Source organism: Atractosteus spatula, chromosome 8 (assembly GCF_055471065.1).
Source record: "Atractosteus spatula isolate fAtrSpa1 chromosome 8, fAtrSpa1.hap1, whole genome shotgun sequence".
NCBI classification, from domain to species: domain Eukaryota; kingdom Metazoa; phylum Chordata; class Actinopteri; order Semionotiformes; family Lepisosteidae; genus Atractosteus; species Atractosteus spatula.
Genome location: NC_142713.1, coordinates 57,059,281 through 57,181,176, shown reverse-complemented (window position 1 = coordinate 57,181,176; position 121,896 = coordinate 57,059,281). Strand labels below are relative to the sequence as shown.

Below are 121,896 nucleotides of genomic sequence, written 5' to 3'. Positions count from 1 at the left end.
GCTCGTGTTTCTTTGAAGATATGTGGAATAAGATACAGCATTGAATGTATCTATAGTTGTGAATGCATTATTTGCCATCTTATGAAGATCTAGTGGGCTTATTTTTACCCACCCATCCGTTTTTGATTTGCTTGCCTAGTGAGGTTTTTGGTGGTCTATTTAAAAAAAAACGATCAGCATATTAAAGTCCCTTACCTCATTAGATAAAGTACAATTCTTCTGTCTGAATGAAGTCAAAGAGTAAAGGTATTTGCATTAGCAGTATGTTAATAACTTACATTAAAGTCAAGATTAGGGCACAGGGAATCTCCTCTATGGTGTTTTGGAGGTGGTGTACCATAGAAGCTGCCAGGTTTTGGAAGAGATGTTTGACTATATCAACAGGCGTCTATAGACTCCTCTGCACACTGCAGTGTACTGTGGTAAACAGGTTAGTCTAGTACTATGATGACTAGGTGTCCTGTCAAACTCTCAGAGACACCAGTGTGAACTGAAGTGAAGTGATGGTTCTGGTTAGGAAGCTTGCAAAGACAGATTCAACATCATCACCTTAGTGTCCATGAGGTCAGGCCTGTGGGAGCACTGTCGCTCTGCCTTTAGTGTTAAACCTGTCCCCCTTCATGTAAATTGTTAATACACCTTTATTAACATGATAAATTCATATTCACACACTTATTCCTGTTTGCCTTTCCCTCTCCAGTATGGATTTTGCCTTGTGGAAGATATGAGTTAACTTCATGGACCCCACCTGTTCAAATAGAAGATGTGGAGTCCGTAGAAGCCAGAATCTAGCTAGGTGTCTCATGCTCATCCACCTTATTTTGTGTGGAAATAATCTTTTGAAAAAAATATAATTGGTTACAAAGAATGAATTAACGCATTTAAAATGGAAAAAGTACATACTGTAATTCTTTATGGATTACATAATCACTACATCAAGATGGGAAAAAAGGACATTCGATAAATCTCTGTTTACTCGATGGAAACATACAGTTTGAGTATACTGGGTGTTTTTTTCACACGGGCTTCCCAAAAGTGAAATGTCAGGGGAAAAAGGGATACAAAACGCATTTTACACACACATTTATTTGTAAATTGTTTCGGTGACCCAAATCGCATTTTAGAAATCGCTCCTAGACCTAGCTCTTCTTTTATATTGCTAATGTGAACGGCCAAATACATATTTAATTGATATATCTGTTGAAATGCGACTTCAGTTTATTTCCTCCGATAGCAATGTGCAATGTTGTTGATAATGTTTAATCTTTAAGCGCCTTAATCCTCTGTGACAGGGAGCGCAGCCCGTATTCCATATTCATCATGGCGAGTTCAGAAGCCGCTCCAGCACCGGCAGCCTCCGCGGCGACGCACAAGGTAAAGCAATTAATCTAAGAGAAGATCTGTACATTTACCGGCAATTATATTCCGTCACGCCTTGTTCCGCTATGGAATTTATTGAATTCTTGGCATAGGTCAAGTAAAATCGTGGCCGATACATAAATCTACAAGGTCATGTGTGCAGAGGGGGGATTAAGTGCATTTTAATCTGTTTTATGAGCTTGGTATCTGCAAGGATAGAATTTCTGTTTAGAGCAGTAGGTAACACTTTTGCGCTGAAGGATTTTGTCGTTTTATATTTTGTAAGAAAAAAAAAAGAACGGTTCTCCAAAATACCTCAGTTTGTAGACCAAGCATCGAATTAAAGGTGTTATTTGTCTTTCCATTTAGTGACAGTGTTCTGCACCACTGCCAATGTTGATTTTATTTATTTTTTTGCGATTTACCGATTAAGTATAGGGGTTTCATATTTTATAGGTTCATATGTGATTATGTAATGTGACTGTGCCGCACTGAGCATGCATGGATACCAAAATAGATCGCAGCTGCTGGATCAGATGTCCTGTCTGTATGTTCATTTTTGCATTGAATTCTCAGCTCATGCAATGCTTCTGCACACTGAAATAACAATCTTCCACTGCAATATTCGTACTGCGGTACATCTGTAACCCAGCAATTATTATACATATATTTTATAATAAGTGCACCCACTGTGTATGAGCCTGCTGTTCTGTATTTTTTGCAATAGTACTTTTAAAAGTTCCTTGCTGCAATGTTAATATTCAACTAATCTTTTATCCGAAAATGCAAAATACGTCTTACAATTATAATTAATCTCGCTTTTAATATAATTTTTGAAATATGATAGATATATATATTTTAAAACTTTGTAAAATAGTATTGGTTTTCCTCTGCCTTGCATTGTTCTTGGACAATGGTAAATCTTTCTTCTATAAAATCTAACATACAGCAATATCACTGAGGTGCACAAATTGCTTGGGATTAAAGGTTTTAAAGAGAGAAAAACCATATCAGTCACTTATTTAAAAAAGCCTGCTTCTTTTCTGTTATAAAGTGCTCAACCCCAGAATGGGACCACAGTGGGAACATCCTTCCAGACACTCTGAATTAGACCGATCAGACTCCATGCTGCTAGGACACTTGATTTCATTAGTATTTATCCAGCAGCAGCTCCTTGTCCCTTCCTTCTTAAACTGAAGTTATGATTTTCCAATTGCCAATATGAATTAAGGTTGCCAGTGCCCTTTTGCATGAAGCACAATATGAGTTAAATCACTCTTTGATTTGGTTTTGAATAAGTTGTGAATATTTAATCTTGATTTTCCCTTTTTCCAGGGGTGCACCAAAAACTGCTGTGCTAATGATGCCCCAGGGTGCAGTATGAGTGAGACCAACAGCTTCAAGGTACACTTAGTGATTAACCAAGCCGTATGGAGTTCACTAACATGCTGTACATGCTTTCACAGGAATTCTATGTCTGGTTTCACTTCCATCTAGTGTATGTCTGCCATAGGAGCTTTGTAAAAACTATTTAAAATGTAAGCACCTGCAGATCAACAATTCGAATATAGAGGGTTTGAAGTACAGGTAATATATAGGTCACTTTCAGCGTACAGTGCTTTGTAGACATTCATTGAGGTAGTTTTTCATCTAGAAGTTTATATTCTGTACACACTTTGTGAGCTAGTTTAATTTCTAGATGTGTATACCAGTTGAAGGCCACAGTGCCACAGAGTTCAGCTCTATTATCATTCTCTGTAAATGCGGAAACATGTTTCAGGTCAAATGTGGGATGGAGAGTAGACTATTTAATTAAGTCTTCTTGAATAGATAGTGTAATTGAAAGTTATAGCCTATTATTACTTGGAGTTTTATTACTAATAGCAGAATGCGGTCTGATTTGATGTTCCATTTCCAAACACTTAATATTAGGAACTCACAACAATGGAAATTTCTCCCATTCATTTTCATGGAACTCAGCTCTCATTAAAGTGCAGTGGGTGCAGATTATGTTATGAGGTGTAATGGTAGAAAGATCACTCTTCCCCACTTTGGCTTACATAACTAATTCTCTCAATGGCAGATGTTTTCTATCTTTTGTATGACAGATGATTATGAATTTTTGCATGATTAGAATCTATTTCCACACTATAAGGAAAAAACTAATAATTTCTGACGTTTTGTGTTAATGACGTTAATCTATCTATATATTTATTTTTAAAATCTGTGTATTGGTACTGTATTATTATATATCAGTAATGGTCATTACAACCTGCAGAGCAGAGATGTACTTGCCTTTGGTCTTAGATTCAGGTGTTGCATTTTGCGAGTGCTCAGGTGAGGCTTGCCTGGTATGAAATCAGCAGCTTCCCTGTAAATGGATCCAAATTCATCCAGATGGCTCATAGGACGTAGCTTACCGAGGTGTTCCCAACTGCACTGCCAGAAAATGAAACTTGGGAAAAGTCAAATAAGAGCGTCTAAGTGAAAAACTGCAAAGCTGGACAATTTGCTTCTTCAGGAAGGCCGATGCACTGCTCGCGGATTGTAATCCATAATCACCCCCTGAAAATCTGCACAAATCGGGATATGTGAAAGTAAAATTGACATGGGAGCAGTGCTTATCAGTTGTCCTGGCGTCTCCTGTAGTTGACAGCGGATTTGAACAGGCTTCCTTGAGGGGGAATCCACCTTCTCTGATCTCCATAAGCCTGTGCCAATCAGGATTGGAGTGTTCCTGTTGCTTTTTTTCTCATGGACTATACTGTGGGCTAAGATTAAGATAATGCTGCTGGCATGCAACAAGTTGTTGATTAATGAATATGAATTTAATATTTTTGCAAGGCATGTTGTGTATGTACTGTGTTCAGTCACATGCAGTGTAGACTGTAAGCTTGAACAACATTCTTTCACATCTTAGTATAATTCTAATATTTACCAGAATAGGAGCTTACTAGGAGCTGTAGAGTGCTTATTCTGCTGAACTGTCTTGCCTAGAGAGCAGTGTTACACACTCACTGTTGGCTTTGGGGAAATTCTGTACCGTAATAGACACTTCAAAGGACAAAGCTTCCCCTGAGGGTGAATAGTTTAAATCCAGTCAGAGGTGCCTGTGGTGTCTAGCTCTGCTTTCTCGTAATTGTAAGACACGTGTAACCACAAAAAATGTGTGGAGCAACACACTAAGCAAAACAAAGAACATCTGTTAGCACATTTTGAGTTTTTATTTTCTTGAACACCTTTGTCCTACTTTAACAAGCTATCACATGTCTATCTGACAAGTACAGTGCAGGTCACTTAGCTACTGCTATAACTCATTGCCAGTTCACTGAAAACATAACCTGTGCGCATAGATGTGAAATGACCATCTGTCTGATAATAATGGTGCTAAATCGATGTAAATTACTAAGGTTGCCTGTGTCACAAAAGACTTACTCCCACAGCACAATTGGATGTAATGTATTTATATCTTAAGCAGCAGGTGTTACCCACTGTGCGGGAGTGCTAGAGAGGATGATGAAATCTTGATCTTTAATGATGTTGAAACATTGTGTCACCATAACTTTGTTAGTGGCTGTCGCTTCAATGTAGATGACAACGAATCTGTCACAAAGGTGGCTGGAAATCATTAAACATCTCTTGTTTCCTGTAGCCTTTATATGCTCTTCTTAGAGATGCAATGAAGCCATCTGTTGGCTAACTGAAATTGTCTTGGCCAGAATGTGCTGACAAAGGATTCATGTCATCTAATGTACTGTTAGTCTGAGTGGACAAAGTTCACTCTGACAAAAGACAACTGGTCTGTGGAGTCTTGGGGATCAACTGGTCACCACATTCAATCAAGTCATTCAAGACAGCGTTATTACTAGAGTAACGGCAATCTCCACAGGAACAGATATTTGACTAGAGCTACTTTTTGTGCAGATGGCTAAATTCCATCGAATCAAATTGATCATAAAACAGGACAAAATGATTTAGTGTGGAATTCCTCATTGGAAACCCACATACTATATCTATAAAAAATATTTTTGCACACTGCTTGTGCTGAATTGTATTTAAGTTGTATGTTATTTAACTTTGTTTTTGTTGCTGCTGCACTGAGTTTAGGTTTTGGTGTTTCCTTAAGGCCTTTGTATTGGAGCATACATGCAAATAAGAATTTCACATTTCATTGCATTTGTGCATTTGACCAATAAACTGAACTGAAATATTGTTCATTTACTGGATCCCCACCTGGTACTTATTATGTAGCTGTTATTTAATTATTTTTCTAATACAGTAAAGTGGATGTTAAACTACAAAGAAAACCAGAAGTGGCAGATTTATTCATTTTTTTATAACATTATTGGAAGGAATGTGTGATATTAAAGTAAAACATTCTTGCTGCATACAAAATGCAACCGTGTTTTCCTTTAGCTTGTGAACGCATAGTAGCCATGTCTGTATAGGAAGTAGAGTGGAATAGTGATTAGAGCTCTGGACCACAAAGCTGGGGGTTCAAAGTCTCTCTGCTGTTGTACCCTCAAACAAGATACTTCAGTCAGATTGTTATTGCAGAGCTGTCCTGATGTACAAATGGATCTCCAGTGTGTCATAGTAAATGAGAATTAACTTACTTAACTTACTTACTTAAGGTAAGAACACTAGTCATTCCTCTATGGTAAATTTGGTTGAAAAAGCGAAGAAACTCTAGAGCCTCCAACTACTATATATCATTAGCGCAGGCTAATACCAATGCTTTAATGAATATAAAGAAAATAGTCTCCTAAACTTTGTTTTAAAATTAAGGATAAACAAGGTAGAACATTATGGAAGCACTTGATGATACAGGTAAATTAATTATCCTGTCACTATAATACATTTGCACTGTAACACGTGTGTTATAGGCAAATTAAAGTCAAACATAAAATATGAACTTATACATAAATTACTGTTACCAAACATGTAATAACAAGAATCTTATTTACACATGAGAAGAAAACCTACATGTTCCTGTCTTGTGTTGTAAATACGTTTATTAATTGCATCTTAAATTAATTGTAAAATACATTATTTTTGCTGTGTACTTGCTGTATCTGTATAATGAAGAATTTACCACATTATTAATTCACTAAGAGAAGCACAGGAAAAATAACTAGTGGGTGACTGGCTGAATTAGCAGTGACATTTTAGAAATATGTGGGCCGAATCTGAAATGGTAGTTGGAGAATTGGAGAGTTGGAGAATTGGAGAATTGGAGAATTGGAGAATTGGAGAATTGGAGAGTTGGAGAATTCCATTGTTTAAGTCATGACAACTGGTTGGATTTGGTGCCCTTGCACTTGAATGTCTTCACAGAAAATGTTTCTGTCTTGCATCCTCCTATGTGTGACTTTGAAAACGTCCCAGGAGTTGCCTCAGTATTTGTTGCGCTCTGAGCACTGCTTAGACAGGGATGGTGAGCCACCTGCAGCAAAGTGCTTGACTCAGCGAGACAGCATCACGCTTTAATGTTATGCAAAATGTTCTTGCTAAAGGTAAAACCCTTTTATTTGAACAGACGTGCTTTATAATTTCGCCTGGGTGTAAAAACAGAGCAAATCCCATGCCAGAGTTGTTGTTTGATGTAGCTGCTACAGCCAAGTCGCCCTGCATTAGTGTCATTTAGTTCTGGCTGAAGGAACAGAGTTGAAGAAAAGATGCATTAATACTGTACAAACAGCTGAAGTGTATAGAAACTGGCATGGCTCTGTACAGAGGAAAGCATATCAGTCTAGACAGACCAAGAGTTTGTATTTTCATAGACATTAAAGACAATTAACAGACCAGAGTCAATGATCTGAGCTGCAGAAGTCTGAATGAGGAAATATATCAGAGATTTACTGCACAGGAGCATCCCGATCTGACTTACAGTATCTCCATTTCAAAATGATAAAGAACTTGAAGAGAAGTCATTTTGGTAGTCATGGAATTTCCATCCACTGTGCCAATTTTCTCTACACATCTTTTTTTGTGTGATGAAAAACAAGGTTTCTCTTTTACACACAGACAAGCACTCAGACACCCACAAGTGTATGTATAACAGGTAGTTTTTAAGGATTGGGTCTTTCAATGTGCTTCATAATGTACATGTCTAAAATGCATTTTATATCAGAGGAAAATAATTGTATATAACTTTCAAATATGGATATTAAACACAAAAATATAACATTGTTGGACAAATACTATATTTTGCTCTATATTTTTATGTATCGTACATTTTGCTGGAGGCTGTCTCAGAACCATTGTGCACTAGTCAGGAAACAAGAGCAGCTGAAAATCCAATGATTTTGGGATTGTCTCTAGGGTCTAATGCATAACGGATACATAAATTCTAAAGTGTTAAAAAGCAAAGGTTTAGGTACTGTATGTACTGTATTTGTTTTAAAATGTAAGGTGACTGTAGTATATATTTTTATTTAGTTTTGGACTTGAGCATGATAGTTCCCAAAATGAATCAACAGTCACACAATTTTATAGTTCAGGCGGGTAGCTGTGTCAGCATGCGTAGGCTGCAAAGGAACAAGTAATAGGTTTATTCCCTGCTGAAAAAAAGAAGAAAGAAAACACAGCTCACACCTGAAGAAGGCTCCACGGCCGATACGTTGTGTTTTCTTTCTTCTTTTTTTTCAGCATGGAATAAACCTATTACTTGTTCCCACACAATTGTATTTCTCCTCTGTTAGAAAGCATCTACAGGGATCACTACCTACAAAAAAGCAGTTATTTTTCTCTCCCCACAAGGCAGCGGACACTGTCATTGACTTGGCACCAACAATGAAGGAAAAGCCCAACCCATCAAATCTAGTGTTCGGAACAGTCTTTACTGACCACATGCTCACAATCGAATGGACATGCTCTGGAGGGTGGCAGAGACCTCACATCCGGCCATTCCAGAACCTGTCTCTGCACCCAGCGTCCTCCAGTTTACATTACGCTGTGGAAGTGAGTATGAACTCCAAAGTGAATTTATTTCTGTCCAGCTGTGGCAGTCAGAGTCACAGGATAGAAAAAACAGTCCTATGTTATAGTGAGTAATGAATATAATTGTGTTATTGTTCAAAGGTCCCTGATACATGATATTGTAACAAGAGCTAGAACACATTTTTTGTTTAACTGGTTAGATGGTTAAACTATACGACCAACTAAACTTGGAAGCATAAGAAAAATACAATGCTGTTTAACCCCATAATTTAGACAGTACAATGACAAATGCAGCATTTTACAAATGTAATTATTAGATATTTATGGTGCTTCACAATGTATTTAAATCAATTATTTCAGTAGCAGCTGTAAATAGCATGAAGAATTAATCGACTCAGCCTAGTGAAGATGAACTTGCACCACATTTTACTTGTTTGATCTGTGTCCCATATAATTTTGGAAATTAGAATATTAATCTCAACAAATCAATCAATAAACAGTTTTCTGTGATAATTAAGTCCTTGATAATTCCATCACCCATCCCAATGCGATACGAGTGAATCAGCCATTCATGCTTTTCTTACATAATCATAAAGAAAGAATGATTGACTTCTAGTGCTACTTTAGTAAAAATATTTTTTCTAAACGTATTTTTCCAACAAATAATTCTGTAATATTTTCAGGAGTGTCCTGGAGTTTGTTTTTAGGTCTGTTTTAGGGAACTCATACTGTTTCATGTTGAATACTATACAGTAGATGTATTTTATAAGTGCTTTATCATCTTTCTTTTTCAGTTTTTCAATGCTGAAAGGCACATAGAAGAAACATAAGAAAGCATTTGCATACAACTCTATTATTTGTCATTCATTTTAAAACATCTTTAACTTTAAAGGAGTTTAATGGAGGAACAGAAATTAGCTGTAAATCAAATTAGCTGTAAGTCATCTTAAGTCAAAAGCATGAGGTTGCTTTTGAGTTATTGTAATATTTATATTGGACTAAAAAATCTTTTTAAGGGTTAGTTTTTAACTTTTTCTGTTGAGTTGTTATTTGTTTCTGTTTCCTGAACTGGCCATCTCCTCCCTCCACATATACTGTAGGTGGCAGTTCAGTGTGATTGATTATTACTCAGTCTAGACAATGGCAAAATGGGTGATACAGGCCAGAGCAGAAGTGACAGTACTAAAACAGGAATATTTGCACATTTAGGTATCACTTAAAAGATAAGCAGCTTTCTTAGCAACAAATTACAGAACAAAAAGGACACATAATGTTAACAGTGGCAATTCGTTATTTGGTAACTATAACACCTATGAGTTTCAGCTGAAGTACATATTTCAAGGGGAGTCTTGCAATCCCCTGGTCAGCCACAGGAGGGCCATGTGTCCTGTCGTGCCTAGTGCCACAGGACTTCAGATGTGTTCTGTAACATCACAGCAGTGAAGTTATAAATTAAACAGAAAGGTTTATACATCTGCATTAATGCTGCTCTAACTGCAAGCCATTTTTTCCTACTGTTCAGTTATTTGAAGGTTTGAAAGCCTACAGGGGACCTGATGATAATATTCGACTCTTCAGGCCACTGCTGAACATGGAGAGAATGCTGAAATCTGCTCAAAGAGCATGCTTACCTGTAAGCAAAAGAAACTATTTAATAAGTATTTTATGCTTGTGTTTTTTAATCAGTTCTCTAAAAGCTTTAAAGTTTGCAATTGCATACCTGTAGCAATATCTTAAAATTGATAAAATAATTAGAATTCTTATCTTGAACAGCCCAGCACATCTCTGTGTTTACACATAAAGCCATAATACTTTAGGAGACACTGACATCGTCCAGCAAGTCAAAAATGCAAGGCACATCCTTTCATTCAACGTCAAATTCCCTTCTTATTTCTCCATGAAATGAATGGAAATGACGAAGGCAGAGCTTCAAAAACCTAATTACTGCAGTTATTTACTGTGCTTCACAATAGATCTAAAACAATTTCATGTTTCCGGGTTATTGTTTTAGCTAATGTATAAATGAGTGCCTATATAATATATGTACCATTCATAAGGACAGAACATCCTAATGAAAAATAACCACAATTAGTGCTGGAAACCTGGAGCAGGAATTTTGCCTAACTCAGTTTCTTGCTCCACCTCAGAGCTTTGAGAAGGAGGAGCTGCTGGAGTGCATCAGGAAGCTTGTTGAAATCGATAAGGAGTGGGTGCCTTATTCTGATTCTGATAGCCTCTACATCCGCCCGACCTTCATTGGAACTGAGGTAAGGAAACGGATACTGCATCTTATGCCTGCCCTCATACAGGGTTATCCCGTCGTTAACTTGATAGAGCTCATTAATAAAACAAAATGGAAACCTTGTAAGTTACAATAAACCTCTATACCCATGAAACATTGAAATCAGAAAGCTCTACTACATTAATCCAATGATTTTTTTTAGCCCTGTACATGTAAAAACACATTTGTATAATAGCAGGTAGAGTTTTAAGATAAATGTCTAACTTAGCAGTTCAGAATTCAGAAGTAACTATTTAGGAGCTACTGTTCACTTTTGGAATAGCCTGTGCTCCAGACAAATGTTAAGATAAGATTAGCCATATACAGTTTCTTGTAATAGGAATTTGTCTTTTTTCACATACCCCAGCTTGCTCTCCATGAGACACGCAGACAGGGAGAGAAGCCTGGGGTCAGAGCACAGGGTCAGCCATTTATACAGCACCCCTGAAGCAGCTGGGGTTAAGGGCCTTGCTCAGGGGCCCAACGGAGTAGAATTCCTCTGCTAGCTGCAGGATACAAACCGGCAACTTTCCAGCCACAGGCACGGATCCTTAACCACAGAGCCACCGCACTGCCCAATAACTCTATCCAATTCAGATCATGATTATTACACTAATATTTATGTCATTGTTTTCTTAACCCTGTGCCATTCAGCCTTCATTGGGTGTAAAGAAACCTTCTAAAGCCCTGCTGTATGTGATCCTCTGTCCGGTTGGACCTTACTTTTCAACTGGGAGTTTTAACCCTGTGTCCTTGTGGGCGGATCCAAAATACATCCGAGCCTGGAAAGGAGGGACTGGAGACTGCAAAATGGGAGGGTAAGAAAGAAAAAAAACGAGTAACAGCCTGGAAGACCAACTGATTAGACTGATAATACATAAATAGCTCACTTTTATGTTAATGGGCAATTCATGCAAGCGGATAGGAAAGATTGCTGATGATCTCTCCCACCCAAGTTACCACCTTTTCTTAAACGTCCCTCAGGAAGATGCGACCGGCCTATTAAAATCCAGAAACACCTGGTATTTGAACAGTTTCTTTTCTAGAGCTGTGTTTGTGCTTTACCTGTATTCCTAGTTGTATGAGCACTGTCTTAATGATGTCTATTGTCTCTATTATGCATGGTATACAGTACAGTATACAGAACAGTTTTGCAACACCAAGCACACCAGAGTAAATTTCTTGTACATTGAATGTACTTGGCGAACAAAGGTGATTCCGATTCTGATTCACAGTCAAGTTCTGGAAGTGTCAGGTAGGCTTTCTCACTTGGAGATCTTTGTGGTTTCCCACATCTTCCTGGGGGAGAGCCAAGGAGCTATGTAATGAATTGGTGTGAAGTTAGTTCCTCTAACCACAACAACTGCGCAATATGATTTATTACGCAACAACATGTATCTTTTAGAGAGTCTGGCATTTCTTCAGAACGTTCAGCCTTTTTAAAATCCAAAACTGGGTAGACAAACAGCCTTTGAATTTTAACTTAAATGGAAAAAGCAGTGGTAAATAGCTCCAACAATCATCATTGCAAGTTTTTTTGGACCTTAATTCTACTATGATATTCCTTCAAAAATTCCCTGGAAAATGTAAGCATGTTCTAAGCCTGTAGGGATATCGTATTTCCATGGCAAAAAACAAATAGTTGTTTTTTGATTAAGCACACAAATACTGCACATAAATGTGCAGTTAATAAACTGTAGACGTACAATCGTAGTCTTTTGACCTGTGGCGTTTTTCTGGGACAGGTGTAGTGAAAGCTTCAAGGTTTATTCATGCAGAATCTTGTATGTATGGAGCACAGCCATTGATACTACATGACCTGATTATTGAACCATGGCCTTGAAAAGAGTCAGCACTTGATAAATGTAGTAGAAGTGCTGCGCCCAAGTATTACGTTATGGAGCAGAGTGTGAACTTTAAAGTAAATGCAATTATACAATTCTAATCCTGTGATATATTACATAATTTTAATTCTCTTTGTTAAAAAAATGTAAATTAGTGAAATTAAAACAATTCATATCACTGTCAGTCCTCAGCAGGGGTCTCATTTCCCGGAAATATAATACTTGCTTGTTGAAAACTCAAGTACTGTAATTCAGTGGTCTGAGTGGTTTTATTTCACCGGGCAGTTTTGTAAACCAGGTGTGAAATTGAAGTGTACAGTATGTATTTCTAAATCCAACATAAACATGTTATGACACTGTTCTGCCCTGGGGAATGTTGTGGCTGCGAGACAGACTGAGGAATCCGATTGATTGGTGTGGGTGAAGATGAGCAGAGGTGAGGAGGAGGTGTTGGACAGACCGACAGAGCAGAGAATGTGCTGCAGAGCAAGGCAGAGCAGTGGATGTGCTGGACTGACAGGCAGAGCACAGGAAAGGCTGCACAGTCAGGCAGATCATGGAGATTGCTCCCTGACCTGATTGTACATCAAGTCTTGATTCAGATGTGGGATCAGAAGGCTATGACATTTTCAGACAGGTTGCAGGATAACTTTCAGGAGCACCTCAATTCCCTAAGGGTGAAGGGTGAGTGTCCGCTGGAGGAAAGAACAGGGCTGATAAATATCCAGCCCTGATAAAATAATCACCCATTACCCGAGGGCAGGTGGCACGGACAGCTTTCCTGACCGTATTCTCATGACACCAGGTGCTGTTTGACTCCACAGGTGAACAAGGCCAGTTGCTGTGGAGACCAGAAACTGTGAGCTTGGCATTGCCCGGGTGTAACAATATCCCGGAAAAACTTCTTAAGCAGGTTGTTTCTAAGACTGGAGTTTTTCTTTAACTTTTTAAAATATATTCCTCTGTTCCCTCCCTGAATCACGTTGTATACTGTAATATACGGAGAGACATTAAAAACAAATGTTATTTGTACATAAACCCATCTCCATTTGTGAGGCCTCTCAGTATGTAAAGAACAACTTTTATAAGATAATTAGATATAATTAGTATTTGCGCAGGGGCAAATGGGATGAAGATAGCTGAAGTGGTTTGGTGAGAGACTCTTGGTGCCCTTTCTGGCTAAATCTTGATGAGGGACTGTGGATATCCAATCCTGATCCAGAGAGCTGGTGTGTCTGCAGGTCTGCTGTGTCTCTTTAAATCTGAAGAACTTGACAAATAAACCTAATAACGAGCTGATTTAGGTGATTAAGAGGCAAAATTAAATGGAAACCTGTAGACTCACAGTCTCTGCAGGGCCAGGAGTCAAGCCTTGCTTGGGGTGGTCTTCATACAGATGTGAATTGATGAAGTCTGAAGATGACAATAATATTATGAATATGGGCACATCCCATATAGCTGCATCAGCATTGGTAACGTGTATTTGGTCAATGGATAGGAAACAGACGACAGACAAGGGATGTATGCTAAACTTGGAGATATGTAATTAGTGGAGTACCACAGGGATCTGTACTAGGACAAATGTTCTACCTAATATATACAGTTTATCAATGATCAAGATACTGATGTAGTTAGTCAACTATTCCAGTTTGCATACGATACAAAAATAATGATTACCAAACAATTTAAGAGCAGCAAATTAAATTAAAAAAGACTTATATAATTCTTGTGTGCAAAAAGTGGGCAAACATCTGGCCAATGACACGTAATACAGACTAGTGCAGAGTATTAGGTACATGTAGCAAGTAATAAACTATAGATGCACTGAGCTTGACAAGGCTACTTATGAGAAAGACATTGTAGGTGTTTATATTTGACATTTACATCTTCTATCTAGACAATGTGGGGAAGGAATACAAAAGACAGGATTTTATATAGTAATATATAAAGTTTCTATATAGTGTAGGTAAAACTTTAAATGGGATGTTGTATTAAAAATATACACTGCATTCAATTAGAATATGGTGTGCATTTTTGGTCATCATGTTACAGAAAAGATAATGTAGCTCTGGACTCAGTCCAGGCAAAAACAACCATGTCCAGGTTAAATGAAGGTCCAGCTTCAACGGGCTAAAAGATGGCACCTCTTCCTTGTAACTGTTCTTATGTTCTTACTATCACTTTTCAATTAGAATGTATTTGAAGAAACTGTGAGAACAGTTTAAAGACATCTAATAAAGCCAGTGAATTTGTGGACAATAGCACAAGAATAAATTGTTCTGTCATTGTATGTGCGTTATGTTTATTATCCAGTAACTTGCTCATCACGTGTTCCAATACACATGCGACACAGCTCTATTTTAAGGATTCCGATTTTACTTTTAAAGGAATTATGGCGCTTCCCTGTACGCGCAGTATGAAGCAATGGAACATGGATGCCAGCAAGTCCTTTGGCTTTATGGAGAGGACCATCAGATAACTGAAGTGGGAACCATGAACCTCTTTCTTTACTGGATAAATGAGAATGGAGGTAATAATATTTGTTTTCCTAAAATCAAGAGAGAACTGAAAGCTTATAAATTCAAAAACATTTACGGTCATGTACAGTAGTCATGAAAGTACCTTGTCACATTCTGATTAAATAGTTCACATTTTTTTACAGTTTCCTGCCACAAGCAGAGCCCCCGCATTCCCATTTTACAAAGAGTATTTGTTAGAATGAAAATGAAATGAAAGAAATCAAAAGCTATATAATTTATATAACATGAGCTACATTATCTAGTTTTACGGTTACTCACAATGTAAGAACCAATGCTACAATGTGAACCATGATATCTACTGAATCATTAACAGTTTCTAATTAACATCAACCATTAAAATTATTTGCTGCAATGCCTGTAAATCTGTTAGCTCTCTATGGTATGATTATAAGCAACAACATTGGCCTAAATATATTTAGCTGATTTCTTGCCTCCATATTGTGGATAAATTCCACTAAGCCTCCTACAGATTCAAAGTGTAGTTGAGAAGAGTTTGCAAGTAGTTGTAAGCTGATACAACAGAGTTTACTGCCAAAATTGAAACGTGATGAGGAGGCTTGGGTACAGAATTCCAAGGCACAGCTTCATCTCCACCTGTTGAGTGGGACAAGCCAGTCAAAAAGACAGGGCCCATCAGACTATGCTATCGGCATACAAGAAGATTAGTCTGAACGCCTTTTCATATAATCTTCCAAGAGTGATTCCAATTAAAAGGAAAGATCTTTAAAATAACAAAATGGTCTTCATTCACTTTTTATGTAAAGATCTTTAAATCAAATGTGAATTGTAGCTTCTTTTTTTGCTTCTATTCGAGTTTGGCTTTGTAAAAGGTAATGTGCATTGTATATTCCTTCCAGTATGGAATTGGCAGCCAGTAATTGAATTCACAACTAACCACTGCGTGCTTTCTCATACAAGAAAGCTTGCATCATGGAGCCATCTGCTTCTTATTCACACTCACAGTGGCTTCAGGGGAGTGGGCATCCACAGCTGAGGGCTTCAGCTCTGTCTTAGAGAAGCCAGGGGCATCCTGTCAGACTGACAACAGTCAGATGCTCAGAACAGCTCTACTTAATGGAGTTTTAAACGAATGATGGAGAGGAGATCCTCCACTAAACTTTCTCACTTCCATTCACCAAAGTATCACTACTCTAGTGCACCTGCTGGTGCCTCGTTATTCATCCCTCTCTCCGTCTTCTGCTGGCCCTCCATGACTCATCCCCTGTAAATCGATGGGGGACTCCAAAAGCCTTGTCCTTACAGTCAGGTTACTGTTCCCTCAGCCAGGTTAAGCCAATAAATCAGTTTAATTCAAATTACGTCTTTACTACAGCTTAATTAAGGTTTAGCTGAATGATCAAATAAAGATTTGAAGGCTCACAAACGTGTCCTTACAAGTGACTCGGACATGTCATTCCAGGCCAGAGAAATCCAGTGATAAACATCCATCTATCCGTTCACAGCGGTAAAAAACTGCCCCAATGTGCCACCCTAAAATAAACATTTGAAATAAAATGTATTCCTGGTTAAAAATGAAAAACGCTCATATTTAAATGTGAAATTATTTTTGTCATTATTCTGACTCTCAGCTAAATTATGAGTCTATTGTATTTGCTGGTTGCCTAAACTCTGCCCTATTTAGAGAAGGCATCCGCAGGGAAAGATGTTTCAGTCACACCACTTCAGAATTTCACAGTTCGCAAGGTACTGTGTAGTTTCCGGCATTCAGGACAATTTTTTATTTTATTTTCGTTAGAGGAAGAGCTGGCGACTCCACCGTTGGACGGGGTCATTTTACCTGGTGTTACTCGACAGAGTATTATCGAGCTCTGTCAAAAGTGGGTAAGGAATGGTTTTCTTCACTGAGCAAGTCTGAACTTCGTGACCTGGGGGAGAAAATGTCTCCTACTGGAGAACTAGCGTTACACACTGTGACGTAATCAACTTCTGCATTCACATTGCCTTCAGGAATAAAAAAAAACACATTTTAGACTGAAATATCATAAACATAGCTTTGCCTTTCACGTATAGTCTTGTGGAATGTTTTTATAAAAACGTGAGTCTCGGTTACAGTTGTATTCATTGGCAGAATGAAATTTCCCCTTTTGCTTTGACTCATTAAAACAAAATGTAGAAATCTGAGCATTGCATCTGTAGTTAAGGCGACTGCTAAGGACATGGAAACTCAGCGATAACATGTATTTGATGGAGTCGCGGGCTGGTGTGGTGTGTTGATACCCCATTTGTCCATATGAGTGGTGAGTGGAAGATGGACTTGCTTCCTTGACATGGCACCAGGCGGGTATCCCGACTCTGCTGGAACCCTGCCAGATACACATATAACACAGAAGATACTAGATGCCTGTCTTTTGTTGAAGCAAAGCTTTATTTATTTAGAAGAATGCAAATTATGTACACCTCACTGTTCAAGAACAAAGACACATGACTTTTTTGTGAGAAGTGTGTGACAGTGGGGATGCAGACGCTTTCTGCTGCTAAGCCATGAATTACCTGGATATGATCAGCATAGAATTAGAGGAGTTCTTTATTGATGGAGATTATACAGTATATTCAGGGCTAGGTCATTGGTTGAGTATTTCATTGATGAGCTCTTTTTTTAAAACTTCTATGGCGGACACGAGGTCTTGTTAGATTTTTAAATGTGGTCTTTTCAGGGTATAGTGAATATGTAATATATCTAACATCTACTGTAGAGAGATATCCCATGTATTAGAATAAGAATAATGCCATGGTTCTGGTTAAATATGACTGAATCCGTTGGTGGACCTTTTTTTCTTTAAATTATTGCAGAGCTGCTAAAAGTGTTTGTCTAGGACAATGGTGTATCATATAAGCTGTAGGTGGAAAGATATGTGCTTTTAACACTACAATCTGATGCTTCATAGCAGAGGTTGAGATACAGTGGGGGTGTATAGAAAAATTGGATCAACTACTTGCAAGATATGTTTGGTTAAATGCTTAATGTTGCTCTTTCTGTTGCTCTAAAATCTAAAATCTGAAGGAAACTGTTTTTTTCTTTTTTTTTCTTATAGTATACTCCAATCATGATGTGATGCAGAAGTGAGCCTTATCATGAGAGTATTTAAAAAACGTACAAGGAGTTTATGGAAAGATTGGGGATGGCAGATATGCCAAAAGTATTTATGTGAGGAAGGAGCAGCCATCACTGACAGGATTAAACTACTGCTGATGTGGCCGATTCATAAAGTCTAGTGAGATGAACAGTAACATCATATTTCTGGAGATATTTCAGTCTTATACACTATTTGTGTAGTGTGCAGAACAGATCAGCACCATGGATAGTAGCATAAATATATTTTACCATTCAGTACAAAAGTACATTACTAAATAGTAATCATTCTATTTTGCTACAGGATATCCTACAGTGGATGCAATTCTTAATTTTCTTATATTTCAAAATGCACATATGCACCCATTAGAAACAGAGACTATGCTAATTGGGAAATGGGCATCACCATGCTGTTGTGATCAATGCTGCACAGCATATTGAGAACACGGTGTTGTACCTCTTTTCTCACTCTCCTCTCCAGGGCGAATTTAAAGTGTCAGAGCGTTACGTAACCATGGCAGACCTGCTGACTGCTTTGAAAGAGGAGCGAGTGAAGGAGATGTTCGGCTCTGGAACGGCCTGTGTAGTGTGCCCAGTGGGACGCATACTGTACCAGGAAGAAGTAAGATGTGGATTAATCGCTGCACTGAAGATCAGAGCAAAGAACAAAAGTCAGATTATTTGTCATAGATATATCAAAGAAGTTCCGAATTCCGGAAGATAGCCTGTTACAAATCTCATAGAGCACATCAGAAGAGGTTACAGACTCAATCAGCACGTAATATACTGCAGTGGTCCAGACAGATCTAAGTAAGATGTTATCATAGAAGCAATTGATTAGATTTAGATTTTTCTCACCTACCTCACTGAGGGATCAATACCCTGGCCGTGGGGAGCAGGTCACCAGAATCCCTCTGGTAGGTACTTCTACCAGGGTATGGAGGGGTGTGAGGCAGTGAACATCGGGACCTGATGGATGAGAAGGGGCAAGGTTAGGGGAGTTCGAGTGGGGATCTGCTTCAGAAACCTTTGGCTGCAAAGAAACAAGTCAAGCTTATTTCTGTGCTGTAAAATAGAAAGGAGAAATGCAACGTTTCAGCTATTGAAATGTTGTGTTTCTCCTTTTTTATTTTTTAAGGTTAGGGCTGCCCTCCATTTTGAACTGTCAAGAAAAACTCCTTGAAGTATGTCACTAGAATTTCGTTCAAGTTGAAATACCAGCAAAAGCAAAAAAACACCATACAAGTACATTGGACTTCCTCATGCCACATTAGGGTAAAATACTCACCATAAAGATGAAAGTAAATCTCCCCATTCTTATTTCTAGAATTTGCATATCCCTACTATGGATAATGGACCAAAGTTGGCAACAAGAATACTGAAGCAGCTCACAGACATCCAAGTAAGAGTCTTGTTCAACATTTTTTAAATTCTTTTCCAAGGTTTGAATAATTATTTCATCTAGAATTTTTTTTTTTTCGTTTAAAGGAACTCCTTGTGTGATTTTTAACTATTCATGACAGTATCCTCATTACCTTGATGGCATTGCAAAGGTGCCGTTTACTACCTGACAATTGCAAATGTATTGACAGCTGGCCTGTTGCTGCCAGTTTGCTGTCCACGTCTGAAGGAGAAACAGTGCATAGAGCTGTCAACAGTGATGCAAAGTGTTAATGCAGAAACTAGTGCTTGAAACTAAATTAATAAAACTGTTGAGGCATATGTGCTTCAGGATCTAAACAAAAAACTGTCAGGTCTATAAGTGCACATCTTCTTGAAGACAAGTTAAGAGTCTGATATCTGTGCTTGTTCTTTCATGCTTTCATGATAAATGAAAGTGAGGGCAGATATGCCAAACAACATACGACAAACAAAGAGCCCTAGTAATTATCATATCTTTTCTTCTAAATCACTCTGTTGTTGGGCTCTGGATTTATTGATGCAATCTCTAAGCCTCATGCTCCAGCTTTTTACCTCCTCATCAGGCTGACTTTGAAAGGTTAATGTTGTATTAATAGTTGCCATGGGATATCAGAGACGAGATAACGGCAAACATTGCTCTTGAAAGCCGATATTAAGCACTCGATGTAATTACAAAAAGTAATTATTGTTTCAGCTTTTGTGAACTTCAAAGCAAAGATGTTTCAAATGAAGGCATCGAGAACAAAAGCGCATGAAAGGCTAATGAACAATAAAATTAGTAAATCACAGAAAAGAGTGGGATAATGTTAAATCTGTTGACATTTAATTTTTGATGGAAACAGAATTCATCCCTTCCGAAGACAAAGCATTGTGCAAATAAATTCTGTGTCTCAGCAAAGACGGTTGATGAAGGATTGTTTTCCAAATGCTGCATTTTGTTTTGCTCATGGTGCTTTCATGTTAATTGGAAAATTGGATTTTTGCAGACAATTATTTAGTTTTTCTTTCATTATGTAGAACTAATTTACCATATCCAGCAGAAATAATTTCCACAGAGTCTTTAATATTTGCAATGTTTATATTTCTCTATCCCTACCTTGTATCAGCAAAAATTCTGTAAGAAAAATTGTTTTTTTTCAGACTTAATGATCTCATTTATTTATATTTTTTGTGAAAAGCTGTTTTCACACTTGTACAGTCGCTCTATATAGAAAACCTCAAGATTAAATTTGCAGTGACTAAATTGTAGATTTAAAATTGAGGCAAGATGACTCAAAACAATAGAATTTGGAGTCTGAGTTTTGTGTTTAACAGTATTCAGCTATGTAACCAGTAAGTACTCATAGTATTTTGTGGTCCTTGGCTGTATTATGCTTCTATTTCCAGGTACACCCTTCTGTTGCTGTCTTAATTTGTGACTCTGAGAATGTTTTTGTTCATACTTTGTTTATAAAAATATATGTTTTCTTTTATTTTAGTATGGTAGAGTTCCGAGTGACTGGACAAACATGGTGTAGTGAAGATGGAGGAGGCTGGGCTGAGTTCTCTCACACGTGTACTGTATGCACTTCTGCTGAGCACAGTGCTGAAACATTCAGCCAAAAGAACAATGCTACATACTACACACAGTAGCGTAGTTCTGTTAACTTTAACCTGAAAATACAGTGGATTTCCTCAAAGGGATGTTACAGTAGATGTAGTTTGGTATATAATAGTTGTAACATGAAGGCCATATGCAGTTCCTCCAATTTTACCTGTTTAAGACACAAGTAGAATGAGATTACTTGGTGAAACTGATTAAAAGTAGATTTAACATGAAACAAAATCAAAAACGAAAACTGAAAAGTAAGATGCGTAAAAGGAATAAGTGCTGAGGATCAGTTTACATTTTTTATAGAGACATCTTGTGTGTCATAATAGTTTATTACAATAAGTAATACATTTATTCTGCCACAATTCTGTGTACTTGTTTCATCCCTGGTCTTAGGCAGAGGGGTGAAGAATGGAACCAGTTAAGTAAAGGCTCTTCTAAAGAAGAAGGTTTTGAGTCTAGATTTGAAGGAGTTTAGAGAAGGTGACTCTCTGATATCCTTGGGCAGAGAGTTCCAGAGTTCCAGAGCTTGGGGGCATAACAGGAGAAGGCCCTGTCACCCATAAAATGTAGACGGGCTTGGGGGACAGTTAGGAGACCAGAATTAGAAGAGCGAAGGTTGCGAGGTGGAGAGTAGGGCGATAATAGCTCAGACAGGTACTGAGGTGCCAAGCCATGCAGAGCCTTATAGGTGAGCAGGAGGATTTTGAAGTCAACACGAAACTTGACTGGTAGCTAGTGCAAGGACTCCAGGACAGGAGTAATGTGATCACTTGCACTAGAACTGGTTAGGATTCTGGCGGCCGAATTTTGGACATACTGGAGTTTGTTCAATTTGGATTTAGACAGATTGAAGGGGTTCGAAAGGGTTATTTACAGTGAGGTGGTTGTGTAATTGAAATGTGACAGCACGTTCTAGAATTTTTGCAAGAAAGGGTAAGTTGGAGATGGGGTAAAAATTGTTAAGGTTGTCGAGAGCCATGTTAGGCTTTTTTGGCATGGGGGTAATGGCAGCAGTTTTGAGGACCGTTGGTACAATGCCAGTGCTGAAGGATTCATTTATAATATTGAGGACAATGGGACAGAGAGAAGAGAAACCGGACTGAAATAAAGTGGTGGGAATGGGATCTAAACTAGATGTGGTGGTTTTCATGTGTGAAACTAGTTTACTAAGGGATGCAGTCAAGAAGAGAGAAGCTGGAGAGAAGGGAACCAGAAAAGTTCCATAAGCAGGGAGGAGGTGTAAGAATTATATACGTTGTGAAGAGAATGTGATGCCAGATATTTGATCTTGGGCTAAACAAAATCTAAAAATGTGTTGCAAAGGTGCGATGAGGGAGGTGGTGGGGCAGTTAGGTTTTAGCAATCTGTTGATGATGGAGAAAAGATGTCTGGGGTTGTTATGGTTATTTTCAATCATGAGAGAGTAGGTGGATCTAGCAGACTCTGTCGTATCCTTATCTTCAGACAAGCGATCTTTCCAAGCCTGATAATGTACGTTTAATAATAATAATAATAATTGCTTACACTTATATAGCGCTTTTCTGGACACTCCACTCAAAGCACTTTACAGGTAATGGGGACTCCCCTCCACCACCACCAGTGTGCAGCCCCACCTGGATGATGCGATGGCAGCCAGAGTGCGCCATAACGCTCCCCACACACCAGCTATCAGTGGGGAGGAGAGCAGAGTGATGAAGCCAATTCATAGATGGGGATTATTAGGAGGCCATGATTGGCAAGGACCAATGGGAAATTTGGCCAGGACGCTGGGGTTACACCCCTACTCTTTTCGAGAAATGCCCTGGGAAGGGCGTTTAGGCCTGGTTTAGGCCAGAAAGACACCCCCTACGCTCAAGTTTCTGGGAGGCTGCCTTCATAGATCGCAGATGGTCGTTGTACTAGCGGGCAGAGCGAGAAAAAGAGATGGTTCGAGTTTTTAGAGGAGCAAAGGTGTCAAGGGTAGATAAAAGAGCACTATTAAGGAAATGTATTTTGTCCAGAGGGTCAGAGGAACAGAAACAAGAAAAGGAGGATAGAACAGAATTTGCTAACCTAGGCTGATTAATTGTTGCCAGTTGCGGAAATTTACAGAGTGTGAGGGGATAGTATTAGAAACAGGTAATTTCAGATTGAAAAGAATAGCTAAGTGGCCAAATAGGCCTAGTTCAAGAGAAAAGCAGTGGGAAACAAAAGAGTCATTTGCAATGATTAAGTCTAGGGTGTGTCCTTTGTTATTTGTAGGGCTATGAACAAACTTAGATCAAAGCATCTCAACAGAGCTAGAAAATCCTTAGCCAAACTGGAAGACCTTGAGTCAATGTGTATATTAAAGTCCCCAAGAAAAAGGATTCTCTTAAATCTGAGGCATAAAAATGAGAGTAAATCAGCAAACTGACGTAAAATAGCTTTGTTAGGTTTGGGTGGTCTATGCACTGTGGCAATGATAGTAGACTGGGGGATAGAGACATTTAAAACAAGACACTCAAAAGAAGAGGAAGAGGTACAGTAATGGGACTTAGATTGTAAAGGAGATTGTAAATAAAAATGATGTCCCCACCTCTGCCTGAGAGATGCAGGAGGTCAAACAACCTGTACCCAGGGGGGACTAGTTGGTTAAACAGAAGACCATCATTTTGTCTGTGCCAGGTTTCGGTTCAGCACAGAAAGTCCAGTTTTTTATCTGTAATAAAGTCACATATAAAAAGAGCCTTATTGTTCATGGAGCGGGTGTTTAGTAGAGCTGGACTGGCGAGTCTCGATGATCCAGGGGGAAGCGGAGTGGGTTCCAAGCGCGGTAGTGAGAGTAGATTTTTGAGGTCGGCGCCGGTGCAGGATGGACTTGCAGTCTTGCGCCAAGAGGCAGGGACACAGACTCTGTGGGGAGACGAAAGAAAGAAACGGTGTCCTGCGCCGCGATCGATGTAACGCAACGGTCGTAAGATCCCAACATTTCGGCAAAAATCAAATGTGTCTTTTACCAGGAAATAATCCAGTTTCAGTTGCAGCAGTTGCAGTGAGGTGTACCTTAGAAGCATGATCGATGAATCCGCAATGATGCAACAAGACGGGAAGGAAATCCTGAATCAATGCAGTGGTTAAAAGTCCTCAGCTGAACCATTCCATCAGGGAGTAGTCGGCAGTAGAAGCAGGAGTCACAATGCAAGTGGAAACCGCATTTGTAAATTGCAACGTGAAGCGGATAAAAATAAATAATTAGCAACCAAGGCGACAGAAAAAGAAAAAAGGATAAAAAGTAGATACAACATTTTAAAAAAAAATGAAAAACTGGTGAGAGGATTTCACCAAGAAATACTTCCTAATAGGATTAATTTAAACTTTAATTGTTTTCAATTCTGGAACGCATTGGAGATTTTTTTATTTTCACTGTTGCATAGTTTTATCTTTAGTTTTGAAAGAGGGTCACTTATTTATATTCTTAGTGATAAAAAGCCCTTTTTTAATGTTTTTGTGCATTCTCGTCTGTGTACAAACAATATAGAGCTTAGAGAGTTCAGATGCAAACCACATTGCTCAATTTTTCCATTTTGAAAAGAAATGTTCTGCTCTGCATAATTTTCATAACAATGTTTTTTTTTTTTTGCGAGTCGTCTAAGAAAGCCATTTAATATTGCTGCATTAAGGTATTTTGCTTGCAAGATTTGGAGGCCAAAAAACTTCTTGCTGCTTCTTGTTCATCCCCATCCGGTCAGTTTAAAATTGAAATTCATATACTGTAGCTGATTTTCATAAATAACAGGTCTGAATACACGTTGTGGAACTTATTAAATTATTTTTGCAGTGCCACATAATGATTTACTGGACTCCCACTGCTTATTACACTGATGTATCTGGAAAGTACAGTATATTGAAGAGTTTTCTCCTTGATGTTTTGTCCTCTCTGACTTCTCTCCCTCATGGAGAACACTCTGGGCTGTAATCTTTCTTCTCTTCAATTGAATTGTTTTGTCTGCTCTGATTAGTTGATTAGTTGATTAGACGCAAAAACGGTTTGCAAAACAGTGCAGCAAATTAAATAAAATTGCAACTCATACACAGGCCTATCAACATCAGTGAGGCCCAGGTCTCTGGTTTGGAGTGTCACAACTTGGAAGAAACACTAGAAACTCGGTTTGTGTCTGTAATGACAAATATATACAGTATATTTATATATTTGTATACAGTAGGAGATGGATGTGTTCAGGGCAAGGCAGTTGGACTACATACTATTACTTGCTATTTTATTTTGACACAAACAGCAGAGCTTTTACCCACTTCCCAGATACTTACACAGACTCTTCTTTGTTGTTTATAAAAACTTAATTAAAGCTTGTTAGTCCAACTCTCAGTTTCCAGTCCCTCACAGCTGTTAGTTGTTCTATCTGTTTTTGATTCCTAACACAGAGGGTACTGATACAGAATGCAATCCTGCACTCCTTGTCCAGTGTTTCCAAAGAAGCACGTATTCATTGGTTTGGCTTTAGCATCAGTGAGTAGTGTTATTGCACACCAGGTCGATGAAACATGCCATGAAAAAATATACTTATGTTTACAGCACAAATGCTGGAATTCATATTCTGATATTAATATCAGTTAATATATTAGTATCGGGCAGAGTGGTGGTTCTGTGGCTAAGGATCTGTGCCTGTGGCTGGAAAGTTGCTGGTTCAAATCCTGCAGCTGGCAGAGGAATCCTACTCCGTTGGGCCCCTGAGCAAGGCCCATAACCCCACCTGCTCCAGGGGTGCTGTACAATGGCTGACCCTGTGCTCTGACCCCAAGCTTCTTTCTCCCTGTCTGTGTGTCTCATGGAGAGCAACCTGGGGTAGGCAAAAAGATGAATTCCTAATGCAAGAAATTGTATAGGGCTAATAAGGTGATGTTATGTTAGGGAATATGGATAGTGCCAGGCTTTACACAGAAATTGCCAAACCTCTGTAATTTACATTTATCCCAAGAAGTATTGTGGTCAAACATTTAAATCTGATATTATGAAATATGAATGTCAAAAAAAGAATCTGAAACATAACATTTAAAAAAGCAAAAATTTGAATTAGTGACCTATATGTATGCTTTAGAAATGAAAAAAATATAAAGCTTTTTTAAAAGATTTCTTAGCATATTTCTGCTTAATTTCAGAGGTTTTACATGTTGGCTCTTAATAGTTTTGAGAAGCCATTTCTATTATGAAAATGTATATAGAAGTACTTTACCTACCATTATTTCCAAAGTGTTATTAAGCACAAATTAAATTATTTTTAAGTTTTAATTAATATTATTTGTTTTTTTTATACTTTGTTAAAGGCAATTGCATAACTACACATTAAGATTATAGTACATAAGGAGTGAAAGGTAAAAATGAGAAAATTGCATATGGCCTTTTAGTATTGTTTGTTTAATGTTGTGAAAAGCAATAAACGTAAATACAGTTCTGGAAGTTTCTTAATAATGCCTCTCCATCCTGTTGTGCCTGTACTTTCAGATATCTACATTGGCTAGCTGTGTATCATTTTTTGTGGTATACCGAGCACTTCGTAAGACTAAACCACTAACAGTAGTTAAAGGGATGGTTTACTGTTTAATCTGTTTAATTATTTATGCAGATTTTATAAGATCAAAATGCAAGATAGTTAAGAGTTTGTTCTATACCTAATATAATATCTAAAATGTCATTTCTGCAACTACTGTAATTAACATGAATGAACAATTATTTTTTTTAATCAGATTTCCATTAAACAGCAACAGCAAATAGATTGAAGCACAATATACAGTATACACACTGCATATTTTGTAGTGATTTTCATTTTCAATAATATAATATTTTATAGTATGCTTTTGGAATGTTTAGTTTTATAGAAACATTAAATCAAGGTACTAGCAATGATTAGTGGTTTGGGCTTTTTATACATACAAATACAAATCTGTAGATTTGAATTGTCAGTGGGGCTCTAGTATTGTACCCTTGAGTAAGGTACTTCACCCAGGATGATTAAGTAAATGTCCTGGTATAAGTGATTATATTTTTCAGTGGTAATTTGTTCTGTTTGATTAAACAAAGGCCTATTATTATTTTTAGATTTGGATCTTTGAACAAGTTTCCTGGAAATGTACCCAATAATAATATCAATAATATTTGTGTAACTTTCAGTCATACAGTAGCTACACTCACAGGGAAATCCCTGATGTCTATCAAATTATGGGCATAATTCTACAGCAACCCTTTATCTGATAATCATTAAAATTCCACAGATAATTATAGAAGTCATCTGAAGACTTAATTATCTTTAAATAAAATGAAAAAAAAATGATAGAAAACAGAAATCCATGTTTTTTTTTAAATAGTGAGGATTTACAGACAACAGTATACAGCTTTAATCTAAGAGATACCCCAGCTTTCAGGTGGGGAGCTGCGTCAGCATGCGTAGGCTGAAAAGGAACAAGTAATAGGTTTATTCCATGCTGAAATAAAGAAGAAAGAAAACACAATGTTTCGGCCGTGGAGCCTTCTTCAAGTACTGCTTTGTGTGTGGATTTTACTCTGATTCAATAGGACCATTTGACATAAGGACCATAATAAAACATAAACGTTCTGTTGCAAACTGAGAGAATAAAGTAATGTAATTGTAGCATACTTTCCATGTAAGGTGGGAACAAGGGATGGCTGTATTTCTCCTTAATAGGCAACAGTTTAAAGGTATGTTGGAAATTCAGACTGTCCTACTGAACGATTATAACATTTGTTTCTGTGATGGGTTCTATATACATTTAGACATGTGATTCACTATGTGCTTCATGAAGGTACTGAGCACGTGAAAGCTCAGTGCATTTGAAACCTATCACACCTTTTTTCATCACACAGTTTCACCTCCTGTCATTGTCTTTATATATGATTTTAGTAGGGATCCAGTACAAAACAAGGCAAGAAAAAGAAGCACCTTCCTGTGTTTGTTGTAGTTGTGTCTGACTGACAGACTATAGGTTTACCACTCTATCAATGGTATAGAGTGTATTCCCACAGTTCACACAGCAACTGTCAATCCGGGCCATGCTACTTGATATTCTCTTGGTTTTGGAGATATTGGAAGCTTGCATTTGAATTTCTCTTTCTGCATAGTGCACAAGGGACATTAAATAAACACATTTAAAAGCAGGGATAACATAACGTTTGTCTTTGTCTTATGTGCTATATGCATAACTTCAGATCTGGACTGATGTGAAAAGCAGTTTATTTTACCTTTATTGGCCACAAACAGATTATTTAAATCAAATTATTTCCCTTTTTGCAGTTTAGTAATATTAGATACAGACTTTTGCTGGCCTGAATTCCAACACAAGGGCAGATGGAAATAGCTTGCCAAGGGGCTATGGTAAGAGTGCAAAAAATTAAATTCCAATCTTTAACGCAGTAAGAAGCACTTATGAGCATAATTAAATCACAAGCAGTGTCTCATCTTCATGCAAGCTGTTTAGCCAGCACATTTCTTTGTTATATAGGAAATTGTTGTCTTTGGAGGCCAAGAATATGCAGGTTTCCAATATGATTTGTGTGCTGTTGCATTAGCAGTAATGCTTTAGGGAGTTTTCAGGCAGCACACACAAATGTCTATTAATAAATGGATATAAAGCACCCTACAATGTTGATTTAAATAACAAAATTCATTTTAATATGAAATATGATTGGTATGTGAATTACAATAAAACCCTATAAAAATGAAAATGGAAATCCTCCAAATCTATACAGGAATTCTAGGATAGATATTCTAGATATTTTCTAGGAACAATATGGAAATCTGTATATTGTTTGCCTACAAAATCCCGGATGCCCTGATATGCATTTGTAGAGTGGTTCCCAAACACAAGGCTAACGTAGAGCTTTTGGAGAGCCTTGAATTTATGTACCTTTGTGTGAGTACAATAGAAGCCAACAATACTGTTTTGCTTGGGATGTTAATCTAATAAATAAAACATTCAAGACCCTGTGTGTTTTACATTGTTTTAAACATTGTTCTGCATTGCAGTCTGAGACTTTGTAGAGTTGTTTGTTATTAAATACTAATGGATACAATAAAAAGGTTTGAATTAGAATCTGCTTTGCATTTGTATGAATGGTGTTCTTCTCATACATTTCCCACTACGCTGCAGTTGACGTTGGTGCTGTACAGTACTATAAAATGGAGAGTTTTTTTCTATTTTTTTTTCCACCTTCCAGGCTTGATATAATTCTCTAAAACGAAGAAAGCCTTCTCTTACAGTAGTCTCATGTCTCTGCTGTTTTAAACTGAAAGCTATCAACAAGAGCTTGCCCCATCATAGGACTAAAATCTCCCTTACTTCATGGGATGTCTTCACAACCTTGGTTCCCTGAAATAGGATGCAGGGTGGGTGTCTGCTTGTTCTCCTGACCATGGGATGGCGATGTCTGCTCTGTGCCATATTAACCAAAGAGCAGGCTGGCTGCTGAGAGAGACCAGGTTGACACTTTCTGTGTGTCTCATGGAGAGCATGCTGGTGTATGCAAAAAGAAATTGTGCTGTGTGGAGTCAAAATTTGGCTTAACCCACTCGGCTGAAGTTAACCTCCTGGTCAGAGGACGAGAAGGCTGGGACCCCCCCCGCAGAGTGAGGAGTGACCAAGGGGCAGCTGTAAAGGTGGAGATGGGGTGGAAGTGGGATGAAAAAAGACATTTGCGAGAGAGAGAAGGTGATCACATATGAACATTGTATTTGCAGTGTTTTAGGAGAGAACATTATGTCAAGAGTGATTGTGAATTACTGACAGCCAAGTCTGATTGAACCTGGTTGTTGTCATCCCTCCCGATCTTTCATTATAAACTCTGTTGATCTCTGGGTCTGAGGTCATCTAAGCTATTGTCAGTGTCGGGAATGGCTAGCCTCAAGAGGCCTTGCAAATTCGTTGGGACCACAGTGAAGTTCGAGGATGGAAGGGCAGTAAGACCAAGGTAGATATCTTTGAGGTTCAAGGTGGAGACCAAGCAAGTGTTCTTGAAGTTGAAACTACTGTACACAATAATAAAGTGAAAGGTGTGTATCTTCAGGGTTGACGTTCTTATCATCTGGAACCCTTACAGGGGCCTCGAAACCAAAGATCGCTAAAAGAACTAAAACACAAGTATTATATTAGAGGTTGTAAAACCTAAGAGAAACCCAGCAACTATTTTGACCAATTTTAGAGAAGGTTTTGCCTACAGGGAGCACCTCTCAGAAGGCTTAAAGTGAGATTATGGCAATTTCCACTTAAGGAGCATGGATTTGAAGGGCATAGTTGTCTTGACAACACTGAGGCAGAAAGAGCATAAAGTAGCCCCTGCTGTCCAGCCTTACAGGAGAGGGCAGACACATGGGATGATGTGGCTGGGTTGTTTTTCATTCATTTGATGCAAGGTCTCAGTATTACTGTAGTGACGAGGTACATCGTCATCCTGCACTTTGCACCTTAATGTCTTATTAATCAATAAGGTGCATCTCTACCAATCTAAATGACAATAGCGAGTATTGTTACTCAGCTGAAAAGTAATATTTGACAAAAATAGCTAAAAAAGAGGTTTCCTCTAATGTGTTACACTTCAAACACAGAAGTCTTTGCCTACTCAATGTGGTTCATATAATAATGCTTCTCACAGCATTGATATGACAGCTAAAAGTATACTGCCATTGCCACCTCCAATGTCCAAGAAACTGCAACTGCAAGTGGCCGCCTGTTTTCACAAGCACTAATGTTTGGGTCTTTTTGTCTTTGTGAAGAGACAGCCTATTTGTATACACTGTATACAGGATCAGGCAATCCAGAGAATGTTTACAGTCCAGTTAATGCTTTAATATGATATTAAAACGACATCCAAGTAGACTTATTGCAAGCATAGAATTTAAGCAAAGGATTACAGGTTTTGAAGACTACTTTCAGTACGGAAGTATTCTATACATATAAATTTCAGAATTCATTTTTTATTGCCTGCAACTTATAAATGCAAGTCATTTTTGGACATTTCAGTGTTTGTCCTGGAAGCCGTTTTAAATAGACATTGCTGACCACCGCTTAAAAGCGGGTCTGCCTGCATGCTAATTTACTGAGCTGATTGAGGATTTCTAGAGGCATGAAAACCAGTGGAGAATTAAAATCAAGGTTAAGAAGTTGGAGACAAAAGATCTGGAATGTAGTGTAGGGCCCACCAGACAGATGCTAATGGGAATCCTAATGCTCTGCTGGAAAAAAAAGCAGCCCATTGAAAATTAAACAATTCCCACAAACAGAAATCCATTCAATCCAGAGGGAAAAATACCCAGTCTAAAAATACAGGAATCTGCTGCCACAGGGTAAATATAGACTTTCCACAACCATGATTAAAACATGGCCTATTTTAATTAGACATAATTAATTAATTTGCCTTGATTCTAAAACAAAGTTTAAGGTACCTTGAGAGTTTTAGAAAAGTACATAAATATTCCAGTGCTTGTGTTATAAATGCAAATATAAAACTTGAGCACTGTATAACCTATATTCTAATTATGCAGAAGAAGAACAATCACTGAAAACTGGATATTGGATATTTTAGATCGATCCCTATACCAATAATATGTTTAATTTCCACTCATATTTTGAACAGGTTAATTCTTTAAAGATGAATCAAAGGTTTGGCCACAAATTGGAGAGTCTTTAATTTCTTTTGGACAATACTTTTCAATGTGGGATTATGTTTAGAAAGTGCTTTGTAAATGTAGTGTTTTCATTCTAATGACTACATATACAAAATATGTTTCAGGACTTTGTTAGTTTAGCAGTTTTTCAAAACTATTTTTTTGATTTTCAGAGATTTAACACAATAAGGTATTGGTGATCATTTAATAGGGTTTATTTCTGAACTGAAGACTAATGATCAAATTGAAAAAATACATACAATGTCCATTTAGGTGTTTCCCAACAAATAGTACAACTTTTTGTGATTTCACTTGATTTTGGAATGTATGCATTCATGTGCACATCTTGCTCTGAATCATGACATTTGGTTTGAAATGATTTTTGTCACATGTTCTTAATCAAACTACAGTAAACACTCAACAGACTAATAGGGGGAAAGGGTGTCTGTTATTGTTGAATGTCCGTTAAATCACGAATGATGTATTTTCGACTCCAAAACACACTATTACATCAGAAGAAATCTATCAACTATATATACTTTATGAATCTTCCGACTTATTTTGTCAACAATTACAATCAACACAGTCAATGAAAAATGATCCATTTTTGTCATAAACATGCAAGCTCTTTGTATGTCATGAATATACAGTATAAAATATATCATATATTGTATAAAATTTGCCAAAACATAAACACAAGCAACACTCATTGTAAGCAATTGACTTACACCATTGATATTGACATGCTGTACTTATTTTTGCTTTGTTTTATTATTTGTACATTTCATAGTTAGTGCAGGGAAAGTTTGGTATTCCCCTTTACCGGATTTTGTCTATTAAATTAAAGTGAAGTACGGTGAACCGATAATCCGTTGTGTTCAAACATCATTACAGCCTGTCTTTTTTGTTTTTAACTTTAGAAATAGTTGAGCAGTGGTTCATTTAATCTATCACTTGAAATTCAGTTGATGCAATTAAGGGATGGCAGTAGAAACAGTCACGCCAGACTGTATCTTTCTGGAGGGCTTAGACTATCAATCAACAAAAAAATTACCTTTTTTCTGGATAGAATTTGAAAACTTGTTTTGTTCGTTATGGGCTTTAGTTGACTTGCTTATTGCAGGAACTTTCAGCTGATCCAGCCCAGAATATGTTGGCTTAAATTCAATATATCAGCCCAAGGGCACTGCTGTCCACACATAAATGAGTTGCCTGGAAACATATCTGCACACAAAGTAACCCCTAAAGATAATAATTGTATTGTCACTTTTCATTAGGAAGTGAGTAATGCTCTTAAAGACTGTAAAGATAGAGATAACACTGAAAAAGAGAACATCAAGTCATCAAGAAGATATTACAATTCTAGCATTTCACTGGAAGCCCTTTGTATTTTGGTATTTCCTGTTGAAAAGAGCTTGATCTAATTTGACAAGCGCTATGCTGTCATCTTAAGTTTGTCCAATTTTAAATTAAAATTAATTAACTCGTGGCACTTCACATTTTCTTTCTTTCTTTCCACGCATCATTATGGTATCATTACGAATTCAAGATCTATGTTTTTTTCCATCGTGTTTGCTAAATTGGGCTCATCTGTTGCAAAATTCAATCAATAGAGCCTTAATTTAATCCTCGAAAACAAGTGTATTAAGTTCGTTCTCATAACTGCCAGGGAAAAAATAAGAACTTCATTAATTTTTTTTTTCACTCAAGCCATTGAGTTTAATTTACCACAGAAAGGTCACTTCTAAGTAAACAACAGTACGTGTCTAATTTTGAACCTAAAAAGCATCATTCTATTCTCCACCACACTTTTACATTCCTCTGTTAGCTCTTAGATGTAAATATAGCATTGGAGCATTTCCAAACAGCATTAGGTTTTACTTTTAAAAGACACCTCTTAATCTTTTATGTACCTCGATTTCTACAGTATGTATTTCTAATACATTTCTATGTATTATGTATTTATGAGTTTTGTCTTCCCCAGCTTTGAAAGAAACAATTGGTTACATACAGTACAAAATGTGTGATTCATTCTGATTTCTGACGTGTAGCATTGATAATTGTAGTTGCTGAACACAGGGGTCTAATAAAGCACCTGAAAGAGCATCTGTGAGCACATTAGGATTAAAATACCACCATGTTCCTAAATATCTTAACCAAAAACCTGCACTTTAGGGGATAATGTGCTGCAGTCAAGTATAGTATGTCACAGGTTTTCAAAGTTTCTTTTATTATAATTCATACCCTTCAGCTCAGTTGATTTCAGTGCAGTAATCCCTAGTACAACTAGACAATGAGCAATCAAGATGATGTAGGTCAATAATCAAAATTCTATGTGGATGCTTGTAGGATTGGTATGTAATGACTGTATGGGTTGATGTCTTTTATGTAATGTTATATTTATTTTGAATGTGTTGTTTATTGCATGATTTTTGTAAGTGTCTGTGCGTTAAACATAGCTGCTTGGATGCAAAACAAATTTCTGATAAATCAGACATTACAGTATTGTTACAAATGGAGAGTTACGAAAATGGAGAAGCTCAGGAACTGACCGAATGGACTAGTCAATTATAAAATAAATATAGCCCCTACTTGTAGATATTTTTTTCCAAGAATATACCTGAGCAGGTGGTATAGTTAGAGGCACGGGAATTCTTTTTTCTCTGGCACAGCTTTGGTGAAAAGAGTAATAATCCAGATAAACTTGGTTAAACAAACATTTTTTAACAACAACAGTGACACACACTACAAACAACATAAACTATACAACACACTATACAACACATAAGTTTCTGTACTTACAAGTTTACAGACAAGGCGTTTCAGAGACCTAAGTCAAGTCTACCCAGAAAACCACAGGCTGTTACCAAGTACTTGACTCTTAAATAATGCCTACCGAGGCCAAAGAAGAGATAAGCTGCCTTCTAAAACTATAGAGAAAACAAACTACGATTAAATCTCTGTCTCTAACACGGATGCCAAAAAATAAATGGGAGCCTATCTCCTTATTCTAAAATGCAACCACTTGTAACGAGGCATTGGTCAGGACCCTATGCAGACGATAGAATCCGGAAGTAAGTGAAACGGACAAGGGGAGGAGACGACGAGGAACTGGGCAGGTTGACAAACAGGGGGGTGTGACGACTGTGCACTGGTGCTCGGGGGGGCGTGGCCAGGGCGAAGAAGTCCAGAGGAGTCCAGGGGGTAATCCAGGAAGAAGTCCAAAAGTCCAGAGCCAGGCGATCCATCCAAGACAAAAACCGGAGCGGGATCCGGTGCAGGGACGGGGAATAAAAACGGGTTAAGGAGGCTAGGCGCTCTGAACCCAAGACCCAGATGGTCAGGACGCCGTGGTGAAGCCTACGCCGTTGGGTCACTCCAGGACCCGCTGGTAGGCTGGATTCCAGGCGTCCATCTTCCAATGCTGAGCCCAGAATAGTGAGAGCGTCTGGTTTAAATAAGGAGGGGCTGGATAGGAGGCAGGTGCACATAATCAACTACAAAGTGAAAGATCCGGAGTCTGGACGAGGGATTATGATCGTGACGCACTAAACGTCTTCACTTGAGAACTTCAATTTCCCTAAAAGCTACAGAATAGCAGGCTCTCTTAGCTCCAATCTGTTTTGGTGTCGGATGATCATGAAGAGGAACTCATAAGCTGCAAGTTCCACCTGTTTCTGTCTCTTCTCTTTTGTGTGATCTGACCTTCTTTTTCCTTTTTGTTTCTCCTCCTGTTCTGATCTCATATGGTTTGTCAGGACTGTTGATTGCCCCTTTATCATTTACCCAGAGCTTAAGTAAACTAAGGTAAACTTCATGCTTGCTATGAGCAAAGACTTTGGACCTCCTACTGTACATCTCAGCAAACATTCCCTCTGTTTGACTCTTAAAATGTTTGCACTGCCAGGTGTTACACACTTTATCTAGATTCTTAGACACCTCCTTCGTCACCTACCACCTACTTAGCTTGTAACGGTGGCCAACACTGCAGCCTTGCAGGACTAGTGATGTGGGTTCCACTCTGCCTCTGTGGGATCTGTCTTCCCTCCATGTGTTCAGGCGAGGTCTCAAGAGGCACTCTGAATCTCTTACCACCTCTTGATGGCGTGATGCTTAGCTTTGATTTGCAGTTCTAAATTTGCCACCAGAGTTTTACTCTACAGTCCCTACTGACATGATGCAATATGCCATTTCCCAGTCACACACCATTAAAGAGGAAGCTGGAGGGAACTATGTACAGTAGCATGAATGCCAGAGAGGTATACCTGGTTTGTTCTGGGCTGTCTAGGAAGCCCTTGGAGGTGCAGTGAGTATTGGATTGAGATTGACTTTGAGGCAATGAGCTCTGGTGCAGAGCTGAACTATGAACTCTTGTCACGATTGTCATCCCTCCTCTAGAGGGCGCTCCGACCCTTTTGTGTTAGGTTCATTATCACGTTCACCTGCCCCCTTGTTCTGTTCTTTAGTTAGACCCGGTGCTCTGGAAGCTCGGGGCTCTGCATTGAAAGACGGACGCCCGGAGGCCCACCGAGCACCAAGTCGCCCTACGTCCGCGGCTTGAGGGCTAAGGCTTCCTGTCCCAGCTGAGTCCGGGGCTCGGAGTGCTTGGCCCCGTCACTCCGTTTTTAATCTTCTTGTTCCATGTCCCTGCTCCTGTTTTTAATTGTTCTGTCTTGGATGGATCACCTGGCTTTGGATTGTGGACTGTGCCCCAGATTTCCTACATTGGACTGTTCCCTGGACTTGTTTACCTGTGCTCCCCACTTGCACCTGATCACTGTCAGCACCGCCCCGTTCGCCGTCCCTTCCTTTCCTAACTATTTTCCACATAGCCCTTTACCAGTCACTCCCGGATAATACCGTCTGCACAGGGTCCTAAACTACGCATTGTTACAGCTCTAATATTGCTCAAACTCTTAACCACACCTCAGTAATTTAATCAACTCCATCAGGGTTAATACTCTCCTGGATGCTGCTGCTTACTGCATGTATGTCTATCATGTAAATTATACATGTAAATCAGTCTGCTTTTCCACAGCTTTAAAAAAATGTCTACACATTCACCATTTGTTTCTTGTAAATCCTTTCCAGTGTGACACAAGATGCTCCTTTCAAGCCATTTTATTCAACTGAACAGATTGCACCCAAAAGCCAAACTTTACGGTTACCTGCTTCCTGAGTCATTATTTATCAATGAGAGATCAAATTTTGCCTTTCAAAGGAAATCGTGCAAGGCAGTATCACTAGATTTAAACTGATTGGTGGACAGCAGTCATTTTGAACATGGGTTGTAGAAGCTCAATATCTTATGACTTCGATTAGTGGTTTCAGTTAAGGAAGGCAAGCCCATTGTTTTATTTTCACTTGATATGGAAATACTAGGTTACATTATCTGCTTTCATTATATTTAATTTCAAAAACAGATATCTGATTGATGGATAGGGCAAACATGACACAGGATGAAAATACCGCTGAGCTGAGCATCAGCTGCACTGGACAAGATGATTAATAAGAATGCTGGATGGCCTTGTTTCAAAACAATTCATACTGGTCAAACCAAACCAAGGCAGGTCCTTCCTTCATTGGAAACATACCCTAAAAGATACAATAAAACGCTGATCCTCCTAGCCCCGGCCAGCAGGAAGTCATACCACAGAAGGCAGGCTGAAAGAGAAGAGGTGTACATACTGTAGGTATGACTAAACCACCAGGCAGTCTAGCTGTGGTCACAGAAGTCAGGAAAAATAGGATGGGTGCAAAAATACAGTGACTATTTGCTGAGGTGCTCTTGTGCACGGAAAAAAAATATTTACAAAAGAGCAAAGACAAATCAATCAATTTAAACAAAGATAATCTGCAGTTTCTCAGCAAACTTTTAACAGTTTAACAGTATTCGCTTCCTATAGACCAAGCTGTGTCACAGCAGAGAAATGAGTATACAACCACCATTAAGAGTAGACCTGATTCATTTCTACATCAAAAGTTCCACATTAAATACCCTAAGCTCCACCTCTGGCTCTTCTTGATGGACAGGTAAGCATCTATTCCAGCCTGTAACCCAACACAATGTGATAGAACAGACAGGAGACAAGGAAAACACTGTGGATCCACAACAGGTAAGACAAACACAAACAATAACCAATTTACATATGAAATTAACAACAATTATTTATAAGAAAAAGCAAAATATAAATACAAAGACATGATGTACTTTGTTTCTTATATCCCAGGATGACAAAGATAACACAGGTAAATAAATATGAATGAGTGCTTACGACAGACATCATCATCATCGGGATATACCTGAATACTCCTGAATCACAAAGACAACAGTTTTTAGACATAAGAGTAAAATGTCACTAAACAGTCAAACATTATCTCAATGATAGTATTTCATTTAAAAAAGTGGTCACCACAATGCGGCTGCAGTAGGATATTACCTATAGATGACAGATGTTTTAATTATTTTCCCAATATTCTTTTTCTGTGCAATTCTTTGTTCAATCAAAGATTTAAATTAATGCGATTGCACATTCCGTTTTAAGGGAAACCAGATTCAAGCATTTGTATTGCATGGCAATACAAATGAGAATTATGAGGGAAATGGCTCAGATTATTCTCCTAGGAGTTATTTTGTTCGTGTTCACCTCATCCTGGCAAGACAATGACTGAGTGATGGTGATATAAAAAAAGTACAGATGTGGTCAATGGTCAAGGTGTCCTCTCAGACAGAGGAAGGTAGATTTTCACTGTGCATTAGAAAACACTTTTGTGTTTAAATTCAGAACAGTCCTGTGTTGGGTCATGAAGCACACCTGTCAAATTAATGTGCCTGGAGCATTAGTGGTTTCCAAAACATAGTAATCACAGCCAGTAACTCTTCCAGTGGTTTCCTTATTAACCACAACAGTATAACTGCCCGGTATTGAATTCGTCGAAGGAATTAAAGTGTTTCAGTTCACCAGATGATTTGCTTGCAGCCTTTTAAAACATAATTTGTGGGGGCTAACACAAAAAAGAAGATCACTGGCGAAGTATTTATGCAGAGAAAGGATTAGTTTAGGAAATAATTTTGAATGGGTAACAACTTTCATTGCATTTTCAATTTGCTCTTGGAAACATATAGTATGTATGCAAAGTTTTTAAATAATAATAACAATAATAATAATAATAATAATAATAATAATAATAATTCCTTATACTTATAATGGGGTAATGGGGATCCCCTCCACCACCACCAGTGTGCAGCCCCCACCTGGATAATGAAATGGCAGCCATGGTGCACCAGTACGCTCCCCACACACCAGCTATCAGTGGGGAGGAGAACAGAGTGATGAAGCCAGTTCAGAGATGGGGATTATTAGGAGGCCATGATTGGTAAAGGCCAATGGGAAATTTGGCCAGGACGCCAGCATAACATCCTTGCTCTTTTCGAGAAAAGCCCTGGGATTTTTAATGACTACAGAGTCATAACCTCAGTTTTAGGTCTCATCTGAAGGACAGCGCCTTTTTACAATATAGTGTCCCTGTCAATATACTGGGGCATTAAGACCCACACAGACCACAGGGTGAGTGCCCCCTACTGACCCCACTAACACCTCTTCCAGCAGCAACTTTAGTTTTTCCCAAGAGGTCTCCTATCCAAGTACTGACTAGGCCTTCACACTGCTGAGCTTCTGTGGGCTGCCAGGTGTGAGTTACAGGGTGATATAGCTGCTGGCATTTTGTTGGTATAACAAAACGTCACTAGATTTCAATGGCAGTGCGGTGAATTGGAATTGTTGAATTTTTGGTGAAAAAACAACTGTTGGTTTATGAACTGGTCCTGTGGAGATATTGTATATCTTGTGGTGTTAACCAGTCTTTGAGCAGGGAGCAGCATCATTGTGTACATTGTATGGCAGCAAGCAGAGGTTGTTAATCATTTTCCAAAAGGTTTCATACAGTTTTAAATTGCTAACAATTCACTGCATGCACTGCAACTAATTGCAAGCCTGAGCTTTTTTTACAGTTTTGACTCAACCTTACTTTTTCCTCAAATGTTGTATTGGAAACTTATATTAAATGCTGTTGAAAGCATTTATACAGAAATTTGTGCCCATCTTTAAACAAGACCACGGTGCTGGGAATTAAATGTTATTTTTGGCATATTTGTTAAACCACAACCTTCTGGTGCCGTTCTGTCACAATATTTTGGAATCCTAAGTAGTTGTTAATGGCTTCTGTCTTGTAGCATTGCATTATAATTGTAATCTGGTTTTTAGCTTGTAAATGCAGATTAAGCTGAAAACACTGCAGATGGACGGCTTTACTGGCGCTATCAGGCATTCTCTACTCCTGTGTTAAGAAACAGAATCAAAGCGAATGTGCTGAAAGGAGGTCAGAGAATGTATTCTTTTTTCTAAACCAGAAGGTGGCACCAGTGTTAAAGAACTATACAGTATTGCCAGAAAGTGGTCAAACTGCTGTATGAGGAGGAACGTTTCTAACCTCTCCTTGTGGTTCATTGTGTCTGGATCAGCAATTTACTGTACATGTTTGAATCATTTAATTCTTATATCATATTATAATATATCATTCAGTTAAACAAAAGCAGATAGTGAAGTGCCAATATAATATATTAGAGCCTGTCATCAGTGTAATTGCATTATTTAACATATTGGTACTGTACGCTTAGTTTATATAGTCATTTCGTGTAACAATTAAAGATTTACATATTATTGTCTGTAGTCATATGATACCTTGTTTAACGAAGTTTAAATGTAAAAGTATATTCCTCTGGTGACCTGTAATTGCTGGACACAGCAATTTAATTGATCTCAGAACACAGTTTTGTACAAACCAATTGCACTTTATCAATCACTTATCTATATTTGATTTTTTAAATAACAAAATTACATAAAATATGACAAACCTTTGCTGATAAGCAATGTTACTGTACATTAAAAATATATAACACGATCAGGGAGAGAACACCTTAAAAACTGATTTAATAATGTTCTCCAATAGAAGCGCAGGAAATAAAAACAGAAACATGGCAAATTGTTCAAGGTTTTCTACAACGATTCAAAAGATGTCTGAAGGGGATTGTGATTACATGAAAGAGGAGTCTGTAGCTCATTGATTAGGTGTTAAAGAACAGAAATCAAAATGGCTAACACATTCTCTGCCCCACCTCTTCATGTTACAAATTTATTTGCACAGAAAAACAAAAGTTACTCATAGTTTCAAGAGTCACATCCTAAAAGAGAGCAATTAGCTCCAAGGTCTTTTCTACTCTTGCCTTAAGTGGAGAATGAGTCATGAAAAAAGCTTGCCTGTGTAACCATGCAACACTGCTTCAGATGTGAATAATTACAGGGGAAAAGAATTTAACTGTAACGGCCTAAACAATATGTGAAAATTTCCCCTCTTTTAAGTAAAATATTATTGAGCCATTATTAACTTAACAGGTGTCTAGACATGAATATACAGTATAAGGTTTTGATAAATCTAATTTTGACTCACTCTCCGCAACTTCCTTGACACAAATTCAGATTTATACCTCATGCCACTGGATTTCTACTGAGGTTGGTTTTCCACTGTCTAGATCAGGACCTACAGGGCTGGTGTGTCTGTGGGGATTCATTCCAACTCAGCTCTGAATGACCTAAACCAGCTGGTTACTGTCTTAACACCATCGTACAGCTTTTCCGAGCTCTTCAAGAGCTGCTGTTTTGAAGACACCTTGGAAACACACCTACCCTCCTGACCAGAACTGGACACCCCTGGTCTACATGACATTTTTACATTCTTGGCACTGGGCCCCAACCGAGTGTGCCTCAATAAAATGGTATTTGGCAGATTAGTGTGTGGATTTTACAGGCTCTCTAGTGCCCACTTAACTGAGTGAAGTCTCAATTGATATTGGAATAACAGTGTTTCATTATTTATAATTTTCACTGTGAAATCATGTAATCTTAATATGATTGCCTCCTGGCTCCAAAGGAAATTTGTGAAAATGGTATTCTTTGGACATTTCTACAAAAATTAACAAGTAAGTTAACAACTCAGTGGAGATCACTGGAAAATATAAGACAGGCATACAGTCAGGATGGCTGCATTTTTTTCAAAGGCTTTATAATGAATGAATTCAAAAACTTTTTGAAAAAAAGAAATGCAAGATCATACTGCTGCTTGGAGCATTTAAGTATTTCAATGACCTCTAACTGGTAACAGATTTCTCACTGCTTTTCTATCTGCTTTGAAACTGCAAAGGCAATATTGCTATGGAGAAATGCAAGTTTCATCCACAGAGATACAACATCTAAAACATATGTTCAATGTGTGACTAATTGCTATTTACAGTAAAATAACTTAATTTGATACATTTAGTAAACAACCCAGACTTAATAGCATAGAGAAAATTAATGAATTATATGAATAGAAAAAATGAGTAGAAAAAAAATAGAATTTAAACCATTATAATTGACACTTCCTTAAAGAAATGTTAGTGAAGGAGGATGATTCAATGGCTTTACAGAAATACTGTATATGCAGTACAATACACTGTATACACTGTTTTTCAAAAAGCTAGGAAATCTTAGGCACAGTTGGGCATTACAGTATATGTACATTATAAGTATCAACAAGTTACACAATGCCTCAGCTGATGTTTTCTACTATTTTAACAACTTTGTCATTAATACAGCTTAGCTTGTGATGAGAAAAAAAACAGGCTTGGCAGTGTTTAATTCATATAAACCATATCACAGTCTTCAATAACTTGATCATGACACCTCCACAAAAAGTATACATGAGCAACCAGCGTCAGATGTTGTAGTAATTCATCCATAACAGTCACTCTTCTAATTGACTCACAGTCAGGTTTTGCTAGACATAAAATATATTTTCCGCTATTCACATCAACGAAGCTAAAGGGCTATCTTTTTGCAACAAAATACAGATATAAGAGAATTAACTTCAAAGTTTAAAACAAAATTGCAATTTTAACAGAAAAGGATTGATATGGAATTGTGGTTCTGCAAAAACTGAAGAAGTGCAGAACAATGCAAAATATCGTACAGTAAGACTTTTGAGCAGCCTTGTGTATATTATATAGCATTTAAGAACATACTTTACTATTTGTACCAATTTTCTGTTGAACTCTGCGTGTTATGGAGTTTACACGAAAAGTTCTGGGGGAGGTCAAGCCCTAATCTTGCCCACGTCCACCTATCAGTGTTCTAAAAATAAACGCTTCTCGTTTACTTACTAACACATTTTCACATTCACCGCTTGATCTCACAAGAGACAAAATGCAACATGGAGCTCCCGATGGTTTCCCCTTTATCTTCCACCTGCTCAAAGGAAACCCATCTCCCAGCGGCCCTTCCGCCTCAGCAAGATCCTGAACTCCAGCCTGATGTCGGAGCAAATTTCTCCACTGGCCTTCCTGCAGATCTCCCGGCAGTCGATTTCTTCACTCTGCACTCCGTCTCCCTATCCAGTCACACCAGCTGCTTGCAACTCTCCCAGGAGCTTAACCCACCTCCAGTCCAGTGCATTCTTTTCCCAGTCCTCTAACATTTAGCATTAAATACGCATCCTTGCTGCTCCTCAATTACCCACCTGCTCTGCTTCCCTTTTCCTTTCTCTTTTCACCTTCTCTTTCAATGCTGGGTATCGTACCCACCCACACACAAGGCACTGTCTTGTCTGCTTCCCTTCCCCCATCCACCTCTTTCCTCCACCTGGCCCCTGCTACGTGCTCTGTCTCCGAGTGGACGTGTCAGGTCTGTGCTCTACTTTGTCCACCCTTGGTGCCTCTGGGGGCGATGACCCCCCCGTTCACTCCATTTCATTCATGGAGAACAAGCTGGGGTGTGCAAAAAGACAAATTCCTAATGCAAGAAATTGTATATGGCCAATAAAGTGGTCTTACCTTATCTTTTTCCATCCTGGCATCTAAGATCATTTGGTGTCAGCCCCCTGGATCTCTCTCTGCATCTTGAAGTCCAAGCCTGCATCACGTCTGGCCTTCTCTTCTAGCCTGTTCTTGGGAATACTGGGAGAGACAGGCTTAGTTTAACCCGCTTGGATAAGGTGTAGCCTCCTGGCCATAGGACAAGGAGTCTCTAACCTCATTCAGAAGGAGTGAACTAAGGAGTAACTGCAAGCTGGAGGTGGGATGGAGGAGGGATGCTTAAGACACATGCAAAGGGAAGCATTTATATTTGATAGTAGTTCAGGTTGGTAGCTGCGTCAGCATGCGTAGGCTGCAAAGGAACAAGTAATAGGTTTATTCCATGCTCAGCTTGAGTTCCACGTTCCACGATCAGCTTGAGTTCTTCCTGCACCATTTCACCAACTTCCACCCGTCCCTCAAATATACGGTTAACATATCTTCCACTACTCTTCCGTTTCTAGACATCAACTTCTCCATCAACTACCCCCGACTGTCCACTTCAGTTTATTACAAACCCACAGATTCACACAGCTACCTCCTGTACAGCTCATTTCACCCCAACCACACTAAAAACTCTCTTCCTTTTTCACAGTTCCTTAGGCTACGACGATTATGCAGCGACGACATCGACTTCGAGAACCAAGCCCTCGAAATGTACTCCTTTTTCATCAACAGAGGATACCCCAGCAGTGTGATTGACGGGGCCCTTGCCAGAGCCAAAAACACCCCCCAGACCATCAACCCGATCAGGAACTCCCGCCGTAACAACTGCATTCCTTTGGTGCTTCCTTACCACCCTAACACACTTCCTATCCCCAGGACCATTAACCACAACTTTTCCATCCTACAGGATGATCCCTCCATTGGGGCCCTCTTTTCTGATCGCCCTATCATCTCATATCGCCGACCACCTAATCTGCGTAACCTCCTTGTTCACAGCTCCCTTGACCTCAACAACCATCCACACCAGGCACTTTCCCTTGCAACAGTGCTCGCTGTATCACCTGCAAGTACACATCCACCACCACACTCATTCAAGGCCCCTCAGGACAATTCCGGATCACCCAGACAGCATCTTGTACCTCCAGCAACCTTATTTACTGTATCTCTTGCAGTAAATGCCCAGCCATCTACATTGGAGAAACAGGAAGGAGACTCGGAGACCGCTTCAGAGAACACGTCAGGGCTGTGAAGATTAAAGATCTCTCCAAGCCCATTGTTTCTCATTTCACCTCTGACGGCCATGACCACTCTAATCTCTCTGTCTGTGTTCTCAAAGACAGTTTTCCGAACTCATACATCAGAAAGACCACCGAAACCAAAATTATTCTGCAGCTAGGATCACACATTCTCCCTTCTCTTAACGACAGACTACTGTTCTTTTTAAATTTTCTCCATTCATTGGAAGTTTCATTTCACACCTCTCTGCACCCATTCTGACTTCACACCTCTTGATTGGTCTCTCTTTCTGTCCCCTGCTCCCGCCTCTCACTCCTCCTCCCTCCCAGCCTTTGTTCTCACCTTTGCCTACTGCCCTGTCTCTCTCACACCTGAAGAAGGCTCCATGGCCGAAACGTTGTGTTCTCTTTCTTCTTTTTTTTCAGCATGGAATAAACCTATTACTTGTTCCTTTATATTTGATATACTGTATATAGATGCTTTCATAATGATGGGATTAATAACTTCCATTTAAGGTTTTGGTGTTTCTAAAGGATTTTGTTCATCCTAATTCAGAGCCTAATCTCTTCCACTCTGTCTTTTTTTGTTTAATGAGTATACTTTCCTAAATGCGTTTTGTTTGCTTTGTGGAATATGTGGCTTTTTTGCATTTTATGAATTGTTTGTGAATACTAACTTTTTTGTAGGCAGTTGGTAATGTGGTTTTCAATTGGATTTTGCGACCCCATAATTCTACGCTTTCTTTGTACTTTGTTATGTTTCATGACAGTTTAAAGTTTTTTTTAATCAGTCTATTTAGTTTATATGGCTGGATAGGTTGGGATTATTCTAACATTTTCAGATTTTTATGCTACATTTAATGTATTTATTGACAGTGATTGCAACTGTTTGTTCAGATTTGTAAAAATGTTCTTTTTAAATTTATCCTTCCTTTGGTGTTGCCTGTCTGTGTGTATTGGAAATGTGTGAGCTTGAATGTGTGAAAGTAAACATTTTTCTCTTCATTTTTGCCCTCATCTTTTTTTCTCTCTCTCTAAGATTTTATCTGTGTTGACACATTAGTGTTTTCTTTAGGTTAGGCTGTGTCAGGTTCCATTTTTAGGCTGGCATGGTCAGAGATGGGAGACCCACTCTGTGATTACACATAATTTTAGAAGGCCTAACACACAGGTGTAGTGTGTCGCAAAATTGTAGTTGATGCCCTGGTTTCTGCAAAAAACTCATAATGGCATTAGGGGCTGAATAACCATCAAATTTGCCCCTATTATACATGAGGTAATGGTGTGTTTTCTAAATAGAGAGGGAAATATTAAATTAAAGATTAAAAGATTAAAATTTTGCTGAAAGGGATGGTACTTAATTGCAAATTAGTGTGAGTTTTGTCTGTGTTATTCCCAGCAAAAAAGGTAGCATTCCACAATTTCCTCCTTTTCTGAAAAAACTATCTTCTTGTGCAGAAACTCAGCCATCTACAATGTTGGATATCTCTCTGATTCCTCTGGCTGCAAATCTTCACTGTTGAAACATGTTGTCTTCTTTCGGAGACTAGTGTACATGTTGCTCAATGATCCTAACCTGATCATTAACTGAACTCTGAGCATCACTTCTGGGTTTCAGATTGAGGGCTGCGACTGTTGTTTTTGCTTCTTCTGAAAAACTATAATGTTTTAACTGTGGCTGGGAGGGACATATTGCCAGGAATTGTAAAATGATTTCCAACAGCAGTGAGAATGAGAATGAGAAAGAGGAGATTTCTGCAGCAGATTCGAACTGGTGGTGAAAGAGTCTGGAGAGCATTCTGAGACAGAACGCCTATCTATCGAGAAGAGCGCTTGGGTTTAGGGTTTCAATAACCAAATCCTGAAAGTCATTTACCAAGTCAACTTAGGGGAGTCCTTTCAGATCAGACACAAGAGGATATTCAAATTTAAGACCACAAATGGGAGAGCCTCTTCCAGGACAAGTGACTGATTCAGCTGGACTCTTTATAAAAGAGATAGAATTTAATAACATAAAGCTACTAACATAAAAACAAGCAAAGAGTGGTTGAATACCCCCTCTTGTTTGTCTTGTGTTCTGTGTAGATTTTTGTGTAAGAAGCATACAAATAAGTGACCGAACAAGAAAATTAAGTTTATAGGTTGTAGATCAGGTTTAAATGATGAAAAACATGTGTTTCAGAACATTTTAAACAAAAGTCGCTCTTTAGTTTAATAGGAAATAAAATAGCCACAGTGCTGTTTAGTAGGTTTTTTGGTTATTTTTCCCCAGTCATAGTTTGTCTCTTTATCTCTTATTTCTTTTAGAATTATTTCATCCAAATCTGAAGTAATGGTACTTTTTTTCTATAACTGCATTTCTTCGGTACGTTATTGTTACTTAAAGAAGTGGAATTCATTGTATTTCTCTGAGGGAAAAGGTCTTGACCTCGGTTTCCTTTTTTCCTTGTCTTCACTGAGGGTCTCCTGAGCTCAGCATAAATAATAGACACGGATGCCTCTAGGCTGAAGCTAGCTCCACAAAGACATTACAAAGGCAATGATTTTCTGTTAAAACCATAAGGTGCCATGAGAAATACAATCAAGAATGATTGATCGATTGATGGGCTGATGGATTTATTCATATATGCATTTACTTCACTCTACAAACAAGCCATCTTAAAATTTGCATAAATGTAATTATTTCATGAGAACATATGAACAATATCAAATGAGACAAGACCATTTGCCCCATCAAACCTGTTTGGTACTTAGCGGCTAATTGAGCTAAGGATCTGATCCAACCATTTCTTGGAAGAAGCCGAGTACTGGCTGAAACAATACTGTACGCCTGTGCAGTTTGTTCCACATTTCCACAACCTGGACCAAGGACTGAACCACAAGGCTTATCCAGTATAAGTTTGATTAACTCTAATGATCACACTACAGCTTTTTTTGCTATTGCTGTAAAGATGCAGTTCCAAGATCATTAAAACAGGTGGGCTGTCATTGTTATAATAACTGGTGCTTTTCTTTTTTGAAATACTGGAAGGCATTTAAAGTTTGTACACAACATGTCTCCACATAATATAAAAGCACTCCGAATGATACCCAACTGTTCCTTAACAGGCTCAGTAAAACATGCAGATGTAAAGTAATGATTTCTTGTTTTGCTACAGTGTGCTCCAAGTAGATCTCAGAACACTCTTTCAAAACTTGACAACTGATGTTGGTCATAAAAGTGAAAATGATTGCGATTTCACTGTTAAAGATGCATCTAATTTTCTGTATAATGCACTATGTTTTTTTTCCAAAGCACTTACTGGCTTACAATTTATGCCATCCCATAATCCAGATAACAAGTCCAGATCAAAGTTGTTACAAAGCATCATTTTATTAATAAACAGTGTTTCTTTTTATGTTCCAGACATTAGAGCTATCATCTTGAGTTGAAACGTGATTTAATTTTTAATATGCAGTCAGCCTATAAAAACCCCTCCGGAAAGGGCTGGTGTCATAATTCTCTTGTTTTACGTTTATGATGAAAAAGTGAGTAAATTACAGCTTTACATTCAGAATTGTTGTGTTTTGAAATATTAGAGCTTATAAAATGTTACATAACTGTCATTTACTCTTTGCACAGGGTACAGTTCATTCATTCAGAACCACTTTGAGTGGGTGATTTTCAGAGCTTTTTGCTACAAAAGATTCTATTCTGTTTGAATACAGACAGTCGCTTCTGTCCTTAGTCATTGTGTTCAAGGTTCGGCTTTTGGGGACTTTATTTAATCTCTTTGGCAGAATACAGTCTAGTCTCCAAAGTCTGGACCACCTCTGTAGCTTTTCAGCGTCTGTGATGTGCACGATTTGAACTTCCTTGTCTCTTGATAAAGTCTAAAGAAAAGCTCAAAGATGTCTAATCGAAATGTCTTTAGTTCGCTAACCCTGAATGGCACACACAACAAAAAGTTCAGATCCAATTTTGCTACACCAATAAGAAAATTGTCACGATTATAGTCCCCCCTCCTAAAGGGTGCTCCAGCCCTTTCACTCAAGACTTTATTCTCTGCACCTGTTTCCCATTCCCAGCCCACCTTAAAAGCCAGGCGCTGACGCTCTTCCGGGCTCTGCATCTGATTTCCATATCGTGCGAGTCCGGGACCAGGAGGCGCCTGGTCCCGTTAAGGTTTTAACCTCGGTTCCCGTTCCTGTTCCCCGTCCGCCGGTTCCGACCCGGCCTTCGTGGTTTTTAACTTGTTCTGATGGATCTTCTGGTTTTGGACTTACCCTTGCGTTTTGGATTATCCCTAAGGAGTACTCTCTCGGATTGTTCGCCTCGGCCACACCTTCCCCGTGCACCAGCGCACCTTGGACACGCCCCCCTGTCTTCAGCCCCGTATTCCTGCATGTCGTTTCCCTAGTGTTCCCCCTACTCCGTCGGACTGTGTCGTCCGCATAGGGTCCGGAAAGAACTGTTCGTTACAGAATGCAGAGCCAACACCTGGACCCCGCGGACGGCACCCTGGCAGCCTGGATTCCATCGGGTTTTTTTTTCTCCCCTTTTTTTTTTCTTAGGGCTTCGGAGCCGCCCTGAAAAGGAGGGGCGTACTGTCACGATTATAGTCCCCCCTCCTAAAGGGTGCTCCAGCCCTTTCACTCAAGACTTTATTCTCTGCACCTGTTTCCCATTCCCAGCCCACCTTAAAAGCCAGGCGCTGACGCTCTTCCGGGCTCTGCATCTGATTTCCATATCGTGCGAGTCCGGGACCAGGAGGCGCCTGGTCCCGTTAAGGTTTTAACCTCGGTTCCCGTTCCTGTTCCCCGTCCGCCGGTTCCGACCCGGCCTTCGTGGTTTTTAACTTGTTCTGATGGATCTCCTGGTTTTGGACTTACCCTTGCGTTTTGGATTATCCCTAAGGACTACTCTCTCGGATTGTTCGCCTCGGCCACACCTTCCCCGTGCACCAGCGCACCTTGGACACGCCCCCCTGTCTTCAGCCCCGTATTCCTGCATGTCGTTTCCCTAGTGTTCCCCCCCACTCCGTCGGACTGTGTCGTCCGCATAGGGTCCGGAAAGAACTGTTCGTTACAAAAATGGGCTTGATCATTGTGGTTAATTTCTTTTCACACAAAGATAAAGATACCCATGGAATTTTACAATTCCATGTCTTGGGTGAGTGTTGAATTTTTGTTTTAGATCATAGTTCATACAGTATAAACTGAATTTCCCCCAGTTGTTTGGAGCAAAAGGGTAAGTATTTCATGTAGGTGGAACTGGAACTTGTTTTGCAAAATCATCAAAAGTCAGTTATTTTGTAAATAATAGAATAGATTATTTTCTTGTTATTATTAATAATATAAAATAATAAATTAATACTATTATTTAAATCTAAGTACAAACATCTTATCATAAATACTACAAATATTTTTTCTTCCTTACCAGTTTAATATTCTGAGCTAATCATAGTATAAGAATAGTTTATGTATTTTCGAAACATGTTGCCTAATGTTGATGTGAATGGGCAATGTGATTATATAAACTAATCTGTATGTCAGGACATATTATGCAGAGATCTTTTGATAACTAATAAAATAGGCATATTGAGTTAATGGATACTTATTTGAGTATAGTTTAAAAGAAAATAAAAGTGCATATGGTGACAGATACAAACTTGTAATCACAAGTTTTGAGACCTTCAGCAACATGTCAGTTTTATCATTGTCTGAAGCTTTTTGAGACTGTAAGTGGAAACCTATAGTGAATATATTTTCTAGTGTATTTTACATGCTGGTTAAGTATTATTCTGTTGAATAAACCATTAATTGACATACTATTGTTTCTGAATGTACCACATTGCCCCATATGACTGCCAATTATGTTCTATCAATAATAATAATGCTTATTTTATATGGCATGTTTCATGGTACATAATCTCAAGGCTCTGTACAATAAAACAGTCAGTAAAAGAGACAAAAATGTGAAAGATAGCACAGTAAATTAAATAGAATTAAAAGCTTGAGGACAAAAGAATGGTTTAAGATGAGGTTTGAAATGCGAACTGACTTGCAAGATCTGATGTGGGATGGGAGATCATTCCACAGTCTTGGAGCAACAGAACAGAAAGTACAGGAACTCCCAGTGTTTGCCTAGGAACTCCTTGTGTTCAGAGCCTCAGTTTGGGATCTGAAGGAAAGTCAGAATCCGATGAGTGCAAGCAGCATGTTGCATAGGGAGTCAGTCAGTCAGGAGTGAAACCATTCAAGACATTCAAAGGTAGGCAGCAGTATTTTATCCTCTTCAGAAATCCTCAGGGAGTTGATGCAAAGGAAACTTGAACAGGTGATATACAGTTTGTTCATGCATTTTAGTTTTAGTTAAGCTTCGGGCATCTGAGTTCTGAATGTGCTGCAACTTATTTAAAATCCTATTTATATCATACAATACAATAATCAAGGCTGGGAAAACCTAAAGCATGTGTAGCTGTCTAAGTAAGTATTAATGCCAGCGATAGTTAATACTTAATGCTGCCTGCCAAGACTTATGGGTTAACATCAGTCATAGGGGATACGGACACAAAATGATTGATCACAGATGCAGCTTTGGCTTAAGAACTAAGGTTCCCACAAAACCCACTGGGGAACTTCCTGAAGGCATCTACGAATATGTCACGAGTCCCTGTGTTGCCTGACTTTGGTGATGTCCAGTATGTACCTCCCAGTACTGGCAACTTCACTGTTGGTCATTTGTTTACATTGGCATTTTTTTAAAGTTTATTTTCTAAAAAAATAGGAGGGTTTCCAGAGGTATTCACAAGTCAAGAGTACTGCAAGCTTGTAGCGTGGATCTAATTACCCACTTGTGCGAGGACGCTACTGACTCCTGTGCCCCCATTTCTTCACCTGGTTACAGATGTATTAGCTTTTTTGCATTGGACAGATATGAGATATACACAAATAATGTAATGAAGATCAACAAAATACATATACACGGCACTGAGCTTCAAATGCATTACTCAAGTCAAAATTGACCCCTAGACTCATCACCTGAGTCCACTGACACATTTGTGGTCTTCGTAAGGAGAGTCAACTAACATAACTTCAAGCTTGTCACAGTTCAGATGCAAAATGTTTTGTTGCATCCATTTATAACATCATCTAAGCAGTGTGACAGAGCATACAGTGCTTTGCTAATGGTTTTTCTTGAACAGAAATTTCAGTGTCATAGAAGGAAAGCCAACACCACACCTATGAAGAATCTGGCCCAACAGTCACATAGAGATACTAAGAAGAACTTGACCAAGAACAGAGCCTTCACAATACCAGATGCGACTGACTGACTCATTGTTGAAAAGGAGCAGTGACTTGAACAAATAATTTTCTTTCCAGTTGCAGGAATATCAACAATCTTTTCTTATCTATTCATCAAGATGGCATAATCAACAGTGTCAAAGTCAGGCCTAAGGTTGGTAAGACAAAAATGCATGAAAACAATAAGTCAGTAGTCATCAGCAGATCATTGGAACTTTTAACAAGAGCTGTTTCTGTACTATGGGCTGTTCTGAATGCAGACCAAAGAGGCTCATACAACTTTGTACACTTAAGTGGGTGTGTAACTTAACAGCAACTGTCTGCTCTTTGCTAGAAATGTTAAGTTATGTATTGGCTAAAAGTTAGCAGGCTGCAGTCTAAATTCTGCTTTTTTAACAGAGGGGTAGTAACGCCAAATGCAAGGCCTGTGGGAGCAATTCCAGATTTTAATGATTAATTTAGAACATATGTAGGACATGTGGAACAATGAGACAGAGAGTTGCAAAATTTGAATAGAGCAGGCCAGTGGGATTAGGATCCAATGAACATGTGGTAGTTTTCATTTTAGTGATTTCATTTAAGTAAATGAGGAGCAGGGACAACATGAAACTCTACAAGAAGAGTTGCACAGAGAATTGGATCCATTCTTAAAAGTACAGTCACAAATTTTTCATCTGACTCTAGATTTTGCAAATTCAGAAGAACAATTGCAAAGGATTATAAACTCTTCTGGAGTCCTGGATTTAAGAGATAATGAAAACTATAATGATCTAGGACTACTCATCTCTTTTCTTCAATTACAGTAGCTTCCCAAAAATGATGACCTTGTGACAGTAAGTGCATTACTGTAAGATAGCTGGCGCTACTTGTAAACAAGTAAATTAACAAATAGGCCTACTGTATATCCCTCAATGTACATTCACGTTGGCACTCATGCGATCTCGTGGAGCAAAGATTATTGTTGTACCTGTAATGTGTAAATTATTTTACTTTAGATTTTGCATTCAAATTGTAAAACATAATGGAGCTCCTAAGTCTAACTGGTTGAAAGGCACTGATAGATGAAATTAACATGGATAGAGAAAGCAAAACTGAATAAATAGATTTTGTGAAACGTAATAGCAGTCTTAAGTTTATGAATGGACAGCAGGCCCTCCAGATCAAAACCAATGGCTAGATGATTCAAACTTCCCAGTTCAAGAACATGCTGGACACTGACTAGCGGACTCCAGGTGATAAAAAGGTATGTTATATGTCCTTTATCACGAGTGGACTTATTAACATGCTGATTGAAGTTAAAACAATTTACAGTAGGAGTGCGCAGACTTCTACTGAAAATGAGCAGTGTGGAGAGTCAACGTGGATATCAAAGTGCATCAAAAGTGAAGCATTGTGAAGGACAAAAGAGTTCAAAAACGTCAATATATGCTGTCATATTTTTCCTGTATGTATTATCAATTACTTGGCAAAATACATTCATCCTACTGATGATACGATTAACATATGGCAAAATGTAGTTCCTGTATAAACCATGATGGTCACCTTGCCTGCATTTGGATTTCAAAAATCAAGCTACTGTTGTCTTGGGAACCGTTGCACCAACTAGAAACTTTCATTACCCACACACCTGTTTCAGACTTGTGCCTTAGAGGTTGCAAAAATACACTTCATGGTTTGCATTATAACTGGACTTGTGTGTACATCAAGACAGTTTGACCACCATTTATTTTGAAATATTCAAAGCTATCCCTGTCCCAGGTACATCAGCATGAATGCTTGTCAGTTTCATCAATACTCAAACCTGCTTCAGACTTTCCCCTCATGTGTTTCAGTTAAAACGTTTTTATGCCCATGCAATGCTGTCACCTGCTTGGTGAAACAAGGCTTACAAAACAAGTTGGTCTGCAAGGTGTTTCACCATTTACATTTATTTTTGCTCATGTTAGCTCTTGCGTTGCCTCAGTGCTTGGGTTAGGGACAATCTAAGAAGCCTGAAAATCAGCTTGCAGTTTATTTATATACTTTTATTCGTCTACTTTATTTACTGCTGTAAGCAGTATTGCTACTTACTGTGGCTTGCTTTACGTGAATGCTAGTTTAAATGTTACATTGTGATTAGAATACAGATTAATATTATATGATTTGTAAAGCACCATCAGTTATCTTTTAGTATATCTGTATGTTGGATGTGATCCTCAGTATACAGTCCACAGAGAAGACTTCCAGGACACCCATGAAAATGACAGGTTCCAGATGAGGTATTAAAAAGAAACACATAAATAAAGCAAAGTAATCAGAGAAGCAGTTTCTTAATAAAGATTTTTTCTTTCAAAGATCCTTTCTATGCCCTGCTGCAGCAATTGCATGTGAAAGCATACATACTACATTCTATTATAAAAGCATAAAATGAGAAGACTATTGCTTAGGTTACATAGATTTAAGGTTTAGTTTTTTCACTGCATTTTGTTATTTTAAAGTAAGGAACACCATCACGTTTATCTTTTCTTAGACAATTAATCAAACACTGGTGCATTAGTTACAGTGAGGGGCTTGTTCTGCTTATGTTATTTTTAAATTAAATTTAGCCAGCAGATATATGTTACATGTCTTATCCCACAAAATACACAGGATTGAGAAGGCAAACACTGGGCCTTTATGATGCGTATTAATGCCAAAGAAAAAAAATCTACCTGGCCTTAAGGAAAGTTTTCTAGTCAAAAGTTCTTTGTCATTGCCAATGATCTACTTGCATTTTATGCAGAAGGCTGCCACAAACCTATCAATATTTCAGAGGGCCCTGGGGCAATAGGTGTGTTTGTGTGGGACTCCCCTCGTAAAGGGAATATATTTTAAAAAGTCAGTGCCCCTGCTGAGATGCAGCTATATGCAGGAAATCTTTACATTAAATATTTTCTACATCCTTTCTCTAAGTAGCACACTTTATTTCAACATAAATGGTGATTTAAAAAGAGTGAATAAGATATCAAGAGTTCTGCATGTCAAAACAACTGTTGTAGCATTAAAGAATGCTTACGAAGTCTAGAGACCAAAAATGAGCGGAAGGAATGAAAATATTTCAAAACCACCTCTCTCCCGTTAGAGAAAGCTCTGTTGTGAAACAAAGGCCTGTGGTTTCAGGGTTATCAAAGATACAGTAACACAAAAGAATAGGCATTGAGTATACAGCAATTGTTATACCTTTCCCAATTATTTGACGAAGTGTTTTGGAATTATGTCACACTAATATAAAAATATGTTTAAAATGTTTAAAATATACCTGTTCCAGAATGATCACATATCATGTTTGGATCTGCATATTGCGTGATATGCATTTTTGAGTAGAACTTTGCTTTGAGGAAACAAGAAGCAAGCTGCCAAAGACTACAAGCACTATGTTACAGCTGTTGGTACCTAAAAGACGTCTCTCATAGTCGCTGCTAGACTTATCTTTGTTGCTCCTGCCCCTCTCTGACACTCCTTGCCTGTCTCCCACATTGCCAGATCTTCTTGATCTCGCCCCCGTTCCTAGAACAGGCTGACACAGTGATCCAACCACTCTTCGCCTCTTACATGGTAGGATGGAAGTAATGTTCTTGCCATATTGAACAACTTGGAAGAAAACAGTTCCCCTTTCACCTCCTGCAATGTCTGCTCATTCTTCCAGTTCTCTTGATGTCACCTCTCTCCTGGAGCTCCAAAAGAATAATTTCCCCACCCTCTATCTCTTCTGCAATCTCTGCCCTCATACCACCCCTTACACAATCTCTGCTTGCTTTCCTCTCTCGCCTGCCTCCTCTTTCCTATAGTCCGCTCACTCTCTCCTTTTCCTTTCTTTTCTGTTTGAGAGTCCAACTGACTGCATCTACAGTCCTTGCTTGTTTTTAATTTTTTTCCCCTTCCCCAATTCACCCTTCTGCTTCCTTCAGTCGTGTGAGCACATGGCATCAGTCTGTTCTGGGTCCGGTTCACCTTGTTTACAGCCCTCACTGTCCCTGTTTACAGCCTGGTGTGACAACAACAGGTTCCGTCCCACCCCTGACCCCCCTTCTGATGTCCAACTGGTGCGGTGTCAGTCCTTGACTCTTTCTCCTCAGCTAAACAGTACCACTCTGCTGCATATTCCTTCATTGATAAGTTGGATCTTGCTTGACTTTTTATTAATTGTTGCTTTCCCTTCTAGAACTCTTTCAATCTTGTCTGAGTCTTCCTCTTTGCATCTCTAGGGTTCATCCTCAGTTCTACCTTTAGCATCTCCTTGCCACCATCCAAGTTTGGGTGCTTTAAGTCAATAACTATGAATTTCTTATTAAATGTGAGCTTTTAAACTACACTGTGCTATACAGTATGTCTCTTAAGGTCTGCCAACTATCCTTTCAACCATGCCTCCTATATACAGTAACACCTTTCTCTATTGTTCCTTATAAATGTTATCCTTGGAGCCAAAACGTGTTCTGATCCACTCATTCATAGGTATACAGTGTACAACACATTAAATAAGAGTGCTTTAAATCTCTGTGTATTACAAACCTTCCCAGATGTCTCACTTGGGTCTCTATCCCCCTTTAGAAACATAGGATTTCTGATACCATAGTCCAATATCTCTTCTTCTGTATGTTGCATGACCTTCTTAGGTCAGGGAATTCTTCATTTATTACTAACAACGCATTTACGTAAACAGTCTTTTAAACCTCACTATTTGCACTACCAATTACATGCAATTACACTTCGACAATCAATGGTGAATACACTCTATTGCGCTTGTCGTGCCAGCTAAAGGTGGCTTGAGTCCCTGTCATTGGTGCAGCATCTTCTCCACCAGTGGTCCTTGTAACTGGTGCAGCATCTTCTACAACCCATATAGAAATATTGATCTCCACCATCAAACTCTGGGTTGGTGGTCTTCTGATGCCTCTAATACCTCTAATATGCAAACCAATCCAGCCAGTTTAAGATGGTGCACATCAAACCGTGTTATAAAGAATTCTGCATTTGTTCTTCTGGGGGTTCCGGTTGGTGGTACAGGCATCATTGTACCACACAAAGCTCTCATAAATTTCATCTCTATTATATACAGTATCTATTTTATGATCTGACAGGACTATTGAATCCTGGTTCAGGGCACAAAGGTGTTTTGTGAAAAACATAGGAAGGACCTTTGTTGGATGACATATCATTATTACACAACATACTATGAATCAAGAACATTCGTAGAGACATTACTAAAATAGAACACACAATCGCAGTCTCCAGATCCTACAATAAGGGAAATCCAATTTTACAAACGAATAAGACAGAAAGCTCTCTTCTATCATTTGTTTTACCTAGATTATTAGAAACCTTTTGATCATCTATGTCTTCCTTCATTCCTTCATTCTTACTTGACTCTTGGCCCAAGGACAACTTCATAAGTACAAGAACTACTGTACATAAATACAATAAGTATAATACAATTACTCCAAACCTTAAGAATAAAGCTATCAAGACAAGAAGTGCAAACAAGCTAATACCAGAGATGCCAACCCAGTCAAAATGGTATTTTTGTTGATTAATTGTACATTACCAATAAAGGAAATTTTGACTTGTCATTTTCTTTTATGATTGTTTTTTAACACATTAGTGCTGCAGACTCCTTAAACAATCTAAGTTTGTTTTTTTGCTGTTGTATAGCTACAATTTACAGTTCTTACATACGGAAAAAGCAGAGCCTGAAAAAAATATTCTTAGTATTTAAAAACAACACAAAACAGATTTGTTACAAGGAAAACTCTTTTTTTTCAACCATATTATGTCCTTCTATTCTCTATGTACATTTCCTGCTTAAATTCACCAAGGCCTAAAAGTTATCTGCTGAGTAGAAGCAGATGTCCTCACCCAGTTTTTCATAAACATTTTTATGTCTGTATTGAATGTTCCCAATCTCCACGGCCTGGAAGTCACGGCGTACACAATGTTTTGTAATTGAACACAGAAGAGGTCAGGCTGTCTTCCTTGAAGCCTCATAATTTTTTCTCATGAAAGAGAAGAAGTGAGTAAAAGCAAGGCACAAATAAAATTCTCAGACAGGGCACTGAAGAATACTGAAGTGTCACAAATAATATTTATCACTGTATCTATAGTACTATAGAAAAGTTAAAAAAAAGGTTACCGAGTATGAATTTATTTGTGCTGTACCAATAGGTAGAAATACCAGTACTGCAAGTTCATACATTTATTTAAGTTTTATATTTTTATCTTCACTCTACCCTTTTGTTAAAAGATGTATATACAGTATACTGTACATTACCTATATTAGATATGACTAAATGTACTGCCTTCATTCCAGAATGAATGGGGAGTAAAAAAATGGAAATCTAAAAAATTAATTTATCAAATAAATTTTTCCCATCTTTGCTAAACAACATTAGAACATTCCTAAATGCCTGTCTGGAAAATTGTAGATCCTTTAGCTTATGCCTACTTCTGGTATAAAAGAGGTTTTACTCAAGGAGCCAAACTGGTAGTGCAGGATTACAGAAAAGCCTATTTTTACGGATTGCATGCAATCAAAACTTAATCTGCTACTGCACAGTGAGTTACTGCTGCATAGCAACATGAAGCTCCCTACAGCTAAACCACATCATTGTGGGTCTACCTGTATTTTACATTAAATATTCCAGATTTTTTCATCAGGTACTCTAAGACAGGGTGTGGTCTCTGTGAATACTACTAAATAAAAATCAGGATTTTTCATACGACAAATCCTACTAAGCAATGACAAAATATTTTAAAAAAAAATCAGAATGTTTTTTTTTCTTAGATTTCTCTGCCTTATAGGCTAATTCAAATCCAAACATTCCACAGTAGATTTATGGCCTCTGTATCAAAATATTTCAGGCTTAAGGTGTACTGAAGGACCTGCTAACATATTTGGAAAATGTACTGCTAATATGTGCAGCGTCTGGCTCCCATAGCTCTCTTATGTACTTGAAAAGCACCAAGAATCTGGGATGTGTTGCATATGGTCTGCAAACTCAGAGGCAATGAAATGAGTATAGTGTAGGTGGTGACATCAGCTGTACATCTGTTAATTGAGCGCTGTCACCTTTGCTGAAAAACGTGGCTTGTTGTGTTTCTTACCAAAAGTCTTCTTCCTGATATAAAAATTAGTTCACATACCGGTGCACAGTGTCATTGAAAACAACAGACTGTTGTAATTTTAAGATTTATGATTTAGAAAGGCAGTAAATTAACCTTTATGTAGATATGTTTTTCTTAGCAGGCTCTTGGAATTTCAGACTGTTGGATTAACTGGTCTCCTTTGCATTCACCAGTCTGTTTGATTAGGTGAGCACAGTTTTATATTCCCTCTTGGAGACCTAAATAGCAACTATTTCCTAACAAAACAGTGTTGGAAACAAAGGCTCCTTTCACGGGCTGTGGGCATTTCTCAGTGGTCTTTTGTGTTGTATAACAGAGCTACTAACTGAAGGCACAGCTAAGGAGCAGAAAAAGTTAGGATACCTGAGTTTACTACACAATTCTTTACCACTGAACATAAAACAACACTGAGAACTAGAGAAAATTAATACATCCACTTTAAATTCTTTAATGTTTTACAAGTTGGACAAGCATGTGCTTTGTATTTTGGAAGATACTGTAGCATAGCCGTACACATGCTGATAAGGGTCCTTTTTCCATTACAGGGGGACTGGACAGCGCTAAATGATTCTGTATTCATTTGTACATTTAAAGGACATTTCTACTTGCTAGTTACCAGAAGCACTCCAAGTGAAATATTCCAAAAGAAGTATTTTTTTTCTGTAAAAAAAATAATACTGCATTTCCTTTTGATAGAAAAGACAATTAGGTACAAGATGCAAGCTAAATTAGAGATTTTGAGACAATTTTCGTTTCTGCGAAAAAGGACCAATTTTGTGTCTCGCTTTAAGAAATAAGAATTTGTCAGAAAGTTAGCACAGACAAGTGTAACACAAACATGAAATAAGGTGAAGCAGAAGTGAAAATGTGATATTATTTGTGAGAAAAAATAATTTCAAACATTTCTAATATTTTTGCATTTGCATGGATTGCATAGGCATTGCTATGGGTTCTTCTATGAATTTTGACATTTCAGTACAGCTGGTAAGAGAAAGCTGCTTGTGACTCTTGTGAATGTGAAGTGTTGATTAGCCTGACGCGAGAAGAAACAGGACTGGGATCACGCAAAAGTTGTCTAAAAACCTGTGGGAGTAACTGAAGTGCAGTTTCACCTGGACTAGGAGGCTGGGTATGAGTCTGGCAATGAAACAGTTTGACCTAGAAACCATCAATCGATTTCACTACAGTCCTCGCACTGATAGGACACCTGGCTTCAACACTGTCTTTTATTTTGCTACTCATATACTTTATGAAAGTAAATAGTTTTAGTATTTTAATTAAAAAACCCTTAGAAATAAATAAAGCGGTGTTGAACAGATTACGAGATTATGCCACACTTTGCTCTGTGTTATGTATTATATATTGTAAATATCTTGGCCTCAGCTATACTGGGCATCTAGTGTATATCCTAACAAAAAATGGCGATCACCAAAACAAAGATACACTCATCAGTTGGCAGTCTTTTTAAAGATGGGACGGAGCTGAAAACTGCAGCAGAGATGCAAAACACTTTTTCTGAGTGTGTGTCACCACTGAGGTCTGTGATGGTCTGACGATTTGGACAATTTGGAATGAGAAACTCGGCTCCAAAGCAATGGGATTGTTTTTGGAATTGTTACATTCCAATCAACAGGGATGGAGATACATTTTGGGATAAAAAAATGCTTTGTGTGTTTCAGGTTCTGTATGGCTGCATATCTGATGTTATTTGTTGTGGAATAATCTGATTCTTGGTTTCACTGGGTGACATTAAAGATCATCCTTTCCTGGAATGTCCCAGGCTCTGAGCAGACCCTTAAACTTAAATTATTGATTTAAACCCAAAACTAGGACATTTACAGTATTTGGTACTGTGAGGTCCCGGAGGCTATTGGATCTTTCTGTAACTCAGATCTACACAGGGCTTTGTATGAAAATGTGACAGTAGAATTGGTGTTTTGCTCTGTCCGCCCCAGGGATTTTTATGCAACTGGGACAAAACTGAGTCAGCATTTCAAAAGGAAGGGCAAAATGTTTTTCAGAACCAATGTGAGAACACCAAGACCAGAAGGACTGTCCAGGGAAAATGGGACCGTTGGTATCCTGGACCAGAGCAGATGATTAATTGTTTTGGAAAGACTTGCAGAAGACAAAAGATGAAACAGTTTAGTCTTGAGGAATTTTAGATGATTTAGTACATTTTTTAAACATTTTCCTCCAAATGTAATCTTGAATAATATGTAAATATCCTGATTGAAGTCTTGATCATCTTAATGTCTAAACAAGTTTTAGAAAACGCATATAGGAGCAATATGCCATCAAGCTGTACAGGTATTTGGTTGTATTTGGTTAACCCCCCCCCAAAAAATAAACATACCTTCTTGAAATAGCCTTTATAGTACTCTTTTGTAGAATAGCTAAATAATAGCCAAAACACACACTAGCAAAATCAGATTCATGTTCAATCCAAGACTTCAGAGGAACCTAAAGTAGGGGGTTATTTTAGGTCATTTTTAGCCATTTTTCTCAAGAGATGTATGATACTGTAAATGTTAGTTGGAGAACAATAATCTCTGAGGAAAACTATATTTTACTGGTGAATGCGACACGGTTTGAATGAAAGCTCTAGATTGGTGTTATTATAGGAAAGCTGTATAAATCTCACCTCTTTATGCAGTGCTTTAATTTTCCATTTGGTTAAACTACCCTTAAGCTGATGGGGTTTTTGTGTCAGTGAGTAGTCAGCAAGTGTTAAATATTTGGATGCATGTGGTGGCCGATGTTTAAATAAATTGTAAAAACAATTCTATGCTACGAAAAAGAAAGTTTCAACAGAAATTTGTCGGAACTGCAATGAGTTAACAAAGGTAGTAGCAGAAAAAACAAAACATTTTTGCAGCATGTGTAGGCTGCAAAGGAACAAGTAAAGGTTTATTCCATGCTGAAAAAAAAAAGTGACAACGTTTCGGCTGTGGAACCTTCTTCAGGTGTCATCTGATATTCATCTTCAGGTGTATTTCTGCAGCAGGTGCACAGACTTTGTATTAAAAAGACATCACAGAAAGACAAGATCATAATGCATGTTAACATTTATCACAACAGAGTTCATGAGCGCTACAGTGATGAGCTCTACAATGTGAAACTACTATAGGAAGCATTGCAATCTGTATATATTGTAGCAGGCAGCATAATTCTATCCTATTCGTCTTGTACAGCCTGGAAATGCATGTTGTTGGTCACTGGTATCTGAGCTTTTAGATACCATATGTTATCCCAGCTTATCCCACAAATGTTCAAAGGAGCTCAAGATTATCCAATAGGGCATCCATAGCATCACTGCTACATTCGTATCTTACAAGACAGCTGCTGTTACAAGAGCAGCACGAGGCCCTGTTTGTACTGAGGGAATGTTGTCACATCAGTATGAGCACACAGGAAGGTGAGAATGTAAGGTTCCCAGGACACGCCAACACATCTATCTTCCAGCATGGCCCTTGTTTAGGGTTATTCTCCTGATCTTGATCTCTGGGCATGATATAGGAGGAGTCATAGCTAGTGTTCACCTGTTGATTGGAAATGGTGGCACCTTCCCCTATTGAACAGGTGAGCTGAGCTGTTAGAAGGTCAGTAAAATGTGCTGCTGCCACTGTTATAGCAGCTGAAAAAATGTGGTCTATCTTCAGCTGTCCTTACCACATTTTACAGGTGCACTATTGAGAGTGTGCTCACATCTGGTATTACAGTGTGGTTTGGAAGCAGCTCGTTGTCTGACTTGAAAGCATTAGATGGGGTGATCAGGTCAGCCCAGTCCATCACTGGAGTACAGATCCCCTCTACTGTGGACTTTTTAAAAACTTGCTCTCTCAGGAAAGTTGGAAGTATTGCTAAGGATACCATTCATCCTGGTTTCTCACTTTTGTTCCTGCATTCCCTCTGGTGAGTGTTATAGGGGTATACAGGCATGGATTTCCTGATTCAAAAATTTTTCCCACAAAACTGTCAGATTACTGAACTCCACCCCTATCACTGGCTCACACTGATGATTTTTTAAGTTGTATGTTATTTAACTTCTTGTTGTTGCTGCTGCTGTTCTGTGTTTATGTTTTTGGTGATTCCTTTAATGTCTTTGTATTGGAGCATACAGTACATGCAAATAAGCACTTAATTGCACTTGTGCATATGACAAGAAACCGAACTGAACTGAACTTTAGGGCAGGGCCTCTCAAGCTCCTTCAGCTAATGGCACAATATTGACATCCCAAACGTGTGTCCAGCACACAAATAATTGACTTCTCCTTTATTGACTAGAATTCCAATGTGAAATGCCCGCTTGATTTAGTGAACACAAAAGTTTAATAGTTGGTTCCATGCAGGAAAGAGCTCTGAGGATTGATCCACTTCTTGCCCACGGTGGTGTTCAGAAACATTCTGCCTCCTTTTCTTCAGAACAGAATAAAATCCTTCACCGTGTCTGAAAAAGGATGGTGGTCTCCAGAATGCTCACAAACACATTCTCCAGTCTGAATGCTGTGGTAGACTGAGGGGTGTTTACTTTCACACTTCAGTCATCCAAGACACAAGACATCTATTGGCCTTATTGGTTCCTGCATACAAATAAGCACTCATTCTGTCAGTCTTGCTTTATGTTTAAGCTTTATGCTTTATGTTTTCTAGTTCATGAATGAGACCCTCTCGACTTTGTCACGTTGTCACAGGGCATAAGGGTCCTGAACTATTGACTGGCTGACCTGTACCTAGTTCAGAGAGTTGACTCACAAGTTCAGTCAGCTGAATGTCGCTGTCTGGTGAAGAACTGTCTAGTGCCGCACCAGTAGACTACATTCCTGTCATGATCGCCATGTCAGGAATCCTCAATGAAAAGGTATAGAGATCCTGTGCAGACGCAGGAGTAGGTAGGTGACAAGGCAGGCGAACAATCCGGTACGCCAGGCGAGTCCGTGGTCAAGAGGAGACAGGTGGTTCGAAATCCAGGAAGTACGAATAGTGGCAAACAATCCGAGACGAGAGGCGAGGTCCAAAGTCGAAAGGCAAAAGGGAAGTCCAGAATCCAGAAGAATGCGAGGTACAGAATAAACGCCAGGTAGAGCTCTCAGGGAGTAGACTCAATATCGAGCAGTGGGAAGCGGGTCTGGATGGTTTCAATAGTGCTGCTCCCCACGTGGTAGAGCCTGTGCTGATGGATTAACACGTGCGGCGGCGCTTGTTATTATTAACCCGCTGCTGGTGCTGGTTAGTTCTTTTGCGAGATGATGTCCGCTGGCTGGTGGTCGTGACACGCCACCCCTCTTATTAAGGGCCCTTTCGTATTTTAGTTGATTACGTGCACCTGCTCCTGCTAGCACAGCAGCACCCAGTAGTTATCAAGGAGCACACCTGACCAGTCCTGACTTAACTTAACTGATTAATTTAATAATCTGCCCAAAACTCTCATGTTCCAAGTTCCATGTTCCAAATTTATTTTTTTTTCAAGGATTACCCAGTATATATTCTGGACTGGGGCACCCCAGGACCAGGGTTGGCGACCCCAGAAATAACTCGTCTAACCTTGAAATGATCCTTTTCTGTTTCACACCATATAAGATTACTGTATGAGTGCGTCTGTGACAGTAATTCTCTATCTCCTTTACTTTTAGCTAGATTCTTATAATTCCCCTAAATGAAACTGTATACACAGACTGCATGGCACTGGTAGTTCCTGTGCTCTTTACTCAACTCTAAATTAAGGCTGTGGGATTATTACTAGATTTTTCTGACTCTGGGAAAGCAAATGTCCTTAGGGGATTGCTTGAGTGGTACTTTCTACCTGAAACAATATGAAACACCTCATTCTGTGTGTTTTAGTTTACATATCAGCTGCAGGAAGCAGAATTTTAGCTACTTCAAACAATAACCATTGTTAAGCATTGGGATGGAGTGACCTCATATCCAGGATACAGTTGGGGGAACTTGGACAGCAATAAAGTCTGTACCTTTAAGCTGCAATAGTGATGAAAGATTTGTGATTTTAGAACTGAAAGCAAAAAAGAAATAAACAGGCCTTGTACTGGGCTTTTCTTTTCTTGGTGAAAATTCTGATATAGAATGCAAGGCCCTTGTAATTCTCCTCAGAATCGTTTTAATTTTTTGCCGTGCTGAGTATATTTAAAAAAGCTTGTTGACATTGCTTGGCATTAGATCTAGTTTTCACTCAAAAATACTAGACTAACAAAGTCAAATAAATATGAATCGTAAAACCTAATGTAAGGTATAATCAGAAAGTGATCTGTTTTAGTACTCTGTGATGCTCTTTCATTCTGTTCTAGTGGCTTTTTGGAGGTGTACTGGCCTGATTATTGGACGGGTAATAGGAAGGGAATAACAGGAAGTTAGAAGTCTTCCTGGCTGCAAAATTAATATCAAAACATTAAATCAGCAATACTTACTCTTTGATTCTGAATAGCCAAATGATTTCCTTATTTTTGCCCTACCTAAACTCAATTAATGACTCAATTAATGATCTACATTTCCATTTCTTCCTTGTGCCTAAAATGTCCATGATACTCCAGGTCCAAGACTGAGTGCCCCTGCCTTCACACCAACAGAAGAAAGTAGCTTAAGTAAAAGTAACAAATTGTTAAATGTATTTCCTACATTATTACCACTTTGTGCCATATCCTGCAGGAGAATACATTCATACAGTACACAAGAAACATAAAGAGAGGCTGAATGGCAAACAGTTTTGTGCTTTCAAATGTAACAAATCAGAGATGAATAAACATTTTGCTCTCAATATTATTTTGCCAATTCTGTTTTTTTTTCACAGAGCAGGAGAAATTCCAATAAAGGAAGGATTCATCCATTCTTGCACTGAAAAATACAATTTTTAAGCTTTTCAGTCTTAAGTATTGCAAAATAGGTATTTTTCCAAATGTGATGTACTGTATGTTAAACTGATGTCACCGTGCTTACAGGGGGGCTAAAGATTTTTCAGACAATCGGTGTGTGACTTTGATAGCCACTGACATTTAGTAGCTTCAATTCTCACGCTGTGGCACTAAGCAAATTGAAGAAATTGTACTTGTTGTAGGACTGTGACACTGGGCAGATGTAAGAAATTAGTGAAGTCAGACATGATCTTTGCAGATGGGAGAAATAATGTAATACTCACTCCATTGCAGCTCTCTTACTTGATGTAAGCTGATCACACGCAGTATTTGAACGGGATTTAAACTACCATGGGGGAAAATCTGAGATTTATCTGTCTGCCAACATGACTTTGTTCAGTGCCTCAACTTTTCTTTCGCCCATGGTCATTTTGTCAGACTTCCTAGAAGCTGGGTTGTAAAGCCATGTTTATGTCATCTTTAATGATTAGTCATTTATTCTGTGAAGAGGTGACTTTTTGGTGAAGTAACTAAATCATTTAGAGGTAATAAACCTTCAATGATACTGACATCCGCTTTTAAAAAAATCTATGTATAATCTCCTGGGACAATGGGATTTTTTCCCATTTGTTGATGAAGATAAAATGAAGTTCACAGCGTGCCATCAATGCAAGTAAAATAATGAATATCTTCCTCTGGCTGAGATAAAGCTGATGATTGATCTACAAGTAGTTAAAAGGGGATACCTAAGGCAGGGGCTACTAATCATTATCCTGGTGACTGCACACCTGCTGGAGCTCTTTATTTAAATGAATCTCTACTTGAGCCAACAAGATTCCAGGTTTAAACCATTGCAAGTATTTTTTTTCCGCTCGCAGGTTAGAGATCTTACGTAAAAACTATGTAAAAAGAAAAATACAGTACAGTAATTCTAAACATTTAAAGTTAAATTCTAAACATTTAACATTTAAAGAGTTCAACTTATTATAAGGGGTCAATGCAGCTGTGTGGGTTCCCAGGACCTGGACTGGAAACTCTTGACCTAAGGAAAAGGTCTTTTTCTTCTAATAAATGTAAAGTTTTGTCTTTTACTGTCTATTACTGAATATATATCCTAAAATGTATTGTGGTGGGCATACAGTATCACTATGCTAGCTTTCTTTTTACCTTAGGGTAGGGGATTCCCCATTTTTATAAGCAACCTAAGATCTCCAATCTTTGAATGCAAATTAAGATTCCAATTACAATTGCAAGACTCCAAACAGGCAACTTGTTAGTTCAGTTAAAGATTATTTTTCATATGAAATTAAACATTCATTTCAGTTGAGCTCTGCTGCAGTAAAAACCTTTGGGTTTAATGCCTTATTGTCATTAGCTAGGAACCTAGTTGCTCAGGTATGATTGATTGGCCTGAAACCTCTTTGGACCCCACCAGTGCACTATTTTACTTACAGATTTGGTGGCTGAGAGTTGCCGGCACTCTTATCTTTCGCATCATTTTCAATTAGCATTCCAATAATGAGAAACACTGAAATGGCTTGCACTTCATTCAGTCTCTCCTCAGCAAGAATTCCTTCATGGTGGAAAAAAGTGATTTTCTCAGAGCACTGCTTTTTTTCTGAGGAATTGGAACGCTTTATTTTATCTTCCTGAAGGTTAAAGCAAATGTAATACAGATTTTTACAGGATGCAGGACATCTGATTAGGCAGTTTTTCTTCTTTGGTGGAATGTTACTGAACTCTACAAGCTACAACAGGCAAATCTGAAACCCCAAAGTGTCATTTCACATAAACAAAGCAGTCTGGGAAAGCAGCAGTATGTTATCGTGGTGATGAAAAGTGCTACTGTACAAATATCTGATGTTGGCACAATAACTGCCTCAGACGGGACAGGAAGAAAGTTTTGTTGTCAAATCCAAAGGCCGAAGCTGTGAAAAATAACATCTGATTTGTTTCTAGTTCCTGTACTTTATTTTAGTCAGAATTGTATTTCACTCTCCCGCCTCTGTGCCTTAGAATTAGAAACACGCTGTTCTAATTTTAAAATGCTGCCATAATCCGTCTGATGGGAGAGTTAGATTTAAGGAAAGAGTCCTCAAAACACATCAAAAAGACATCACCCCTTTCAAAACCAGTGAAGCCCATCAGCAGATACTGCCAAGCTACTAAACCAAGGAAGAGGCCGCACTTTCTTAGCCAAGCCATCTTTTAACCCAGTATAGGCTAAAAGCAATACTGTAAGTTTCTCAAGCGTCTTGACAGGAAAATGTAAACTTTGGACTTACACGAACCAAAGCTGTTTTATTTCTGACTGTGGCGTAGCATTCTATGATATTTTGTTGGCCAGATGAATAATTTCTGAGATCCTCAATTCATCTGTACTGTAGGTTAAGTTCCTGTGCCTGAAAGCTCTGTACGATGTATTGTGCTACCTCTTCCCCTCTTCCATCATTCCTTTTTCTCCAGACTGCAGTGTTCACTGATATTGTATTTTCCACTCTCACAGGTTCTGTAGATGTGCTTTTGGAAGGATTTGATACAGGTGTCTTGTCCTCATCTTTTCATGATGAATCTTTTCATCTTTTCACCGAACCTCATCAGTTCGGTTGTGGTTTTGCTAGAACCACGCAGATTGTGCACATAGCATGGAACAAATGAACAAATGAAAAGCACGCATGACTTAGTCTTCATCTAGTTTGATCGAATAGATTCAGATATGCAGTGAATGAGAAGCATGTAAGGTGCACGTGACAGTACGGAGGTCAGCGAACAGGTGGCAGCACTAGAAGCTAGCAGCAGACTGGCTACCTTAAACTGAGACTTTGTGGTGTGCAGCTGTTGTAACCTGGAAGAATACCTTCACATGAAAACATAAAGAGAGCTACTGCTGAGCAGCTAGCCGCCTCACAGGGCCGTCTACCTTGAGATTGAAACTAGACTGTGGTGGCCAGCGGAAAACGTGGCAGTGACCTGGTAGAGTGCCCTGATGCGCAAAGAGCTATTGCTTGCTGAAGTTTGCTGGATAGAATGGATAAGAACATACATGAGAAGAAGCCCAAAAAGAAGAAAGAATTTGCAGTTGGAAGCTTTTGGAGGGGGAAGAGTCGAGGGCCAGACCACACCAGTTGGACGCAACCCCCTAAAAAATGTAGATGGAAGGTGGATGCACCGCCATTTGTTTTTAGTGGAGGGTTGTGGCTGAAGAGTCCTGAAGAGAAAGCAACTCCAGTCCTGGATGAACATGAGGAAGATAAGGTCCCAGAAACACCAACACCAAATGTGAAACTTCTTTGTGCATCTTTCTTAAAAAGATGTGTGCATTATTGCATACATCCATTTGCATTTGCAACCACTGCATTTTATCTGTATTGAAGTGGAAGGGGGGGACCGGAATTTGACATGCAGCCTAATTTCTGTTCAATAGCACCATATTGTGAAATTTATTATAGTAGTATTTTTTATGAATCAGGCGAAACACTGTTGCTGCATTAAAATTACAATATTATAATACTAAATTTTTATATACTGTCCCCTGCTGCAATCCTTTTTGCATACTCCAAAGATGAGCCTCTTGATACAATTATTCTTTACAGTGACAGTACAGCAAAGCAATCCAGTTAAAACAATAATTAATTCTCCAAAACACATTGATCTTATTAGACTTATGAAATCTGTTCCATTAATTTTAAATGTTTTTTAGACTTTTTTTTTGTGGATCTGAATACTGAATATGAATCCGGGTGAAATCTGACTGATTTTATTGCCATGTCATTAGTTTGTCTAGAAAAAACCCCCTGAAGAGTATAGAGTGGAAATTGTTACAGTGTGAGATGTATTAAAAGGGGAACTACATGGCTATATTTGTAGAAGGAATTGGCATTAATGTGCATTTCAAACCACAATGAAAGTAAAATGTACAGAGTAATGTGTAAAATCTCCAAATCATCACAAAAGAGACTAAATTTCCAGGTATGCGCAGAGCCATATTGTCCAATGGAGAACGAGGCAACCAAACTTCTGGTGAGGTGAAATGGCCCTACGACACTATAAGCTAGCAGGCTTGTGAATACTTAATCCAATAAAAATATTGCAGGCAAAACCATCTCAAAGTCAGTATGCTGAATTCAATTCATTTGCACTCATTCAAGTCAGCAGTCTAGATAAAGCATCTAAAAAGCTTTGCCTGTGGGAAACGGAACAGAGATTATACCTCATGTTGCAACGAAATGCAAGGAAAGGTACAACTCCATACCAGAACCACAGGAGCTCATTAAAACAGAGGCCATCCTGGTGTCTGTATAATTATTCAGAATTGAGAGCACACGGCTCCCTAGATTGGACTCTGGTCTATTGCTGGAATACCCCCAGCAATGCTGGTCCATACTTGTTTTTAGTTAGGTGGACAGGAGCAACAGTGGTAAAATACCATGCTCAAGGGTATGACAGCAGTGACTGCGGTAACCCAGTACATCAGTTGTTAGTTATAAGTTCAAAGGCTTACCCACTACACTATGCCAGCCGCCCCCAAAAGGCAAAAATCCTTAAATTAATTAGGTTGCTCTTGATTTCAAAAATGAATTAAAATCATTTTTATAGCCAGATGATCTTATCTCAGCTCATTTACGCATGTATTTTATTTTATTTAAATTTATTTTAGGTACAGTTCATTGTATTCAGGTGAAAGGTAATGCTGTATACAAAAAATATTATTAAAATGTACTGTACTGTATATACAGTATAAATTAATGATTATAATATATATAGCAAACACGAAGAAGAGCTTTATTCACGGTGTTCACATGCAACCTTTACATTCCCCTTCATTACACCAATAATCAGAAAGAGCTAAGTCTGTCACACCAAGAATTTCCATGGCAAATATTGGTCTCCTTGCAATGCTGAACACTATCTGAAATGCTTTCTGCTCTGGAAATCAGATAACCTTACACTGATATTATTGTCAAAGGAATATTGCTTCTCCCAGCACATGTGACTTAATGGATATAATCAGATCAATTTTCTCAGATAAAAAGCACTCTTTTGCATGTAAGAAAAGAATATGTTGTGAAGTCTTAACAACTTAACTTGTAATGACTTGTGTTATATTGTATTAATCTGAACAAATCATGTAGAGTTTTGCATTCAATCCTGGTCTAGTTTTCATTTTAATGTCAGTCTTTCTGGATGCTTTCTGTGAAATTTGCTTTCTAGCTCTTGTCAGTCTATTATCGTATTCTTTCAGGAGAACAGGATTCACAGGAAAAGGTACCGTCAGGCAAAACATGTGACTACACCGAAGTGCCTAAAAGGGAAGATCTTAAAGTTTTGAAGACCCAAGGAACTTGGTCCCCAGCCCCAGTCAGCGACTGCATTTCACAAAAATGAGGAATGAGTGCTGCCGAGGATGATGTCCTTGGAGTTTAACACTTATACTACTAATGATTTAAAACAGTCCAAAAACTTCAAACCCCCTCCACTTACAGTACTCGCTGGTGTTGTGCCCAGTCACATTTCTCTGATTAAACAGAAGTTGGAATCCCTGTCTTTTGCAACCTTCCTTGCCAGATGTCTAATTTTGTTCCACTGGGACTTCACTGTCCTGTCTTCGCCAATGAATGGGTTAGGGACAGAATGCAATTCCTCTAACTTGGAAAGAAGATTGTTTGCAACTCGAGGGCAGACAGATATTTTTAATTCAGCGTAGCCACCGTTATTGCTTTTTAAAATCTCTTTCCTTTTTAAATCTACAGCTCTCGATGGACCTCTATCAGTCTCTTTCCCAAGTGTAATTGTCTATGTATTTGTTATTCTGTTCTTATATGTTTTCTGGTTGTTGCTGTTTTCTATTCTTTCTTATTATTTTGCAAATACACTCTTTACAGTGAATCATTTTTTTCATGATTCATGTAATGATGATTGCTATCTATACATAGCTAATAAAAACTAATAAAAATAGTTTACAAAACCGTGAAGTGTACAGTTGCCCGATCAAATGTCACTGTAAGTTTAGCTTTTTTTAAGCAGAAATATATATGAACTGTATTAAATATTATGAAGGAAAATAATCCAATTATAATCATAAAACATTAAAGTTCAATTAAACCATCCTCCGTATTCTAAAGTTCATCTGGTAAGGCAGACTCAACAGTTAAGAAAAACTCTGTATTTCAGAAATTCTTCGGGAAGAATGACATTATGTTACATCAGAAATCAATGCAAATTTTGAAACTGAACTGTACATGCAAATAGACATTAGGCAGACAGTTAAACCCCAGAACACATTTGCTTTCTAAGCAGTGGCTTTGTTAAAACGTTTGGGACATATCCGTAACTGCTTCCGTTTATGTAATTTCTCACTTAGACGATACATTAACCTTAAAGTATAAATATTCGTGTCTATGGTTTTGTTAGCCAGCTGATAATGAAAGTGCAAGACATAAGCTCATTGCTACGATGTACTATTTCATTCTCAAAGTCTACCTCTTTGCTGCAAAACCGCGTTGAGGTCTACAGAACCACTTCTATCAGAATTCTCTTGTGCCTTGTTTCTTGTCTCTCAAGTGCTGAGTGCTGTGAAGGGTGGAACATGCCGACAATATTGCAGAAGCTGAACAGGATGCACTGCCTGAACTACATTTCCTTCATTGCGCTTTGTTTAACTCCAAGTGCTTTTCCCCATCCTCTAACAAGAAGTATGAGTGACACATCCTCATTTCCGACACCAGCCACTTCTGGTGATTTAGTGCTTCCAAAATAAAATTCATCAGGCGGATTGTGATTGCAGAGTAGGAGCTAATGCAGCACTGTCATTGCAATTGAAAAACATGCTTCTGATCTGCTTGCATCTTCTGGACACTAGAGGGCGACTTTTACCCTCCCCTTAGTGTGCAATAGTGAAAGGCCCTCTTGAATAGTTGTAATTTGAACACAGGTCTAGTGAAGCTTTAGAAGATGTAACATTTTCAGAAATAATGTAAAAACGTGTCTGTTAATGTTATTGATATTATTATTGATAATGTTGTTGTTGTTGTTTTTTGGAGTAATTTTAAAAAACAAAGTCTTTTCTGATTCTGTCTGAGCTCAGCCTGAGTTGATCACACTAATGCTTAGCCTACATTTACTCAGGATTTCCACATAATATAATTCCTTATTGTATTCTTACTAATACATTAGTTAAACCTGTTTCTTAAATATATTTCCAATTCAGGAGATGCAGTTTAAAATAAGCTGAGTGAAACAATACCACCCCTGTTACAGATGTACTTGTGCAAGTGGAAAAAAAAGGCTTGTTGGTTTAACTTAAATTTTCCTCCTGAACTGTTATGACTGGTGCCTTGAAGACGTCCACATTAATTTACAATACAAATACAACTCTCCCCTCAGATATCTTTATATAGAAACTATTCATGCCAAACATTACATTTGCTTTACAGACTTAAAAAACTAGACAATTGGTTTAGAAACCAGTCATATAAAAAGCACAGTCAAAAAGATATATTTACTGTACATTTAAGTCTTAAAAAGAATCAAGAGCATTTCTAATAACTGGAATGGAGCTACACAACTGGGGAATACAACAACTAACAACTCTAGCCCCAGCATTTTGAAGACAATGGAAAAATCCAACAAGTTTGTATTTTTTTTATCTCAGGCAACAATCTGGAATGCATGCAGTTATTAGATCTTGGATACAGGAAGGCCTGGACCCACATAGGCCCTTAGCTTGGTCAGATGTACAAATTGGAACCTTCAAGCTCATTTAGAGCCCTATGTAATATGTAATATTACTAATATGTTCAGAGATGTAGATGTGAGGGAGTAAGCTGGAAACTGCTTTATGTACAAGGTAAGGAATATCTCTAGAATCAAGAAAACAATTGCTAGAAAATGCCATTTTGATTGCAGAATGCACATTCAGAACATACAAGTTCTTCCTTCTCACGAGTGGTAAAATTATAGTTATCAAAAGCAATTGTAACAGGCCTGAATAATATACAGTTATTTCTCATTTAAGAGCCGAATTACTGAACTTCCACTGTCAGGATATTTTATAGCTGTTGTTATACCTACCCAGTACTAAAAGTGATACAAAAATGTGTCTACAGCAGAAATATGAAAATTATGATTGTGTGTCCTTATAGTATAACAAAGTCTGAGGTTATTCACTAAACAGCTCGAGGCCCAACCCAGAACAGAACACTAGTGTTTCCAGAACCATATCCGGGTCACATCTTTTTTAGTCAATTGACATATGACTACAATTTATTTTTAATCAAGAACAATTTCACTTTACACCTTGAGTTTTTATCTTTACATGTGCCACCTTCACTCTACTTACACTTCACTATTGCTTGTAATAGTATATTTGTGACCATTGTCCAATGATATTTCAAACTAAATATTCTACTTCTAAAGCATATCACCTTGAGGTACAGTAGTTTCTATTCATTCATCTTTACATTCATTGGTATGCTTTCAGACAGTAAGGTGCAAAAATCATGTATCACCTACATTTCAAAGATTAATTATGTGTTAAGATGTTAAGGGAACAGGCATGCTTTTTAATAAATCAAATACAATTGTCTGCAAGTAGCCTATATACACTGTGTGCTGTTCTGTCTAGTAAAAGTAAAAGGTTTCTTTACTTTGCCTTATGAATCTTACAGTGCTGTACTGCAGCTAAAATGACACTGGAAATCTTACTGCTGCCCACATTCTAGGTTAAACCACATTACATCACAGAGATGGAATCACAGATTTTTGACGACTGTCCTGGAAAGAGACTGTGGGTCTAAACTGGTCTTCATGGCAGTCAAATATGTTGCTGCTGAGCTGCGTCGTTCCAAAACAGATGAGCCAGTTTTGCCACTATGGAACTAAATCAAAATGCAGAGCAGTGATATATTATACATTATATACAGTATATAATATACTGTATATACTGGGGAGCTGTGTCAGTGTACAAGCAGCAAAAGGAACAAGCGGAGGTTAATTCCCCACTGAAAAATTCATTTGGAGTAGATTTAACCTATAATACCATAGTTTGATAGGAAGACTGTGTCTGCTCAGCACTGGGACTACAGTATCTAAAAAAATTAATTTGCTGCTGTAAGTCTTGTTGGATGAGAAGTAGGTGGTCTTTTCTCCTCCCTCTGGACTAGAATTTCCAGACCAGTTCCACAGTGGTGACGACACTGTCCTGTAGGAGATGTTGTCCTTCAGATGAGACATAAAATGAGGTAAAAAAAGGTTCTGGACTACCTGGTCATTAAACATCCCTTGGCACTGTTTCAGTCAGGGTGTTAACCAAGGTGTCCTGTCTAAATACCTCTCTGGGCCAGAACAATTTAACCTTCTTAAGCTCCCCTAGTAAACCAATTTCTCACTTTTCCATCTCAAATTGAATGTAATGAGGCCACTGAAGCAAAATGTGTATACTGGCTGTTTTGTGTCACCCAGGTGGGCACTGCTCTATGTCTTTTGTTGTGAATAGCACTATTGAAATTCAAGTGAAAGACAGAGTATTTATTTAACCACTTGTCTATTTATTAATGTAGACTTTAACTACTTGCCTATATTTATCCATCTATTTCCGAACCGCTTTGCCGAATACAGGGTTGTGCGGGAGCTGGAGCCAATCACAGCAAGCAACAAAAAGGCAGGCTACACCCTGGACAGGATGTCAGTCTATTGCAGGGCACACACAGACACACACTCACCCCAGGGCCAGTTTTCCTGGAAGCCAATTAACCTACCTTATGTCTTTGGATTGCGAGAGGAAACTGGAGCACCTGTAGAAAACCCATGTGAACGTGGAGAGAACATGCAGACTCCACGCAGACAGCACCTCACGTCCAGGATTAAACCCAGGTCCTTTGAGCTGTAAGGCAGCAATACTATGTTAACCACTATATGATAATTACATTTTGATTTCAGTTTTCTTAGTTATTATTATTTTAAAAAATTTTTGGTTACATTATTTTTCTTACATACCAATTTCATTGAAAATACATATTGCTATGAAATGATAATTACTAACAGCCTCAGGGGACACTACAGCCTAAAGGATTACAGTTTAGCACCATATCATGTATTTTTTGTTAGCTAATGCTAATAAGATCAGTGACTCAAATGTATATTTTCTTTTCTTTGTGTAAACATAAAAAATTAAAATAATTAATAACTAAGAATATCCTTAGGGTTTAACCCTATATACTATTAGTTTTAATATGCAATAGAATTCATACACAGTATTAACTTTTGCATTTTAATAATTTGTGGCAAATTACTTTATTCTCTGTAAAATATGGCCTTTTTGTTGAAATACAGTATATAAGATTATTAATGTATATATAGTGTATATGTCATACATCGTTTATTATATACAGTACTTTTTTTGTGGTAAAACTAACCATTTGCCAAAACATTTATTAATCACAATGTTTTATATTATAGTATTAATTATACTTTCTTAGGAATTATTTAAATATTATGCCATATTATCTGAACCCCTTTCAAACTTTAGAGCCTCATGTCAGAAATGTATCAATCAATAAACTATATAAAAATAAGACACTTGCAGATTAAAACAATTTTTTTAAGGGAGAAATAATTGAGGATCTCAAACACTGATATTTTCACAGAATATTAAAAGCAGATCATAGACTCAAACAAAGAAACTAAAAAGCAAGTATGTGTCATGTCTTTGTTACAAATTATTGCAGAAGACTGAAAATTATTGAAGCGGATTTCCTCAAAGCTAGTGTAAAGCAAGGCACAATGGAAAGAATAATAAAAAGAATAGTGAAGAATGCTTCACCACTTGAAACCCTAACTTGAGTAACATGAACTACGGGAGTTGACAGCTCTAGCACCTAGCAGTGCCATCCTTTAACATCTCATGTTCAGAAAGGTAACTCTTACAACTGGCCTTCCTGGTCTCCATACTGTTTTGGGGAATTCCGGTGCAGTGGAAACGAGTCACCAGCATTTATTGCAGCAACCTGGTTTTCCAATGCAGTAGTGATAGGGCCCAGACCTGATTAGCTGAGATCTCACTCAGATTAGGCTAGATGATAACTCCACTGTCATAAGAAACATGTTATACTAAGCCATGAACATGATCCTTTTTAATGCAAAAATAAAGAATAATCAAATAAATGTGGAATTATTGTGATGGACTTGCTTCCTACCATGTGCCTGTTGCTTGCCAGGTTAGGCTCCAGCACCCCTCCGACTCTGTACTGCATAAAATGATTAGAAAATAGATGGAGGGAAATAACTATAAAATACACAAAATCCTAAAATTTAAAATGTATGCTTTTCACAATCATTATTGTCCACAGTCTGAAAAAGCTTTTGCAAACTCTGTGATGTAAATAATATACCATTTTTAGCATATACTGCATGACCAACATCAGGGATTCATCTGTGTAATAAAATTCATTTGTCTGATAACACACGAAGCTTTTAAAACGCAGTGGAAGAGCTTGACGTGTTGGAAGAAATGAGATTCAATAATAAAAAAGAAATCTGCAATGAATTGCAGTGAAGAGATTCTACAAAAATCAGCACTTTGTCTTAGCTGAAACTATGACCCACTGGTTTGGGGCATGTTTTCAAAAGGCTCAAAGTAAGTTGAGACATTGATGACAAAATAGTTCACCGTCCCACTGTGGTATGCGGTCCTTGTGGCAGTACAATTTTGCCAGGCAGACACTATAGAGTTGCATTAGATGTTTTTTTATTAATACTAATGGAATGGGTGATTCAGTTAAATTCAGACACTCAAGAATTGGCTACACAGCTATGGAATCTACTCCAGGCAAATGGTTGTTTGTGTGCCCTTACAGCCAGAACATTTAAGGAGATGTTGACAATAAAGCACTTTCCATGCATCTTGGACCTGGACCATGGAGCAATGATGTTTTCTTCTTTTCACTGATGAGTCATAGACTGCAGTCTGCAGAGCAAATGTAGACACATAATGAGACGATTGCCACACAAAACATGATTTAATGACAGTACAGCACATATTCTACATAAAAGCCTGCATGTACACAAGTTGAATACATACTGTATATCAATATAAAGTATAATACATACATAAATCTTTTGTACAGGTGAGGTGCAGATTTATTATCATTGTATGGAGATCATGTGACCATTCATAATACTGTGATCTCTTAAAGACGTTGTCACATGCATTTTTGTAATTTGTAAAATTGTACTTGAATAACCTGACAATATTGAATCTATAAGAGCTCTAACATGCAGGGGAAGTATCATTATCATTCTTCACATCTTTTGTGATGGAGAATAATGCTCACCATGACCCATGCTGGCTACTGTCTTCCTTGGAGCTGCAGAAAGCAGTAGGAGGAACAGTCGTATCCTCGTGGTTTTCAACAGATTGGTCTGGGGTGGTACCGGGAAACGTGAGGCACTCAGCAACACCCCTGAACCATTTTTCTCCATTTTGCACCTGTTCCAGCTGAGAGGGACATGGTAGAAAATCGCACGTCTTTGTCATTCCAATGGGAATTTGCCTGGATGCTGTCAGGAATGTGCTGTAATTCTGCCTGGCCACACCACACTGATTAATTAACTGATGCTCAGGAGGGATAACACCAACAAGTCAATCTCGCCCAGGTGATTCCAATAGTGATCATTACTGAAATGAGCTACAGTATACCGTACATCAAACACAAACACCTCTTTTTAAATTTGCCTCATCTATCCCTCTTACCCCAAATTGCCACCTTGCTGCTACTCCTTGGTTAACTCCTCTCTCTGAAAGGGATCATGTCTCCTCGCCCTGTAGCCAGGTGGCTACCCTCCTATCCAGGCAGGTTGAGCCAAGTCTGCCATACCTAAAATTCTCTGATAGTCACAAAGCTTCTGATTCTTGGATGATGTGGTCCCTCGGGGTGGTCCTTACTTTTTAGTGTTTACAACACATTTTCCCTTTTTCTTGCGTGATATTTTAGATTATGAGTGTGTTACCAGCCACATTTCAGATCCGGTTGAGTACTGCACTTCAGTGGTGGACGAAGTGAGTTCCCTCCTATGGGTCAAGCACTTTGGGATGAGAAGTGCTACACAAATGTGACGGAATTATAGTTTTTTTTTGCAAAAGTGTAAAAATAGTAAATATAAAGCGATGATTCAGTCCCTAAAATGCTGATCATAGGAAAAAAACTAACGTTTTTCTACAACAAGGCAAAGTCGATAGAAAAAAGTTTCATTTTAGAGACCTATTGTCACTTCTGCAATAGTAAAGGTATCTGAATGAAAGAAAGCCAAAGGCAACAGATGTAGGGCACGTAAGTGAGTACTATTTTTACAAACTGAAAGGTGAGAAAATCTTGCACTTCCAATAAAAGATAAAAAGTAGAATAAAAATGTGTTCAAGCCAAGCTGATGAATCGAATGTCCACTCCTCTCCTCTGGTCTTATTTGGTTGTCCATCCTGTTGTGAGCAGTGTACGGAGCAGAAGTATATGCCCTTTTCTGGGTCAAATCCTCGTCCGTTTGACCCCGATATTTTCAATGCGGACTTAGATGGGCTGTTTGCTGGCTACTATGGTTACCTGGATTAGGGGTGAAATATTACCAGAGAAGTTTGTCGTGTTTAAATTGCCACAGTAAAAAAGCCAGTATATCTGGCAAGCTGAAACGCAATCTGCTGACATCAACAAGAGTGGTCAAATAACAGACCTTCCTGTCCATTCTTTGGTATAACCAGTGATGTAATTATGGAAGTAGCTATAAATTACTTGAGCAATCAACAGGCTGACTGGGCCAAATGTAAAATGTGGAATGGAGTGAGATCTCTGGTGTTTGATGTTGCCTGGCCTTCAGTATCCACGTACTGGGCTGAGCAGGAGAAGTGACGTTTGGGGTCCTTCATCAGATTTTCCATGCAGGGCTTCATGCACTTGTGGGTTTTTCCACACTGCAGCACTCTGTAAGTTGGGCTTTGCAGTGAAAAACGAAACGGAGGAAATTACAGCCACCGAGTTTGCAGTTAACACTTCCCTTGAAAACGAGATCCATCATGAAGCTTTTCTGAATCCCAGGATAATTATTTGAGGATTTCAGCATTACGGTTTGGTTTTATTTTGGGTAATTTAACAAAGGACATTTTGAAATAATGATCATAAACAACAGATACAAAATGAAAAAAACCCCGGAGGATTTCAACATTTAACAGTTTGATGTGGGCCTAAAGATAATTGTGTCTTTGTTGTAAGATAACAAGTGGAATTTTCGATTTCTCCAACAAGTCACTGTTGTTTTGACAACCATAAGTGACATCCTTTACATAAATATACCCTGACAGGGTACAGATGCTGGGTTTCATGTCAGATTAATCTATGGTAACTAATACAACTCAGAAATGTTACAGATGTGTTTTAAAAGCCAACACGAGCATAAAGACGCTTCATGTCTATGTTATGTTATTGGCCTCGGAAGAAGCAGAAATTAGGTTTTGTAGGTGAGAACAATTACTTCACCATAGTGGGAAAAAAAACTGAAGTGTTAAATGTGATACAACTGTTGTTGCTCACTTACAAACAAAGAAGTCAACGTTTTCATTTCAATTGCTACAATATGACAAGGCATTTTAAATTCCCCCAAAGTCTGAACAGAACAAAATTATAATAAAAGTAATTTTGAAACTGCTAAAGTAAAAAAATGATACATGCATTCAGAGTCTCATAACTGCTGAATTCTTGTGTTATGGAACATTTGTGGAGAACCTGACTTTTCCTACAATATTAGAGGTTCCGCCCCAGCATAGACATGTAAGGTGACTAAGGGTCTGCACAATAGTATTCATTCTAGAGCACTTTATAAATATACTAACAACAGGGAGCAGGGTGTTGTCCCTGAAGTTAAGTGACATGTCATTGCAAAAAAATTCTTTGAGATTACATCTTTTTTTTATTGTACAGACATCACATTAAAAAGCAAAATGTATATGATGTAATCGAGTTTAACAGCAGGAAATATCCAGAAGGGGGGAGATCGCAGTAAAATGTAAAGCAGGGAGAAAATATATGGTAAACCTTTCTTGGTGCAGTTTATATACTGTATATATATTTAGTTTGATAATTTATTTTAAAAAATAACTTGGTATGAAAAGTTATTTTAAAGCTTAATGTCAGTTTATTTTTAACTTCATTTGGTCTGTTAAACATTTCACGCGGTGACATTTTTCTTTTCCTTCCAATATACTCCCACAAAACATTTAAATAACTGTGTACAGTGCTACTAAAACAAAAAAATGTATTTTTGAATTGGCTAACCCACATACCAGGTTACTGGGTGTAACCATCCATCCAGCTGTATGTACAGATTAATATAATAAGTATTTTGCGTGCTTCTCAGGACCGTTTTAATTTTTAAAAAAAATAAAGTTTCACTAATTGTATGCTGTAACTTTAACTAAATAAACCAGTTTCGCAGATCTTGCCGTTAACTGTAACAGCTTATTCTATTTGCTGTTTCTGCATTTGGTAAACCGTCTCAACCTGCAAAAGAAGACAAAAAAGGAACTTCACAGTGGAGTTGAAATGAGCCCACTGCCACGTTCACAGGCGTCTACGAGGAAGTCCAGATGAGATACGGAAAAATTAGTGCTACACTGCAATGAGAGCTTGTGCAACTCAACAGATGTGACAAGTAAATTAGAACAAATAAGCCTTCATAAGCATTCGGGAAAACATTCATGAATGCCCCGATCCAATTATAGAGACAGGAGCGTGCGAGTACACATTAACACCTGGGGCTGTCTCGTACTCCACGACCAGGTACAGCCAGCACTTCCACACAGTTCACTTCTCACTTATTTAAAACTAAATTCCATGCGAAATCATGAGCACACCGCACACTGCATTTTTAAATAGAGGGTTTCAACGCCGAAAAGGGAAAGGGAATTTGGAGTGACATCCCAGTAATTGGTCTTGACATTTAAGAGGCGCAGCATTTCATGGGCACTGTATTAACACACGAGGGCCATCCACTCCGGACATCGCATTGAGTGTATTTTAAGAGAGGGACGTACAAGAGCATCTAAGGACGATGAAGAGCGAAAAATATAGTGGGTCCTCGGTTCTTTCAGATACTGACATATGTGGCCAGTTTATTAATACGTGCCATCCCGCGGTCGCGTTTCTCTTTCTCCTTTTAGGTTAGCTACTGAAACCTGCACATAACATGACAAAGTCTTAAGAGATGTTGCTCTCCAGTACGGGAGGGGAGACTCGCGGAGAGATTCCTGTATTGGTATAGCGCTTCCGAGGTAATCTGCGAACTGTGCAACAGAAACGGACAAGGAGAACCTCCCCCCCCCCCCACCACCTCTCGTTTCACATCTTTAGAGCCTTGTTTACTGTGTCCTGTTACCTATCGCCTTTGACTCGTATTGCACCACGCACTCTGCTATATAATAGAAAAAAAAAATCTTCTTTTGGACTCACAAACACCCAAGTTCCAGGAAGGAAATATACAGTAGGTTGTCCTAAAAAGGGTCTCTGACAAGAACTAAATAAGTCCGGGACTCTTTGGATGCTAGGGTTACTGGTCTCCAGAGAAAGGTTTTTATTTTTATTGTCCTTCTCCTCCCCCATTGTTTCCAGTCTCTTTGCCTTTTGTTATTTGCTCTCATATTGTTTGTCTCTGAAGCCGCCTGATGACCAGCAAAGGGATTTCACCTCGTCCTTGAGAGCAACAGAAATAAACAGAAAAAAAAACACCCGATCATTTTCCCTCTCTCGTTTCGTATTGGTTCTTGTCCTATGCACCACGTAGAAGAAGCCATCAAGAAGATTCGGTAAGTGTCTCGAAACATTTTAACTTAATATGCACTAACATTTTTAGGGGGAAAAAATAAACATACAGAGCCGATAGCTTGCATTATTTATCGCACCGCCACTGCACTGCAAATATGAACGGGTACTCGCTCCGCACACTATCCGCTATAGTCTGCCTTTGCAAACGGAGCTCCGTGATTCTGAACTCGCAGTGCCCATCTGGGGGTTTAAGAAGCACCCTGCCAATAAATCAGTAACTTCAAAAGCAGGGCTGTGTGATTTGGCGAAAGGAGAAGATCAATTTGAAAGGCAAGAATTCGTTAAACAGGGATGGGGAGTTCGCTCAATGTGAACAAGAAAGTTGCCTACTCTCAAATAATATTGCACGGGCTTTTTTTCCCCCCACACACAAAACTAGCATATGGCATTCTTAATTAGAAGGGTGGGTAGTTATTTAAGCCTCATAGTTCTCGTTTTTAAGCAGTCACTTTTAAAAGAAATGTTTTTTTTTTCGGGGCTGAAGCATTTAATTGTCAATTGTGGAGGTGGAAGATGATTTTTACCTGCAATGCGTCCGCTAATTTAGGGCGATTATTTCACATTTGTGAACAGATGGAAAGTAAAGAAGAAGAAGCAGCATGAAACAACACCCAACAATAACATTTATAAGAATGCAGGTGTGCACGTTCTTGAAGAAGTCCTTATTGGCGTGGAGTAGATGTTCTTTTTAAAGCTGTAGAAGTTTTTTTTGTAGCTAACACGGCCTCGTTTATGTCTTAGTTTATAACTTGTGCGTTACTGTGACTTTGTGTAGTTTGTATATTTGTGCAACTCTGATCTTCAGCCCTTTTGTTTTACAAAAAAAAAACCAAAGTCATTCTAGCAGCAAGGCTATGAAGCACGTAAGAATTCCAATCATTAATTGGTGTGGGTAAACTGTCATCTGTACCTATAGTAATTTACCTTAGGTGATGAATGCAGTGTGTACTGTGAGAACTGAACAGAGATAGGAAACAGGAAAGGGTCAGGCACATGTTGAATTGTCTTTGCTAATGAACACACATTTAGTCATCACATGGCAGGTGTTTATCTGAAAACCCGCAGGTCCAGGTTCATTTGCTTACTGTTTTTTCTTAATTTTACAAAACAATGCACTGGAAAGAAGTAGTGATACCATGAGTACTACTATAAATTAGAAAAAAAAAAACACTGGAGGGATGAATTTTCCTACATGTTTAAACACGTAAAATATGTTTATATGAGTATTCACTTCTTTTTTTTTTCACCTGAAGAAACATGTTCATAGAAACAAATATTTTTAATTCAACATGTATGCTTGAATGCGTGAGTATGGAGTTCTGTTAGACTCGCTGCTATATATCCTCTGAGTTTTGTGGTCATTTAAATGCTACAGTATATGTGAATGCTATTTTTTATGTGTTCTTTCATATCTGTTTGAACCCTTATCTGTATACAGTACATACAGTATATATAAAGAGCTCTATCAGGAATCTCTATTTTAGAAAAGCAACTAATTTTATATTAATACAGAATTTTAGATGAAAATATAAACAAAAATAATACCCTTTCAATTAACTTCTTCAACATTTTTGTTATTTTCTTAGTCTAATGTTAACTGCATTTTTGTTTTATCCTGGGTGGTTTAATATTATATATTTGGTTTATTGGAAACCAAGATTTGTTTACAACAACAGAGAGAGAAGGTGTAGGAAAAAGAAATGATTAATACAACAGGGGAATTCATAAGAGAGTAATTAAATTTGCAGCTGGTAATGTTTTATGAATGTAGAATGGGAGAATTTATCCTTTTTATGGATGTACATTTATTGTATCACTGGCTGCTAACTAAAATCTAACATGGTTTTGTATTTTAAGATCCATTTTTTGAAGGACCAGCCTGTTAGATTGTCTTTTGCGCTTTAAGAACTTGTTTTTTGTTTCAAAAGAGTGTATGGTGCTAACTAGATTATTCTGAGAAGGCCTTTACGAACTGACACAACAAAGAAATGTTCACATGTACAGGATTTCTTAATGAGTTAAAATAGCAGAGAATTGTTATTTTAATTATAACATTAATTTCTATGGCTTGGGTGTTGTCAGTTACAGTCCACTTTCTAAGCAATTCTTACATTAGAAACTAGTTCATAAGTTTAAAAATAATTTTTGATCTATTAACTCAATTTAAAAACAGGGAGACAATTTTCCTCGGCACCATGCACTGAAATGCATCAAACAAGACACTACAGATTACATTGTTTAATTTCCTTGCAATTTTACAAGAGATGTGGGTTTATTTGGCTCAGAATGAATGACAACGAGATAACCAGCAATCCCAGGTACCATGCTGAAATTCCTCTTAAATGATATGCTAGGGTAAAGGTTCATTTGTACTGTAATTTTTCTCTTGCAATCTAAACATACTTTTATACTGAGTGTGCACTGAAACATGTGATACATTTCTTAGAGGATGTCACTGTCAAGCACAGAGATTTGTAGAGAAGCTGTTCCCAGTAACAGTCTAAAAGAAAAAAGATAATACAGAAGCCCATTAGAAAGTTCCTGGAGTTTGGTCTTGATGGATATGTTTACAGCTTATTTTCTTCAGGCAATTAAACTGGGTGTTCATCACAGGACAGGAACCAATAAACAAATTCTGTACATGTGGCCACTTGCTGGGTCATACTTTCATTTTAAAAATGTTTTCCTGCTGTGAGCATTTAGTGGAGCTTAAAGCAACACCCACTATTTGCTTGGCAGCCAAAACTGCTTTGTGATTTCTGACAGTGTTAAATAATATTTGCCAAGATGTATGAATTATAAGGCTAATGGGCTTAAGAGGCTTGTCTTAACATTGTCTCTTTTTTTTTCTAGAAAACTAAAGCAGGCTTAAACTAATATCTAAATGTGAGGTCAAGATAGGAATTCAAGATCTATTTTGCAAGTATTTAACAGTTTCAAAAAATGGACTTTAATGGCTAGCCACGTTTAGAATACCGTACATGCACTTTTAGTTTTATTGTATACTCTACTTGTATGTGTAATGCTCATACAGTATATAATCCAGATTATACCTTAAAGATGGAATATTTGACACTGAGCTGAAGATCATAATGGAGTTTGTTCTGAATCATTTTGTTTATTTATAGTTTTCACACGCGCTGAACAATGCAAAAATTGAAATGTTGGAACTGGAATATGCATTGCAGTTTTTCAGCAGCTATACCTTATTACCATTGTACTGTATGTCAACTTTCTCTGAGCTGTTGTTTGAAAGACATGCTGTATTAAAGAAAGCTCAGGACTGAGTGGGGTACTGTAGCTGCACTGCACTCAGTGCTGTCCCTTTGTGAATACACAATAGATTCATTTGATATTTGTGCTTCATAGGAGTCAAGCATCATATTTGCTATAGAAAACGGCGATTTTAATAGGATTTAATGTAGCAGGGAGACAGGGTAAAGAAGCTTAATATTAGAAAAAGCATTGTAACAAAGTGCTTTGTAATTAGGAATACGTTTCCTTAGCCTGAGCCCAGGTTTCTCTCACCACGCTCCCAGGGAGAAAAAATAACACAGTGGTGGGTCTAATAGCATGTGAACAATGACTTTAGCAGTTTTCATTTACTCACTGTCCCTGCACAAATAAAAGCTGTGACAAAAGCTCTCCAGCCTGAATTCTGAGTGATTCGTATTCTCCACTGTAATGCGAGTGGATTGTACTGATTTGTTCTTTCCGACTTTTGATTACAAAACCCCCCCCCCCCGAAAGAAACATAGCTTTGGTCAGAGGGCTGTTCAAATCTAGAGCAATTCGCCTACTAGAGTCTACTTTTAACCAACTGTAGATGCCACTGTTAAGGATACGGACAGTTGGTATTTAAACAGAGATCTATAGTTTTTATTATAAAGCACTTATATAATACCATTTCTGTGCTTTAATGGGTACCAGGAAGGATTTCATGAAAGTCCAGATTACTTTATGAAGCTGGACATATTGATCATTGACTGTATTTTCATGGAAAGTGGTTATCAGAAATGAGAGTCTTGGCATGCTTAGGTAAGTACATGTTGAGCTAGATTGGACAAAACACACTGAATTGGTACTGTTCAAGCTTGTATTGTGACCTAGAGGGACGTGAAGTGTTAGGGAACTACATTGTTCCAGTGGGATGATGCACTGATGCCCTGTGTTTCATAAATTTTGTCCAGAACACTTATATTCAATTCAATTCAATCAAATTAAACTTTATTTGTCATTATACTTACACAGGTGCATAGTATAGTGAAAAGTGTTTCTTATTGGTCTCTCAGGTGCAGTATATAAGTAGAAGAGCAGACAAGACAATAGACAGAATACAATAACAATAACAGTATAAACAACAGTATGGTGCCAGTGCAAAATTGTCAAAAATTGTTCAAATTCACAAACAGAGAAAAGCATACAAACAGGACAAAAACAGTGCAAAAGTAATTCAGCGAACAGTGCAAAAATAATACGGTGATTAATAAATAGTACAACTAGTACAGTTTTAAGTGCAATTTTGGCTTACATTCAGTTGTCGTGTATGTAGTGGTGTTGGAGTACAGTCATTGTGGGTACAGGAAGAAGTGAGGAGAGATCAGAGTATGATGGGAGGGAGTGGGGGCGTCACCAGCTTGACGGCTCTGGGGAAGAAGCTATTTTGGAGTCTTGTTGTGTGCGACTGGAGCGTCTGGAACCTTCTACCAGATGGTAGGGGGACAAACAAGTTTTGACTGGGGTGAGTGGGGTCAGACATAATTTTGGTGGCTTTTTTCAGACTCCTGGCGTTGTAGATTTCCTGGATGGATGGTAAGGCACTGCCGATGATGTGTTGGGCAGTTTTGACCACCCGCTGTAGTGCCTTACGGTCGGATGTGGTGCAGTTGCCGTACCAGACTGTGATGCAGCTGGTCAGTATGCTCTCCACCGTACATCTGTAGAAGTTGGTGAGGATCCATGGATGCAGGGGGATTTTCTGTTGTGCCTTCTTGATGAGACTGGAGGTGTTGAGTGCCCATGATTATATGAGTAAACTATATTGTTAATTCAAAGCTCTATGTCCCTGTTGTTGAATACCCAAGCCTTTGTGGAGATATTACAATGTTCTAGTGACTTGCAATAAGTTTTTTTTATCCTATTCTTTTGGCGCAAAAAGTCTGTTCAATTTTGGCTGATGCGTTACTTCCACTCCCTTAGTGATTGCATTAGCTTATCTGACTTATGCATTATTAGCATGACTCGCCTTTTGGTCATTTGCAAATGAAACTGTTTTTGGATTGTATTAGTAGTCCTTTGGTACATAAACTTGAATCATATTTTTCCCTTTTTATATAACACTGCACAATGTAGTTTTTCATACCATGATAAAACACATCATTCCCTCTCTATCTGATTAATCCTAAATGGTTTGAGCTAAAAAGGGGAAGTACATGGTGATGTCATTCTAATTCTAATAACCAAGAAAGAATTGAAAGCGGTAATTATGCGAATACAATGTTTTGGAGTTCCCTTTATAGATGGATTTGCTATAACTGGGGAACAAACATTCCAGTTAAAACGAAATGGTATAAGCTTGGGAATGTCTATATACACATTTACCGTTGCGAAATAAAATCTAAATGTAAAAAAAACTTCTATTTTTATTTTAAGTTTTTGTTGAGACTTAAAATAGGAACTGTGGTGTTATATCAAGCAGACTAATGACCTCAGATAGTTCCTCCTTCTGGTTTTGTTTTAATGTTTTTATGCTGTTTTTGTCAACTTAAACCACACAGGTAGAGTGAAAAAACAATTGTGCGCTTTGTGGAATGCAGGTATTTAACTGTGATCACACAGCCATGAAGTGCGTCTCCAAAGGAATCTACAATGGGCATAAGATGCTGTCTGATGGGTTTCTGTCCCATTCCTCTCATCAAGCCTGGACCAATGTTTGTCTCTTTACTGGACTCTGGGCCTTTGATGCCACACGTCGTCCCAGCTGGTGAGCGGGGCATCCATGGGGTCACATTCTTCTCTTGCTAGAAAGCCCTGCTTCTTACACAAGCAGTTTGAGTAGGTGTGTTGTCCTGCTGTGATGTTGGCAGGTCAGAATCAGCCCACAGGAAGGGCAGCAGGTGAGGACCCAGGACTTGATGAATGTAGCAATGTGCTGTCAGCCTGCCGTCAATCACTCCAGGTGGAGTTCTGGAGTGACTAGGCATTCCTGCCCAAGCCATCACACTTGGAGCTCCCCATCGATTGGTCTGCAGTGCTCAAGAGTTAGTGTATTGATCTGCGAGTCTGCACCCCACGTGCATTGATGTCCATCAGGGTGGTCTATGCAAATCCTTGATTCATTACTAAAAGGGACTTGGCTCGACTGCTGATGAGCCCATCTGAGGTGTAGCGCCAGCATGAAGATATTATTCTGTTGACAAGTGTGGCATATTGATTTCATTCTGTCTTTGTCTTCGCCAGGTTTGACTTTTAACAGGTTAAAATCGCCTTATCGTCTGTGCCCAATCAACTCTTTAATTAATGAGGTGATTTAGTGCTTGTGCAACAAAGTCACTCAAGCGTATCACTGTTACTTATGAATCATTTTTGATCAATCAAAATAACACAAAAATGGTTAATCAGGATCCTGTCTTTACACTTTATTGTTCTAAAAACGTACATATATAAATAGAGCGCTCAAGGTTGTTTTGATGCGCAGTATATATTTAATAACAGGGATGGTATGGTGGCCTGGTGGTTAGCACTGCTGCCATGTGGTTCTTGTGCCCGGGGTTTGATTCTGACCAGAATCACCTTCAGTGTGGAGTTTGCATGTTCCCACCCGCATCTGTGGGGGCTTTCTCTTGAATGCTCCAGTTTCCACCCACAGTCCAAAGACATGCTGTTGAGGCTAGCTGGCATCTCTTAATTGCCACCTCTAAATTGCTAAATTATGAATGTGTACGTATGTGACTGCCACACAATTCACTATTGAGCAATTCAGCTTCTAAGGTAAATTGAACTCTCTAAGGATAAAGCGGTTACTGAAAATGGCCGGGTGGATGGTTGGATACTAGCAATAATTAGTGATTTAGAACGTGTATTTATGCCAGCCTACTAACAGAGACTAGGGCGTTACCTGTGAATCGCCATTTCCTTCTGCAGTGGTGGATGCCGTTGGACCTTGGTTTAATTTCTCATTCGAAGAGTCAAGCCATGTGGAGGTAATTCACTGTAAATTGGTGGCAGACTGTGGATTTGAACTGGCAACCTGTTATAACAAGACCTCTCGTTTGGACACCAGGCCAGGTAATCTCCATAAATAATTTAGAATTTGTAGTGTTTCCAAGCATTTCTTCACGTGTACACCAAGAAATATTGCCTCTGTAAAGGATGAGACTGAATTTTGGAATAAGACAGGATAAAAAGGCTGACAGGTTTGGGGAGTTGTGTGGGAGTTTGCAGATAGTATGTCTCGCTGTGATACATATAGACTGTTATGACATGTAGTGTCATTCACTGTTTATTTTTTGTCTTGTCAGTTAATCACTAGGTAGCAATGCCATTTGTTCCCTACACAAATATCTCATTATTTCAAGAGTCCACAAATGTTACAGTATTTACTAGGAGACCCATCTGTAACAACTCATTTGAGAAGTATGGTACTGTGCTCTTATTTGTTTTTTCTCTTTTGCATAATAAATAATTCTCTTGAAGACAAGAAGCATGGTAAATTTATTTCCCATCAGAGAGTCTAACAGTAAATAAACTATCAATGTTTCACTACTTCATGATGACAGTTACTAGGCATTCCTGAGTGATAAGCAATCAACTAGGGATGGGCACTTTTAACATTAAAGCTCCAAATTAGTGGTTTAAACAATTCAGATGTGTAAATATGCAGGCACCTTTTCTCTCTCAAATTATTTTTATTTGTCACAAAGCCTCTGCCTAAAAAAACATCGAAGACACATTAAGTTAAGGAATTTCCTGCACTTGCTCCTTGTCCTTTAAATTCTTATCCCACAATCTGGAAATAATCATATTTATGGCATTATTCCTGTAAGAGACAAATCAGTTCAGTACTCCGTATGTAGAACCAGGAGACATTAGCATTTCTAATCACATTTGCATGTATTGGGCACGTGTACACCACGATCACAATTTCTGAAACACAACATGGAATAGCTGTGTGAAGTCAGCTAGGCCTCCCTAGAAATACAAAGAATGCAAATCCATAAATATCTTTTTATGGAGTTTGTAAAAAGAAGGAGGTCAAAGTGTTATCTTACGATCGATATCATATCTCCTGAGCAAGTGTTGCGCACATCTTTTCTTGCACAAGGCATGTCCTCTTTCCTGACACAGTCCCAGTTTTTCATCTCTGACTTTTCTTCCTCCATCGTTTCCGTAGCATTTGGCCCCATTGCTCATCTCCCACCCCCTTATTCCCTCATGCTTCCAGCTTTTCTTGCACAGCTGGACCCAAGTTGCCTTCTTCTTCCACCTCGAACAAGCAGTTCTTTGACTTCTGCTTCTCTGCGGCTCTTCACATTTACCATGATGTCCACTGTTCTCTGCTGGCTTCTCCAGAACAGCTAGCCACTTCCCCACTCTCTTTCCCCATCTTTCCATCTTTTCCGAAATGTCCCACTTTGTCTTTCCCATCTCACTGTCAGGCGTCCAACCCAGGTGTTCAACCCACTGCAGGCGTCCAACCCACCACACCTTCAGGACCAGCTTACCTCCTGTTCATCTCTTCCCCTTCCCCGATCGTCATTTCCTGCTACCCCACAAGGAGACTTCCCAGCCCCTATGCTCACTCCGTCCTGTGGATGCAAACGCACAACATTATTGTGCATTACATCTGGACTCCCCATGTGTATGACCCAGGCAGTGGCAGCAACAGATTCTCTCTTCCAGCCCCCCAGCTGGCATCCTGTGTGCGGTGTTGACCCCTGACTCCTCCCCCTGCTCCCAAAGCTTCCACTCACATCCCTGGCAGAGGGCCTCTCAAGCTTACCCAACTCCTGCTTGCCCTCAAGGATCATCTCTTTAACCACTTTTTTGGTGGGTTCCCTCTGATACCTCTCCTCATTCTTTCAATTATAGCAAACAGACCAGACAGACCAAGATACCTATATTCAGTACTACAATCTTGATTCTGCCATTAGCCCTAAAAGTCACTTTATTGTTATTACTCCCTTTGCTGTTTTCAGTCTGCCATTCCAACCGTTCACTGCCGAACATTAGCAAGCTGTCTGCTCACTACTCGATCCTAGACCACTTCTGCATATGGCAGCCCAAAGCCAGCCACAGTGCTGTAGGCTGTGGGTTACTTGTTCTGGCTAAGTGCAGAAACTGCAGTCTTCGTCTCTACCAATCAAACTCTAGACTGTGTTCCTCCAAAACCTTGGATATCTGAACCAATCTCGATCAAACAAAACCTTGTGCACCACAATTTCCGTCATAGCAGAACTCTGCATTAGCGTTTGATCTCTTTTGGGGATCTTGTCAGCCTTGGTCAAACTGCTATTTCCCTCTGCCAGCCATGTCGCACCAAATTTTATTACCTTGTCCCTGTAAATTCCCATCATCTTGTTACCTTCATTAGAATTTGACTGAATTACTGAAAATGAATTAGTACACAGAAAATTGGGCTTCCCTCTTCCACCCCATCTTTGCTCCTTGGCTCAATCCTCACGAGCAAGAGGGGTCCTGACAGCCTTGACCTTACAGTCAAGCTACCATTACTTCAGCCAGGCAGGTCATGCCAAATTTGAACACTCTGTCCCCATAAAACCTGTCACCTCGTCACATTAATTAGAATTTGACTCAGCTGTTGAACCTGCCCTATGGGGAAGTGACCACTGTTTAATCGAAGAGTATATATAAATTTAAAAAATCAATATAAGCACACTGGTGCTTCAAAACACTGTCTCTGTTTAAACTTCTTACTGTCAGCGTTCTAATGACTTTGCTCAGCATGGTAAGCTTTCTAGTGCATAGTTTGGTTGAAATAGATTGGTTGCATAGATTTGTGTCCGTTCTTTACTACATACTGTATTGTCTTTGTGTGTCATATCAAAATTGTTGAAAGATTCCTGAGATTCTCAATGTGGTGTGGCCGTGTTTGTCACAATATTTAACCCACAATGTGTAAACCTCTTCTTGAGTTGCTCGCGCGTTACTGTATCACAACTGCAACAAAACATAAATAAAGAACATGACGGAATTGGCCACTGGGATTTGTCCTCATTTGGTCCTATATGAATAGAACAAAACCTCATGAGGTGTGTTTAGTGAGTCATTTGACAACAAAAATAAGCCTTCACTTGAATTAAAGTATCCTATAATCTGGGAAAAGTGTCGACCTCTCCTAAACAAATACCCTGAATAATTTGTATCTTTTTAAAATGTTTTTGTTCAGGAGGTATAACGACATCCTATCAGGAAAGGTGTTATGAATGTTCCTGCACAAAGTTGGGTTCAAAGAAAAAAGACTTAACCTGCTTGGCTGTGGGCCAATCGCTTGGCATTAGGTCAGGGAAGTTAGGATCCCCATTCAGAGTGAAATTAACTGAGGGGGAGCGGCAAAGGGGGAGAGGAGACATGCAATGCAAAATGAATGTGAGGAAGAGAGGGGTGTACTGCGATTTTTATAGCATTTCGGGAAGTGACATCATAAAGGATTACAAGTTAGAGCAGCAGAGTTGAAGGGGATTGCCGTCATTCCTTCTGAACGTTCATTACAACCTCTATTAGTCAGTTTTACTTAAGTGTATTTGCCTTTTGTTGTGTTCTGCTGTGTTTCGGGTGCTTGTCCCTTCACATCTCCAAAGAAGTGAGGCGGTAGTATTGATCCGTTGCTCACTTTGTTAATAATTGATAAGCTGTCCAGTTTGTCATTCTTGGATTCTTGGACTTCTGTGGTGTAATAATAACCCCAAGCAGTAGAACAAGTCAGGTCACAGGAAGCAGCAGGGATGTGCAGAGATTGGAGGCGAAGTTAAGGACAGGACTCTGCACTTCTGCAGGGTTGTTAGCAATCTTACTATATACTATATAGTATATACTATATATACTATATAGTATATACTATACTATATAATACTATAAATTGGAATGAAACGGACATTGTGATTGCCACTTCAGTGGGAGCCTTTAGGTGACACATTTCAGTGTTTTATGGCTCTGGGGATTCGGCGTGGTCCATCGGTCACTCGAGGGTGACATAGATGCTCAGTGATTTTATAGAACCTGTTTTTAGCTGGACAGTGGAGAAAAATGTACCATCATGGCAGAAAGTTTGCTCACTTTGCTATCTTACAAAGAAAAAATGCCTGAAATCATGACAATTATATTTCGATGTAAGAAAGCTAAATATGGTGTAAGTTTAGATGAACATACAGCAGCAATTTTTCATCGTGTTAAAAAAGTTACAATGTAAAACAGTTAAATAATAATAAATGCCTTACTCTGTTGCATTCTTTGAGCTGCCTTATTATATTTTTAATTACATTTTCATAGTTGTAATTAAGTTGTAAGCAAGCAATTTCATTTCTTAAATAACATTATTTTTGATTTCTTATTACGATCTAAGATTAACTGTAATAAGGCAGCACTGTGGCACAGTCCGAAGTCAGAAAAGAAGATCTGACACCTGAAGAAGGCGCCACAGCTGAAACGTTGTTTCTTTTCCTTTCTTTTCAGCATGGAATAAATCTTTTCCTATTCCATAATATGAGCAATCAATATATCAATATATAATATACAGTCATGCAGGTTTCAGGTATGTACTGCTGGTATGCATGACAAATTGGGAGATATTCAAGAAAGTGGGGGTGACTTTATACTGTCACTGATATACTCCTGTACTATCAGGGATTCCCTAAGAGAATATAGATTTGAATTATACTGTATATCTACAGTATATATCACTGCACCTCATAATTGACTAAATACACACAGGAATTAATGAATAAAAAACTGATGCTTGAATATACTTTCATTTCTCCTACTGAATCTGTTTTCTTTTTACTTTGTGAGAGAATACAGATTCCTTGTAAACTTTCTATTACTATCACAAGGGCCACAGATTAGAAATACAGAGAAGCCTGATTTTGTGATAAGTATTTTGATCCTTTGTTTTGTTACATGAAAACAGTGTATGATCTTTATTTAAAGTAATGATATACAGCATATTTTATTTTTAACACGTTCCAAATGTGCCCTTTGAAATTGCTTGTATAGACTATATATGCAAATTTATATATATATTTAAATGTAGTCTATATTCTAAAACTGTTTCCTTTATCAGAACCTGACAGAAATAAAATATAAATCAGGTTATCAACCCTTTGTCCTTTGTTACAGCTTAAATATTTAACCTGGGGGTGTTTATACATCATAAGAGGGATTGCAAATTCAACTACTAAAAAACACACTTGGCGATCATTAAACAATCAATAAAATGAAAGAATCACACAACCTAAAACATCTCTTTTAGTGTTTCAGAGGAACAAAGTACATGCTAATGCTGTGAAATGAACTGTCACAACACATCAGTCATTTGTGGCTTTATTTTAGCTGGCAGTGTGACTCGTGTTTCGAATCAGCTTGGTTACCTCTCAGAAGAAAGGGTTAGCACCTACAGTCATCCTGCCTTTTATGACCACTAAATCCAAAATAATTGTTAAACATATATTAAAATATATCAATGCTGTTTATCAGAACTGACTTGAACAACATTGCTTAAGTTACAACAGTCAGAAGAATGCAATTCTTAAAAAGGCGAGAATTGTGGACGTAGAATTTTGTATGGCATTCAGGCAGGCTTTAAAAGAGCGATTACTTTGCTGTCCAGCATTTAATCTAAATTGCCAAAGCGTTCAAGTTTTTTCTGAAAAACCTTTTGATCCGCTAGGTCATGTTTCCCCTGCCACGTGTACATTACAAACTGTACAAGAAAAGTCTGAAGCCAACTGCAAAAGTGCTCTGTGTTGTTAAATAATCTGAATGTGAAAATTAATAAATTCTACCTGACCTCCTCTTTTCATTATTTTCCATGATGCATATTTTAGTTCCTTCCTTGGTTTTTGCTAATTGGTGGCTATACTGGTTCAACACCAATTGTCTTTGATCATCTCAGATCATTACATTTACCTCATTAATTTACTCGATGGGATTTTCTCCAAATTTAAGGGTTCACATAAAATTGGATTAATAATACATCATATGAGCCAGGAAAAAATTCCTTTGTGATTTTTCTCCCTCTCTTCCTTTATATATAGCTCACATTAATGCCAGACTTGGCGATGCAATTCCTGATTGTATTTCTCGTCAAAGTGTCCAAATCATGTGATTAAAGGCTTTTCTGAATTTATGTCAACATTGACCTGAATCCATACAGAAAACAAACAAAACACTTTAGTGCACATTATCTGTGAAAATAAAAATATCCTTAGGTGATTCACATCCTTCTAATTTTAATCTTCAGTATTTGAAGTTCACGATGTTTATAAGTTGTCAAGAAAAGAAGAAATGCCGGCTGAATACTCAGACCCAACTTTTTCAAGAACGAATTAAGTTTTTTAATATTTATCCTTCACAATATTTTTTACTTTTATGTTCTAATAGTGAATCATTCGGTATAGCAAAATGCAGTATGCTCTCCTATGTTACTCATTTTTTATTGATTCTGCTTTTCTTTTTTTTCGTGGCTTTGTCTTCTGCGCAATAGTAACTTATGTGTCTTTGCCAGGTTGTCATTAGAAAAGTTCTCAAGTGACTAATCCCATATAGTAAAGGATTGTTATTGTATTAAACGGTAAATATCTGTCATTACCTGACAAACTTGTCGTGAAGTGGTTTTTGTGTTTGGAACAGAAACACCCCAAAATGAGTCAGTTATAAAAGAAAGTATGTTTTCCACACCTGGGACTAGTGTTTGGAAATAAAATAGGAAATCATCCAGTGGTGTCATTTTATGATGATCAGCCTCACATATAGTACTGAGTTCTGCAGTGTATGTCGACGGTTACTTCCTGAAAATGCCAGCTGGCCATGCCCTGTGTTTTTTCAGGCCCTGTGTGAGGTCATCAGAAGCATACATTTCAAGCCACACAATAGAGCTCTGTGAACTCCTGGCTTCAGTTGGGGTGGCAAGCCTGCCTCAAAAATAACACAGACAGTCTTAGTTTAGCATTGCCTGTGTCAGACCAGGGAGGGTGTGAGTGTTTTTTTCAAAAAGGGGAGCTTTGTTGATTTTTTTAAAACTTCCTGTAATATTTGCTGGCGCTACTGAATATCATGCAGTTACCAGTGTTATTTTCTTCCTTGATTGTTTTTGTGTGAACAATAACTGCGCATTAGGCTGTGCTCTAGCTGGTAGTGAAACATAACTTATCGCTGAGCTCGAACTTATTGTACTTTTTTACAACTGGATGCATTTATTATTAAACTGCCTTAAGTAGTCAATTTCATTTGAGTTTTCTTAAGAGCCATAAATGATAGTTATTAGAGTGTCGGTATGTTTCTTAGGTAGCCAAATGTGCTTGTTTTGATCACTGAAGACCACAGTTTACATCTGGCAAAGGAGATGATAAAATCAGTCTGATTGTTACACTTCCCTGGGCCTCAGTCAACAGCAACAATCTGCCACTCAGCTGGGACTGACATTCTTGAGGAAAGATAAGATCACTTTATTGGCCATATCCAATTTCTTGTATTAGGAGTTTGTGTTTTCGCATACCCCAGCTTGCTCTCCATGAGACACACAGACAGGGAGAGAAGCTTGGGGTCAGAGCACTGGGTCACCCATTTATATGGGGCCCCTGGAGCAGTTGGGGTTAAGGGCCTTGCTCAGGGGCCCAATGGAGTAGGATTCCTCTGCCGGCTGCGGGATACGAACCAGCAACCTTCCATCCACAGGCGCAGAGCCTTGTGCTACAGCCAGAAAGCTAGTTAACTTTCCTTAGATTTTGATCAGGCTAAACAGGTAACAGGAAGCCATTTATAATTTTGATAGTCCTGGCACTCTCAAGCTTTGTTTCCACGACGTTGATAAGACTTGTTTTTTAAAACCTTTGTTGCCTAGGATTTTGAAAGGATGTTAGCTTACCAAACCAACGTTTTTTGCTAGTCTTTACATGTACTCCAATGCCCTAAATTACCTGCTTTAGTTAGATCCCATTAGCTACTAATCCTCTTGTATTGTCTGTCTGAGTTCTGAAAAATCGTTGGAGGATTTACAGCTCTGCACTGGGATTCACATGGATAGACTGATATTGTCTGTGTGGATTGGGTGTACTGTTCTCCTTTGGCTTTGATATGCAGTGCTCCACCATCAAAAAGACAAGGAACCGAATCTCTGTAGGGTAATACAAGGTAACATGCAAGATCATCAACTTATGCAGATCACTCGAGTATGTACTGTAGGGAATAAACATTCCTTTGCCATGCAAAGAACCAGCAAAGAAAATACATGTACTTCAAATCTTTGGACAGCATGTTGAAGTGCAACAGATGTGTGTTTTTGTTAGCAGTACTGTACTGTATATTAATACTAAAGTACTGTTTCAATCCCTGTCTTAAGTGTCACAGAAATAACAGTACTGACTGGTGTTTGACATATTTTGTCTATTCATTTTTACTCTCTTATTTAACCAGATAAATAAATCCAAAACAAATGTTGATTTACAACAACTACCTGGATAGTACCCGTTTATACATTTACAACAGCAATTTAAGTGAGGTACCTTGCTCAAGAGGACAACACAGGATTTGAACCATCTTCATCAATCAATCAATCAATTTCATTCTTATATACTGTCTTTCAATATAGATCATTCTTAAGGCACTTTATTATACTATAAAAACCATTCTTTATACAGAATATACTGTACAATAAAACCAGATATACTGCAACTGAAAATTGAAATAAAGAAAGCAAGAGGACTTGGAGAAATATGTTCAGATTTGTTAGTCTTAGTCCACACAGTTCTGGACATATTGTAGTTTCTGTAGTAATTTCTTCTGGTCCAGAGCTCCTTTATCATTACTTCACACTCCTGCCAAATGCAGTTGGAGTCAATTGTATTGCATATCACAGAAATCAAAGGACAATTTTTTAACAGATCTCAGTGCAGTGCAAAATGGAGAACCTGAAGCATGTTTTGGTGTATATTTAATTACAGTTTTCGAACGCAATAATGTAGGAAGTATTCTCGGTGTCAGTATTATTTATTTGGATTTCTTAGTAAATTCACATGTGGAAAGAAAGAGGGGAAAATGCTTTCAATCAGTGGCCCTCTAAAGATGGATGTGTTTCTTCACTTGCTGCTGCACACCATGGTAGTTAAGGGCTGTTCCAGTGTTTTCTGTAGGCATTCATCATATACTGTATACAGTATAGGGTTTTGCCTCCTATTGCCATTTATGAAAATTCCCATACAGCCAGCACCATTCCTTCTTTTGGAATGTCCCGCTAGTGTAACAAAGCATTCTTTCGGGATCCTACAGTATGCAGACAACACAATCCGGGGATGAGTGAGGAAAACACGGGGGAAAAAGCATGCGGGAGTCGGGAATGAAAACAGGGGGTGAGTCCAGGGCAAACAATCCAAAACTGAGTCCAAAGGGAAATCCAAGACGAAGGCAAAAGTCCAAAGCCGGGCGGTCCATCCGAGACGAGGACAAACAGAATTAAAAACCGGAGCGGGATCCGGTGGAGGGTCGGGGGGAAAAGGGGGGAACGGGACCAGACGCTCAGATCCCGGACTCGCCTGGTATGGGAACCAATGCAGAGCCTGGAACAGAGTGGGCGTCTGGCTTTTAAGGTGGGCTGGAAGGAGGCTGGAACAGGGGGCAGTGAAAGAGCAGGAGCGCCCTTAAGGGGGAGGGACTACAATCGTGATAGCTAGATCACTCTTGGATTCTTCCTTTGACTTTTTTATTTAGCTGGGAATATAGCATTCACCTTTGCTCTGCACAGATGGCCACTCTGTCCCAATGTGCCCATTCTGGATTCTTCAAACCCAGCTGAGGCTGGATCTCCAGACTTCCATGCCTGTAACTGTCAGTGTAGCTGCAGGGCCATTTCATATATTCTGCAAATTGCACACAGATGAATGCATAAGACAATGTCTGTTATATTTTTTCTCATCAAAAAGTTGCGTTCAAGGTTTGCTTTCACAGCTGTAAATTAAAAATGGTAAAATAACGCCATGTGCAAACAAAAGATTTCAGTCAATTGGGTTAGTGTAAAGTATATACAGCAGGCACATACTTCTTGCAATGTGTACTATAATATGTGTCTTACCAGCAACGAAGCCAGAGGAGTCATAGATGGCAGCTTTTCCTTAAGGGGGTCTAACAGTCAACTCAAGAATTATTGGCACCCTTCATGAAATTGAGCAAAAATGATTGTATAAAATATACAACACACATAATGATTCAAATGTTTTGCTCAAACATTTGGGGAAACTACTTACCTTTACTCTAATACATTGTTTTAGTAATATTAATGTTTCTCAAATGCATATTGGTCAAAATTATTGGCATCCCTAGAGAATATTTAAAATAAAACCAAAGTGGCATCTGTTATGAAATTCTATTCTTTTTAGTTGGTCTCAGTCTCCAGGAACTGTATTGCTGCCTTTTACCAGTTCGTGTTTCCCTGGGGTATAAATATGAGGTGCACGCATGTAAAATCCCTTTGTCATCCATCACCATGGGTAAAACCTTATATCTTTCAGCTAAAAAGAGACAGATGGTTGTTGACCTACACAGATCAGGTAACGGATATAAAAAATATATTAACAGTTGAAAATACCACTTTTTGATCAGGTCAATAATCAAAAAGTTTCAAAAGTCTGGAACAGGAAGAGGATGCATGTGCATATTGCCCACAAGCGCAGTGAGGAAGATGGCGAGGGAGGCAAAGAAGAATCCAAGGATCACAGTTTCAGAACTGCACAGTTTAGTGGGATCTTGGGGTTGTGAAGTTTCAAAATCAACTGTTAGATACCACCTCCATGTCAACAAGCTTTTTGGAAGGGTTGCACGAAAGAAGCCCTTACCGAGCGCAACCCACAAATTGCAGCTTCCTGAACTTTGCCAAGCGTTATTGGAACTACAATTGGAATTGTGTGTTGTGGTCAGATGAGACCAAAATTGAACTTTTTGGCCATGCACATCATCAGCATGTTTGGCGACAAAAGAGGACTGCATACAAGGAAAAGCACCTGATACCCACAGTAACATGTGGTGGTGGGTCATTCATGCTTTGGGGCTGTTTTGCTGCTGCTGGAAGAGGGCAGTCCACAAGCACAAACCTAAGACTCTCAGGGATCTTGAAATGTTCTGTATGGAGGAGAAGTCCAGGATCCCTCCAAAAGTGTGCTGCAACCTCAGTGCTCTTATCCTCTCCAGGGGAGGCTTCGCCAAATATTAATTGTAGGGGTGCCAATAATTTTGAAACCAATGTTTTGCAGAAAAAAATTATACTACTCAATAAAATGTTTTGTTTTTGAAAAATTATTGTATTAAAATGAAAGTTTACAGCTTCCCCATATGTTTGAGCTCAAAATATGATTTATTGTACAGTATGTGTTGTTTAATTTATACATTCATTTTTGCTCAGTTTCATGAAGGATGCCAATAATTCTTGAGTTGACTGTATATGAACACTATAGTTCATTTTAGAAAGAAGTGTCTTACAAGCTGAGTTTGCACTTAATATAGAGATCTAGAGATCTATTGATCTAGAGATCAGGGGTGATAGACCTTGTGGTGGATGGAGGGATATTTTAGTTTTTGCACGCAGTATTATTGGTACAGAGGAAGCTGTATTAATCACTTTTTTGTGATGAATTGCTAATTTGATTTATATGCTGTAATATGCTGTATATATGTAATTCAAATCAAGAGATGTTATGTGAAAATTGTACAATGTAATAGTTAGGCCTCATTTAGAATATTGCATACGGTTTTGGTAACCATGTGACAAAAAAATATATTGTTCCTCTGGAATCAGTCCAGAGAAGAACAACCACATCCATTCTGGGACTTAAAAGAATTTTCTACATGGTCATGCTGAAAGAACTGAATCGTTTTAGCCTTGAACAGAGAAGAGTAAGAGGGGACCTGATACAAGCATTCAAAATCCTCAAAAGCCCTGACTGGGGCAACCCTGCAAATTTCTTCCGATTAAACAGTGAAATGCAAGTGGGACCAAGGGGAAACTACATGGAACTTAGGTTCAAAGGGGTGTGGGAGCTTTGAACAACCTATCCAGCCATGTGGCTGAAGCCCATAAGTTTGTCTTGAACAGCTGCGTGAGCCTCTAGGAACTGAAAGCTACCGACTACCAACTCGACAAAACGGACTGAGAAACCTTCTTTTATTATGCTATTAATGTTATTAATATTAATGTTATTAAGATGAAATCTCACTCAGATCATTTAGTTCATGTTTTAATTGTAATTATGATCCGTGTCAATAAGTACTGAAAAGCAAGCTATGTACAGTAAATAAAGGAATAGTCCACAAAACAATTAGACTCCGGTCCTTTCTGGTCAAAACCTTCAAAACATCTTATAGCTGTTCTTTTCTATTATATGCTATTTAAAGTCATGTCTAAGAAATTAAGTGAATAATTGTTTAATATAATGTATTATATAGAGCAGTATGTGTTAATTGATACATACAGTAGTAGTATTTCTTTGCCAAATAGTAACCAAGTTATGTTTTTGAGTGTGTGACTGTATTCATCTTTCTGGACTTGCAATGCAATGCTAGTCCAAAGTCATTTTTTATTATTTTCTTCTCAATGCCTAATTTAGATTTTTTTGCAATCCACAGTGCACTGTCTCCCATTTTCTTACAGAAAGCATCTTAATTATATTTCAAGTGACGGTATTGTTCAACTCTCAGCTGAGGATTCCCTGCTGATGTTATAGGCAGTTACCAGTTGATCTGCATGTTTTTAGCCTGAGCTTCCCAGTTGATGAACTAAAGTAGCAGTACCTGCACTTTGGTTTCAGAGTGGTGCTTTCCTTTTTCCTGTCAGTATTATTTATTAATTGCAGTCACTTTTGTGAAACAGACAAATAACTTAGTGTGAGCTGTTAAATATTAAATATGCATGAAAAATTAAATAGAAATAAGATACAATCTGAAAAGGGGTTGATGTGGCAAGTAAAATAGTCTTATTAGCCCACCTTGGTACAGTATGCCCAAAATGCTTAATAAACATCTTAGCTATATTTTTCCCTCTAGGTGTGCCACGCAAGGGTTTTAGGCAGCACAACTCTTCTAGAATTCCATCTGAGTCACAGTATCACGCAAGAATTGCTATTCGTGGTAAGTCGTTTATATTCACGCACTAGAGTGCAAACAGCATGGTCTTTGTACTGAGCAAATCCATATTCATCTCTCAAAAGGGGCTGAAATGAGCGAACACCTACCTTTGCTTTTTTAGCAACCGCCATTTCGTCCAAAATGTTGTACTTTACACTTAGGTGAGAAAACTTTTATCAGCCGCGCGGAAATGCGAGCTTTCCTATGAAAACGGTAGGCTAGACTCTGTAAAAATAACGCAGTAAATAAACCAAGTGAAACCAAGTGTTTTCTATGCCAAAGAGCTTTCATTGGGTAGCATGCTGTAGAGAATTACAGAACAGTCAAGAATAGTTTTTATCGTTTTTTATATGGCATGTGCCATTAAAAATCCCTTTGCGTGACGACAATGGCACACTTGCAGTAGGCTGTCAACCTCTGTACTAGTGGTGAAGCAAAGTTAGTGGTTTTAGTGGCTGTTGGCTATGAATCGCAGCTAAAAATGAGATTATGAAGCTGGTTTACTATATATTTAATGGAAAGTTCAATATTCTTGCTTGCAGTTTAAAAATGTGTTACCAGTCTTTATTATGTGCCCCTATTGTTTCAATATCATTAGCTCTCATTGTCTTTTGTTGGTTTTGATTTGATTGCTTTTTTGATAGGATACCTAAATCATATTTCTCCTTTTGCATAAAGGTGTCTCCTTTTCACACAGACAGAGGAGAGTAATGATTCACTAGGGAGCTTTAGGGCGCTCTGCAATGATAATGTACTTTTTACTGAAATCATTAGCATGACATAAAACAATTTGAAGAGAAAAAATAACATGCAATCACACAAATTAAGACTTATAACAAAAGAGCAATAAATTAGATTTTTTTAGCTATGCCTTCAACAATGTTTTTTTAGCAATTCACTGCTGAATTGTTTTACCCTCATACACAAAGATCATATTGCAGTAAAGATCTCTTTCAATTCCTGTTAAAATTCATAGTAAATCAGATGTCCTATCTGATATATTAATTCCTATTTATTTATTCCACGCTTCATACAAATCTCTGTTTGCTCTAATAACCCTGAAAAATGTTCTTTGTAATATCTATATAAGCCAATTTCACTGGACAAAGTACAGCTATACCACAATGATGTATCCAATACATATGCATATGTCTCTTTAGAAGTGATGCAAGTTGGAGATAACTAATTATCCTATATGCTGTGATATCTATGCATACATTATTCTTGCCCTGAAGTCTCATCATTGAGAAAAGCGAGCAGGAATTTGCAGGCTCAAGTCCAGGACAGTGAAGAATTATGAAATTTTAAAAATGGAACTGTAAGTTTAAATAGTATTAGCAGGTTTACTGGATTTGCGATACCAGATATGAGCATTTTGAGGTCTTAGAAAGTTGCATCACTGAATACGTTATGCATGTAAAGGAAATAAACATTCTGTATGTTTTTTCCATTACATTGTTTCTCTAATTTAATGGAAAACCTCTAATGAGGACTTTGTGTTATTGAATATAATAGTTGTAGCAAGCCGCAGTTTTTTAAACTGTTATAACAAACTGACATGGAGGTTGAATATCTGTCTGATATCTAATAGTGTAACCAATAGATATTCAAGCAAGCAATGATGTGGAGAATTTGTATCTTGTAAGCTGTTGTACAGACATGAACGTTAAGATGGAGACAATGAGTCTTTATCACATAACCAATCACCACTTATTTGGAAGACTGTGTTTGTCTTAACTTCCTCATTTTTTAGCACTTATGGCAACAGCAAACTTTAACTCAAAAAAGGAAAAGAGAACCTCATGTCAGAACATCTTTTGTAAAACCCCAGTTATGCGTCCGTAAGCTGAATCAGTCGTACATGGCCTGAAAGTCACTGTTTTCTTTTCAATGACGATAATTTAAATAAAAGAGAGAAAAGGGTCCATTTTAAAAAGAAGTATGTAACTAAATAAATCACCCACTCATTTATGTGATGTATTTTAGGTCTGTTACCAGTAAGGGAACTCATTCTGCTTAGTTACAGTTTTATTGACTCAAAAAAACAAGAAATAAGAAAAATATGAATACAGGGGAAATCCCCGAACATGTAATGTACAGTATTATTTTCATCTGGTAGCAGATCCCAGAATAGCCCTGAGGGACTTGCGTCAAACAGGAAGACAGTACTTAAAGCTGTAAATTGTAAAATGTGACTGGTCTAGTCAGGTTAACTGGAAGTGCAGCATCCATCTTTTCTGTTACAGCACTTTGGTGGTTTTGAGCTGGTATTTGAATTAAAGCATAAATAATATCTTTTGGTTTCATGAGGAAGGGCCCAATGTGTGTTAAAGTGGTAGAGCTGTTATAATGTTGAAGAGTCCTGATTGTATGGGAAGTAACCCATTGGTAGAGTTGTATTAAGCATTTGCTAGATGATGTGTTTATTTTACAGTATGGCTATGACATTTCAGACACATGAAGTAAAGACACTGGGATGTGTCACAGCAGTCGATTATTTTGGCTTTCATGCAAAAGTCTGCTCCCTTGTCCTTTATTATTAAATATGGCCACCCTCTTACATTAAACCTTCCTATTTACATTGTTACATAAAGACATGGTATTTAGAAGTACAAGGGATTAATAAGCTTCTGCAGCCTCATTATTGCCGAACGCCCCCCCCCCAAAAGATACAGGTTATCCCTTTTAACCTCTGTGAATTGTATAAAGGGATGCTGCAGCAACTTTAAGTTTGTGGTTGGTATTTTGAGGGGAAGCTCTAGGTTTTTTTTTCCCTGCCATTTACAGGAGTGTTCCAGGCCTTCATCTGGCCCATTTCACACTGAGCGTGCTTATCTGCCTGAAAGGCGTCTGTCTGATCTTCCCTTTGCGTGCTTTCACTTTTAAGATCTTCCCTTTCTTATGTAAAAAAGGCAATTAGAGTTGTGTCTGTTTGTTTAAAACAAAATGGCTTTTAATTAGTGTGATCAAAAACCTCGCCTTTGTAGGCCCGGGGTTTCACTTTGTAGTTTCTCCCTGGATTGCATATGGTTTTGATGCCGACTGATAGAACAGGAAGACAATCTGATAGGTTTTAATGAATATACTTACTTTTCCTGCATTGCTGTCATCCCTTTTCTTTTCTTTTTTGCTCCACAGATTTTCAAATTAGAGTGTTATATTGTCCCACCGCTGAATGTTAAGATGCAGCTGCATTTGTGATACATATTTTGTGTCCCCTTGTAAATAATTTTGAAAGAGGCAAATATTCCAGGAGTAAGATGCTGGCCTTTATTGCAAGAGTTTAGCAATGCTGTTGGCAGGCAGCCAAAATCTCTAATTCTCTAAGTTAGGGAAGTTAGGGAGAACCTTGAAATGATTTTGGGAGATAGTGATTTTAGAATAATTCTAAAATTACCCATTCCATCAGTGCATTTTCACACAGTCAGTAATGTGACATTATGGCCAGGACTTTTTACTGGGCCTTAGCAATCTGTAGGTGATAATAAACAGTATAGTAATTAAACATCTTCAAACTGGACGCCTAGCAAGATCAGTTAGATTAACAAATGTATCAATAGATTTCTGTCAAATGCTTGTGTTCAGTCATTTTAATGCTACTGGTTGGCAGTTTCTTACAGATTTAGTAAAGTAGGGATCAGTTATGATTGTTCTCGGGCTGAAAGTGCAAAACATGCTTTGAAAATATCACGACCCTCTTCCTACCCCTAGAGGGCGCTCCACCTTCCTGTCCTGTTCCTTGCTTCCCTGTGCCTGTTCTTGTGCTTCCAGTGCATCTGGTGGAGGCGTGCTGTTTATTTCCGGTCTGACCTGTCCTCCTCGCTCGGTTGTCGAGAGGCTCGCCTCACCAGGTCGCCCCACGTCCGCTGCCTGAGGGCTCATGTCTCATACCCGACTCCGCCCGATACCTTGAGCCCCCATGTTTGCTCTGTTCCTGCTGCTTTGCATAGGGTCTTCTCGTCTCTCCGGTCTCTCTCCACACCTAGCCTCCTGCTTCCGTGACAGAATGCCGCTTCTGGCCTCCCTGGCTTCTGGTTTCCAGCCTTCCCTAGCCTCTGTTTCCCTTTCTTCCTGGTCTTTTTTTCTGGTTTCCTGGCCTCTGGCTTCTGGTTCCCTGTCTCCCTGGTCTTTTTATGTGTCGTTTGTCCCCATGGATTTCGTGGTTTTATCGGTTGTGCATTATTTTTTTTACGTGTTGTTTGTTCCCCTGTTCCGTCAGGGTTTATTTATGTTGTGGGTAATTTTTTTTTCATGTGTTGTTTGTTGCCTCGGATTCCCGGGTTATTTTTGTTGTACGTTATTTTTTACATGTTTTGTCTGGTTTTTGTCTCTGTCCTTGGGAGGCCCGCCTGGTTCCCCCTTCCTCTACTAATGAAGGTTTACCCCGGAGGAGGGGGTAGCTCTCAGCTGTGGACTCCTGGAGGTTTCCTTTCCATTCAATGAGGTTTTTCCTCCCCCCAATGCAGCTTAGTACGTTATGGGCGTCCGGAGCCACCCTTGAAGGGAGGGGTACTGTCACGACCCTCTTCCTACCCCTAGAGGGCGCTCCACCTTTCTGTCCTGTTCCTTGCTTCCCTGTGCCTGTTCATGTGCTCCAGTGTATCTGGTGGAGGTGTGCTGTTTACTTCCGGTCTGTCCTCTCCTCCTCGCTCGCCTCACCAGGTCGCCCCACGTCCGCTGCCTGGGGGCTCATGTCTCATCCCCAATTCTGCCCGATACCTTGAGCCGTTCCTGGTGCTTTGCATAGGGTCTCGCCGGTCTCTCTCCACGGCTCGCCTCCGGCTTCCGTGACAGAAAATGCACATTTCTAACAGCTTGATTCTGGATAGAGAGAGAAAATAGTAGTAGCAGAAAAAAAAACGACAGTAAAACCTTAAGTAACTCCTTAAGAGCATGCTATAAATCACAAAAGTGCCTTTTTAAACAGAACTGCTTTATGCACCAATCATGCAACCTGCTACCAAACCAGGCATATGGTTTCAGTGTGGTATAAATGTTAACCTGGGTCGCTGTGGACGGGTCAGAGTGCCAGCAGGAAATGGCCTTCAAAAAGAAACCATGGCGTTCATGCCCATGGTTTTCTTTTGCTAATCAAGATCACTGGACTATTCTAGTAGTTGCTCACATCCTTTTTATTTAAACATATTGAATTATATTTACAGACACTCGGGGAATAAGTGTGAATGTCTCAGTCAAAAAGCTATTGGTCAGTAATCCAAATAAATAACCCATCTTCATGTTAGACACTAATTGGCAAGGGAACCGTTAGAAGAAAGAGAAATAAAAAAAGAAATGGAAGGCTGACATTAAATGACATGGCTCACGGACATTGGAGCAGAACATAGAGGCTCAGCTAAGCTAGATGTGTGAGTCTGGATTGCTGTTAACCTTGAAAGCAGACTGCACTGGTATGTCATCTATGTGCAAAGCCTTTTAAGCCATGCAAGCAGTAAACATTGAATATCATATTCAAAAGGTGGCATATATCAAGGAGTACCTTTGAGCTAAAATAGTAGAAGCCAAAACTATGTACCCTGCGATTCACTCCTCTGATTTGATCAGATAATGGATACACAGACATGCTGTAACTAAAGTCCTGTGAAATTCAGGAGGCACATTTAGATGACTAAGTGACACTGTTTTCTATTTTAAAACCTCAGTGTCTGTCACAGCGCTGCAATAAAGCCTACCGAAAGAATAGGAAATTACTGACTTATCAGCCGATAGTCAATCATAAAATATTCCCTATCTGCAACTGGTGATCTTGTAATCGTAATCATAAGCAAATGAACAAGCAGAATAAATTAAAGGGTGGAAATAAAACAAAATGTGTTCGGTTTTGATTTGACTGTTATTTTTCTGTGCTAAATATCTGCCTCTCTCCCAGGTACAGCACTAATAAAACTGTTTACCTGATGTCTGACAAATCTCAGGAGTTCCTGAGAGAGACAAAGATAATAGATATTTGATGGTCATCTCTAACAGAACTGAGAGCTAAGGACATAGGAAAGGTTACAAACAAGAAGGAGCCATTTGCCCTATCTAGCCCATTTGGTAGTTAGTAGATAATTGACCCAAAGATCCAGGTTTTGTTCCATCAGTTTTTTTTCTTAAAGGGAGCCAGAGTAACATCAGTATGCCTGAGTATCTTGTTCCGTTCCGTTCACAATTCTTTAAGTGAAGAAGTGCTTCCTGTTATCTCCTGTAACATGAGAATTCTCTTCCTTGAAGTCTGTGTTAATTAGAATCATCTTGCCCTGTGAATTGAAGTCATGCTCTTATCGAATGGCCTTTCCTGACATTTTTAATTTGTTTTACAAATTAGCCATGACCCATGACCTGTATTGCTGTTAGGACAACACGCACAATATAAAGTACGCATGCGAGGCGAATAAATAATTTACTGTTAAAACAGTAAAGAATAGGAAATATAAAGATCTGGTTCAAAAATGTTTCCATATTCCTTTTAATTATCAGTGGTACATGTGGAACGTGTAAAAGTATGTGAGTCTAGCTCAGTGATTCCCAATCCAGGTCCTGGAAGAACACTGTTCATTCTGTTTTTTTTGCCCCTGCCAAATTCTCTATCATAGAATAGTTGATTTCAGTTCTCAGTTTCAAGGTCACGTTTGTAAAAAACATTTGTCAGCTCTTAAGCGATCGAGTAGGATTTGTAATTGGTACCAACCCTGTGTTTCAGATCTGACCTCCTGCAGAAGTGTTGCCTGAAATGTAATCAACTGGACCTCTGCAGAAGAATAAAAAACCGCTCGTTGGGGGTGTGTCTGACACAGTGTCCTTCCCACCTGTGCCTGTTTTTTCGTCATCAATTGATCGAGTAATAATAGCCGTTATGTTAGAAAATAACGTGAAACAAGGTGAGGAGAGACATTGTAAAGTTGTTGCGAACAGTCCCCTTGAAGGTGAGTAGCTCTGACACTCTGGACAGACTAAAGAAGCATGTTAGATAAAAGTCTAAACAAGCAAGCAGATCAATCCAGTCCTCAATTAGCACTGGAATGTTAGAGCCCAGCAGAATGAAAACCAGCAGGCATATACTACATAGTGCTCAACAGGCGTGTGCTTCTATGTTTATGTTCTTTTGAGCAGCAGTGGTCAAGACTTTGACAATCATTTCCACAGCATTTCTTAATTTTACACTTTCAAGTGTTCACTCCATCAGAAGCTGCAGCTGAGTGCAGGGTGCTTTGGTTTCCTTTTATCTCAATGAGTTTCATTCAATCAAAATATTTTAAGAAACACAACAGTGATAAAAGATGCCCCTTTAAACTGAAACAGGCACCTAAAAAGAAATGGAGAATATGGTATCTGTACATCAGGTGAACCAAACCCTGTGAGGGTATTGAATGGGTTTTTCTGTAAGAGAAACCAGCAGCACATTATCTCAGAAGTGACTGTTTCTACTTCAGTGGCCATTTTCCCTTTGGTATTTTCACCTTGTTGGGGTGACTCACTAATACCATACTTAACAGTGTGCATTTTGTGATTAATAATAATCAGGAATATTCAAAAAGTGCTATTTTCTGTAGATCCACTTATGACTCTCTGTGCAAATACAGCCTTATAAACTCATTTGCAGTCAAAGAGATGTGCCCTGTAAGTACAATTTTTCAAACTTATGTGTGTCTATACCTGGCATCTAACCATAGCAGAGATGTTTTGTTAAATGCATCAAATTCCACAAGGTTCCATGTATCAAAATAACAGTGGGTTATATCAGCAGGATCATTCAATAAAACACAATAAAAAATAAGCACGTTCTGGCTGCCACAAAACAAATATTTTTTTTTGGCCAACGTCTATCATCTTTCTGGCAGCCAACAAGTTGCAAGAAAAAAGAAAGATTTCCACCTGCATTTATTGAGGGACAGTCCAAGACGCTTTGTAGTATTTCTGTTGGCATGGCAATGACCTCTGTGTTAATATGAGCAGCACTTAGTGTAGACCTTAGATTTGCCTTCATTTCCATATAATTTGATTTACTCTGAAATGTCACTTCCATTCCATTGATTAAGCTTCATAGCTGCCACGGAGCCTGTTCAAAAGGTTAAAGGGACAGGATGGTAGCTGTCACTGTAACAACCCTTTGATATCAATACAGACAGCAGCGGCCTTTTGAAAGGATAGCCTTCACGATGCTGCTACTATCTACAGAGAAAAGGACTCTGTGCATGAGTTTTCAGTAAAATGCAAACGCAAAAAAATAATATTTTTTGTGCAGCAATTACAACTGGGAAGGTTAGTTACTGAAGAGGTGATTGAAAATTATACAGACGCGTTATCCAAAAACTTAATTAGAAACCAAGAAAAAAGTGTACCAAAACATTTAATATTGTGTTAAAACAACAGCTTATTATTTCACTGTTTTGCCAAAATGTTATCTACCTTTTTCCAGTAATGCCTGGCCGTAAGTGTTTGATAGCAGTTCTGATTCTGCCGTAAAATAAAATTGTGCTGTCGGCTCTAGAGAAATTGAGCCTTGAATTGTACTCTACAATCTCAGTTTGATACTGAGGTACTGTGTTTCTTTCATGTGGTGAGGAGGAAGGCAAACTGGTACTGCTGTGGCCTGCGAGTACTTTCCATGCATCACCTAAGAAATGCAGGCTACATCAAAGTTTGCCCCCTCCCACCAACTTACCAAGCCCGTGATTGGCAGCCAAAAACCCACTATCAAGGTTTCAGTTTTGCAATGAGGGGGTCCAGGTTTTGATTTAATCTGGGCCTAAGCATTACCAATAATAATAATAATAATAATCTGATTTGGACAGATGGATATCTTCTGATTTATCTAGAAACAAACCTGACTTTGACACAGCAGCACAGAAAATAGTGTTCATTTCGAAAGGACAAGCACATTTCCACGTGACACGAGAACAAACTGCTCTTTCAAGGGGGCTTAACTATTGGCAGTTATATGCCAGGGTAGGGTCTGGGGCACCCTTCTCTTCTATTCATTATCCCCCTTCCTTCCTCCTCTTTCTCCCCTGTCTGTCTGGGTCTCTTTGTCGCTCTGGTGTAAGTTTTCAGTATTCAAAATGCTTGTTAGATGAATAAAGAGAGCAGTGTGCCTTTAAATGCAACGAGTTAAATATTTCATTTGCCTGCTTAGTTGTCTGTTCCAATTGCGTTCCCTACTAAAAAGGAGATGTAATGTGAACTGACAGCAACATCAGTTTTATGTGCTGCAGTCAAACTGAACACGACTCCTTTAACATAAACACCATTTATATGGTCAGGCTTAATATACAAGTGAATCAGTATTTTCATTTCAGCGCAGGAACACAGGCCAGGTGTGCAGCGGTCAGCACACAGACTCAAATATTTAGTTTGGGACCCAGACTCGCCTGGCTGAAAAATCTGTGGAGACCAGATTTTTGCATAAGCTCAAATTGCTGGGAGGAAAATCTTTTATTTCGCTGTTTCGCGGGGGCAAAATGCTCTTCACTTGTAAAACTGCTGGCAGATGACAGAAAAATTAGAAACATTTCGTTACTGACAAATTGTTTTTTTCCGTCATGAATGCTTTGTCAGTCTATTTTCAGCTGCCTATCCTTTGTGTGTAATAAGTATTGGATACATACTGTATTTATGAAGTGTGTATAGAGTGTACCGGGATCACTTTTTGCAGTAAGGGTTAAAAATGGAAAAGAATGCTAAAAGAAGACTTGAAAGCCACAAAGCATCTGCTTTCTGCTAATTGCCTGCCTCATCTTATTTCAATAAGATAAAATAGTTGTATAATCCAGTTTGAGTGTGCTGACATCTTGCTTCTTGACATACAGTGTGTAGTGAGTCTGAACACAACTTACTTTGAAAACACTCGAGTAGGGTTTTTCTGAGCTGTTTAAAAATAAGTAGGAGAAAAATACAGTGTATAGGAAAACTACTATATGCCTACCCTAATTATTCTAACATAAAATGTCTGATTCTTACTTTAAATGTTTTCATTAACATCAATGAAAAATAATACATGCTATTTTTTTATAATTAAGTGTATATACACTCTCACTATATAAGTATGAGCAAAATCTATGTACTTAATTGTGGGTGTGAATAAAAGATTTGTACTATATTTCACTGACTTTAAGTGCTACATGTTACACTTGTTTCTGTATTGTTGTGGCTATTAATAGCTAAATGCTGAAAGTTTTTGGCATTGAGAAAGTTTACTGATAGAAACACACAACATGTGACTTGAAACTGGCCATTAATGTGTAACTTGACTCTTATTTTATTCTTCCTGTTTGCCAAACACATTTAGCTGTGGTATTCATTCATCCAAGGACAAATGGATTGAGCTGGTGACCAGTGACAAGTGGCAAGAAGATTGACATTTTTCGGTTTTCAGCTATCCCGTTATAAATAGTGCGACATGCCATGAGTTTTCATTCATTTTTAAAATGGATTATACAATGGCAAGAAGCAGTGCTGATCTAGATACTGTATGGGCTGTGATGTTGTCCTGTCATGACATCACAGATAAAGTTATGATAGTACTAAAGTACAAATGTTTCTCAATAATATACTCCTGTCTTCACAAATGACTTAACTTATAAAAGACTGATCTGCTCAAAGATATTAGACTGTACAGTGTCATTAACAGGTCATTTCTCTACCCTTGGGACTCACATAGAATGGGTTTGTGAGATGTCTATGATATGTAGGAGCTCCCAAGGCTATATTGTATTGTAAAATAAGCTATCTAGCTATTTGAGGGACAAAAGTGTATCATTAAAAATGTAGGCTATTCCTGAATGTAACTGTCTCAGAGAGAACTTAGGTACATCTGTAAGACTAAGAAAATATGTCAGATTTTAAATTTGATTTAAACTTTGTATAACCCAGGATGTTTTACTGAAACAACTGCATGGAAGGACATTCACTACGATTTTCTGTTTTTTTTTCATCCCAACAAACCTCATAACTGTAGACACCCATTTGATGCACATTGTCAGTTCCTCCTTACAAGAGTTTGAAATAATTTTAAGTTGAAGTTAGTTTTCTGCCTTAACAGACCTCTGTTCTTGCACTGCATTTATCCCTTCATAAAAAGGTTTTGTTTTTGACTGTGTTAAAGGACGGCTTTGGTTTTGTGTCTTAATTACTCTTTTTAGTTGGCTTCAGGAATGTCTGAAGGTGCCTCCTCTCACATGTGGTGGATTGCTGAGACAGGTGACGAGGCTGTCTTTAGATGACACAGAACAGTGACTGAACTTTGTAAGAGCGCTCACAGCTCTTACACAAACAAGGTGTTCCAAAGTGAAAGGCTAGCTTCACCAGCAAAGTGGAAATGTTTTTTTTTTTGTGGTCATAGCCTTATTTTCACTGGCTAGGAGGTTATTCCCTTTGTCACGCCAAACAATTTGGTGAATGGTGAGTTCAACAAAGATGAAAGAAATGAAATAGTAGTCCAAAAAGGCCTTTATTAAGCAGGCAGACTTCATGAAGGCATACAGCACAGAGCTTTCTTTTACTGGGTCAGCACACATGCACACACATAAAAAAAGAGATCAGCACTTGCCGTTTCTAGGCTATTTTAGTCACTGTGTTGGATTTACTGAGATTGGCTTTTAAGGGATCCCAACATATTGGGTACCCAAATCAAGCCCCCCAAATACAGCAGCCCAATAATGATGTCCAATCAGTAATTGTTGAACTGCCAGTCGTTTATAGCCCGTCTCTTCTATAGTCTGCCTACAGTATTCTTTCCCAGGCATATTGTCAAGTTTTTTATTACTTGAGAACAAAATATCAATACCAATTTTAGAGGCGAAACCACTTTTTTTGTGTGAAGTTTATTTTGTCTTGCCCGGAAAAGGAAGTGTATGCAGAGTCCTGTGTTGGTATAGATGAACACGCCACTTCGATGTTTAAACCTGATTGTAAGTATGAGTTATTCTTCTCACAAATGTTTAATTCAAACATTGTATATCACTAATGTAGTGGGGGGAAATGGTTGAATTATCTGAAGGTAAAAGATGTGTTGTACTGTTAGGATAGGGGCTGTGAGGCTCAAAATCCAGGATTTTCTGATCTAGCCGCCCGGTTATCATTTACTGCTACTTGTCTATTATAAGTGTAAAAAAACAGTCATCAGAAGTGAGTGTCTGGATGTAAAGTTTCAATACTTAGTTCAGACTCTGGTTTAGTTTCCCTGGCCTGTGATACACACTGTCCTTTTAAGCTTGCAGGAAGCGGCAATCTGCATAAAGGACTTCTTTTCAGATACATTTTAACAGTTGGCTTTTATGCTGTGAAGAAACTTTACAACAGTTAAGAAATAGTCTAAGCAGTCCACCATCACAAAAACCTATGTTGTTATAGCAGCAGAATTACCCTTCCTATAATATTGGAGTGGAAAATGAAAAAGTACTCTTATTACCGGTAGTCAAGGTGATCAGGTTTATCTCACAAATATGTAGTACATAGTACATTGCGGCAGCACTGTAAAGAAAACACTCATATAAGAAACTTCAATGGAAATATTTTCTAGGAAAGCAGTTTTCTATATTACAAATTAAAATGCCTTTTCATGAGTGGAGTGACACTCTTCAGGATTCCTGAAGCTCTGAACATGAACAAAGCACTCAGTGATCTTTTTGTAACTCATACTGTGTGTCATGTGGAATTGCTTAAGTGTTCCAACAGACCTCATCTCAGAAGCCACCTTTATCCAAATCACATATTCCATAAGCAGGGTTCATTGTTCTTTTCATTGAACCCTTGCAAAAAGCACGTAGAGTTTAGACATTTTCAGACTTGACAATGAATATGTATGTCTTTTTACACATTAAGTAGATTATTATTTCAGACTTTAGATGTCAAGGGAAAGAAAATACGCTGTAAAATTGTTCTAAAAGACTCCCAGCATGCATAATTGTGCGTTTGCGGGGGTAATAGGGTGACTGGATATATATAAAGTAACCGATAACTGGAAAAATAATAAAAATAGAAATAAAATAAATCCTCAAACCAAACTTAGATTTATTCTAAAAGATATTTCTGAGATCAGATTTAAGGGATTAACTCTTTTGTGGCATTTTTTCATCTGTACTATATTTCCTTTTCTTCACAAAAAACGAAGATTAATCCTCTTGCAGAATTAATGTGGTTTAACTAGAATTTGTTACCATGCTGTGAAAGAATTAAAACGATTAGAATAGTGTATCCATGCCAAAAGTACCCACAGAATGCCCGTGTTTTCTTCATGCATTGTCACTATTTTGTCAACTTGTTTCTTTTAAAAATGTGACTTTTTTCTGCTGGATGTCTTATTTTTACCAAGTCTGAGGTTTTGTTCCTTTCATGAGACTTCAGTGAGGCTGGAGTAAAGGCGAACATTTTGGTAGGCAGTAGAATGTACCATCTCCTGGACCAAAATTAACATGAAAAAGAAGTGGCCCTGATTTGGGTAGGTGCCTTCAAGAGCAGGCACATAACCAGCAAGGCTGGAAAACCTTGCAATAATTTGCCTTTTTTAAGCTTCAGTTTTGTTCCCTCTTCTTTCAGGTCAAAAAGTGGAACCTTCAGTATGATTTTAGATATCCGTAATAGAAGGAAGAGCGCAGATCAGATGAGAATGAAAGATTTATTAAGATCTTGTTGACCTAGTGTGGCAAAGATATTTATTTCTCCTTCAATATGAAATATATTGTAGCTGTCAAGTCTGGAAAACCTTGGCAAGAGCCTGCTCACTGCCGAGCTGCCCCTCTGCACTCAGGCATACACCAAGTGTCTCACTGGGCCCAGCCTTCGTCTTCTCTTTCCATTGTGTGACCTTTTAAAACCACACATGCAGACTGCGCTCCAAGAACATCCATGAAACTGAGTTCTGTGATTATGAACGGGATGAACAGTGAAACACGAACCACAGGGCACTAGTGGGAACTACGGGAAAGCTCATTGAAAAGCATGAGCAGGGGGCACTTGTTTACCCAGAAGGGTTTTGAGAGTGTGGAACAGGCTATCCAGCCATGCTGTTGAAGCCAATACTCTGATTTCTTTCAAGAAACAGCTAAAGATCCTCAGACCAACTACCAAATGGGCTAGATGGACCGAAATGCCTCCTCAGATTTGGAACCTTGAGTATCCCGGGTTCAGATCCCACGGCCGGCAGAGGACTCCTACTCCGTTGGGCCCCTGAGCAAGGCCCTTAACCCCAACTGCTCCAGGGGTGCCGTATAAATGGCTGACCCTGTGCTCTGACCCCAAGCTTCTCTCCCTGTCTGTGTGTCTCATGGAGAGCAAGTTGGGTTATGTGAAAAGACAAATTCCTAATACAAGAAATTGTATATGGCCAATAAAGTGATCGTATCTTTTTAAATGAAAGTGATTATTTTTACATGCACAAGGCAGTAAAAACTTAGGGGGGGGGGGAACACTGTAGGCATGTCACCACCTCCTATAAAAACGCATTGTCTAGGTTAATTGGTGCCTCAAAATTGCAGCCTGTGTGTGTATGCCCTGTGATGGACTGGCATCCTGACCAAGGTGTGGTCTCTTCTTGCACTCTGTGCCTCCTTGAGAATAAAGAATAAGAATAAAGTCATAATGGATGATTGGAAATCACCCAGGTTAGAGCAGCCCTCTCTCATTCAGCATGGTTTCAAGGTTAGGTTGTTGCAAAGAATACAGTATAACTTACCAGTAAATAAGACTGTAAAAAGGTTTACAAAGCGACTTATGAATGGGCCAGTGACTCGATTTCTTGGATCCAGCTGCTTTTTGATGATGTTATACTGTGTCTTGCTTGAAGTAACAATAGAAAAAACCATTGATAAAGAGAAAGTCTCATTGATGCTATAATATTTATTAATAGTGAATTTGGTTTTTGTATGTTATGTGGGAACAGCTGACTGAATGTATTTTCCTATGCTAATTATTCTACAAATTTGTTTTTACAGATTTTTTTTTGCAGAAGTGAACAAATCTCACAGATGTACATGTAGCACAGCTGTCCATTGTTTGTATAAAAGTACAATAAGGGAAGGTTTCTATCGTGAGATGACACAGTTCCAGAATACTCATACATTTCCTCTAAACTTTATTATAGAGCTTACTTGTATGCAAACTTAGACAGTTCTGGTCTTAAAATAGAAAGGCAGACTGAGTAGGTAGGCTTTTTTGCCAGCTGAGTAACTGAGGCTGAAAAGCCTGTATGTCACATTAGAATCTAATATCTAATAGATTTTCATTTAATTGTACAAGAAGAAAAACAAAACATTTGGAATCATTGGGATAAGTCATGCTTTTGTTACAGGAATGACTTCATCATGTATTTCCTTAATGAACATGACCTTACATTTCAGTGATTTTGGTATTGCTTTATTACTCAGCAGATGAAGATAATAAACGGTATTTCCCTAATTATATTGCCAGCTAATACACTTTCATTTACTCAGAGTTACAATCATTTAAAAATAATCCAGATGATTCAGCCATTCCTACATTCAGGATCATTACGCTAAAGCTACAGTATAGCAGTTTTCTTTTCAATTGTGTTTTAAATCTGTTCTTCCCCCAATAAATCAATTACAGTTAGACTTAAAAGTAAAGCCTACTGCATCATCCCATTGCAAATACTGTTTTCTTTATTTGTGTATTTATGTGTTTCAGGATTTGTGGACTCTGAAAAAAACTACTACTATATCTTATCAAAAACAATACCAGGGCTTCTGTCAAGAGACAGTTGAGATCCTTCGATCACTAAGCTACTGTATACCATGCCAGCAGCTATATCACCCTACAACTCATAACTGGCAATCCACTAAAGCCAAGCAGGTGTGAGCCTGGCCAGTACCTGGATGGGAGACCTCCTGGGAAAGCTGGAAGAGGTGTTAGTGGGGCCAGCAGGGGGCACTCACCCTGTAGTCTGCGTGGGTTCTAATCCCCCTGTATAGTGAGGGGGACACTATACTGTAAAAAGGCGCCATCCTTCAGATGAGACTGTCACACCCTCTGTAGCCAGAGGGCGCTCCTTCTCTGTCCTGTCCCTAGTTTCTGGTCTGCTGTCCTTCTGGTCTCTCTCTTTCCCTTGGGCTATATATTTCCGGGTCTTGCACTCTGCCGGGGCTCAGCATTGACGTTCGGATGTCCTGAGACCCGCCTAGCACCAGGTCGCCCCACGTCCGCTACCTGAGGGCATAGGTTTCTATACGGCATTCCTGAACTCTTTGCACTACGAGCCCGGGCCTTTTTCCCGTCTCGCCGCTACGCATATGGGTCTTTTTCCGCTCTTCTGCTGCCCTCGGGTAGTCCCTTTGGACGTCCGTGACAGAGACATAAAACCAAGGTCCTGATTCTCTGTGCTCATTAAAAATCGCAGGGTGTTTTCGAAAAGAGTAGGGGTGTTACCCTGGCATCCTGGACAAATTTCCCATTGGCCCTTACCAGTCGTGGCCTCCTATTAATCCTCATCTAAGAACTGGCTTCATCACTCTGTTCTCCTCCCCACTGACAGCTGATGTGTGGTGAGCGTTACTGGTGCACTTAGGACACTAGCCTGTCACACAATGGACACCTGCTGTCATACATCCAGGTGGGGCTGCACATTGGCGGTGGTGGAGGGGAGTCACCATTACTTGTAAAGTCCTTGGAGAGGAGTGTCCAGAAAAGCGCTATATAAATGTAAGGAATTATTAATTATTATTATTAGCTGCTACCAATTGTAATGTGAGTGGATCCAGGTTCCCGCGAAGCGTAGTTCTGGACCCCATGCAGACTGTATATTACGGAAGTGAGTGGAGAAGGACATCAGGGGAGGAAACGAAGAGGATCAGGAGGGGTTGACAGACAGGGAGATGTGACTGAGGTGATCCGGTGCTCGGGTAGGCGTGGCGATGGCAAACAAGTTCAGGCAGTCCAAAAAGGGGGAATCTGGGGCACAGTCCAAAACTTTGGGATCCAACCAAGACGAAACAAACACAGTCAAAATCCGGAATGGGATCCAGAACAGGGGCAGGGACAGGGAACCAGGAAGATAAAAACAAGATAATGAGGTCAGGCGTTCCGAGCCCCAGTCTCAGATGGTCAGGACGCCGTGGTGAAACCTATGCCATCGGGTCTCTCCTGGACCTGCTGGTAGGCTGGCTTCCAGGTGTCCATCTTCCTAAGTTGAGCCAGGAATAGCGAGAGCGCTAGGCTTAAATGGTGGGGCAAAACAAGAAGCAGGTGCACATAATCAACTAAAATACGAAAGGGTCTGAGAGCCCTTTAAGAGGAGGGATGCCGATCGTGACACCAATCAAGGGAGCTGGACAAGTCACATGACCATTTCTTGTTGGCTGACTTTCCTTTGCACTTATTTTTGTAGACAGTACAAAGCAACAATCCAGGTACACCACTACAAACCTCCTTCTCCTTTCTCTCCTTTCTCTTCTTGCAAACTAGCACATTGCTCCTGCTCTTCATTACGACAGACTTACTAAGGTTTTCTGTTTTAATTTCATGGTCAAGATGTTAGACACTAGACAGTATATGTTATCGTTTCATTGATAATTAAAAAAAGGATTTTGGCCTTAATTTTATTAGCGAATCCTGTCAGTTTTCAAGGCATGTGTTTAAACGAATGTTTATGCAATGATGTGACTGATAGCATTAAAAAAAATGCAATTGCACTTATTCAGCGCAGGTCTGAGAAGTAACTGAATCAGTGGTCCATCTAGCTCCGAGTTCAAAAACAGCCAGTCATTTTTCCAAGAAAATTATTTTCCAGTTATTATTACAGTATATGTATACCCATTTATATTATTAGAGCTGGGGTGTCAGAAAGCCAGTTTGTAGAGGTCCCGTTGTTGCTCCATCCTGAATAATCAATTAAACACTTAATTATGATACTTAGATATATATGTGTCTTCATGTCTTTTACAGTTACTTGAAAATTCATTTAATTAAACGCACGGTTACCTATAAAATGCCTTAGAGGCCCATCAGAAGTATTAGAACAATGAAGTCATTAAATAATTAGATCAACAGTGGTCTGGAGAATTTGGGTGGAATGTAAAACAGATGATACTTGCTCCTCAGGAATTTAGTCTCGACACTCCTGTACTAAAGACCTTTATGTCTACCAGTCCCTGAGGTCAAAGGGAAAAATGTTAATTCGGATTTTGCCCTGGGAATTGTTGGCTGTAGCCTTTTAACATTAACTTATGTACAGATAACTGCCAGTGTGCAGTGTCCAGTCACATCCTGTCCTGCTCCAGAGGGCATGTTATTTGCAGATGAAACTCTGTGAAAAGCCTTATGTCTTCACTTTGATTTCTCTGTCTGTTAAGAAGACCAGGCAGAAGAAATAAAAAACAGAAACCTGTGTGATGGTGCCAGGAGTATAGGAATTTTTATGGCATAATTCTTAGACAAGGAGCATAATTAACTACCAAATGGTTACACTGTTTAAAGTATAACAGATTTATAGCTCTTGCTATGTACACAAACCTAGTGGCTTTTATAAATCAGGTTGTTTTAAAGAGTAAAATGATACACAAATGTTAGTGCTGCAGATCTCAGTACACTATGCAGCCTTCAGTACTTCACTTCTA

The 121,896-nt window shown here is 38.6% G+C and overlaps 1 protein-coding gene across 1 annotated transcript; it reads left to right on the top strand.

The window, feature by feature from the left end:
• The first annotated feature begins 1,320 nt into the window (after positions 1-1,320).
• Positions 1,321-71,463, top strand: bcat1 (branched chain amino acid transaminase 1). Its single transcript, XM_088923774.1, has 11 exons — positions 1,321-1,374; positions 2,695-2,763; positions 8,122-8,322; positions 9,824-9,934; positions 10,449-10,568; positions 11,237-11,400; positions 14,814-14,956; positions 16,723-16,808; positions 18,539-18,679; positions 19,385-19,459; positions 71,377-71,463. The coding sequence occupies exons 1-11, from the start codon at positions 1,321-1,323 to the stop codon at positions 71,461-71,463; spliced, it is 1,251 nt and encodes a 416-aa protein (XP_088779900.1).
• The last annotated feature ends 50,433 nt before the right edge of the window (positions 71,464-121,896 follow it).

Excerpts from the sequence above, each read along its gene's own strand:
- bcat1 (XM_088923774.1), top strand. The coding sequence starts at position 1,321 with ATGGCGAGTTCAGAAGCCGCTCCAGCACCGGCAGCCTCCGCGGCGACG. Across the intron at positions 16,809-18,538 it reads TCGAGCTCTGTCAAAAGTGG|GGCGAATTTAAAGTGTCAGA; the intron begins GTAAGGAATGGT and ends TCTCCTCTCCAG. Across the intron at positions 18,680-19,384 it reads GCATACTGTACCAGGAAGAA|AATTTGCATATCCCTACTAT; the intron begins GTAAGATGTGGA and ends TCTTATTTCTAG.